The sequence below is a fragment of the Macaca nemestrina genome (genome assembly GCF_043159975.1).
Source record: "Macaca nemestrina isolate mMacNem1 chromosome X unlocalized genomic scaffold, mMacNem.hap1 SUPER_X_unloc_1, whole genome shotgun sequence".
Taxonomy (NCBI): domain Eukaryota; kingdom Metazoa; phylum Chordata; class Mammalia; order Primates; family Cercopithecidae; genus Macaca; species Macaca nemestrina.
This window is the reverse complement of record NW_027257581.1, coordinates 429,202-557,167: the sequence shown is the minus strand read 5'-3', so window position 1 is coordinate 557,167 and position 127,966 is coordinate 429,202. Positions and strand designations below refer to the sequence as shown.

The 127,966-nt window shown below is 41.1% G+C and overlaps 3 pseudogenes; 2 read left to right on the top strand and 1 right to left on the bottom strand.

The window, feature by feature from the left end:
* Nucleotides 1-7,469: 7,469 nt before the first annotated feature.
* LOC105488022 (E3 ubiquitin-protein ligase CCNB1IP1-like) lies at nt 7,470-79,404 on the bottom strand (annotated as a pseudogene).
* A 16,547-nt stretch (nt 79,405-95,951) lies between these two features.
* LOC105487978 (homeobox protein NANOG-like) lies at nt 95,952-101,746 on the top strand (annotated as a pseudogene).
* Nucleotides 101,747-112,278: 10,532 nt separating this feature from the next.
* Nucleotides 112,279-113,165, top strand: LOC139361192 (uncharacterized; annotated as a pseudogene).
* Nucleotides 113,166-127,966: the final 14,801 nt, after the last annotated feature.

Sequence of the window (127,966 nt, the reverse complement as noted above, 5' to 3'; positions counted from 1 at the left end):
TATTTTATTAATTATCAAATTAGCAACTACACTTTAAGATTAGTATGTTTAATTTAAGCAATAAAAAGCAGAATTTCTAAAGGCATGTCTATAGAATACAAAATTAAGTTTAAATTTTTACTTTTCTCAATACTTAACTTTTATAGTTCATCTAAAAGAGTAACATTGCCATCTTATGGTCTGGTATTGAAGTAACTTTAAATATGTAAAGAAAACTGATGAATCCTAACTCGTAATAACTCTGTGATTTTTTTCATATTTCAAATTATTCACAGACATAAAAAGGTAAATTAGAGGACTACATATTCTGGCATTTCTTTAGTATCATATAGCACTTAGTAGCACAGAGTATCAGCACTTTAATAATCAACATATATTCTAAATATTAAAAATATCATTTTAAGAAATACTATTAATATTTTTATGTAATACTAGGTATCACTTATGAGGACACCCAGACACAAGGAAGTTAAATGACAGGTATGGAGCCACAGAGGTCATAAGTGGCAGATCGGGGATTTGAAAAAAGGCCCCTCTGATGACAAAGGGCATGTTCTCAAATAGTACATTTTACTATCTGTAATGTTTAGCTCTACCAATGGATTAGAAATGGCACAGTCTATTAAAGATAATGATAGCTAATATTTGTTGAGTACATTGTATTTTAACTTGCGCTAAATCCTTTTCACACCTTATCTCATTTAATTCTTAGCTTTTGTAAATGAGGATCTCAAAGAGGTCAAGTGCCTTGCTCAAAGTCACACAGCTAGCAATTTAAAAATCATAGTAGCAAGCTCGGATCACTGATTTCAGAATCTAAACCTCACTTAAAATCTACATAGGTGATTGGGTGCAGTGGCTCACGCCTGTAATCCCAGCACTTTTGGAGGCCGAGGTGGGCGGATCATGAAGTCAGGAGTTCAAGACCAGCCTAGCCAACATAGTGAAACCCCATCTCTACTAAAAATACACACAAAAAGTTAGCCACGCATAGTGGCGCATGCCTGCAATCCCAGCTACTTGGGAGACTGAGCCAGGAGAACCGCTTGAACCCGGGAAGTGGAGGTTGCAGTGAGCCGAGATTGTGCCACTGCACTCCAGCTTGGACAACAGACTGAGACTTCGTCTCAAAAAAAAAAAAAAAAAAAAAAAAAAAAAAAAAAAAAATCTAATCTACATAGGTGTAGATACTGAATCTAATACTCTAATTTGACTAAATTGAAATATAGTATCTGATCTTTCAATGACACTAAATATTAATAACTGTTTATTCCTTCATAAAACCTGATATTAGCATTTTTTCTCCTCCTCTAACTTCTTTGGTCTCCTTTGAAATCTTATATGCCTCTGAACAATCATTAAATATTGAATGAATCAATATCCCTAGGATTCATTGTCTTCTATCCTTTTCTCTTTTCTTAAACAATCTCATCCATGACCAAAACTTCAATTACTGCAGTAGGCAGATGACTTCTAAATGCATACAAATCATGCTGACCATTTTTTCTGAATCTATAACTGTGCATTTCATTGCCTATTTTTATTTCCTCTTGAATGCTTTGATACATCACATACATAACACTTGCAAGACCAAATTTGTGATGTTCATCTCCAAGCCTCATCTTTTTCTAAAGTTACTTACCTCAGTGAAAAACACAACTGTACATGCATTTTTTGATGCCAGAAACTGATAAGTAATTTTTAACCCATTGTTTTATTTTTCTTATATCAAATTCATTATTGTGTCCTAATATTAAATATCACTCATATATGTCCAATCCTTTTTCTCTGGCACCAACACCTAAGTCTAAACCTTCCATAATTTTTTATCTGGATCTTGGAAATCACCAGCTCTGTTTCAGTATACTCTTGTTCCCTTCAAATCTCTTATGCACGCTGAAGTGAGGTATTTATTTATTTGTAGGGTTTTACTTAAGTTTACGTACAGAAAAGTGCATCAATAAGTGTTACAGAGTAAATGGTGTCCATCTAAAATTCATATGTTGACATCCTAAATCCCAATATGACTGTATTTGGAGACAGGTTTTTTGGAGGTAAGTAGGGTTAAATTAGGTCATATGGGTGGGGCAATAATTCAATCATATTGATTTCCTCATAAGATAATGAGACACCAATGCTCTTTCTTTATTTCTGTGTTCACTGAGAAAATGTTATATGAGGACACAATGAGAAGGCAGCCATTTTCAAGCCAGAAATAGATGCCTTATAAGAAACCAACACTAGAGGCACCTCAGTTTTGAACACGTATCCCCTAGAACTGTGAGAAAAGTAATTTCTGCTGTTTAAGTGACCCAAACTGTGGTTAAGTTGTTATGGCTGCCCCAGCTGACCAATATAGATTTTGGTACTGTGAATAAGGGTGCTGTTGTAACAAAGACCTGAAAATATGAAAATAAGTTTGGAACTGGTTGATGGGTAAAGGCTAAAATAATATATTTCTCACAATAGATAAAGCCTAGATTATCACAAAGAAATTATTGGTAAAATATGGGTGTTAAAGACAATTCTGCTGAGGGCTCAGGAAGAGTTATAGAAGTATCTACTATCAGCTTAGAAAATTATATATTACCATGAACAGAATGTTGATAGAAACACAAACATTAAAAGTGCTTTTGGTGAAGTAACAGGAGGAAATGGAGGAACATGCTTTTGAAAACTGGAGGAAAGGTGATCCTTGTTATAAAGTGACAAAGAGCTTAGTTGAATTGTGTTTTAGTCTTCTATGGAAGATAGAACTTATGACTAAAGAGTTTGAATATTTAACTGTGAAGAACTTTTAAGCAAAATGTTAATGTTTTGGCCTGGCTTCTCCTTTCTGTTTATAATAATTGTGAGAGGAGATAAATAAATTTAAGTAAAAAGAAACCAGAATTTGAAGATTTGAAAAATTATTGGCCCAGTCTTATTTCAAAAAATGAAAAAGCATGTTACAGATAAAATACCAAGGGTATAATCACTCTATTAAGAGATTATCCATTATTCTAATCAGACATTTCAGCAGAGGCCAGGAGTAGAGATGTGATTATAACAGCAAACATACTCCCAGTTTAAACTAAAGGTGACATAGAAAACAAGATGAAATGAAGGAAGGCTATTAGACTTCTGAAATTTTATAGTATGAGACAATAGGGCTATCCACCTGAGAACACACATTATCCTTCAAGTAAAGAGAAAAATAACACTAAAGGCAATTTATGTGTCATTTTGGTTTTCACTCTCAGCATAAACCTAGAGCATAGAAGACCAGGGGAACGACTATTTTCTCATTAGTCGCGGAGTGTGGGAATACCTTCTCCATTCAGCAGGCCAGGATTCTGCTACCCAGTTCCTCAGTGGAAAGGCCACACTACAGAGCCATGTGAAGAAAGCCTCATCAGTCAAAGAGGTGTGTCCATGGTGCAGATCCAGTGGGGCTAGGTCCCTGCCTAGGGCCATGGAGGTGACACCACCAGAGGGCAAAGCATCCAGCCACAAAAGATAATTCTTGAGGGTTTGGATCATAATCCAAAACAACACAATCCCCAATGTTAAAATTCTAAAAAATCAAAATTGCCAAATTATAATCCCTAAAGTCTAAAATTCCTAACATCTAATATCCCCCAAATTACAATAACAAGATTGTTACCTCATGTCAAGTGAAACTATTACCCTGTTATTGTCTTTATTTGGAAATTATGTATGGCTTAAAGATATGCATATGAATGCATGTGGACTTAATTTTAGGTGACAACTCGACTAGATTAAGTGATATCTAGATACCTGGTAAAGCATTATGTTGGGTGTGTCTGTGAGGGTGTTTGCAGAGAAGATTCTCTTGAGAGTCTGAGTGAATTAGATGCAGAAGATCTACTAACCATATTGTCAGGCACCATCTAACTGGCTGGATGCTTAGTGAGAGCAAATACAGAAGGCAAATTGTACTTCAAAATTTACACTGGCGATTCCTCCGTGTCCTGAGGTTTTTGGCCTGAGCAATGCTACCAGACAGCATCCCAGGTTCTCCAACTTGCAGATGGCCTGTTGTGGGAATTCTCAGTCACTGTAATCACATGAGCCATTTCCCCTAATAATCATCTCTCATATGTCTATGTAGATACCCGATTGTTTCTGTGTTTCTGGAGAAGCTTTACACAGATTTTGTATTGGGGAGCCCAAATATTACTCCTTCTTACTGTATTTCTTACTACACAATGGAAGAGATCTTTAAAATTCTTCCTTGGCAAAAGGCTTTGATAAGTTAAATGTACAAATATACTTAGTGGTGAAAGATAAGAGTTTAAAAGCTAATTATAATTGGTGTTACAAAAGCAGAAAATCACTTAATTGTGACAGCCAAGCAATAATCAGGATTTCAAATAGACAACACATACTTATAAATTTTGTAGAACACAACCACTCTCAAAATACAAGTTCAATGAGTGTTTTGAATATCAAGTGAGTAAAAGTGCAGGTAATAAATAGAAAAAAAAAACTTCCCTTCCAAGTTATTCAATTATGTATGACTTTTGACCTTTCATGAATATTGCCATGCTTGCCTTCAAAAACTAACTTTCAACAGATAATAAAAAGAATTCAACAAACTCAGCAACTTTCTGAACAAAAACCACTTGCTGATATTGAAGTTCCTCCAGTGTTATAAGACACATTAAATGATGAACTATTAGGGATTAAAGATTTGGCTGTCAAAGAAGATAAGCTTATATTTACTACTATATTTAACGTAGAAAAACTAGTACATCTTTTACTTTGGCTAACGGATGGCACTTTCCAAACTGTCCTTACTGTTTTTTAATCAGCGAGGTACAATTTCTCTGTTGGATCAGAAAAAAATTTAGCATTTATTTAGTTGTTTATATATCAATGACTGGAAAAAGTGAAGCAGTTTATAGATGCTTATTTGAACATTCAGTTCAGTTGAATCACCCAACCATAATGATGGATTTGAAATTAGGTGTGATCAAGACTTCTTAAGTGAAATTCGAGGTATTACCAATATTTTGTTTTTTCCATTACCAATATTTTGTTTTACCAAAATTTCCAGTGCATTCGGTGGAAAATTCAGATGAGTAGATTGACCACATGATATGGTAAGGACAAAATTTTCAGTGTAAAAGTGCATCTTTTTTTTTTTTTTTTTTTTTGCATTGGCATTTCTTTCAACTGATGCCATTCCAGAAGTTTTTAATGAATTAAAGCCATATACGCCTGAAGAAGACCGTAAAGTTACTGACTGTTTCAGAAACAATTTTGTGCATGATAGGATAGAACAATACTTAGGGGAAAGTGCTCCTGTTTGATTGCCAGTATTGTTTCCACCAAATTTGTGGTCTGTATGTAAGTATATTTGGAATACATTTTCACATACCCAAAACAACATAGAAGCATGGCAGTGAACATAGGAAAATTGCATAGGGAACGCTCATGGCAGTATATATTAAATCACAGAATTATTTCAGAAACAGCAGCACGACATGGAAAATGAATTTAAATGTATTCTTCAAGGAGAGTCATGTCTGAAAGGAAAAAAAAAGCTATTCATTGTGATGCAAGACTTAAAACAATAGTTAATAATTTTGAAAGTTGGCTAGTTCTTATTAACCACATCTGTGTAATTGTCCAAAATCTATCCTGCATTTTTATATGTCCAATTTCCTCTTCAGGTTTTTTACTTTTTTGCGCAATTTTAAATTGTCAGATTAGTATTTAGAATTTGGTATGCTATGTATTTCATCTTTGCATTATTTCCAATGTTGGAGGTATGAATTATGAAATGACTTTTAGAGTGTTCTAATTTGTTTTATGTATTTCTTTTTACAAATCTAACTCTATGAAAGTGCATTAGTACAAGGTTGACTGTGTATAAGCATTGTGTGCATATGTAAAAATACTGAGACTTCCTCAATAAATGAGACATTATTTTCATACATATGTATTTGTGAGAAATTAAATTTCTTGAAATCTTGGATCTTTGGGCAGGCTGGGGTTTCACTCTGATTCTCCAGGCTGGCCTCAAACTCCTTGGCTTGCGGGATTTTACTGTCTCAACCTCTTGAGTACCAGAGAATAAAGGTGCATACCACTCCACACAGCATCCCACTGCAGTTCTCGATGGATCTCCTCAAAAGACTCCGGTTGTTCCTCATGGTATTTCAGATGGCTTAAATGATAAATCTTGGTGCACACAACTAGCAAACATAGTTTTAGGCATTTATACATTTCCATTTTGACCTGTTTCTTTATAAACAGTTTATATCTGCTCATAACCATTATACTGGTGCAACTGTTGTTCATACACCAGCTTGTTTATGCTTGGAAAAACCTGCTATGTTTATTGCCTATGCTGTTGCAAGTGGACTATAAGGTATTCTTTGTATTTTTATATGTTTCTTAAATAAATTCCCTTTTTAAAATATAAATGAGTACTATTAATGTTATTTTAAACAATTTTTTAAATTATATTTTTGAGATTTTAATTTTTCAACACTTTTAACATTCGAGATTAGGCATATGGAATTGTGATTGTGTCTTTTGGTCTTTTGGGATTATGACTAGCTCTCTATTTATTTATTTATTTATTTATTTTTCTGTAACAGAATCTCACTCTGTCACCTGGAGTGTAGTATTGGGGCTTGATTATATCTCATTGCAGCCTCAAACTGAGCTCTAGCGATCCTCCCACCTCTGCCTCCTGAGTAGCAGGGACTACAGGTGCACACCACCAAACTGGAAAATTTTTAAATATGAATATGTGCATATATATATAAAATATGCTTTTTTTCTGTAGAAAGAAAGTCTCAGCTGTGTTGTCCAGATGGTTGAAGTCCTGGGCTCATAGGACCCTCCCACCTCAGCCTCCCAAAGCACTGGGATTACAGGCAAAATGTCAGTGTAAATTCACACACTTTTACATACACAGATATGCATCAATACAAGAATTCAAAGTGACATGTAGACATATAGCACAGGTACTTATGCATAAACACACAACTCAGACACAAACATATCTATTGAAATACACAATACTGTCGTGACCTTCTCACTAATGATTAAAATCAACTGTTCACAATTGATTAATAAAATGCCCATGCTTTAAATAATAGAAACAAAGAAATCACACTCTAAAGCCACACTTCACTGCCATTTAGTTTCTTATAAGTTGATAATGTGAAGAAAACTGAAAGACTTAAAAGCCCAGGGAAGCTGGGGACTCCTAGAATAAAGATTTACTAAGTAAAATCACTAGAAGTGCACATTAGAAATATTCTGTAAAATTAGCTAAATTATTTTTACTTTTTTTTTTTGAGACGTGGTCTCACTGTGTCACCCAGGCTGGAGTGCAGCAGCATGATACTACCTCATTATATCCTCAAACTCAAGTGGGCTCAAGTGATCCTTTGGCCACAGCCTCCTGAGTAGCTGGATTACAGGTGCATGCCACCATGCCCAGTTCAAATTGTTTTCACTTTCACGACCCTGCTGGAAACTTGCTGCTCTAATTCATGACTTGGAGAGGCAGAACTGTACAAAGCTATTGCTTGGTTCAGGTGCTTTGTGAGAATCCAAAAAAAAAAAAAAAAAAAAAGGTCTGAACTGAAAATCTCTATCTCCATCACCCAGATTTTAAACTGGTGCACTGTCCAAAAAACACTTGGCGTTGTGTCCTAATGAAAAGCCAGAAACACCAGACTGTGCAATTATGGATGATTCAAAGGTATGTTCTTGGTTAGTAACAGTAATGTTTCATAGCCTCAGGCTATCACAGAGGCTTTGGAGCTTTTGACACTTATGACTGCACTCCATACATTTTTTAAAAGATATCAGTGAACATTTTTATTGTGTTCTTTTAGCACTTTCTTCATGGAGGTGATCCCTCCTTTTATAAAGGTCAATTCTACATCTTTGCTCTGTATTTGCTGAGTATATATCTTCTCCATCTGTTTCAGATGGCCCTCAGCTTTGCTGAAATTGTATTCTTGATAGAGAGACTCCTGATATACATAGTATGTCCAGAAGTATTATGCTCAGGAGCTAATGTTCAACACCATCTCTGGTTGCAGTCCTGCCAATACCATAGCTTTATATTCCTCTGATGGACTGAGTTCTGTGAGGACAATATCTAGCCAGAAAGGTCATTGCTGGCAAGACAGATAGCTGGTGAACGACTAAACTCAGAACTGACATATTGAACACAGAAGATGTGAGAGCAGGTAGTGACCCATGCAAAACCAGAGAATTTGATGTGACATTATTGATAATTATGAAGCAGCGTGTTTTCACATCTCAAGGACCTACAGAAACAAGAGCAAACCAAAACCCAAACCCAGCAGAGGAAAAGAAATAACAAAGATCAGAGCAGAAATAAATAGAACTAAAACAAACAAAAAATAAGTACAAAAGATAAGTGAAACAAAGAACTGGTTCTGTAAAAATATAAACAAAATTGATAGACCTTTATCGAGATTAACTAAGAAAAAGAAGCGACAAACAAATTCAATTAGGAAAGAAACAGGAGATATCACAACCAATACCACAGAAATACAAAAGATTACTCAAGGCTACTATGAACATTTTTACATGCACAAACTAGAAAACCTAGAGGAGAAGGATAAGTTCCTGGAAATATACAACTCTCCTAGTTTAAACCAGTAAGAAACAGAAACTCTGTACAAACCAATAACAAGCAGCAAGATTAAGAAGGTAATTAAAAAATTGCCAATAAAAAGAAGTCCAGGACCACATGGATTCACAGCTGAATTCTACCAAACATTCAAAGATGAATTGGTACTAATTCTAATGTCACTATTCTATGGAATGGAGAAAGAAGAAATCCTCCCTAAATTATTCTGTGAAGCCAGTGTCACCCTAACACCAAAACCAGGGAAGACCATAACAAAAATTAAAAAAAAAAGAAAGAAAAGAAAAGAAAAAGAAAAAGAAAACCACAGACCAATATCTTTGATGAACACAGATGCAAAAATCCTCAACAAAATACTAGCTAGCCAAATCCACCAGCATATCCCAGATACAGTCCACCATAATCAACTGGGTTTTATACCAGGGATGCAGTAATGGCTTGACATCCACAAATCAATAAATGTAACACACCACATAAACAGAATTGAAGTAAAAGAATCACATGATCATCTCAAAAGATGAAGGAAAAGCATTTGACAAAATTCAGCATCCCTTTGTGATAAAAACCCTCAGGAAAATAAGCATAGAAGGGACATACCTTAAGGTAATAAGAGGCATCTATGACAAACCCACAACCAACATTACACTGAACAGAAATAAGTTGAAAGCATTCCCCCTGAGAACTGGAACAAGAAAAGATGCCCAGTTTCACACCCTCCATTAAACACAGATTGGAAGTCCTAGCCAGAGCAATTCAGACAAGAGAAAGAAACAGGTGGCATCCATGCAGCTAAGCTATGAGGGTGCAAAGGTGTAAGACTGATACAATGTACTCTGGGTACTCTAGGTAAAGGGTGGCAGGGGGATGAGGAATAAAAGACTACACATTGATTAGGTAGAGTGTACGCTGCTTGGATGACAGATGTGCCAATATTTCAAAAATCACCACTAAATAACTTATCTATGTAACCAATCACCACCTGTTTCTCAAAAACCTATTGAAATAAAAAAAATCAAATTCAAAAAAGGGACAATTAATGTTTGAAATCTAAACTGACAATCAGCAGACATGTAACATGTAAGAAATGAGTATGCACAATCTTGAATTACTATCATCTTCCTCAGAAGGGAGGCAAGAAGTGGATTGGCCTCAAAATTTGAAATTCAAATAATATAAAATGAACTAAAAAGTAAAAAGCTCTGAATTCTTATGTAGGCATTCTAGCTGAGACTGCCTATCCACTCTCACAATGATAATAAATGTAGAAAGGGAAAAAATAGTGACCAGGAAACGTTTTGAATTTTGTAGGCAGCCTGAATCCCTTTGAAAATTGGTCTTTAAAAAACACTAAAACTTTTGAAACACCAGTGTTTAGAAATAAACTTATTAAGACTAAGGAAATATTTATCAGTATGTACTAAACCTGCACGTACATTCATTTTCTTTGGACCAATGCTAAGTTACAATGCCAAATTTTATTTCAGTTGGTAATGACTTGGACCATTAGACATATTCATGAGAAAGCACTTCTCAAGTAACCAGCCTAACTAAATTTAGCTAGGATTAGAACTATCGAATTGCAATAGGAGTGGAAAGTCAATTCAATTATCATGTAACTAGGTTGGACAGGATTTTTATAATGTCATGAAGTATAAACATTCACTCTAAGATCTCATACTTTTAAGAATCTCAAAAGTAAAATTCTATGAAAAGAAAAATAAGCTATTAACAGATAGAATAGTTTTTAAATTACTTCATAAAATGTAATATACAACAATCTCCTATAATGTAAGCGTAGATTAATTACATAGAAAAAACCCTTTAATAAGCCTAGTAAATGATGCTCAGTTGATTTAAACCACGTGCCTTTTAAGGTCATTTTGCCTTTTTGACTTTGTGGACCTGGATCAAAACAAAACAAAACAAAGCAAAACAAAATATAACAAGTAAAGAAATGAACACAGAAAAATTAACAGCATAATAAATTACTTCTGCTTGAATTCAATTTTTACCTAATTTTCCAGTTGGCCTCATGACACCCCTGGAAGATTTAATTTAAATTCAGAGTCATTTTTTTTTTCAAAAAGTTTTCTTTTCCCTGATGGTTTCATCTACTGCACATGGCACAAAAGCCTGTTATTGCCAATTTAGACATAAAACGTTAACAATGAGATTTACGCATTTTCCACAGGCAGTTATTTATAAAAGATGCATTTCTTCTGATAGAATTGACAATGCATAAACTATTTTTCATAATGATTCATGACACTGAACAATATACCTTCTCTTCAGGTGACAGAAATAATTATAGCAAAGTCTGCTCACAGAATTTACATCCATTCAAAAAATATTAATTATTTTGGCTCTCTCAAAATCTAAAGTGGAGCTGTAGTGGGAAAAAAATATAAAAAATAATTAAGAAAAATGAGTTCCTGGATCGCAAAAAGAAAATAATGCCTGTTGTAAAGATTGTCTCATCTTATTTAAAAATTTTATTTATACATGCAGACTAGAATTGAAGTTCTAAATTGGTAATAAGTAGTGTAATACATTTTCTGTTCACATGCAATAGAATTTTTATTACAAATAGAGAAGAAATAAACACAATTGTCAGATTCCTGGAATCCAAATTAAAACCAAGTAAAAAGTAACCTCATAAATAACACAGAGCAACAGAACAGGAAAAGGCAACCTCCTGTAGACAATCAAAAAGTGTAGCTGGAAGATTTGCTTGAAATAGTGTCTCTATTCCTCATCCTACCAAATCACTCTATAGCTCAGGTTATCCAGCATCTACTTATGTAATTATTTTATTTTTAAAAAGACCATAATTTAGATAAATAAAATTAAGCTAATTTTAGTAGTAACAAAGAGAAGCATATACTTTTAAAATGTTGATTTTTCAAAATGATTGGTATTGGTCAAATACCTTGCCATTTTTGTGTTCTTAAGGGTAAGAAATGATGGATATTTTCTCATTTAGTCCTAGATTTCCCTATTATGATCCCATCAAAAGGAAGACAGACATATAATTTGAGGATGATCTTTTATTTACAGAGAAAAACCAAAAAATTATTGCCTCTTACTCTCATAAATGCATATTCTATAGTACTTAGAAGTACACACCACAAGCGGTATTGTTTAAGAAATTTCAGTTTTTTCACAACATATTTATCTGATTTGAAGTAATGTTCTATCTTTGCTTTTTTCTCTTTCCTTCTTTTTTTTTTTTTTTTTTTTTGAGACGGAGCTTTCACTCTTGTTGCGCAGGCTAGAGTGCAATGGCCTGATATCGGTTCACCACAACCTCCGCCTACACGTTCAAGTGATTCTCCTGCCTTGGCCTCCCAAATAGCTGAGATTACAGGCATGAACCACCATGCCTGGCTAATGTTTTTGTATTTTTAGTTGAGATGGGGTTTCTCCATGTTGGTCAGGCTGGTCTTTAACTCCCAACCTCAGATTGTCTGCCCACCTCAGCCTCCCAAAGTGCTGGGATTACAGGCGTAAGCTAACGCGCCTGACCTTTGGCTGTTTATATGTGAGATTCTGCTGTATTCTGAACAAGTCAAACACCATCCCTCTTATTTACAGACATCATAAATAGATTTAGGGTCATCTAAAAATTAAATATAATAACGTAATCTGTATTTCTGTATATCATCTATAAAATCTAATATTTGTGAAGAGGAAGGGAAAAGGGAGAAGGGAAAGAAAAAAGAAGGGAGAGGTTCAGAGAAATATCTTAAGGTGATACTTACTGTGGCAAAACATATTTTTTCTGGGCAGTTTATTTTTATTTTTTATTTTTTATTATTCTTTAAGTTATGGGATACATGCGCAGAATGTGCAGGTTGGTTACATAGGTATATATGTGCCACGGTGGTTTGCTGCACCCATCAACACGTCATCTACATTAGGTATTTCTCCTAATGCTATCCCTCCACTAGTCCCCTACCTTCCAACAGGCCCTGACATGTGATGTTCTCCTCTCTGTGTCCACGTATTCTCATTGTTCAACTCCCACTTATGAGTGAGAACATGTGGTGTTTGGTTTTCTGTTCCTGTGTTAGTTTGCTGAGAATGGTGGTATCCAACTTCATCCAAGTTCCTGCAAAGAACATAAACTCATCCTTTTTATGGCAGCATAGTATTCCGTGGTGTACATGTGCCACATTTCTTTATGCAGTCTATTAATGATGGGCATTTGGGTTGGTTCCAAATCTCTGCTAATGGGAATAGTGCTGCAGTAAACATAAGTGTGCATGTGTCTTTATAGTAGAATGATTTATAATCCTTTGGGTATGTACCCAGTAATGCGATTGCTGGGTCAAATGGTATTTCTGGTTCCAGATCCTTGAGGAATCACCACACTGTCTTCCACAATGGTTGAACTAATTTACACTCCCACCAACAGTGTAAAAGCGTTCCTATTTCTCCACATCCTCTCCAGCCTCTGCTGTTGCCAGACTTTTTAATGATTGGCATCCTAACTGGCGTGAGATGGTATCTCATTGTGGTTTTGATTTGCATTTCTCTAATGACTAGTGTTGATAAGCTTTTTTTCTTGTTTGTTGGCCACATAAATGTCTTCTTTTTTTTTTTTTTTGAGACGGAGTCTCGCTCTGTCGCCGGGCTGGAGTGCAGTGGCCGGACCTCAGCTCACTGCAAGCTCCACCTCCCGGGTTCCCGCCATTCTCCTGCCTCAGCCTCCCGAGTAGCTGGGACCACAGGCGCCCGCCACCTCACCCGGCTAGTTTTTTGTATTTTTAGTAGAGACGGGGTTTCACCGTATTAGCCAGGATGGTCTCGATCTCCTGACCTCGTGATCCGCCCGTCTCGGCCTCCCAAAGTGCTGGGATTACAGGCTTGAGCCACCGCGCCCGGCCATAAATGTCTTCTTTTGAGAATTGTCTGTTCATGTCCTTTGCCCACTTCTTAATGGAATTGTTTGCTATTTTCTCATAAATTTGTTTAAGTTCCTTGTAGATTCTGGATATTAGCCCTTTGTCAGAGGGATAGATTGGAAAAATTTTCTCCCATCCTGTAGGTTGCCTGTTCAGTCTGATGATAGTTTATTTTGCTGTGCAGAAAAGTTTAATTAGTTTAGTTAGATTAGTAGTAACCATCTTTAGTTTAATTAGATCCTATTTGTCAATGTTGGCTTTCGTTGCCATTGCTTTTGGTGTTTTATTCATGAAACCTTTGCCCATGCCTATGTCCCAAATGGTATTGCCTAGGTTTTCTTCTAGGGTTTTTATGGTTTTAGGTCTTATATTTAAGTCTTTAATCTGTCTGGAGTTAATTTTTGTATAAAGTGTAAGGAAGGGGTCCAGTTTCGGTTTTCTGCATATGGCTAGCCAGTTTTCCCAACATCATTTATTAAATAGGGACTCTTTTCCCTGTTTCTTGTTTTAGTCAGGTGTGTCAAAGATGAGATGTTTGTAGATGTGTGGCATTATCCCTGAGGCCTCCGTTCTGTTCAATTGGTCAATCTGTCTATTTTAGTACCAGTACCTTGCTGTTTTGGTTACTGTAGAATTGTAATATAGTTTGAAGTCAGGTAGCATGATGCCTCCAGTTTTGTTCTTTTTTCTTAGGATTTTCTAGGCTATACAGGCTCTTTTTTGGTTCCATATAAAATTTAAAGTAGTTTTTTTCTAATTCTCTGAATAAAGTCAATGGTAACTTGATGGGGATAGAAAATAAATAACTTCTTTGAAACCAATGGGACCAAAGACACAACATACCAGAATCTCTGGTACATAGCTAAAGCCATGTTTAGAGGAAAATTTATAGCACTAAACGTCCACTGGGGAAAACAGGAAAGATCTAAAATTGACACCTAAACCTCACTATTAAAGAACTAGAGAAGCCAGGGCAAAAAAAATAAAAAAATCAAAAGCTAGCAGAATACAATAAATAACTAAGATCACAGCAGAACTGAAGAAAATAGAGACATGAAAAAGTCCTCAAAAAATCAATGAATCCAGAAGCTCGTTTTTTGAAAAGACTAACAAAATAGACCGCTAGCCAGACTAATAAAGAAGAAAAGAGAGAAGAATCAAATAGACACAATAAAAAATGATGAAGGGGATATCACCACTGATCTCACAGAAATACAAACTACCATCAGAGAATACGATAAACACCTCTACACAAATAAACTAGAAAATCTAGAAGAAATGGATAAATGCCTGGACACATACACCCTCCCAAGACTAAACCAGGAAGAAGTCGAATATCTGAATAGATCAATAACAAATTCTGAAATTGAGGCAGTAATTATTAGCCTACCAACCAAAAAAAGCCCAGTACCAGATGGATTCACAGCTGAATTCTACCAGAGGTACAAAGAGGAACTGGTACCATTCCTTCTGAAACTATTCCAAACAATAGAAAAAGAGGGACTTCTCCCTAACTCATTTTACGAAGCTAGCATCATCCTGATACCAAAACTTGGCAAAGACATAACAAATAAAGAAAAATTCAAGCCAATATCCCTGACAAACATTGATGTGAAAATACTCAATAAAATACTGGCAAACTGAATTCAGTAGCACATCAGAAGCTTATCCACAACCATCAAGTCGGCTTCATCCCTGGGATGCAAGGCTGGTTCAACATATGAAAATAAAAAAATGTAATCCATCACATAAACAGAACCAATGACAAAAACCACATGATTCTCTCAATAGATGTGCAGAAAAGGCCTTCGGCAAAATTCAACACCCCTTCATAGTAAAAACTCACAGTAAACTAGGTATTGATGGAACGCATCTCAAAATAAGAGCTATTTATGAGAAACCCACATCCAATATCATACTGAATGGGCAAAAGCTGGAACCATTCCCTTTGAAAACTAGCACAAGTATGCCCTCTCTTACCACTCCTACTCCGCATAGTATTGGAAGTTCTTGCCAGGGTGATCAGGCAAGAGAAAGAAATAAAGCTTATTCAGATAGGAAGAGAGGAAGCCAAATTGTCTCTGTTTGCTGATGCCATGATTTTATATTTAGAAAACCCATTTTCTCAACCCAAAATCTCCTTAAACTGATAAGCAGCTTCAGCAAAGTCTCAGGATACAAAATCAATGTACAAAAATCACAAGCATTCCTATGCACCAATAATGGACAAAGAGAGAGCTAAATCATGAGTGAACTCCCATTCACAATTGCTACAAAGAGAATAAAATGCCAAGGAATACAGCTTATAATGGATGTGAAGGACCTCTTCAAGGAGAACTACAAACCACTGCTCAAGGAAATAAGAGAGGATACAAACAAATGGAAAAACATTCCATGCTCATAGATAGGAAAAATCAATATCATGAAAACGGCCATGCTGTCCAAAGTAATTTATAGAGTCAAGTCAAAACATTTCTTAAGCATATCCTCAGAGAGTCTAAGCATAGTTAGAGACATGATTTGGTGAGGGCTACAGATGTCTAGAGGTATATGAAAAAATATGTACAAAAATAGCAGCTGGATGACAGAAAAAATAAAGGTGCTTCTGAAGATCCAAATGATCGATCTTTTAATAAATAGAAATTTTATTTTGTGAAATATTCAATTTATATGGCTTATCTAAGTCTTAGAATATTGGAAATACAATGTTTTTCATTTGTTTTTGCATTATTCAGTATAGAGTTAGGCTAATTTCTAAATGTCACATATCTGACCATGTGAAAAGGTTTCCTCTCTCATTATCTCCCCTCTCAGAAAAAAATGTTTTAGATATTGTAATTGAGCATTATAGGTTTGATGGTAAAGAGAGACTTTAAGGTTGATGTGAGGACAAAAATCAGAATCTTTATTCCAGATGCTGATTTCAGAGGATCAGTGTATAAATCTGAACTCTTTTTAGGGGAATACATGCAACCAAAGAAGAAGTTAATATTATACCTACTGTACAGGTAAAGATACTGAGACTCAGAGAGTTTAAAAACTTGACCAAGATTAACTTCACAAAGATATTCGCTTAGATGAACAATTTCCTTAGTGGTGATTTGGGAGATTTTTGCACACCTATCACCTGAGCAGTATACACTGCACTCAATTTGTAGTTTTTTATTACTTCCCCCTTTCCACTCTTTCCCTGAGTCCCCAAATTCCATTGTGTCATTATTATGCCTTTGCATTCTAAAAGCTTAATTCCCACTTATAAGTGAGCACATATGATGTTTGGTTTTCCATTCCTGAGTTACTTCACTTAGGAACATACTTAACCAAGGAGGTGAAAGACTCTTCTAGACATTGGCTTAGGCAATTGATCTTGTTAACAGGGAACACTGCTGGTGGGAATGTAAACTGGTACAACCACTATGGAAAACAGTGTGGAGATTCCTTAAAGAATCAAAAGTAGAACTACCATTTGATCTAGCAGTCCCACTACTGGATATCTACCCAGAGGAACAGAAGTCATTATACAACAAAAGATACTTGTACACGCATGTATATAGCAACACAATTTGCAATTGCAAAAACGTGGAACCGACCCAAATGCCCATCAATCAACTAGTGGATAAAGAAACTGTGGTATAGAGATAGAATGAAATAATGGCATTCTTAGCGATCTGGATGAGATTTGTTTTTGTTTTTGTTTTTTTGATACAGGGTCTCAATCGTGTGCGACCATGCCCAGCTAATTTTTGTACTTTTTGTAGAGACAGGGTTTTGGCATATTGTCCAGGTTGGTCACAATCTCCTGAGTTACCCAGATTGACAAAAATTTTACACAATGCACATATGTAGCGACAAATACAATGATCTGGTTCTTTATAAAAGAACTATTTTATGTCTGAAGTTAGCAATTAGAAATACTAATGATAAAACATTTTTAAAAACAAAATAAGTGTTTTAAAAATTATACATATTTTGGTGGGCCACAGTGGCTAATGCCTGTAATCCCAGCACTTTGGGATGCTGAGGTGGGACAATCACTTGAGTCCAGGAATTTGAGACCAGCATGGGTAACACAGGGGGACCTCATCTCTACAAAAATATTAAAACAATTAGCCAGGCATGGTAGTGTGCACAACTATAGTCCCAGCTACTTGAAAGGCTGAGGTGGGAGGATTGCCTGAGCCCAGGAGGTTGAGGCTGCAGTGAACTAAGTTCGTGCCACTGCCCTCCAGACTGGACTACAGAGTAAGATTTGTCTCAAAAAATAAAATAAAACAAAACAAACCAAAAACATATTTCCATCATCCAGAAATACTAATAGTTAATGTATTGTTTTTGTCTAAATTTTGGCCTCTTTATAATTTTTATCTGACATTTTAATTGATAGTGCAGTGTATGTAAAATTGTGTATCTTCCTTAACAAACTGAATATAATAAGCATTTCAAAATCATAAAATATATTTTCCAGACATAACTGAAGACTGTATAATAGTCCATTTGAAAAAATATATATTTTATTTTAACTACTGTGTTAATGTTGGTTACTTAGGCTATTTATAGCTTAATTATTATATTGACATGCCACTGTGGAAGATATTTTTGAATTAATCTTTTACCACGTTTTCAATCATTTAATTAAATAATATAGAAAATGTGAAATTTCTGAGCCAAAAAAACACCATTTTAAGATTGTTTATATTGATAAATTATTCTTCAGAAAGGTCATATTTAATTACGGGCTCATTAAAATATTTTTAAACTCTATTTTAACAAACGTTAGCAAATACATGACATTATCAGTTTTTAATTTTTTAAAATTTGATTAAAATTGCTGTCTTAGCTTAATGTTTCTTTTTCTAAATCAGAGCTTTATTCTTTTTCACTGGTGAATAATATATCGTCGTATGTATATACCCCATTCCTTAATCCATTAATCCTGTGATGGATTTTTCAATTAACACTATTTTAATTGATACATAATAATTATATATATTTATGGGATATAATGTGATATTTCAATACATGTCTACAGTATATAATGACCAAATCAAGGTATCTAGCAGGTCCACCTCCTTGAATTATTAACCATAGTCACCTTATGGCTCTGTAGAATGCTAGAGTTTATTTATCCTATCTAGTTGTAATTTTGTATCTGTTAATCAATCTCTCTCTATCCCTCACTTCCTCCTACCTTTCTCAGCCTCTATTAACCACTATTCCAACCTCTACTTCTATGATAGCAACTATTTTAGTTTCCACATATGAGTGAGAAGATGCAGTATTTCCCTTTCTATGCCTAGCTTATTTCACTTAATATGTTCCTCCAGTCTCATGTTGCTGTGCATAACGGGATTTCATTCATTTTTAATGCATGAATAGTATTTCTTTGCATGAATATAGCACATTTTCTGTATTCATTCATCTGGTGATGGACACAGGTTGATTCCATATCTTAGCTATTGTGGATATCACTGCAATAAACATGGTAGTACAGGTATTTTTTGACATACTGATATTCTTTCATTTGGATATATACCCAATAGCAGGATTGTTGAATTATCTGGTAGTTGTATTTTTAGTTTTTTGAGGAACCTCCATACTGTTTTCCATAATGGCTGTACTAATTTACATTTCCACCAACAGTGTATGAAAGTTCACCTTTCTCTGTATCTTTGCCAGCATTTGATATTTTTTGTCTTTAGGATAACAAGCATTCTAACAGAGGAGAAAAGACATCTCATTGTGGTTTTAATTTGCATTTTCCTCATGATTAGTGACATTTTGCATTTATATGATGATAAGTGATGTTAAGTATTTTGAAAATATATCTGTTGGTTATTTGTATGACTTTATTTGATGTGCATTGACATTATTTGCTCACTATTATTTTGTGGTTGAGTTGTTTGAAATTCTTGTATATTCTGAATATAATTCCTTATCAGATGAATAGTTTGTGAATATTTTATTCCCATTCTACAGGTTGTCTCTCCCCTCTGTTGATTGTTTCCATTGTGGTGCCGAGATTCATTAGTTTCATTTAGTCCATTTGTCTATTTTTGTTTTTGTTGTGTGTGTTTTTGAGGTCTTATTTATAAAACATTTTCCTAAACCAAACTCCTGAAGCATTTCTTCTACATTTTCTTTTGGTAGTTTTATCATAGTTTCTGGTCTTACATTTAAGTTTTTCATCTATTTTGAGTTAATTATTGAATATGGTAAGACAGAGGATTCTAGTTTAATTCTTCTGACTATGAATATCCAGTTTTATCAGGACCAATTATTAAAGTGACTGTCCTTTCCTCAGAGAATATTTTTGAGATGTGTCGAGAACCAGTTGGGTGTAAATACATGCATTGATTTCTGGGTTGTCTATTCTATTCAATGGGTCTTTGTGTCTGTTATTTTTTTTCATGTCAGTACCATGTTGTTTGGGTTACGATAGCTTTCCACTGTTTTAAAGTCAGGTAGTGTGATGCTTCTGTGGAGAAATTGGTATTTTAATGGAATGAAATTGAATCTATAGGTTATTTTGGGTAGTATGGTCATTTTAACAATATAAATTTATTCTATTCATAAACATGAAATGTCCTTTCACTTTTCCATGTCCTCTTCAATTTATCAATCTTTTATAGTTTTCATTGTAGAGATATTTCACCTCCTTGGATAAAGAAGTTAAAGAAATAAAATAAATTTATTCCTAGGTAATTTTTAGGTATTATTTTATTGTTTTTAGCTATTGTAAATGTGATCACTTTCTTGATTTCTGGTTTTTTTTGTTTTGTTTTGTTTTTTTGGATATTGTTGCACAGGAATTCTATTAATTTTTATTTTTATTTTGTATTCTGCAACATTTCTGAATTTATCATTCTAAGAGCTTTTTGGTGGAATCTTTATGTTTTTCCATATATCATACCATATACTCTGCAAACAGGAACAATTTGATTTATTCTTTTTTAGTTTAGATGCCCTTTATTTATTTCTCTTGCCTGATTGCTCTGGCTAGGATTTCCAATACTATGTTGATCAAGAGTGGTGAAAATAGGCCTCCTTATGTTGTTTCAGTTCTTAGACAAAAAGATTTCCACTTTTTCTTTTTCAGCTATAAATATGTCACATATGGCTTTCATTATGTTCAGGTATGTTTCTTCTATACCTAATTTGTTGAGAATTTTTTTTTTTTAATCATGAAGCAGTGTTGAATTTTACCAAAAGTTTTTTTCATATCTATTGAGATGTCATATAGTTTCATTATCTTGATGTGATGTACCAAGATTATTGATTTGTGTATGTTGAACCATACTTGCATCCCTGGGATAATTCTACTTTATCATGGGGCATAATCTTTTTGATGTTCTGTTGGATTCAATATGCTAGTATTTGGTTGAGGATTTTTGCATATATGTTTGTCACAGGTTGTGGCTTTAGTATTATTTCTTAGTGTATTTTGTCGTTTTGGTATCACTGTACTGCTGGCCTTGCAGAATGAGTTTGGAAAAACTCCCTCATCTTGCATTTTTAGAAAGAGTTTAAGAAAAAATAGTATTAGTGTTTCTTTAAAAGTTTCATGGAATTCAGCAGTGAAGCTATCTGGTCCTGAACTTTTTCTTGCTGATAAATTTTTCTTATTCGCTTAACTTCATTACTCATTATTTGTCTGTTCAGGCTGATAAATTTTTATTATTGACTTAACTCCATTACTCATTATTTGTCTGTCCAGGCTTTTTTTTTTTTTTTTTTTGGTTCAGTCTTGGTAGCTTTTGTGTATCCAGGAATTTCAGGAATTTATCCATTTTATCTAGGTTTTACAAATTGTTAGCATACAGTTGTTTAAAATAGTCTCTAGTTATTATTTGTATTTCTAGCATATCAGTTTTAATGTTTCCTTCTTCACTTTTGATTTTATTTATTTGTGTCTTATTTTTTATTTTAGTCAAGCTAATGGTTTATCAGTTTTGTTTGTCTATTAAAATAAATGATATTTTGTTTCATAGATCTTTCTTATTATTTTTGTTGGTCTCAGTTTTTGTTTATTTATTCTCTTATCTTTATTATTTCTGTTTTTCTACTAACTTGAGGTTGAGTTTGTTCTTACCTTAATAGTTTTTTGAAGTCTATTGTTAGGTTGCTTGTTTGAAATCTCTGTGCTTTTTTGACATAGGCATTTATTGCTATACATTTTCCTGTTAATGGTGCTTTTGCTGTATCCTATAGGTTTTGGTATGTTGTCATTCTATTTTAATTTATTTTAATAAACTTTTAATTTTTTTTCTAAATTTTTTGATTGACCCATTGTTCATTGAAAATCATGTTTTTAAAATTATCATGTGTTTGTTGAAGTTTCCAAAGTTTCTCTTGTTATTTATTTTCACTTTTATTCCATTCTGATAACAAAAGATACTTGATACAACTTTGACTTTTAAAAATTGTGGAGATTTGTTTTGTGGCGTAACATAAGGTCAATCCTACAAAATGTTTCATTTTCTGATAAAAAGAATGTGTAATCTGCAGCCTTTGAATTACGTTTTCTGTAAATGTCTGCCAGATTTCTTTTGTTTATAGTGCAGTTTAAATCCAATATTTCTTTGTTGACATTCTGTCAAGATGATCTATCTAATGCTAAGAGTGGGGTATTGAAATCCACTACTACTATTGTATTGTGATATAGCTCTTGTTTTAGAACTAGTACTATTTACCTTACTTATCTGGGTGCTCTAATGTTGAGTGCATATATATTTATAATTGTTGTAGCCACTTGCTGAATTGACTCCTTCATCAATATATAAAATAAATTGTGTCTCTTCTTACAGTTTTTGACATAAAGTCAGTTTTATCATGTATAAGTATAGCTGCTCCTGCTCACTTTGGTTTCTGTTTTCATGGAATATGTTTTTCCATTTATTCACTCTCAGTCTATTTGTGCCTTTATAGGTGAAGCAAGTTTCTTGTAGGCAGCATAAGTTGGGTTTTATAATTTTTATCCACTTATCCAGTATATATATTTTAATTGAATAATGTAACTTATTTACCTTCAAGGTTATTATAGATAGATGAAGACATGCAGACATAGACCTGTTATTTTGTTGTTTTTCTGTTTATTTTATGTAACATTTGTTTCTTTTTTCTCTCCTATTGTTTATATTTGTGGTTTGGTGGTTTTCAGTGTAATAGTATTTGATACATTTCTCTTTCTCCTTTGTGTATCTGCTTTACTAGTGAGTTTCATGTGTTTCCATGATGGTAGTTATCATCCTTTCTCTTCTAGTGTAAGAGTCCCTTAAGTTTTTCTAGCAAGGCCAGAAATGCTAACGAATTCTAGTGGTAATGAATTTCCTCCATTTTTTGCTTGTGAAGCAGTGGCTTCAGTTTCAAGATGGCTCCATTCAACAGCAGCTTAGGTCATGGGTTGGCAGGGAATGCACAATGTGTGCTCCTACCCTAGTGTAATGCAGCTGTATGAATCCAGGCAACTCTGCAAACTTGGCTTGAGCCTTTTGAGGACTGTGGACTTCAGATTTCCTGTTCTACAGACTGAAAGTATCTGCAGTGGCAATGAGAGTTGTCATTGAACATTTACTTACCCTTTTTTTTATTAGGAAAAATCCCTACTGGCTTTGAGCCAATCCCAATAGGGGAGACAGGGCAGCAGAAGCGGGGTGCTTCATTCCCCATTCTATGCTACCATGCTGGGCTTCCATGTTCCACAGGGATTTTGTCAGTCCTTTGCTGCACTCCAGCACTCTCCCTCAGATACTACGGTCAAATTGTCATTGTTTACCTATTGTTTTGCTACTTTTTTTTGTGGAGGAAGGGAATGAGTGCCAGACACATTTAATAGGCCATCTTGCTGATGACATTCTATTTCTTTGTTAATGAGATTGAATATTTTTTCTACACATATTTTCTTTTGTATTTTTTTGTAGCAATTTGTTTTTGCATGTGTTTTACACCTTTTTAAACTGGTTGTTCATTCTTTTAATTTAATTTGCTTCATTCCTAGTATTCCCCATTCTATATGGTCCTAACATTATGTAAGATGAAGTCACACAGTTTTCTAGGAGATAGGCTACAAATATTTTCTTAGTCAATGGGTGCATTCATGTAACACAGCAATAAGCACAACAGAAAAGGCAGCACAAATATGCTAGTACATACTGTATCATCTATGCAGATTTGACAGAACTCATCTGGGAATAATAAATATGCAGTGCCCAGAAGCCTTTTTGAACATTTAATGTCAAATTAACCATTTAGTAAATGTATCAGAGAAAACTAGATGTTCTCCAAACGTCCTGTTCCTCTTTGTATAATAGACAATTGTTGCAGATAAACAGTTTTTTGGTCAGGGATTACATTTTGCAGTTTTATTTGAAGCTAGATTTTGACATCTAATTACATTCTAATCAGTGGAATCTTAGAGGATGTGATGTGTTTAACTTCTATGCCTGACCCACTAAAGCCTCCCATGTGAGAATGATTTTCCCCTTTAATGGCTGGATGTCTATTCTTAGGGCAAGTTTGAAAGCCATTTGTTAAAGTTGGAAGAGCCTCCATCTACCAGAGTCTTGAATGACTACATGAAGCACAGCACCCCCTCCTTAATCAGTAATAGCAGCACTGGACTTTTACATGAGTGAGAAATAAGTTTCTATCTTGTTAACCCACTAAAATTTGGGGGACTATATTTTTTATAAGAACTAGCAACATTATAGCTATTACCTATCTCAAATTCTAAAGTATCTTTTTATCGTGTCGCAAACATCTCTCAAATTTTTCCTCCGATGCTTATTCCAGGTGAAAGCAACTCGAACCAGGGCAGCTGTGATTTTACTTAGGTGGTTCTTATTTTGCTCTTTTGCAATATAAATATATTTCAGTTAACAGCTTTGGTTAAATAGCACCAGTCCCCCAACAATACGGTTCAAGCTTTGGTTACCATGAAATCGTTTATTATCCATTAGCAGATGCATACAGTACAAACTTTGCTTTTATCCTTTTATGCCAAAAGTCACTAGATAAATAACATATGTACATCATGCTTAGTGGCTAATCACATCACTTCTTTCAAATTTTGACAGTAATTTGTAACTGCATAGCTATTATTTGGTTCATGAATAAGAACAGAAAGCCACTTATCCTTGGCTAAAGGAAGTGTTAAATTCTACTTTAGATTGAAGAATGCCATAAAAAGTAAATCTCAATGAGTTAGGCTAGGATTAAAGACAAAAAGTATAATTTAGTTGCCACCTTGAAAGGAAACAGTAATTCCAAGAAGGCTGAAGGATAATGTCATACTGCCATTAAAAGGTGGTTTCATCCTTTCAGAAATCAGCATGGATTGATTAATGTTGAGCTATTTGGTGAGGCTGCTGGTACAAATAAGAACATCGCTATACAATCTGCGCCTGGATTATGAGGGACATATATATTTAATGTTCATTAGACAAGTGTTTTTCAAATGCAATCCAAAGAATAACTTATAAGATGAAAAACATAGGTTTGTGAAAAGGCTATAAAAGAGTTAAAAATTAATTATTTTTTAAAAGGTGATAACAGAATGAATTATGTCACCCCTAATTCATACGATAAAGTCCTGACATCCAGTGCCACAAAACATAATAATATTTAAAGATAGAACCATTCAGCAGATAATATTAATAGGAAAAGTGTTTGTGATGAAAAGAATGAAGATATCTCACAGGTAGTGACATGGAAAAAGGAAAAAAAAAAGCTTAGAATTAAAGGAATTCACAGTAATATTACATGACATTAAAACTGTAATGGTAAAAAGGACAAAAGATTAAAATTACTGTTGAAAACTGATCCAAATTTAGAAAGGAGAATGACAATTTTGCCTAAGCCTACTAAAGTTTTACACTTTGTTGTAAATTAGAAGGCAAGCAATGTTCAAATTACGTTTGATAAATTTCATTACAAAAAATGTTTCTAATGTTTAAAAATGCATAATAATTTAATTGCTAGTTTTTCTTTTTCAATTCCCTATACATTTACAACTAAAACTAAGATAGTTTTTAATGTTTCAACAAAATTTTTAAAGATCATAGAACATAATGTTTTAACAAAATTTTTAAAGACCATAGAACAATGTGATTAATTTTTCTCATTAATTCTTAAGGGTTGCTTTGCAGTTTCAACTTGCATGATCAGTATTATAGTCCCACATTAGAGTGTAAGGTGAAAACTCCCTGAATTGGCCGCGCGTGGTGGCTCAAGCCTGTAATCCCAGCACTTTGGGAGGCCGAGACGGGCGGATCACGAGGTCAGGAGATCGAGACCATCCTGGCTAACACGGTGAAACCCCGTCTCTACTAAAAAATACAAAAAACTAGCGGGGCGAGGTGGCAGGCGCCTGTAGTCCCAGCTACTTGGGAGGCTGAAGCAGGAGAATGGCGTAAACCTGGGAGGCGGAGCTTGCAGTGAGCTGAGATCTGGCCACTGTACTCCAGCCTGGGTGACAGAGCGAGACTCCGTCTCAAAAAAAAAGAAAACTCCCTGAATTTTATCTCATTTGTATACGGTATTTTTCATTGTAATAGCATTTAACTGAAGAGAACGGCTTGAAGTTGAAACTATAACTGGGAGTTGGCCCATGTACAATTTTGCATGATGTACTTCATTTACTCTTTCATCACCTCATATTTATAATCAAATATTAATTTACAAATTTGTCATTTTATTTTATGTATATCTCTTTAAGTTTTTGGTGACATGTAGACAGCTCTCTGAATTCACTGATTGAAAACACTTTAAATTTTGGTAACTAGCCATGATACTTTAATCTCCTCTAGAATGACGCATTTTTTCTCTGGTAAATACTACTTTCTCAGTCAGTATTTCCTCATCTTTAAAATTCATCTTTTACTTCTCCGTTTATTTTTTCCTTCCCATATACAAAAGAAAAAGAGGAATATATGCTATTATTAGTAGTAGTTCCTTATACCAAATCATTTTAAATATAATATTGCCAATACCTTCTTCCAAATGAAACATTTTCCTTACCAGGTTCAACCGTAACAGTCAGTTGCAAAAATTTTTACTGCCTAAGAATACCTTTCACTTATTTTAAAGTAAGAACTTGTATTTATTTCCCAGTGTATTAATTATCTCTTCTTAATTTAAATGTCTTGTTAGTTGAATACCTAAAAAAAGAATGGCAATTTCTCTTGATTTCATTGCATTTCAGTGCACTCTGATGTACCAAAAGTAAGGTACCTACAAGGAGCGTTTAAAAAGACCTGTAAGACCATATTGCAGTTATCTCATATGCTTCATGTTTTTCTGACTCATTTTTTGGAGATATAATCCCTTCAATTATCCAATGTTTGTGTAATATTGCATTATATTCCTCCTGCCAAAGTTCTTACAGATTTCCAAAATTAAGAAATACTATGTTTAATAATCTGAACTCATGTTTTATTTCTGCAGTCCTCTCCTCCAATCTACTCCAACTTATTTGGTCATTCGCTACCTATACTTTCTAATTAAGAAAAACTGTCATCCTTTCGTTATCTCAACTTCTTGTATCCCATTCTTAATCTACCTCTTCCTATGGTTTTGCCTTCATTACATTTTAAACCTCATTTCAACAATCCTTAGAAATTACACTATATGGTACCACCTCACTTTTAGTATACTCTCCCTTTCCTCATTATTAAAATGAAATTCACTTGTCAAACATAATAATTATTCCCTTAAATATAACTGACCACTCTCTCCCTCTTTCTTTCTACGTATCTCATCTTTGAATTTCCTTTTTTTTTTTTTTTTGAGACGGAGTCTCGCTCTGTCGCCCAGGCTGGAGTGCAGTGGCGCGATCTCGGCTCACTGCAAGCTCTACCTCCCGGGTTCACGCCATTCTCCCGCCTCAGCCTCCGAGTAGCTGGGACTACAGGCGCCCGCCACCATGCCCGGCTAGTTTTTTGTATTTGTATATAGAGACGGGGTTTCACCATGTTAGCCAGGATGGTCTCGATCTCCTGACCTCGTGATCCACCCGCCTCGGCCTCCCAAAGTGCTGGGATTACAGGCTTGAGCCACCGCGCCCGGCCTGAATTTCCTTTGTAAGACTTCAATCCTAGTTGAATCAACCCATCCACCTTATTCAAGTTCCTACTCATAAAGATAAACACTCCTTCCTCATCTTCAGTCTCAGCTGATACTTTTGCTTTATTTGTACGCACTATTTCTTCACCCAGCTATTACACGTAGTACCCATCAGTTATTTTTTCCAACTCTCTCTCTTCTCCCACCTTCTAATGTCAGATAGGCCCCAGTATTTGTTGCTCCCTTCTATTTGTTAATGTGTTTTAATCATTTATTTCCCACTTATAAGTGAGAACAAGCAATATTTGGTTTCCTGTTTCTGCATTACTTCGTTAAAGATAACGGCCTCCAGATCCATTCATGTTTCTGCAAAGGACATGATCGCATTCTTTTATATGACTGCATAGCGTTCTATGGTGTATATGTACAACATTTTCTTAATCCATTCTACCAGTGATGGACATTTTGGTTGATTCCATGTATTTGCTTTTGTAAATAGTGCTGTAGTGAACAGACACATGCAAGTGTCTTCAGGATAGAACACTTTATATTCCTTTGGGTATATACCCAGTAATGGGATTTCTCAACAAAACGGTAATTCTCTTTTTAGTTCTTTGAGGAATTGTCACATTGCTTTCCACAATGATTGGAATAATTTACACTATCACCAAAAGTGTATGTGTTCCTTCTTCGCTGCACCTTTCCAGCATCTGTTATTTTTTGACTTTTAAATAACAGTCGTTTGGACTGTTGTGGGATGGTATCTCATTGTGGTTTTGATTTTCATTTCTCTAGTGATCAATGATGATGATCATATGCCTGTTGACCACATGTATGTCTTCTTTTGAAAAATGTCTGTTCATGGTCTTTGCCCACTTTTTATTGGGGTTTGTTTTTTCTTGAAAGTTCATTCAAGATACTTATAGATGCTGGATGTCAGATTTTTGTCAGATGCATAGTTGGCAAAAATTTTCTCCCTCTCTATAGACTGTCTGTTTACTTTGTTGATAGTTTATTTTGCTGTGTAGAAACTCCTTAGTTTAATTATATCTCATTTATCAATTTTGATTTTGTTGTAATTGCTTTTGACATCATCATTAAATATTTGCCTGTTCCTGTGTCTAGAATGAGATTGCCTAGGTTGTCTTCCAAAGTTTTTACAGTCAAGAGTTTTACCTTTAAGCCTTTAATTTATCGTGAGTTGATATTGTGTATGGTGTAAGACAGGATTCCAGTTTCGATCTTCTGCATGTGATTAGCCTGTTTTCCCAGCGCCATTTACTGAATCTGGAGCCCTTTCCTCTTAGCTTGTTTGTGTCAGATTTGTTGAAGATCAGATAGTGGCAATTATTTTCTGGGTTCTCTATTCCATTCCGTTGTTCTATGTGTCTGTTTTTGTACCAGTTCTATGCTGTTTTGGCTATTGTATCCCTGCAGTATAGTTCAAAACTGGGTAGTGTAAGCTTCGTTCTTTTTGCTTAGAATTGCCTTGGCTATTCAGGCTCTTTTATTGGTTTCATGAGTTTTAAAATAATTTACTCTAGCTCTGTAAAGAATGTCATCGGTAGTTTGATAGAAATAGCATTGAATATGTAAATTGCTTTGGGCAATATGGCCATATTAAAAATATTGATTCTTTCTAACCACGAACATGGAATGTTTTTCCATTTGTTCGCGTCATCTCTGATTTCTTTGAGCATTGTTTTGTAGTTCTTATTGCGGAGATCTTTCACTTTCCTGGTTTGCTGTATTCCTAGGTGTTTTATTCTTTTGGGGGCAATTGTGAGTGTAATTTTGTTCTTAATTCGACTCTCGGCTTGACTATTGTTGACATGCAGGAATCCTAGTAATTTTAGTACATTAATTTTGTTTCCTGAGACCACTGAACTTATTAGCTCAAGGAGCTTTTGGGCTGAGACTATGGAGCTTTCTAGATATAGGATCATGTCGTCTGCAAACAGGGATAGTTTTACTTCCTCTCTTCCTATTTGGATGCCCTGTATTTCTTTATGCAGACTGATTACTCTGGCCTGGATTTCCAATACTATATTAAATAAGACTTGTGACAGAGGGCATCTTTGTCTTGTGCTGGTTTTTAGGAGGAATGTTTCCAGCTTTTGCCCATTTGGTATGATGTTCACTGTGGGTTTGTCATAAATGGCTCTTATTATTTTGAGGTATGTTCCTTTAATAACTAGTTTATTGAGAGTTCTTAATGTGGTGGGGTGTTGAATTTTATTGAAAGCCTATTATGCATCTATCGAGATAATCATTTGGATTTTACCTTTAGTAGTTCTGTCTATGTAATGAATCACATTTATTGATTTGCATATTTTGAACCAACTTTGCATCCCAGGAATAAAGCCTACTTAATCATGTTGAATAAGCTTTTTGATATGCTGCTGGATTCAGTTTGTTAGTATTTTGTTGAGGATTTTTTTCATCAATGTTCATCAAGGATATTGGCTTGAAGTTTCCCTTTTTATTGTTGTCTTGCTGCCGGGTTTTGGTATCAGGATAATGCTGGCCTCATTGAATGAGTTAGGGAGGAGTCCCTCTTCCTCAATTTTTGAAACAGTTTCAGCAGAAATGGTACCAACTTTTCTTTGTACATCTAGTAGAATTCAGCTGTGAATTCCTCTGGTCCTGGGCTTCTTTTGGTTGGTAGGCTATTTATTACTGACTCAATTTCAGAACTCATTATTTGTCTGTTCGGTGATTCAATTTCTTCCTGGTACAGTTTCAAGGGAGTGCATGTGTCCAGGAATGTATCTATTTCTTCTAGGTTTTCTAGTTTATGTGCACAGAGGTTTTAATATTCTCTGATGGTCATCAGTATTTCTGTGGGATCAGTGGTAATATCTCTTTTGTCATTTCTAATTGTGTTTATTTAGTTATTATCTTTTTTCTTTTTATTTATTTCTTTTTTATTAGTCTAGTTAGTGGTCTATTTTATTAACTTTTCCCCAAAAAGACTCCTGGTTTTGTTCATCCTTTGAATGTTTTCTTCATGTCTCAATCTCCTTCAGTTAAACACTGCTTTTATTATTTCTTGTCTTCCTCAAGCATTGGGGTTGAATTTCTCTAGGATCTCTTCTATTAGGATATCAAATTGAGGTTTTTTATTAGCTTTTTGATTAGGGCATTTAATGTTTTGATTTTCCCCTTAACACTGCCTTAGCTGTGTCCCAGAGATTCTGGTATGTTGTATCTTTCTTCTCAATAACTCCTTTTTTTTTTTTTGAGATGGAGTTTCACCCTTGTTGCCCAGGCTGGAGTGCAGTGGTGCAATCTTGGCTCACTGCAACCTTCGCCCTCTGGGTTCAAGTGATTCTCCTGCCTCAACCTCCTGAGTAGCTAGGATTGCAGGCGCATGCCACCATACCTGGTTGTTTTTTTGTATTTTTAATAAAGACAGGGTTTCATCATGTTGGCCAAACTGATCTGAAACTCCTGACCTCAAGTGATCCACCCTCCTTGGCCTCCCAAAGTGCAGGGATTACAGAACTTCTTTATTTCTGCCTTAATTTTATTATTTACCCACAAGTCATTCAGGAGAGCAAATTTTTCAATTTCCATGTAATTTTATGGTTTTCAGCAATTTTCTTAGTCTTGACTACTAACTTGATTGTGCTGAAGTCCAAAAAGTGGTTGTTATAATTTCAATTTTCTGCATTTGCTGAGGAGTGCTTTATGTCTGACTATGTGATTGATTTTAGAGTATGTGCCATATGGCAATGAGAAGAATGTATATACTCTGGTTTTGGCATGAAGAATTCTGTAGATATCTATCATGTCTGTTTAATTTAGTGCTGAGTACAGGTCCTGAATATCTGTGAATGTTTTCCCTCAATCATCTGCCTGGGAATGCCAGTGGGATGTTGAAGTCTCTCACTATTATCATGTGGGAGTTTAAGTCACCAAGGTCTCTAAGAACTTGCTTTATGAATCTGGTTGCTACTGTGTTGTATACATATATATTTAGGGTATTTGGGACTTCTTGTTGAATATAACCCTTTACCAATATGTAATGCCCTTCTTTGTATTTTTCTTTTATCTTTGTTGATTTGAAGTCTGTTTTGTCTGAAATTAGGATTGCAAACTTGGATTTTTTTTCCATTTGCTTGGTAGACTTTTCTCCATCTCTTTATATGTGTGTCTTTGCATGTGAGAGGTCTCTTGAAGACAGCATGCCGATGGGTCTTGGTTCCTTATCCAGCTTACCACTGTATGTTTTATAATTGGGACGTTTAGCTCATTTATATTCAAGGCTTGTATTGATATGTGTGGATTTGATCCTGTCATCATGATGTTAGCTAGTTATTTTGCAGACTTGTTTGTGTGGTTGCTTTTTAGTGTCACTGCTTTGTGTACATAATTTTGTTTTTGTCATGGCTAGTAATGGTTTTTTATTTCCATATTTAGTGCTTTCTTTAGGAAGTAAAGCATGTCTGGTGTTAACAAACTTCTTCAGCATTTGCTTCTTTGAAAATGATGTTATTTCTCTTTCTCTAATGAAGCTTAATTAGGCCTGCCATAAAAATCCTAGTTGGAATGTCTTTTCTTTTATAATGTTGAATATTGGCTTTTGCTGAGAGGTTTGCTGTTAATCTGATAGGCTTCCCTTTTAGTTGAGCTGTTGTTTCTCTCTAGTTGCCTTAAATTTTGTTATTTTCATTTTGACATTGAATAATCTGATAATTATGTGTTTTGGGGATGATCATCTTGTGAAGTAATTTACTTCACAAGATCTCTGCATTTTCTGAATTTGAATGTTGGCTTCTCTAGCTAGGTTGGAGAAGTTCTCCTGTATGATATTCTAAAATCTGTTTACCAAGTTGCTTCCATTCTCTCCATCTCTCTAGTGGACACCAATGAGTCATGGATTAGATCTCTTTACATAGTCTCTTATTTCTCAGAAGTTTTATTTATTCCTGTTAAATCTTTTTATTTCTGTTTTTAGTCTAACTGTCTTATTTCAGGAAGCCAGTCTTCAAGCTCTGAGAGTCTGTCCTCAGCTTGGTCTATTCTGCTATTAATACTTGTGATTGCATTATGAAATCCCTGCAGGGGGGGATTTCAACCCTGCCAGATTGGCTATGCTTTTTCTATACTGGCTATTTTGCCTTTTTCTCCTGTGTCATTTTATTGTGATTCCTTAGCTTCCTTGGTTTGGGTTTCAATGTCTTTCTGCATCTCAGTACTCTTCGTTCCTATCCATATTCTGAATTTTACTTTTGCCACTTCAGCCATCCCAGCCTCATCCAGAACTCTTGCTGGAGTGCTAGTGTAGTAATTTGGAGGAAGAAGGCATTCTGCCTATTTGAGTTGCCAGAGCTCCTGTGCTGATTCTTTCTCATCTTTGTGAGCTGATTCCTTTAATCTTTGAAGTTGCTGCCCTTTGGAATGTTTTTTTCTTTCATCCTATTGGATGACCTTGAGGATTTTATTGTGGTATAAATTGGGTTCAGCCAACTGGCTTTGTTTCTGGAAGATTTTAAGAGGCTCAGCTCACATCTCTTGGTCTGTGTGCTCTAACTCTGGTGGGCTAATATTGGGCCCTGAATTTGTTCTCTGGCTCCATGAGGTTAGAAACCCAATGTGCTGGTGGGGCTAAGATGTTCCCACACCTCTAGTTCCAGCACTTTCATGGGTAGTACCAACAAAAGCATTTCTTTGGGTGTTGGTAGCAGTTCTGTCCTCATTTGCACTTGCCAGTGGCAGCAGCAGAACAGCAGGGTGCACACTCATGGCTGTGGCAGGTTGCTAGTGGGTGTTTGGAAACATTCAGTCTCTGCGTGGGCATCTGGAGCAGTGGCAAAGACAGCACAGCTTGCAGGGGTTGTGGGAACCCACTGGCACCTGTGCCTGCAGCCATGCTGGTGCAAGTATTAGCATATGTGTAGGGCACTGGCAGCCACAGGACTGTATGTGGTCTCTGTGCATGTTCACAGAGGCAGACATGGCCACTCAGGGCAGGAGAAAATCCATTGTTCCCTGTGCCTAGTTTACCTCTGGTGGCTGTGATGGCACAGTAATGGGGCACAGCAGAAGTGCAGAGCTGGCAGGCTCTGTTCCTGATGAAATTCCCACTGCAATGGCAGTATGGTGGGGGAGGAATGGCAGAGTGCATTCCTGCAGGCAGCAGTGACAGAGCAGGATGCACACACAAAAAAGTAATAGAGGGGTAGGGAAAGCAAAATCTACCTGTGTACACATGCCCAAGCAAAGCAATGTGGGTGATGGCCATGGGCCCAGGGGCACCTAGAGTGGGAGGAGGGAGTGAGCAGGTTGGTGCGTGACCAAAGGGGTCACCCCACTGGAGTTTTCCACTGGTCAGGTGCAGTTGGCCAGCCCAGGAGATGTGATGTGGTCCCCTAGGGCAACTGAGGTTGCACTGCAGGCAGGCACCAACAGGCTGTCTTTCTTCCAACCATGCTCAGTGCCTTTCCTGTGAAGATCTGTTAGGAGTGCAAAAGTCATCCTGATCTTTGGTGACAGCTGTTCCACCTAGCTATGTCTAGTTGGCCATCTTGCCCTGATACTTTTGCTATAATTTGCACTGAGAAAATAAAATAAAAACAGTCAAGAGATATTTCCAGCAGCCCTCATCACTTCTACCCACCTACCAGAATTATTCCTCACTTACTCTTTATTTCCTGTGACTAATATGAAAAAAATGTTCATGATTCTTGCTAAGACCAATCCCTCCACATGAGCATTAGGTACCACAACTGTTTCCTGTTTCTGCAAGGCTATCTTCACAACTATTTCTTTCTCTCTTGAAATCATTTATGGTTATCCACTGGATCATTCTCTCCAATGGTTTATGTGTCTGTTTGCTATGAGTATCATGCTGTTTTGATTACTGTAGCTTCATAGTATAGTTTGAAATCAGGTATTGTGATGCCTCCAGCTTTTTTCTTTATAATTTTTGCTGAATAACCTTGACCATTCAAGCCATTGCTTGGTTCCTTATGAATATAAAAACAGTTTCTTCTAATTAAATGAAGAATGTTATTGGGAGTTTTATGGGAATAGCATTGAATCTATAAATTGCTTTGGGTTGTATGGCCATTTCAAAAACATTGATTCTTCCCATCCATGAGAATGGAACTTTTTTTATTTGTTTGTGTTATCTCTGATTTCTTTGAGCAGTGTTTTGTAATTTTCACTACACACGTCTTTCATCTCCTTGGTTAGCTGTATTTCTAGGTCTGTTATTCTTTTTGTGGCTATTGTAAATGGGATTGCATTATTGATTTGAGTCTTGGCTAAGATGTTGTTGGTGTATAGGAATGCTATTAATTTTCATACAGTGATTTTGTATCTTGAAAATTTGCTGAAATTTTTTGTCAGATCAATGAGTTGTTGAACAAGACTATGGGGTTTTCTTGATGTAGAACCATATCATTTGCAAACAGGATTGTTTGACTTCTTTTATTCCTATTTGGATGTCTTATTTCTTTCTCTTGCCTGATTGCTCTGCCAGGACTTCCAGTACTATGGTAAATATAAACGGTGAGAGAAGACATCCTTGTCTTCTGCCAGGTTTCTAGGAGAATGCTTCCAGCTTTTGTTCATTCACTATAATGTTGATTTTGAGTTTGTCATACGTGGTTCTTATTATATTAAGGAATGTTTCTTCATTGCCTGGTTTCTTGAGGGCTTTTCACATGAAGGGATGTTGAATTATTTTAAAATCCCTTTCCACATCTGTTGAAATGATCATGTGTTTGTTGTTTTAAGTTTCCTTTATGTGGTGAATCACATTTATTGATTTCCATAAGTAGAACCAGGAATAAAGCCTAATTGATCACAGTGGATTTGCTTTTTGATATGCTACTGAATTCAATTTGCCAGTATTTTGTTAAATATTTTTATATCACTGTTGATCAAGGATATTGGCTTGCAGTTTTCCTTTTTTGTTGTTTTTCTGCCAGGTGCACTGATAAGACAGCATTGGCATGGTGGGGTGCATGTGCACACAGGTACCAGCTGGGAAGAGAAGTTAAACTCTGCCCTTGTAAAGTAATGTGGGGCGTGGCTGGAAATGAGTGCTTGCTGGCAAAAAATAAATAAATAAATAAAACATGAGGGAGTCTGTGATGGATGGAGGGCACAGGTGGGCTGGTCTGTACCAGCAGGGACTGCTCTTCTGGAGCTCTCTGATGGTCAAGTCTTGCCTATCAGTGCAGGAGCTATGATGTCTGACTTTAAGAGGTGCCCTGGTTGGGCACAAGGCTGCACTGCAAGCAGGCATGGCCAGGCTGGGGCCCTGGTTGAGGGCAGCAGATAGCAGGGTGCTGAGATTGACCGTTTCTTATGAGCAAGATTGCCCCGCACTGTTCAAGTCTGACAGTTCCCCTAAGGTTAAAGTCTCCTATGGAAAAAAGCAAACCTTGGGTGATGAGCATCCCTGGCTTTGCTCCCCTACAGACGCTCTCACACCAAACCCTCTGGGCTCCAAACTAGCTGAAGCTTTGCCCCTAACACCTCTCTAAGCAACCCTCCCGGCCAGGTCCAGTGTCTGTAGGGGGTTTTGGGATCTCCTGCTGTCAGGATTCCAGATGTCCATAGCAAGAGTGTGCTGCTCCACACCTGCTCAAATCACCCCTTTCCTAGGAGCTGTTGGAAGCCAGGAATGAGTCCCAATGCATAGCAGCATTGTGCCAATCTTTTCTTACAGTTTCATTCTCTCTGCTAAAGGGAGAATACATGCTGTCAACCTTTTCCACTAGAACCTATAGCATATTAATCAGTTGTTTTACATTTCGTGCTTGATAGTTTCAACATCTGTTTCATATCTATATCACATTCTATTCATCACTTTTACTTTTGGCAGTGCTTTGTTTTGTTTAGGTTGCCTTCTTTATATGCCTCAGTTTTTTTATAGTGTTGTAAACTGGACATCATCCATGGAAAAGTTATGGCTGAGGTAAACACTGTATGCCTAGAAATGAGCACGCTTTAAATAAGAAATTAAAAAGCTTTGCTAGGCATTTAGTGTGGAGATTTGAATCAATTTAATCAGTAGTTGAGCTTAGTTTGGGTTTTGCTGTTGCTACATTTTCTCTCATTGTGCCACAATCTTTAAATTCTTCAGCGTTACCTTGTGTTTTGTGCAGTAGCTGGTTTTCCAGAAGATTCTTAAAAATATCTGCTCCACCCTCAGCTTCAAGTCTTTTTTTTTTTTCTTTTTTTTTTGTACTGTGCCTCAGAGACTATCTCTGAGCAGCAGTATAGTGCTGCTATTTCTTAGGCTGGTAATATCAACATGGGGGACAATTATTGTTATGATTAAGCCTCACTTTAGACAGGCACGGTGTCCCTGATCTTGGCATTGGAACTTTTCAGGGATCGTGATCCTTTCCTGTCCCAAGCTGTTGGTTTGGGCCCAACACACTTTCTGCCCCTTGCCCAGGGGTAGATATTTTTGTTTGTTTGTTTGTTAATTTTCTTTTCTTTTTTTAATGTTAATTTTCTTCAATTGCAAAGTGTTTTTTCATTTATTTAAAGGGAGCATAGACTTCACTGTCATTCTTCCTGAATCTTAAGAATTCCGTTTCATAGGATAAATGGAGGAGAAGAATGCAAATGAGACTTTGTGCCTTTTCCACGGCAGCTGCTGTAACCCTTTCTTAAGCCTGCACCAAGAGAGAGAATTTCTGAAGACTCCCTGTCCCCATTCTTGTTTGTGAACACCTAGTGAAGTCAGTAGAGAAGAATATGTGATTTGGTGCAAATTATCCTTGTATCTGCAACCCCTCAGACGTAATGTATTCTCTCTCTGGTCTACACTCAGCCTTTAGCAATACATTAAAAAATAAATGTTTTAAGAGTGTCTGGAAGCCTTTGTTTCAGGTAGGTAAGGGCTTTGGCCTTTTCACAGATTTCAAGTTATTTTCCTGTGACCTCAGCTTATCATGAGTTTAAGACATGCTATAAATTTGTAAATTGCCTGGCTTTTTTTTTTTTTCTCCTTCTACTTTCCCTTCCTTCTGCTTTTCCTTCTCTTCCTGTTCCCCAACTTCTTCCTTCTACTGCTCTTTTTTTTTTTTTCCTTGAGACGGAGTCTCCCTCTGTCACCAGGCTGGAGTGCAGTGGTGCAATCTCGGCTCACTGCAACCTCCACCTCCTGGGTTCCAGCGATTCTCCTGCCTCAGCCTCCCAAGTAGCTGGGACTATAGGCGTGCACCACCAAGACCAGCTAATTTTTGTATTTTTAGTAGAGATGGGGTTTTACTATGTTGGCCAAGATGGTCTCGATCTCTTGACCTCATGGTCTGCCCACCTCAGCCTCCCAAAGTGCTGGGATTACAGGCATGCGCCACTGTACCCAGCCTCTCCTTTAATTCCTTCTCCTCCTCTTTACCCCCACCCCCGACCCTTTCAACTTGTAAGGGTGGAAGAGATCCTCTCTATCCAGCTGTCTATATTCTGTGAAAAAAGTAGATCTCAGGAACCTAAACTCGCTCTCAAAGGAAGAGTTAAGCTTGGGAACTGAGTCACTCAATACTGCCTCCTTTTTGTTCCCAAACAGCTACCATTTCACAACCCTTTGTCATAACCTTATGCATAAACCATGTTTCCACAATGAAAGGCCATATATGTTCCCAGATGGTCTCTCTCTTAATGTGCTCACAAGAAAAGACTTTGTGAGCCCCTAAATATTTCAGGATACATATCCTTTCTATAAATTAGCGCTAAAATTGAGTCCTGCTAAATCTCAATCTGAGGATTTCAATTACGATCTAATCTTCACAGATACAGAGCAAGGACAAGACCGGAAATTATTTTTCCCACTACGCTGAGATGAATGCATAATTGACTTTTTCCTCTGCTCACTCTTTTCACATGCTTACCTTATCTTATGTAAAATTGAGATGTACAGAACCCTTATTAGAGCTTCACAAGAATGTAACCATTTGCCTCACTGCCTGCCCTCTTCGTTTTTCCCTCCTGGTTGCTCTTTCCTCTTTAAATATTGAGTTCCCCAAACCCTCTTTGAAAAGCACAGGATATAGATGCTCTTCTGACTTATGTTTTTCCTGGGTGCATCCTCACATTTGGGAAAATAAATAATGATCTTCTTTTAACACCTTATTTAAAACCGAACTTCCTAATCTTTGACAAGTCCTAACTTCTTTTCCTGTTTTTCTTTTACCCTCCTTAATACCCCTAATCACCATCTAGCATAGTGTGTATATTACTTATTTATTTGTTTCTATCCTCATTTTTAATTCACTAGAATGCAACCTCCACGAGGATAAGGATTTTTGTTTGATTGTTGTTCACAGTTGCATTCTTAATAAATAGAAGCGTGCCTGGCCTATAATAAGTGTTCAATAAACAGTTTTTGAATAAATAATGAATAATGGTGAATACAAATAGAAACACCCTGAAGTTTTAAGACTTGTGATTCATTGATTTTTTTAAATTATAATTTTACATTCTTTCTGAAAGGGTATCATCACACTGTGATTTTCCTGAGTGTCAAATTGTGATAATTCTTCCATTCAGGGCTGCTTCATTTTATCCTTGAGTGAAAGCTCAGATATGGGACATGACCAAAATGAGAGAAATATGTGTCTCAAAGATTGGAACACCTTTTCTGTAAGGGGATGGATAGTAAATAATTCAGTCTTTAGTCTTTGCCAGCCACATATATTTGTGGTAACACTTTTTTTGTCTTTTTAAAAAATACTCTCTTAAAATGTTAAAAATGAACAAACAAATGAAAAAAAACTTAACTAAAAAGTTGTGCAAAAACAGACCTAGATTTGGCACAAAGGCCATAATTTGGTGACCTTTAATCTAGACCAAGATGCTTCCATCTTGCAATTCGCTTATGTGCCCATCTGCTCTGTCGGAGCAACTGCAGATGTACTCTTCAGCATCACTCATCAAACACACAATAAAATTAGATCTTTTCCTTCCTTCTAAATGTACCCGAATCAACATCACACATTCATAATCATTACCCATAGAACAAAGCTGCATCAAGCCCCATCTGTACCTTGGATCAAGTTCTCAGTATGACAGTGTTCATTCCCAGGAATCAATATTTGAACTCATATACCATTTTCCACAGCAGTAATAAATTTTGTTCCAAATTTGTTCTCATAATTTTAAAATCTGGTCAATTAAAATATATAACCACTTCTGTTTGAGCCTGAAGATGTAGATCTGAAAGTAAAGTTGGTCTCACAATTATAACATAAAAAGAGGTGAATATTCTTCAAATTAATATTTTTTCTTTAATCCACTAGAGAACTGAGGTTGCAGGGCAATTAAATAACCCCAAATCTGGAGAGAGACAGGTGCCTACAAGAAGAACCAAGTCATTAATATTTGCACACCTGAGGCAGAAGTGCTAGCAGCCAGAAAAGTTGGAACAAATTGCTAAATGCTGAGTGGTCTAGCATGCATGAGTATGAAGCCCGTAGTGGCTGCACATACAGTCAGGTTCATACTCTCTTGCAAGTTTTTCTTTCAGCAATTCACAAGGTGCTCACAGGAAAGATCAGAGAAAACTTTGAGAAAGATCTCCAAAAGTCTCCTGAGGGGAAAATAGCAGCCACTTCCACTACTCTGCCCAGACACATACCTTCAATTTGCCCAATACAATAAAAATCTTAATCAGTTATTCTTCTTTTGATACTAAATTTGTGATTTAAAAAATATATTTTATGCATTTGTGCTGTTTTTATAAAATAATATTTTTCTTGCTTTGTGCCTTTATATAATTTACTTACCTATTGAGTCTACAATGTGATTATCCATTTACTTCAGTGGATAAAATGTTTTCTTTTATCTCAACCTATGTACACTTAGACATTGTATTAGAGTTTTCTAGAGGGACAGAAATAATAGGATATATATATCCTATTAGTTATATATATATATCCTATATAAAATCCCATAGATATCCTATATATATGTATATATCCTATATCTTATATATATCCCATATATATATTGTAGCAGGACGAGCCACAGACAAAACTCCTCAGACACCGGGTTAAAGAAGGAAGAGGTTTTTTATTCGGCCGGGAGCGTTGTCAGACTCGCGTCTTAAGAACCAAGCTCCGTGAAGAAGAAATACGTGGCCTTTTTAAAGGCTTACAACTTTAAGGGATCCATGTAAAAGGGTCGTGATAAATCAAGCATGCGTGGAAAATGTGACAAGGGTCTACATGCATCAGCTAACAGAACAAAAAGTTTTACAGTGCTTTCTCATACAATGTCTGGAATTTACAGATAACACTAGTAGTTTTGGTCAGGGGTTAATATTATCATTATTATTTTAACCACCAGGGCCAGGTGGTGGTGCCAAGGTCGTCTAGCTATTTATCTTACTTCTGTTTCTTTCCAACTTTTTGCTTTCTCCCCCTTCTCCTGTCTTATAAACTAGGGAAAAGGGGAGATGGGGAAAAGTTGGGAAAGACAGCAGGAGAAGTGGTGGTCTCATTCTATAATATATCTCCATATATCCATGGAGATATATATTAACTCTTATATATAATAACTCATATATATTATTTTATATATATAACTCTTATATATATATAATCCATATAGAGATATATATAATTAACTCATATATATATCTCCATATATTCATGGAGATATATATATATAAAAGAGTTAATTAATTATTAACTTAATTAACTCATATATATATGAGTATATATATATATATATATACACTCTTATATATATATAAGAGTTAATTAAGTATTAACTCACATGATCACAAGGTCCCACAATAGGCCATCTGCAAGCTGAGGAGCAAGGAGAGCCAGTCCGAGTCCCAAAACTGAAGAACCTGGAGTCCGATGTTTGAGGCTAGGAAGCATCTAGCATGGGAGAAAGATGTAGGCTTTGAGGCTAGGCCAGTCCTGTCCTTTCAGGTTTTTCTGCTTGCTGTATATTCTAGCCACACTGGTAGCGATTAGATGGTGCCCACCCAGATTAGGGGTGTGTCTGCCTTTCCCAGTCCACTGACTCAAATGTTAATCTCCTTTGGCAACACCCTCACAGACACACCCAGGATCAATACTTTGCATCCTTCAATCCAATCAAGTTGACACTCAGTTTTTCTGTTTGTTTGTTTGTTTGTTTTTTGAGACAGAGTCCACTGTGTCACCCAGGCTGGAGTGCAAATGGTGTAATCTCAGCTCACTACAACCTCCACCTCCCGGGTTCAAGTGATTCTCCTGCCTCAGCCTCCCAAATAGCTGGGATTACAGGCACCTACCACCACGCCCTGCTAATTTTTGTATTTTTAGTAGACACAGGGTTTCACTATGTTGACCAGGCTGGTCTTGAACTCCTGACCTTGTGATTAGCCGAGCTGGGTCTCCCAAAGTGCTGGGGTTATAGGTGTGAGCCACCGTGCCTGGCCCAGACACTCAGACACCCCTTGTCAACTTGAACCCATACACATTTCGTGAGATTACACACAATTTTCAAATAAAGACAATAATAAGGTCATAATTATGATTAACGTAATACAACTATCCTTCGTACAACTGAAAATGTACCAATCCCCAACCCAAATGCTATTATATAAAGTTGACAATACTTAAACGCTGACATGAAGTCAATAAATCTTGTGTCACATGATAAAGAGAAAATGAAATAAAATGAAGATATTTTCTTAGTACAAGTGTATACATGCATAAATATGTTTTTAACAAAAGAAGGAGGTAATAATCATGACAATTACAGACCTCATTTCTGCAACTGGTCACATGGCAATAGCTGGTATTGATGACTACCTTCTTCTACTACTCATTTTTTATTCCCTTTGCATTCATCAAGCACTCATCAGCAGGTTGTGTTTTTTGTGTTTTTTTTTTTTGTTTTTTTTGGTTTTTGTTTTTTTTTTTTTTGCCTAGTGGAGTGACTCAAACCTTCATTCCTGAGGGATCTGGGCCTTTTGTAGTTCAGCCTGGATTGAGCAGTTGTAGTTTCCCATTGATCTTAATCACAGGGCGTGGTAATACTAAGAGACACCCTGATGGATCTCCCGTATTTCCTACAAACTCTTCTTTACCTCAGTTGTGCACTAGTAGACTGATTTTATCTTGATAGTCTGGTTCAATCACCACAGCCAACACCATAACTCCCTTCTTAGCCTGTTGACTTAAAGGTAAGAGGAGCCCAAAGTGTCCAGGTGGCAAAGTTAACTTTCACTTTAATGCAATTGTTGTTATGTCTCCTGTTGGCTGCATTCCTGCCTCTGGAACTAAGACTTTGAGGAACATAATGTTGCAGGAACAGGAAGCAAAAATTTTGCTAGTGGATCACTAGAGGTGATGGTGAGTGGTGACACTTCCATTTCCACCCCTTGATTCCTGGATCCATGAATCCTGGCTATGAGATAAACAGTGCCATATATTGGACACTGATTCAGAGCCAACATGGCCTTCTGGAGAATTTTGCCCCAGCCCCGCAAAGTATTGTCACCTAGTTGGTGTAACTGTGACTTCAAACAGCCGTTCCACCATTCTATTAATCCAGCTGCTTCAGTATGATGGGGAGCATGGTTAGACCAGCCAATTCCATGATCATAAGCCCACTCTCACACTTCTTTAGCTGTAAAGTGAATGCCTTGGTCAGAGGCAATGTTGCATGGAATACCATGACAGTGGATAAGGCAGGCACTCTGTGAGTCCACGGATGGTAGTCTTGGCAGAAGCATTGCATGCAGGATAGACAGACTCACATCCAGAGTAAGTGTCTATTCCAATGAGAACAAACCTCTGCTCTTTCCATGATGGAAGAGGTCCAATATAATCAATCTGCCACCAGGCAGTTGGCTGATCACCCAAAGGAATTGTTCCATATTGAAGGTTCAGTGCTGGTCTCTGCTGCTGGCAAATTGAGCACTCAGCAGGTCACCCTTGGTGAGTGGAGGTCCAGGTTGCTGTGCCCATGAATAACTTCCATCCCTGACACCATGGGCATGGACCCTCTGGGTGATGACAGAGGTAGCTGGGGAAAGAGGGTAAGCAGTGGTCAGCCTCTCCATTTGACTATTAAAATCATCCTCTGCTGAGGTCTCCTGTTGATAAGTACTCACAAGGGATACAAATTTCTTCACAGTTTTTGACCACTCATAGAGGTCTATCCACATACCACTTCTCCAAATTTCTTTGTCACCAATATTCCAGTCATACTTCTTTCAAGTCCCTGACCATCCAAACCAAACCATTAGTCACAGCCCATGAATTGGTATATAATCGCACATATAGCTATTTCTCCTTCCATGCAAAGTGCACAACCAAGTGCACTGCTTGAAGTTCTGCTTACTGGTAAGATTTCTTTTCACTGCTGTCCTTCAGGGATGTCCCAAAAAGGGGCTGTAGTGCTGCAACTGTCCACGTTTGGATTGTGCCTGCATATCGTGCAAAACCATCTGTGAACCAGGCCTTAGTCTTGTCTTCCTCTGTCAACAGATCCTAGGGAACTCTCCGTGAGGCCATCGGTGCAGGCTGGGGGAGAGAAGGCAGCATGCCAGGAGTGGAAATCATAGGCATTTGAGCCATTTCTGCATGTAACTTACTTCTGCCTTCAAGGCCTGCTTGAGCCTGATCATGTATATAGCACTTCCAGTTGATGATGGAATGCTTCTTTGCATGCCCCACTTTATGGCTAGATGGGTCAGAAAGCTCCCAGTTTAAGATAGGAAGTTCAGGTTGCATGGTGACTTGATGACCCATAGTCAAGCGTTCAGTTTCCACCAAAGCCCAGTAACAAACCAGGAGCTGTCTCTCAAATGGAGAGTAGTTATCTGCAGAAGATGGCAGGGCCTTGCTCCAAAATTCTGGAGGCCTCCACTGTGATTCACCTATGGGAGCATGCCGAAAGCTCCAAACAGCATCCCTATCTGACACTGACACCTCAAGCACAATTGGATATGCTGAGTCATATAGCCCAAGTCGCAGAGTAGCCTGGACCTGTGGCAGAGCCTTCTGTTTTGGACCCCACTCAAAACTGGCAGCCTTTTGGGTCACTTGATAAATGGGCTGGAGTAACACATCCAAATGTGGAATGTTTTGCCTTCAAAATCCAAATAGGCCCACTAGGCGTTGTGCCCTTTTCTTGGTTGTAGGAGGGACCAAATGCAGCAAATTATCCTTCACCTTAGAAGGAATATCTCGACATGTCCCACACCACTGGGCCCCTAGAAATTTTACTGAGGTAGAAGATCACTAAATTTTACTCAGATTTATTTCCCATCTTCTGGCATGCACAAGTCTCACCAATAAGTCCCGTGTGTTTGCTACTCCTTTCTCACCAGATCCAATCAGCATAACGTCAACAATGTAATGGACCAATGTGATATCTTGTAGAAGCAAAATATGACCAAGGTCTCTCTGAATAAGATTGTGACACAAAACTGGAGAGTTGATATACCTTGAGGTAGGACAGTAAAGGTATATTGCTGGCTCTGCCAGCTGAAGGCAAATTGCTTCTGGTTGGCCTTATGGACAGGAATGGAGTAAAGGTGTTTGCCAAGTCAATGGCTGCATACAAGGTACAAGACGTGTTAATTTGCTCAAGCAATAAAACCACATCTGATACAGCAGCTGCAATTGGAGTCATCACTTGGTTAAGCTTACAATAATCCACTGTCATTTTCCAAGATCCATTTGTCTTCTATATCGGCCAAATGGGAGAGTTGAATGGGGACGTCGTGGGAACCACCACCCCTGCATCTTTCAAACCCTTGATGGTGGCACTCATCTCTGCCATCACTCCAGGAATGTAGTATTGTTTTTGATTTACTATTTTTTCTAGGTATAGGCAGCTCTAATGGCTTCCATTTGGCCTTTCCCACCATAACAGCTTTCACCCTAAAAGTCAGGGAGCCAATGTAGGGGTTCTACCAGCTGCTAAGTATGTCTATGCCAATTATGCATTCTGGCACTAAGAAAATGACCACAGGATGAGCCTGGGGACCCACTGGACCCACTCTAAGTCAGGCCTGAACTAAAATCCCATTAATTATCTGACCTCCATAAGCCTGACCTTTAACTGGAGGACCACAATGACATTTTGGGTCCCCTGGGATCAATGTCAGCTCAGAGCCAGTGTCCAATAGTCTCTGAAATGTCTGATCATTTCCCTTCCTGCAATGCACAGTTACCCTGGGAAAAGACCAGAGGTCTCCTTGGGAAAAAAGGGGAGAAAGATTAACAGCATAAATTGTCAGTAGCATAGAAGGGTTCTTCCTCAAAGGGACCTAGCCTTCCCTTCATTCAAGGGGTTCTGGGTCTGTAAACTGGCTCAAGTCTGGAAATTGATTGAGAGGCCATGATCGCCTGTTTCTATAATCCAAATTAGTCTTTTGTCCATTTGACCCAGAAGTTTTCTGCTTATATAAATTCAGTAGGAATGCAGTAAGCTTCCTATCAATTTCACTTTTAGGGTCACTGTGATTAATTAGCCAATGCCAGAGCTCTACACAAGTCAGACTATTCTGATTACTGTTTTGCCTCTGCTGTCTATTACAGTAGCTACACCTACCTTGCCATTGACAGTTGAGTGCCACCACTTGTCCCCTCCCACCTTGGGATCCAATTATTCCCATTGTATTTAAATTTTTTGGTGGAGTAACTGTGGTTCCCACTGTTAGATCTGACATACAGAAAAGAACAAATACAGGGCTCTTCAAAAATGCAAGTGCTGTCCTCACAATCTATTTTGCAAAGCAATGGTCAAAGATATATTTTCTGGACCCTCCCAGCTTGTATGAGTAGGTCTAAAGGGACTACTCCACTCCACAATCCCAATCTCCCTAAGCCTTTGGATCCCTTCCTCTACATTAACCCAAGAGAGATCAGGCATTTTCAGCTTGCTGACAGTGGGCCATCTTTTAATCCATATTTCAACTAAGCAAGCAAATAAACTATTAGACCCTTTTTTAACTTACTGAGCTGCAACAGTAAATGCAGAGTCCCTACTTAGTGGGCGAAATCAATAAATTCAGCCTGATCCAACTCTATGTTTTCTCCACCATTATCCCACACTCTTAATATCCATTCCCATGCCTGTTCTCCAGATTTCTATTTATATAAGTTAGAAAACTCAAGCAGTTCTTTTTGAGTGTTGCACATCTCCTCGGGTCACACTCTGAACTTTACCTCTAGGGGCCTGCTGGGACTTTAGTCAAGTTATAGGTTTAGAAGTAAACAAGGGTATTGTGGGTGGCTCCTGCGGAGAATCAATATTATCTTGCCTGGCAATTGCCTCAGGGGAGGGCATCACTGTTGCCTCCGGGAGGAGAGGGTTAGTCTCCTCAGACAAAGGTGGAAAGGCTGATGGCAGCATGGCTCAGGGAGAGAATGTTGCTACTACTTGGGATGGGGAAGCTGCTTCTTCTGTCCAAAATGTTCATCAGAGTTTACAAGATCAGTGTCTCCAGCTTCATCAAGATCCCCCCCACATATCCCCATACCAAGTTGCAGGGTCCTATAATTTTCCCATCAATGCTGTCACTTTAACAGTAGACACCTGACGAGGCTGTACATGCATGTTTCATTTCGGGTCAGCCAATTGCATGATCAGAGCTTGTGTCTGTTTTTCCACAATTTCAGTTCTTTCTCTACAAAAGATAAGACTCTCACTCAGGGCAGTCTGAGCGGATTTGATGCTCAGTATCTGCTTCTGATGCCGGGAGTTAGAATCCCTGAGTTCATCATTTTCTTTCATCACTTTGTCCACTGAACTTAGGAGCAACCAACCAACTTCATTATGTTCCTTGGTTCTTCGCATGTAGTCAAAGGTATTATGTATAGAGTCACTAAACTCCTTGCAACTCACGAGCGGTGAATCAGGAGTTCCAAATGCATTAATTTTGCCTAGCTTTCTAAACAGTTCACACCAAGGTCTCAGTGTTCTCCGTACTATTAGAAGTAGAGACCTTAGCATTTTTTAGTCTAATAATATTAAACAGCCAACTCCAGAAACCCCAAAATGAAACAACTCTATCCTTAATATTCTCTTCCTCTAGTCCCACTCCTGGTACTAAAATCCATATTAGTCAGAGTTCGCTAGAGGGACAGAACTAATAGGATACACACACACACACACATATACATATATGTTTATTATATATATATAATATATATCATATATAGAATGAGTTTATTTATTATATGTATATCTAGATATATATTTTATATATATATATATGAGTTTATTAACTATTAACTCACACAATCGTAAGGTCCCACAATAGGCTGCCTGCAGGCTGAGAAGTAAAGAGAGCCAGTCCAAGTCCCCAAACTGAAGAACTTGGAGTTGGATGTTCGAGGCCAGGAAGCATCTAGCATGGGAGAAAGATGTAGGCTTTGAGGCTAGGCCAGTCTTGTCTTTTCAGATTTTTCTGCTTGCTTTGTATTCTAGCCACACTGGCAGCTGATTAGATGGTGCCCACCCAGATTAAGGGTGGGTCTGCCTTTCCCAGCCCACTGATTCAAATGTGAATCTCCTTCGGCAACACCCTCACAGACACACCTAGGATCAATACTTTGCATCCTTCAATCCAAGCAAGTTCACACTCAATATTAACCATCACAAACTTGATAAAACAAAGATAATTGAATTTCAGTGAAACAAGTAGTTTTAAAAATTTGTCAATTGTTTGAATCATTTTTTTCATCATTTTTTATCATTTTTTTCTATTTTAATCTTACTTTTAATTTTGTGCATTCAGAACTAATATGAGTAAAATTACCCTAAATTTATCAGACATTTGGGGGAGAAAAATATGTATTCATTTAAGTAATTCAATTGTAGCTGTTTTTATGTGTAGGTCAGTAACTACAAATGAAGAACTCTGATCGAATGGAGGAGAAAAAGATTAGTTTTGAGTAGTATTGATTAAAAAATATTTCATGGAACAAATACACTTTGAACTGAAAATTTGGGTAACATTTATGACTAGGTCTTTTGTCTTAAAGTTGAAGATATTGGGTAAAATCCTAAATGGATATACCAGATCTCACAGTGCCAGCTCTTTTACAGTAAATAATTTGTCTGTTTTATGTTCCTGGTTCCTAAAACAGAACCTCTAATACTTTTGGATTTCCTAAGTGATAGAAATATCTTTGTTATTCCCGGTAGGTCACTCAGACCACATCTGAATTTATGTTAATGAGATGACTCATGATGGACCCGTAGGTCGTTGCAAGATGGGTGCTGGCCATGCTGAAAAGACCAAACATATGATTTGAAGACTGGATTTCTGAGCCATGCGATATTGATCTGACCTCCCAACCTCCAGAAAAAAGAGGGGAGTGGAGATTGAGTTCAATCACATGGCCAACAATTCAACCAATCATGCTGAAGTAATAAGACCCTTTAAAAACTCTGGACTCCTGCCATTTGGTGAGCTTCCTGATGGGTGACACAAATCGATGTGCCAAGAAGGTAGTAAATTCTGAGATTACAGAAACCTTTCATTTTGGATCCTTCCGGACCTTGTATATGTTTCTTAATTTGATTAATCCTAATGTGTATCCTTTTCTTTCTTTCTTTTCTTTTTTTTTTTTTTTTTTTTTTTTTTTTTTTTTTTTTTTTTTGACAAGGTTTCACTTTGTCACACAGGCTGGAGTGCAATGGGTGATAGTAGAACACTGCAACCTTGAATCCCCTGGACTCAAGTAATCCTGTTGCCTCAACCTCCTTAGCAGCTAGGACTGCAGACACACACCACTACACCTGCCAATTTCTTTTACTTTTTACTTTTTTTTTTTTTTTTTTTTTTGTCGAGGCAAGGTTTCAATATGTAGCACAGTCTAGTCTGTAACTTCTGGCCTCAAACTATCCTACAACTTCAGCCTCCTAAACCACAGGAAGTATAAGAATGAGCCACTGTGTTCAACATTTAATTTGATTTCTTTATAATAAAACTGTAATAGTAAGTGTATCACTTGCCAGATTTCTATTTGTTCCAGAAAATTATAGAACCTGGGAGAAGAGCAGAAACCTCTAAATTTGTTGCCAGTTTATCAAAAGTTCAGGTGACCTGGGAAACCCAGAACTAGTGAGTGGTGCCTGAAGTGAGAGGAGTTTGTCAAAGACTGGGTCTTTAAACTGTGAAATTTGACCTAATTCCAAATAGTGTTAGAATTACACTGCAAAATCCATAATTAATTAATTATTATATATTGTACATACTATTCTAGTGCAAAATACTATATGAACAGTAGGTAAGACACCAGCCAATAGAAGCAGAGAGAGAAAATTAGAGAGAGTAAATTTGAATTATCCCTGTAGTTAGATATGAGTAGATACAGGAACTGGTCCCAAAGTGAACTCATCCACAGTCCAGTGATTGCTCCCCTACAAAAACAAACAGACAAACAAACAAAAAACCCACCTAGTGTTAATAGAATATTGCCTTTGTATTAATTAGTTGAGTGACCAATGGTGATACAATCAGCTTCTTAGACCTAATAACAAAATTGTTATCTCTTGGCCCAATAAAATACATGGAGTAAGCAATGATTGACTCCGAAATTATTTTTAAAAAGAATTCAATAAGAATAAAAGACTGAGAGCTATTTCTGCAATGGAAAAGCTACATTATATTTTTCAGTTTCATATAGGCTGGTTGTAAAATTATATATTAGTAGAAGAAAATAATAAAACAAGTTTTGGGTGTCTAGATATACCTTTATCCAGAGCTTATCATTTAATTAATTCAACTGTTGCATCAATGATATATTTTTAAAAGCTTTAAGGCTTCAAACCACAGACCTAGAACTGCTGAATACTGAATGTAAAAATATGCAGCAGTATATTGTAAAAGCTGAATAAAATAAAATTTCCTTCCAGGATAACTAATAAGAGTCATTTTCAAGCCATATAACAAACATAGAGATCTGTTTCTCTGAAATACATCATCTACAACAACAATTTTTCATTTTTAATTTCTATATACTTTAGCTTTTCTCTGAAATCCTATGAAAAGGAATATGGAAATAGCATGATAAACAGATTTACCAATGCATACTCAATCTCTTCAGAAGCATTTCTTTAACAGATTGTGTTAGTCTGATGAGTTGTTCCAGTACTGGCAAACTATTGATATTCTGAAGTATTTGTTACCAACAATTTCAACATATGAAATTGGAGATTTTTTTATTATGAATTTTGGCTTCACTATTACGTAAAGTAGTTTCTTTTGAGTTGAATTTAGGACTATATAAAACAGATATTTTAAAATGCAAAATGTGACTAATTCAGACATTGAAAATAAATATCCTTTATATTTTTATCTAATACTTCAAGATACATTGCTTATTTTGGATTGGATTTTACTATTTTATAACAGGGAGTGCAATGAGAATATTGTGTAATGTTTGGTAGTTTTCAGTTACTGAAACGTTTTAATACAATTTCTCCCTCAATGGAACAATTTGTGTCTGAATGATATTATCCATAAGCTAGAGACCTGGGAAGCCTATTAAATATTAATCAATAAGTAAGTTAAACAACTCTAATTTAAAATAATATGCTTAAACATTATTATCATAGTAGTGTAAAAATTAGTAGGCAGGTGAGAAAATTCGTACAAGACAACAGTTGTAATTTTAACATGAAACCAATAGATGACACTAGAGGGTAAGAATTGCAAACTTTCTTTTTAAGTCAGGAAGCTGGATAGTTGCCTTATTATGTTAGTTACTAAACTGATACATGCTAATACCTGCTGGTAGGTGAGTATGAGTGGAGAAAAAAGAAACTCCATAAAAAGCATTGTTCTAACATATATATGTATATATTTACACATACGCATACATACATATCTATTAGGATTACTTTTGGAGTACAGCCTAAACTAATAGACACAGCGGAACAAGAATTCAGAATAAAATGAAATATATGTTTATTTTTAAAAATTGCCTTTTCCTTCATTTTAGCATATCTATCATCACACAAAATCACAACACAAAAATAAACGTGAATAGTGCATAAGATTAGAAAAGAAAGGAAGTCCATCAAATGCACTAAGTAGAATTCTATTCATATTTTTATTATGAAGAACATTCATTTGTTGACTTAAGATAATTTTAGGTGTTAGAATAAGAAGATAGTAATTAGTCTAAGACGTGAGTGTGAAATGTTAACAAAAATAATTTCCTGGAATTCCCTATATATCATTATTTATTGATAGATCCTAATTCCTTGTATGTAGACAAAACACATGTTTAGGTTTAATATGTATAGATATGTTAGTAAGTCACAGATCTATAAATTCATGTAAACAAAAATGGAAAGGAGACAGGAAAGGAGTAGTAAAAAGTGAACTTAAACTTACTGACAATTCCGTACCAAACACTGTGCTAGGCGATTTTATATATTTAATTTATTTCTCAAAACAGCTTGATTTTGAAGATGAAATAATTGTCCCCATTTTCCAGATGAGTAAAACGAACCTGAGACAGGTTAAGCATTGTGCCTAAATGATAAAGCTAGTAAATGGTAGAATTGGGACTCAAACACATTAGGATTTATTGGAGACAGGAGTTTATATTCCTTTTGCTTTACTAACATGCATCTCAAAACTCACAGCCATACATAAGAGTCTATAGATTTCATTGGTTGAAAACACGAGGAGTCATGATTGCTTCATTTTGCATATTCACATGCCTCTTAACTCATTTTATTAACTATAGAACCACAATTAGATCAACTTAAGAAGTAAGTACTACTTTATTTCTGGGTAAAGTAGCGATCCTGAAATTGCTAGGGGTCAGATTATTTATATTCTAGTCCTGGCTCTGACACTAATTAGATGTGTGCCCTTATTCATGTAATTTAGCCTCACTGAAACTCAGTTTTCTTGTCATTAAAATAATGACAGTTAAAATAGAGCAGCATTTCAAAAATCTTTAATTACTAAATTTTTTTTTTATTAAAAAAATTAAGGGAAATTCCAACTTATAAAATAGATAAAAGTAGAATTTGGATGGGGAACGACTTCCAAGGTTGGGATCCCAAAATTCTGCTTTATCGGCCTTTTCCTCTCAATTCCGCTCAGTAATCCCTGAGGCAAATCTATCAAGTTAGAAAATCATTGTACTAAACCGAATCTAGAGTTAATTTCAGCTTGAAAATTTTATGATTCTTCGATACTTGATTTTACTAATCCAAAAACATTTCCATCTGATATTGGTAGAATTAGTAGACTTTATAAATGTTATTTTTATAAAATATAATTGCAAAAGAGTCACACTCCAAAAAGTTTACATGTCTATAAATATGTTTATTTTTTAAAAAAATCCTTTTGAACTGCTACTATGACAACAACTATGTTGTATGCACTTAAGTTATGATGGTGAATAAAAGCAAATTATTCTGTGATCTTCAATTTTATAATCTGGTTAATGAAGTAGACATTATTAAAATAATCAAAATCACCAACAGATGATAATTATAAATTTTAACACAATGTATAAAAATAAGAGTAATATAGAGTTAGGATATCAAACTTATTTGATCAAAGTGACCTCCCTAGAAAGATATGGAAATATTTCCTGGAGAAATTTATACTTGAGTTCAGGAGTGTAATATAAACAAAAGTTAAAGTAGGAAGGGAGACAGAGAGGTTCTTTATGAGAGGGAGATTAGCCAGTTAAAGTCACTGAAGGAAGGCCAGAATGGCTGGAATGCAGATAATGAATGGGATCATGAGATCAGATGTGACTAAAGAAGTTGAGAAGGACCAAACCATATAGAGTAAGGTGTACTCTTTTAAAGAGTTTTAAATTTATCCAGTAAGATTTGGAACCTGCTAAAGGGATCTGGAGTAAAAAAAAAAAAAAAAAAACTTGAGATAACCCAATAAAATAAAGAAAAATAAGCCACCCGAGAAATTAAACTTTTCTGTCTAATCATTATGTCAAAATAAGTTCTGTGGTCTTCTGGAAAACAAACGGAAGATGAATAAAGCCAGGCCATATAAACAATACAGGAAGAGTTTCTCAATGTAGTAAACTTGACCTTTCACCACTTTCAAAATTCTGTGAGAAAAGAGTTTTAAGGGTTCAATCTATAAGCAATACTCAAATAAATAAGGTATCATTAGCTAAGACCAAGTGTGTCAGTTCCTCTAGGTATCATTCTGCGTTCCACTTAGGGATATGAACCTCACAGAACCTTTATCATTGTAATCTGTGAGTTAGAATACTATGGCTCTCACTACTAGTCTTGACTCATCTCCTGTGCCCTTGTTAACCTTTCAACAATGTGCTCTCCTGCAATCCTAACATCATTGAAGATTTACCACATTAGCAGTTGCCCATGAAGAGAATAATTTCAAACTATGTGGTCTATAAAGCACATATGGTTTTAATTACATGCCATGTACAGTATATTTATTTGTCAGGGCTTATGTAACAAAATACTACAAACCACATAGCTTAAACAACAGAAATTTATTGGCTCACAGTTCTGGAAGCCGTAAGTCTGTAATCAAGGTGTAGGCCTAATTAGTGCCTTCTGAAGGCTATAAAGAAAAGATCTGTTCCAGGCCTCTTTGTTCATAGATGACCATCTTTTTCCTTTGGTCCTTCACATAATCTTACATTTATGTGTGTTTATGTCTGTCTCTGTGTCCAAATTTTCTTTTTTTCTAAGAGTAACAGTCATATCGGACTACGGTCCTTCCTACTGACCTAATCTTAACTAATTACATCTGCAATGACCCCATTTCCAAATATGGTCACATTTTGTGGTACTGGAAGTTCGGAGTTCAATAAACAAATTTTGTGGAGACACGATTCAATCAACAGCATATAGTAAGTATATTTTATGTGTATTGTTTAACTCCAATGTATATTTCTAGTAAAATATTTTATGTTTCAAATGAGTTCAAAGTTTTAGTGTTATTATCCAGCATGTTTCCAAGTTTCATATAACTGTCATTGTGTGAAAGAATTTAGTTACCTAAGGACTCTCATGGAAAATGCAAGATGGATAAGATGCTCAGAACAGCATGTATTCATGCATACTGTAACTTTCTGCGTAGCATGTATGCCCATAGTAAAGACAAGGTAACTTACTTCACACAGAAAATGATCACAGTTGCAAAATAAGATATACATTATTCTAAAATTGGTATACCTACTAATTATAGACATTAGCAAAATTGCACTATTTTATAAAAAGTTGTATTATGGCTTATAATTCAAAAAAAATATTAGCTGGGAATAAGAAGTCACCACTCTTTTGTATTAAATTCTATACATTTTTTATTAAGACATTCTTAGACAGAATTTTTGTTTATATTTTATGAGTTTATTATGGTTTTAAGACAGGCACAGTTTTTTTGTATACTAATCTTGTACATAGTTAACTTGCTAAGAGTCCTAATACTTGTTTATTTTTTGTTTTTAATTTTTAATTTTTGTGGGTACATAGTAGGTGTATGTGTTTATGAGATACATGAGATGCTTTGATACAGAGATGTAATGTGAAATAAGCACATCATGAAGCATGGGGTGTCCATCCTCTTCAGGATTTATCTATTGACTTGCAAACAATTGAATTACATTACTTAAAGTATTTAAAAATGTATAGATATGTTCTTATTGACGATAGTCACCCTGGTGTGCTATCAAATAGTAGGTTTTATTCATTCTTTTTATTTTTTTTTACCCATTAGCCACTCCCAAGCCCCACCACCAGCCCCCACTACCCTTCCCAGCCTCTGGTAACCATCCTTCTACTCTCTAGGCCCATGATTTCATTGTTTTGATTTTTAGATCCCACAAATAAGTGAGTACATGTGATGTTTGTCTTTCTATGTCTGGCTTATTTCACCTATCATAATAATCTCAAGTTCCATTCATGTCATTGCAAATGACTGGACCTCATTTATTTTTATGGCTGAATAGCAATCTATTGTGTGTATGTACCACATTTTCTTTATACATTAATCTGTTGATGAACACTTAGGTTGTGTCCATATCCTAGCTATTATAAACAGTGCTGCAACAAACATGGGAGTGCAGATATCTCTTCGATACACGGATTTTCTTTATTTTGGGTATATACTCAGCAGTGGTATTGCTGGATCATATGGTAGTGCTATTTTTAGTTTTTTTGTAGAACTTCAAAACTCTTCTCCACAGTGATTGTACTAATTTACATTCCCACCAACAGGGTACAATGGTTCCCTTTTCTCCACATCTTCATCAGCATTTGTTATTGCCTGTCTTTTAAATGTAAGCCATTTTAACTCATGTGAGATGATAGCTCGTTGTACTTTTGATATGCACTATTCTGATAATCAGTGATGTTGAGCACCTTTTTGTATGCCTATTTACCATTTGTGTGTCTTCTTTTGAGAAATGTCTATTCGGATCTGTTGCCCGTTTTTTATCAGATTGTTAGATTTTTTTTCCCTATAGAGTTGTTTGAGGTTCTTATATATTCTTGTTATTAATGCCTTGTCAGATGGGTAGCTTCCCAATATTTTCTTCAATTCTGTGGGTTGTTCTCTTCACTTTGTTGATTGTATTCTTTGCTGTCCAAAAGCTTTCTAACTTGATGTGATCACAGTTGTCTGCTTTTGCTTTGGTTGCCTGTGCTTTTGGAGTATTGCTCAAAAAATTTTTGCCCAAATCAATGTCTTAGAGATTTTCCCCAATGTTTCTTGTGGTAGTTTCATGCTGTGAGGTCTTAGATTTAAGTCTTTAATCAATTTTTATTTGATTTGATTTTTGTATATGATGAGAGATAGGGGTCTAGTTTTATTCTTTTGCATATGGATATCCAGTTTCCCAGCATCATTTATTAAAGATAATGTGTTTTCCCCAGTGTATGTTCTTGGCATATTTGTTGGAAATGAGTTCACTGTAGGTGTGTGGATTTCCATTCAATTGGTCCATATGTCTGTTTCTATGCCAGTACCATGCTGTTTTGGTTGCTATATCTCCGTAGTATAATTTGAAGTCAGGTAATGGGATTCCTCTTGTTTTCTCTTTTTATTTTTTAAAAATTTTATGGGTATACAGTAGGTGTAAAAATTTATAAGGTAGATGAGATGTTTTGATACAGGCATGCAATGTGAAATAAGCACATCATGGTGAATAGGATATCAATCACCTCAAGCATTTATTCTTTGAGTTACAAACAATCCAATTACACTCTTATTTTAAGTTATTTTAAAATGTACATTATTATTGACTGTAGTCAACCTATAGTGCTATCACATAGTAGATCTTATTTATTCTTTCTTATTTTTTTTTTTAATCCATTAACCATCCCTACCTCCCACCCCAATGCCCTCACTACCCTTCCCAACCTCTGGTAACCATTCCCTCAGTTTTGTTCTTTTTGCTCAGAATAGCTTTGTCTATTCTGGGTCTTTCATGGTTCTATATAAATTTTAGAATTTTTTTTCTATTACTGTAAGAATGTCATGGGTATTTTGATAGGGATTTCATTAAACCTCTAAACTGCTTTTGGTAGTATGAATATTTTAACAATATTAATTTTTCTAATTCATAAACATGGAGTATTTTATTTATTTTTTTGGTGTTCTCTTTAATTTCTTTCATGAGTGTTTTATAGATTTCATTATAGAAATGTTTCCCTTTGGTAAGTTAATTCCAAGGTATTTGATTTTATGTGTGGCTATTGTAAATGATGGGATTATTGTTTTATTTTTTCCACACTGTCACCTTTGGTATATAAAAATGCTACTGATTTTTGTACATTATTTTGTATCCTACAGTTTTACTAAATTTGTTCATCAGTTCTAATAGTTTTCTTGTGGACTCTTGAGGTTTTTCCAAATACAAAATTGTATCCTCTACAAGGAAGGATAATTTGAGGGCTTCCTTCCCAATTTGGAAGCCCTTTATATCTTTCTCCTTTCTGATTGCTCTAGCTAGCACTTCCAGTATGTTGAATAACAATGGTGACAGTGGATATCCTTGTAGTGTTCTAGATCATGGAGGAAAGGCTTTCAGTTTTCTTCATTCAGCGTAATACTAGCTGTGGGTCTGCCATATATGGCTTTTATTATGTTGAGTTATGTTCCTTCTATACCTAGTTTTTAAAGGTTTTTTTTTTTTTTATCATGAAGGGATGTTAAATTTTATCAAATGCTTTTTCAGCATTAGGTTAAATGATCATATGGCATTTCATACTGTTGATATGATTCATCACATCAACTTGAGTGTGTTGAACCAAACTTGTATCCCATGGGTAAATTCTATTTTATCATGAAGAATGATCTTTCTAATGTATTGCTAAATTCAGTTTGTATTTTTGAGTATTTTTGCATTAATATTCATCAGAGATATTGCCCTGCAGGTATTTCATTTGTTTCTTTGTTTTGATGCCTCTTTGTTTGGTTTTAGTATCAGGGTAATACCGGCCTCTAAGAGTGAGCATTGAAGTATTCCCTCCTCTTCTATTTATTTGAATATTTTGAGTAGGATTGCTATTAATTCTTCTTCAAATGTTTATTAGAATTTAGCAGTGAAGTCATCAGATCCCGAACTTTTATTTACTAGGAGACGTTTTATTATGGCTTCAATATCATTACTTGTTATTGATCTGTTCAGGTTTTGGATTTTTTCCTTGTTCAGTTCTTGGCAGATCATATGTGTCATGGAATTTGTTCATGTATTCTAGATTTTCCAATTTATCGGCATATAGTTGCTCATAGTAGCGACTAATGATCTTTTGAATTGTTTCAGTGTCAGTTGTAATGTCTCTTTTTTATTTCTGATTTCATTTCCTTGGATCTTCTCTCTTATTTTCTTAGTCTGCTAAAGGTTTGTGAATTTTGTTTAACTTCCAGAAAGCAAACGTTTTGGTTCATTGGTCTTTTTATTTTTTTTTCCATTTACATTTTATTTATTTTGCTATTATCTTTATGATTTGTTTTCTTCTAATTTTTGGTTCTGTTTGGTTTTGATTTTCTTTAATATGCATCATTAGATTGTTTATTTTTAGTTGTTCCCTGTAGAGGACTACGTGCTTGCAAACAGGGTGTTCCCGATAAGTCCTGCTCTTGCAAACGAAGCAGGGCGTTCCCAATAAGTCCTGCTCTTGCAAACGAAGCAGGGCGTTCCCCATAAGTCCTGCTCTTGCAAACGAAGCAGGGCGTTCCCCATAAGTCCTGCTCTCGCAAACGAAGTCAGGGAAAGGTCAGAAAAACAACAATGTGTCTTGTGACTTGGTAACATTCCACAAACGACTGTATAAAATAAAGCAGAGCCCACGATTCGAGGCGGCCGCCATGTTTGTCTTGTCTTGTGTTGTCTTGTGTGTTCATTCCTTTGTTTAGGAAACACGCGGACCCCAACATCTGGCACAGTGAGCAGGGTCCGTGGCTCCACAAGAGCAAGGAACCGGAGGGGGAACACTCCGGGCAGGTAAATAAAGAAAGGGGGACCCATGAGAAAATTATGGGGAATTCCACCTCTCTGGCCTCTGAATATTTGTGGTTACTGCAGGGACTGTTGATGTCTATAGGAGTAAAAGTTAGTTAAGGAGCATAAGACTTTGAAGTGATTGTTTGCCCATGTTGAACAACATTGTTATTGGTTTCAATATCAAACCAAAGTGCAGTTAAATCGAAAGGAATGGTTACAAGTGGTTAAAGTACTGCGTCGAGCTCATCAGCGAGGGCAAATGATGCCTATGACTTTGTGGACTTTGTGTGTAGTTCCATTACTCAGGCATTAGAGTTACTTGAAACTGACTCAGAGCATGGCGATACTGCCACAGGAGGTGAGGCATCTGAAGCTTTAGAGAAAAATAATCTTAGAGAGGAACATGTTTATGCCCCAGTTGTTGAGGACAAGGAATTGGAAAAAGAGCTAATGCCTCCTTCATCTGAAGGAAATTCTGATTTGCAGCACATTTTAGAGATGTTACAACAGTTGTTAAAATTGCAAGATACCGCTGCTCCTGTTTCTCCTATCTCTCCGCCATGAGCCTTCCCTGTTACCTTCCCTTCTGCTAAAAGGATTTCCCTTTGCCTCCACCTCCAACCTCTTTGCCTATGTCAGGTCAGGTTTTCTCTGTGCCTCTTCCTCCTGTAGGAGAAAAGAAGGAATCGAAGGAAAAGGGTGATTTCGAGGAATTAGATTTATTCCCAATTACACGGGCTGCTTTTGGCCCCAATGCTCAGTTCCCAAACAGTGGCCAGAATGTGACTTTTACAGCCCTACAATTTAAATTTTTGAAAGAAATGAAAGCTACAATTTCTAATTATGGACCTCAATCACCGTTTGTCCTTGGCCTTCTCGATTCCTTCTCTTCAGAACATATGACGATCCCTATTGACTGAGAAATGTTGGGACAGGCTGTCCTTGATCGTTCACAATGGCTTCAATTAAAAAGTTGGTGGTGGGAGGAAGCAAAAGTACAAACTAAAAAAAATGCTACGCGAAATCCCCCAGGGCTACTGAAGAGCAGCTTACGGGTTCCGGACAATACGCCACTCTTAATGCTCAGGCAGGCCTAGATGATATTGCTCTCACTCAGATTAAAGCCTTGTTTATAAAAGCGTGGACTAAGGTTGGAATAGTGGGTAAAACTTCTTTATCTTTTGTAAAGATCCTACAAGGAGCCACTGAGCCGTATCCAAATTTTGTAGCCCATCTTCAAGATGCTGTATTAAAGACTGTAGGTTCAGGCCTTGCTGCTAAAATTCTTTTGGATACTCTGGCTTTTGAGAGTGCTAATCCTGAGTGCCAAAAATTGCTGCGTTCTCTAAAAGCTAGTGGAGCTGATTTAGCTGAATACATTCAGGCTTGTGCAGGTGTTGGAGGAGCTATTTACAATGCTCAATTGTTTGCTGGGGCACTTTCTAAGGCTTTAAAAGGCAATTCTAAACAAGGTATATGCTATCAATGTGGGAAACCGGTCATTTTAAAAAGGAATGCCGGAAAAAATTAGGCTCTTCTTCTCTAAAAGAAAAAAGGTTACCATCTGATATGTGTAAACGATGTGGCAAGGGTCGACATTGGACCAATGAATGCCGTTCAAAAACTGATAAAAGTGGGAATGTACTGTCACCCCTCTCGGGAAACAGGAGCCGGGGCCCGCAGGCTTGGGGCCCCAACAACTACAATGCAGGCCTACCCCAGTACCCAGTAAGCAGTGGCTTACAACATCAAGGAATGACCTCGAGTCCTCCTTAAAGACATCTTACCCCACGCTAGTTTCTCAGCTTTATGCTGCCACTAAGCAGAGCGCCGCTGCTGACCTAGCTATTGTCCAACCTTATACTTTATCTCCTAATAGAGGAATATATAAGCTGGCTACCGGAGTGTGTGGTCCTTTGCCAAAGGGACATGTAGGACTTTTACTAGGTTAAAGCAGCAACGCTATGCGGGGGTTAATGGTGGTCCCAGGAATTATTGATCCTGATTTTACTGATAAAATCCTTATTATGGTACAAGTCTCACAACTTATGCACCTAGAGGCAGGGAAATGTATTGCATAATTGCTTTTATTGCCTTTTTTTCCTTTCTTATCTAGAGATGTGTCTCGTCAAGGAGGTTTCGGTAGTACTGGGAAAACTGTTTTCTGAGAAACTTTAGTTTCTGATCAAAAATCTTTATGTTCATTGCAAATTAATGGAATACTTTTTGAGGGGTTAGTTGACACAGGAGCGGATGTATATAATAATGTTTGGCTCAATGGCCTGATCATTGGAAAAAGAAACAAGTATCGGTTACTCTATCCGGCCTAGGTACTGCTTCTATAGTCTACCAAAATGTCGAGCCCCTGAGCTGTGTAGGACCTGAAGGACAACAAGGAAAAGTGTTCTTTTATATTGTTCCCATTAATATTAACCTTTAGGGCCATGATCTTTTACAACAATTTGGTGCCTTTTTAAGCATTCCTCATATTTCTTCAGCTGCCAAAAATATGATGTTCAAAATGGGCTACAATCCTTTAAACTCTTAGCCACTGTCCACAAGCCTCAAGTTTTACAATTGAAGTGGAAAACTACAACTCCTGTTCGGGTGGAACAGTGGCCATTATCTAAAGAAAGACTTAAGGCTTTAAAGAATTTAGTTAAGGAACAATTGGCCGAGGGGCATATTGAACCAAGTACTTCTGCATGAAATTCCCCTGTGTTTGTCTTGTCAAAAAAAAAAAAAAAGGAAAATGGCACTTATTAACTGATCTTAAAGCTGTAAATACTTGTATTCAACCTATGGGGACTTTATCCCCTGTAGCAGAAGAAGAATTGTCATTTGTAGAAAATAGAATTAGTGAAGCTCACCTTGATTATATTGCACCCAATCTTCCACTTTCGTTGTGTCTTTTTCATACTCCCCATTCGCCAAGGGCCGTTTTACACCAAAATAATAATATTCTGGAGTGGCTGTTTTTGGCTAATAAAGCCATTAAGAAAATTCACCCATATATTGATAAATTGGCTGAATTAATTTTAAAGGACGACATCGAGCTGGTCAGTTGCTTGGTGCTGACCCTGTAAAAATTATTACCCGATTATCTAATCAATACATTGAATCTCTGCTGGAAACTCATGAGGGTTGGCAAGTGGCTTGCACTGAGTATACTGGTTCTTTTTCTCAGCATTATCCTAGTAATAAATTGTTTGCTTTTCTGCAACAATATTCTTTACTGCCATATAATCCTATCTCTTACACTCCAGCTAAAGGTCCCACCTTTTTTACTGATGCTTCAAGCGATGGAAAGGCTGGATACTGGACTTCAGACAATTCAAAAATTTCTCACTATCCATTTAAATCAGTACAACAAGGAGAACTTTTTGCCATTCTTATAGTTCTACAGGCCTCAAACCCCTTGTAATCCAATATGCTGTATATGTAACGAAATATATTTCTCAGACTTCTTTACCATTATTTCCTCAAACTCCTTTACAAAAATTATTTTCTTTATTATTTGTAACTCTTACTTCCCGCACTGCCCCCCTTTTTATCACTCATATTCGTTCTCATTCAGCTTTGCCAGGACCTTTATCTTTTGGCAATAGTCAGATTGATTCTTTACTTATTGGCAGTGTCCAACGGGCTCAGGATGAGCACCAACTACATCATACTAATAGTTTTCTATAACACGCCGTCAAGCCCAAGCTATTGTCAGAGCCTGCCCATCTTGTGCTCCTATTATTGCACCTTTTTTAAGTCCAGGTATTAATCCTCGAGGCATTCAACAAAATCACATTTGGCAAATGGATGTAACTTATGTTCCTTCCTTTGGTCATTTAAAATATGTTCATCATACTATTGATACGTGGTCACATTTCCAGTGGGCTACGCCATACCCTCTAAAAAGGCTGACTCTGTTATTACTCATTTACTTACTTGCTTTGCAGTTATGGGAGTCCCTACTGAATTAAAAACTGATAATGCCCCTGCTTATTGCTCTCGAAAATTGGCTGCCTTCCTCTCTTTATACCATACTCATCATTCCACTGGTATTCCATTTAACAGTCAAGGTCAAGCAATTATTGAAAGATCCAATGCTACCTTAAAATTACAACTTTTAAAGCAAAAAGGGGGAAATGGGCGAGATTCCCCAAAACATCAAATTCTGAAAGCCCTTTTTACTTTAAATTTTCTCAACCATTGGCGCCAATTACAGCAGTCTGCAGCGGTAAAACATTTTCAACAGCCTTTAGAAAAGCCACAAAACAGAAATCTGTGGGTGTATTATCCTTCTTTACAAGGGAAATATTTAAAAGGAAACGTTTTACAATGGGGCCGAGGCTATGCTCTTGTCCGTACAGGTGCCGGAGACGATTGGTTTCCATCTCGACGGTTGAAACAGTGCCATGGCGAAGAGAAGCTGATCCAAAGAGTTCCTAAAGGAATTCCAGGAGCCAAATCTGAGCGCTCAGAGAACATTCACCTTCGGAACTCGACGTGCGGAGCCCCCAACATGGGGACAACTGAAACAGTTAAGAAGCTGAAGGGGTTGTTCAACAAGCTGGGCAGCCCAAAACCCCACTGACTTTATTCCTGGCTATGCTGGCCGTAGTAAATTGTCAGGTAACAGCTGGAAAATTTACATACTGGGCTTATATTCCTTTTCCACCCTTATATCAAGGTGTGGCCTGGGGAGACAGAGAAGTCCCAGTATTTACTAATGATACTGCTTGGATGCCATCGCCTTTTTTAAACCAAGATCCTGAATTAGACACTGGCACAGTAAATAGTTCATATCAATTTGGGGTTGAAGGGTTACCTATATGTCTTGGGGGTAGTCCGCATTGTCTGCATCTTTCTCATGAGGCTTGGGCTGTTCGCTATAACCATAGTCATATCTCTGCCTTTACTATGATTGTTGTGGCTCAAAGTTTCAAGTATAATCATACTGCAGTACTTGATGAAACTCTGCCAAGTACATTATCTTTATGCCCTATCCCTGATGTGTCCGGAGGTGTTTCCCAACTAGACTGGACTAGATGTAGAAGTAGTGGGCCACGATTGTTGTTAAAAGTAAAAGGGAAGAGTCGTAAATACCTTGTTACAGATTGGAGTGTACATGATTTTCAGACTAAATTCAACCATGTCAACCTGCGTTGGCGTATAGGTAATCACAACATCGCTGCAGATGGCAATGAAACTATTATTTGGCATGATGGTGGTCTATCACCCCCTATGCCACATTTGGCTAATACCTCACAAATACAAGGTCATATTTGGAAGTTGCTAGCTGCTGGTAAACCAATGTTCACTTTTGTGGGAAACATGTCCTTAAATCTTACTAATATTGCTAACCCTTTCCATATATCTTTGCATCGAAATAGTTCTAGATATGTTATTGCATGTGTAAGAAAGCCTTACTTGTTGTTGACAGGAATTTTTAAATGGGATAATAATACAGGGGTAGTTAACTGTACAAACAATTGTACATTCTTAAGTTGTATAAATACTACTTGGTGGAATAATAATTGGAATGAGTCTCATTCCGATTTATATATACTAAGAGCCAGAAAAGAAACCTGGCTACCTGTAAACTTAACACGTACTTGGAGTGAATCTGCTGGGGTTACTCAAATTTACAAGGTTATGCAAGATCTTGTCCACCGCAGTCGGAGGATGGTTGGAATCGTCATGACCGCGGTGATAGGACTTGTAGCAATTGCTTCCACCGCCGCTGTTGCTGGATTAGCTCTACACCAAAGTATACAAAATGCAGAATTTGTGCAACAATGGCATGAACAATCACATTTGTTGCGGCAGCAGCAACGAGACATAGATGCTCATTTGACTGAACGAGTAGATAATCTGGAACAAGTGGTTTCTTGGTTGGGATATCAGCTAACAGTGTTGAATACCCGAGTTTTGTTGAAATGTGATTGGAACACTACCCAATTTTGTATTACTCCTGTTCCTTTTAACAGCACTGTACATAATTAGACTGAGATAAAGAGACTTTTAATTGGTCACAATAATCTTTCCCTAGAAATACAAGAATTAACACAGAACATTTCTGAAACATTTTGTAATCAGTTACCGTTGCTGACTTGTGCAGATTTGATGACTGGTATTGCACACAGTTTGACGTCTTTGAACCCTATGAGTCCTGTAAAAACTTTGCTGACCTCTGTTTCTAATAATGTATTGATTGTTGTTCTTGCCTTTGTCATTTTCACAGTCTGCTGGAGACGGTGCCAAAGGGCAAACACCGAATCCCAGAGCCCAACATGTAATGATGGTTTTAAAAGAAATTCAAACTTGTAAATAAGGAAAGGGGAAATGTAGAGGACTACGTGCTTGCAAACAGGGTGTTCCCGATAAGTCCTGCTCTTGCAAACGAAGCAGGGCGTTCCCAATAAGTCCTGCTCTTGCAAACGAAGCAGGGCGTTCCCCATAAGTCCTGCTCTTGCAAACGAAGCAGGGCGTTCCCCATAAGTCCTGCTCTTGCAAACGAAGTCAGGGAAAGGTCAGAAAAACAACAATGTGTCTTGTGACTTGGTAACATTCCACAAACGACTGTATAAAATAAAGCAGAGCCCACGATTTGAGGCGGCCGCCATGTTTGTCTTGTCTTGTGTTGTCTTGTGTGTTCATTCCTTTGTTTAGGAAACACACGGACCCCAACAGTTCCTCTTTTTTAATGTTCTTATTTTGGATGAAGTTCACAGCTATAAACATCCTCCTTAGAACTGTTTTTGCTGTATCCCATAGATTTTGGTATGTTGTGCTTCCGTTATGATTTGTTTCCAAAAATTTTAAATTTCTTTTTTTTTTTTTTTTTTTTGAGACGGAGTCTCGCTCTGCCGCCCAGGCTGGAGTGCAGTGGCCGGATCTCAGCTCACTGCAAGCTCCACCTCCCGGGTTCCCACCATTCTCCTGCCTCAGCCTCCCCAGTAGCTGGGACTACAGGCGCCCGCCACCTCGCCCGGCTAGTTTTTTGTATTTTTTTAGTAGAGACGGGGTTTCACCATGTTAGCCAGGATGGTCTCGATCTCCCGACCTCGTGATCCGCCCGTCTCGGCCTCCCAAAGTGCTGGGATTACAGGCTTGAGCCACCGCGCCCGGCCAAAATTTTAAATTTCAATCTTAATTTCTTCATTAATATACTGGTCAATTGGGAGCATAGGGTTTATTTTCCATGTGTTTGCAGAGTTTTAAAAGTTCCTCTTGTTATTAATTTCTAGTTTTATTTCATTGTGTTCCAAGAAGTTGCTTCATATTATTTTACCTTTTTTGCATGTTTTTTTATATATACTTTAAGTTCTGGGATATATGTGCAGAACGTCCAGGTTTGTTACATAGGTATACATGTGCCATGGTGGTTGGCTGCACCCATCAACCCGTCATCTATATTAGGTATTTCTCTTAATGCTATCCCTTCCCTAGCTCCCCACGCCCTGACAGGCCCCAGTGTGTGATATTTCCCTCCCTGTGTCCATGTGTTCTTGTTGTTCAACTCCCACTTATGAGTGAGAACATGCAGTGTTTGGTTTTCTGTTCCTGTGTTACTTTGCTGAGAATGATGGTTTCCAGCTTCATCCATCTCCTTGCAAAGGACATAAACTCATCTTTTATTTTTATGACTGCATAGTATTCCATGGTGTATATGTGCCACATTTTCTTTATCCAGTGTATCATTGATGGGCACTTGGGTTGGTTCCAAGTCGTTGCTATTGTGAATAGTGCTACAGTAAACATGCATGTGCATTTGTCTTAAGAGTAGAATGATTTATCATCTTTGGGGTATACACCCAGTAATGAGATTATTGGGCCAAATGGTATTTCTGTTTCCAGATCCTTGAGGAATCGCCTTACTGTCTTCCCAATGCTTAAACGAAATTATACTCCTACCAACAGTGTAAAAGTGTTCCTATTACTCCACCCTCTCCATCATCTGTTGTTTCCTGACTTTTTAAGGATCACCATTCTAACTGGTGTGAGATGGTATCTCATTGTGGTTTTGATTTGCATTTCTCGAATGACCAGTGATGATGAGCTTTTTTTTCATATGTTTGTTGGCCGCATAAATGTCTTCCTTTGAGAAGTGTCTGTTCATATCCTTTGTCCACTTTTTGATGGGGTTGTTTTTTTCTTGTAAATTTGTTTAAGTTCCTTGTAGATTCTGGATATTAGCCCTTTGTCAGATGGATAGATTGCAAAAATTTGCTCCCATTCTGTAGGTGGCCTGCTCACTCTGATAGTAGTTTCTTTTGCTTTGCAGAAGCTCTTTAGTGTAATTAGACCCAATTTGTCAATTTTGGCTTTTGTTGCCATTGCTTTTGGTGTTTTAATCATAAAGTCTTTGTCCATGCCTATGTCCTGAATGATATTGCTTCGGTTTTCTTTTAGGGTTTTTATGGTTTTAGGTCTTATATTTAAATCTTTAATCCATCTTGAGTTGATTTTTATATAAGGTGAAAGGAAGGGGTCTAGTTTCAGTCTTCTGCATATGGCTAGCCGGTTTTCCCAACACCATTTATTAAATAGGGAATCCTATCCCCATTGCTTGTTTTTGTCAGGTTTGCCAAAGAGCAGATGGTTGTAGAAGTGTGGCATTATTTCTGAGGTCTCTGTTCTGTTCCATTGGTCTATATATTTGTTTTGGTACCAGTACCATGCTGCTTTGGTTATTGTAGCCTTGTAGTATAGTTTGAAGTCAGATAGTGTGATGTTTCCAGTTTTGTTCCTTTGTTCTTTTTACTTAGGATTGTCTTGGTTATACAGGCTATTTTTTGGTTCAGTATGAAATTTAAAGTAGGTTTTCCTAATTCTATGGGGAAAGTCAATGGTAGCTTGATGGGAATAGCATTGAATCTATGAATTACTTTGGGCAGTATTTTCATGATACTGATTCTTCCTATCCATGAGCATGGAATGTTTTTCCATTTGTTTGTGTCCTGTCTTATTTCCTTGAGCATTGGTATATAGTTCTCATTGAAGAGGTCCTTCACATCCCTTATAAGTTAGATTCCTAGGTATTTTATTCTTTTTGTAGCAATCGTGAATGGGAGTTCACTCATGATTTGGCTCTCTGTTTGTCTATTATTGTTGTATAGGAATGCTTATGATTTTTGCACATTGATTTTGTATCCTGAGACTTTGCTGAAGTTGCTTATCAGTTTAAGGGGATTTGGGGCTGAGAAAATAGGTTTTCTAAATATACAATCATGGCATCTGCAAACAGAAACAATTTGACTTTCTCTCTTCCTATATGAATACCATTTATTTCTTTCTCTTACCTGATTGCCCTGGCCAGAACTTCCAATATTTATTGAATAAGAGTGGTGAGAGAGAGCATTCTTGTCCTGTGTTGGTTTTCAAAGGGAATGCTTCCAGCTTTTGCCCATTCAGTATGATGTTGGCTGTGGGTTTCTCATAAATAGCTCTTAGTATTTTGAGATATGTTTCATCAATACCACGTTTAATAAGTTTTTAGCATGAAGGGGTTGTGAATTTTATCGAAGGCCTTTTCTGCATCTATTGAACCATGTGGTTTTTTGTCAATAGTTTTGTTTATGTGATGAATTACGTTTATTGATTTCTGTATGTTGAATCAGCCTTGCATCCCAGGGATTAAGCTGACTTGATCATGGTGGATAAGCTTCTTGATGTGCTGCTGGATTCAGTTTTCCAGTATTTTATTGAAGATTTTTGCATCGATGTTCATCAGGGATATTGTCCTGAGATTTTCTTTTTTGTTGTTGATGTGTCTCTGCCAGGTTTTGGAATCAGGATTATGCTGGCCTCATAAAATGAGTTAAGGAGGAGTCCCTCTTTTTCTATTGTTTGGAATATTTTCATAAAGAATGGTACCAGCTCCTCTTTATACCTCTGGTAGAATTCAGCTGTGAATCTGTCTGTTCCTGGACCTTTATTGGTTGCTAGGCTATTAACTACTGCCTCATTTTCAGAGCTTGTCATTGGTCTATTCAGGGATTTGACTTCTTTCTGGTTTAGTTTTGGGTGGATGTATGTGTCCAGGAATTTATCAATTTCTTGTGGAGTTTCTAGTTTGTTTGTGTAGAGGTATTTATAGTATTCTCTGATGGTAGTTTGTATTTCTGTGAGATCAGTGGTGATATCTTCTTTATCATTTTTTATTGTGTCTATTTGATTCTTTTCAATGTTCTTTTTTATTACTCTGGCTAGCAGTCTATCCATTTGGTTAATCTTTTCACAAAACCAGCTCCTGGATTCATTGATTTTTTGAAGGGCTTTTCATGTCTTGATCTCCTTCAGTCCTGCTCTGATCTTAGTTATTTCTTGTCTTCTACTAGCTTTTGAATTTGTTTGCTCTTGCTTCTCTAGTTCTATTAATTCTGATGTTAGGGTGTCAATTTTGGATCTGTCCTGCTTTCTCCTGTGGGCATTTAGTGCTATAAATTTCCCTATGAAAACTGCTTTAGCTGTGTTCCAGGGATACTGGTATGTTGTGTCTTTGTTCTAATAGGTTTCAAATAACTTATTTATTTCTGCCTTAATTTTATTATTTACCCAGTAGTCATTCAGGATCAGGTTGTTCAGTTTCCATGTAGTTGTGTGATTTTGAGTGAGTTTCTTAGTTCTGAGTTCTAATTTGTTTGAACTGTCATCTGAGAGGTAGTTTTTTTTATGATTTCTGTTCTTTTGTATTTGCTGAGGAGTGTTTTACTTCCAATTATGTAGTCAATTTTAGAATAAGTGCAATGTGGTGCTGAGGAGAATGTATATTCTGTTGATTTGGGGTGGAGAGTTCTGTAGATGTCTATTAGGTCCGCTTGGTCCAGAGCTGAGTTCAAGTCCTGAGTATCCTTGTTAATTTTCTGTCTCATTGATCTGTCCAATATTGACAGTGTGGTGTTAAAACCTACCACTATTATTGTGTGGAAATCTAAGTCTCTCTGTAGGTCTGTAAGAACTTGCTTTATGAATCTGAGTGCTCCTGTATTGGGTGCATAGATATTTGGGATAACTAACTCTTCCACTTGCATTCATCTCTTTACCATTGTGTAATGCTCTTCTTTGTCTTTTTTTTATCTTTGTTGGTTCAAAGTCTGTTTTATCAGAGTCTATATTGCAACTCCTGCATTTTTTATTTTTTCTTTCCATTTGCTTGGTAAATCTTTTTCCATCCCTTTATTTTGAGCTTATGTGTGTCTTTGCACATGAAATGGGTCTCCTGAATACAGCACACCAGTGGGTCTTGACTCTTAATCCAATTTGCCAGTCTGTATCTTTTAATTGGGGCACTTAGTCATTTACATTTAAGGTTAATATTCCTATGTGTCAATTTGATCCTGTCATTATGATGCTAGCTGGTTATTTTGCCCATTAGTTGATACAGTTTCTTCATAGTGTCAATGGTGTTTACAGTTTGGTATGTTTCTGCAGTGGCTGGTACTGGTTTTTCTCTTTCCAAATTTAGTGCTTACTTCAGGAGCTCTTGTAAGGCAGGCCTGGTCATGACAAAATCTCTCAGCATTTGCTTGTCTGCAAAATATATTATTTCTCCTTCACTTATGAAGCTTAGTTTTGCTGGATATTAAATTCTAGGTTGAAAAATCTTTTCTTTAAGAATGTTGATTCTTGTCCCCTCTCTCTTCTGTCTTGTAGGGTTTCTGCAGAGAGCTCTGCTGCTAGTCTAATGGGCTTGCCTTTGTGGGTAACCTGATGTTTGTCTTCAGCTGTCCTTAACATTTTTTCTTTCATTTCAACCTTGAAGAATCTGATGATTATGTGTCTTGGGGTTGCTCTTCTGTGTTCTCTGCATTTCCTGAATTTGAATGTTGGCCTGTCTTTCTAGGTTGGGGAAGTTCTCCTGGATAATATCTTGAAGAGTGTTTTCCAAATAGGTTCCATTCTCCCTGTCACTTTCAGGTACACCAATCAAATGTAAGTGTGTTGTTTTCACATAGTCCTGTATTTCTTGAAGACTTTGTTCATTGCTTTTCATTCTTTTTTCTAATCTTGTCTTCATGCTTTATTTCACGAAGTTGGTCTTCAATCTCTGTTATCCTCTCTTCTGCTTGATCAATTTGGCTATTGATACTTGTGTATGCTTCATGAAGTTCTCGTGCTGTGTTTTTCAGCTCCATTAGGTCATTTGTGTTCTTCTCTAAACTGGTTATTCTAGTTAGCAATTCCTCTAACCTTTCATCAAGGTCCTTAACTTCCTTGCATTGGGTTAGAATATGCTCTGTTCACTCAGAGGAGTTTGTTATTACCCATCTTCTGAAGTCTACTTCTGTCAATTTGTCAAACTCATTCTCTGTCCAGTTTTGTTTCCTTGCTGACGAAGAGTTGTGATCCTTTGGAGGAGAAGAGGCATCCTTGTTTTTGGAATTTTCAGCCTTTTTATGCTGGTTTTTCCTCATCTTCATGGATTTATCTACCTTTGATCTTTGATGTTGGTGACCTTCAGATGGAGTTTCTGTGTGGATGTCCTTTGTGCTGATGTTGATGCTATTCCGTTCTGTTTGTTAGTTTTCCTTCTAACAGTCAGGCCCCTCTGCTGCAGGTCTTCTGGAGTTTGCTGGAGGTCCACTTCAGACTCTGTTTGCCTAGGTATCACCAGTGGAGGCTACAGAATAGTAAAGATTTCTGCCTGTTTCTTCCTCTGGAACCTTCATCCCAGAGGGGCACCTGCCAGATGCCAGCTAGCGTTTTCATATATGAGGTGTCTGTCGAACCCTGCTGGGAGGTGTCTCCCAGTCAGGAGGCATGGGGGTCAGGGAATCACTTGAGGAGGCAGTCTGTCCCTTGGCAGAGAATGAACACTGTGCTGGGAGATACACTGCTCTCTTCAGAGCCAACAGGCAGGGAAGTTTAAGTCTGCTGAAGCTGCGCCCACAGTTGCTCATTCCCCCAGATGCTCTGTCCCAGGGAGATGGGGGTTTTATCTATAAGCCCCTGATTGGGGCTGCTGCCCTTCTTTCAGAGATGCCCTGCCCAGAGAGGAGGAATCTAGAGTGGCAGTCTGGCTACAGTGGCTTTGCAGAGCTCTGGTGGGCTCTGCCTAGTTCAAACTTCCCTGCAGCTCTGTTAAACTGTGAGGGGAAAATTGCCTACTCAAGCCTCAGTAATAGTGGATGCCTCTCCCCTCACCAAGCTCAAGCATCCCAGGTCAACTTCAGACTGCTGTGGTGGCAGCGAGAATTTCAAGCCAGTGGATCTTAGCTTGCTGAGCTTTGTAGGGATGGAAACCACTGAACTAGACCACTTGGCTACCTGGCTTCAGCCCCCTTTCCAGGGGAGTGAATGGCTCTGTCTCACTGGCATTCCGGGTGCCACTGGGGTATGGAAAAAACTCCTGCAGTTAGTCCAGTGTCTGCCCAAATGGCTGCCAGGTTTGTGCTTGAAACCCAGGACCCTGGTGGCATAGGCACCCAAGGGAATCTGCTGGTCTGCAGGTTGCGAAGACTGTGGGAAAAGCATAGTATCTGGGCCGAAGTGCACCATTTCTCAGGGCACTGTCCCTCGTGGCTTCCCTTGGCTAGAGGAGGGAGTTCCCTGACCCCTTGTTCTTCCCAGGTGAGGTGATGCCCCACCCTGCTTTGGGTCAACCTCCATGGGCTGCACCCACTGTCTAACCAGTCCCAATGAGATAAGCCAGGTGCCTTAGTTGGAAATGCAGAAATCACCCGCCTTCTGCACTGATCTTGCTGGGAGCTGCAGACCGGAGCTGTTCCTATTTGGCCATCTTGCCAGCCACTGCCTTTATTTGAATGTTTTAAGATTTGTTATCTGACCTAATATGTGGTCTATCCTTGAGAGTGATCCATGTGCTGAGAAAAAGAATATGTATTTTGCAGCTTTTTGATAAAATGTTCTGTAAATATCTATTAAATCTATTTGGTCTGTAGTGAAGATTAAATCTGATGTTTCTCTGTTGATTTTTTGTCTGGAATATCTGCCCAATGTTGAAAGTGGGGTTACTGAAGTCTCCAGCTATTATTGTATTGGGTCTTACATTTCTATTTCTACTATTCCTATTAACATTTTAACATTTGCTTTATATATCTGGGTGCTGTAGTGTTGGGTGCATACATATATATATGTTTTTAAAATTATTTTTTACTCTTGCTGAGTTAACCCCTTTATTATTATATAGTGACCTTCTTTATCTTTTCTTATAGGTTTTGTCTTGAATTTTTTTTTGTCTAAATATAGCAGCTCCTGTTTTGTTGTTGTTGTTTTCATTGTCATAAAATATCTTTTTCAGCCCTTTATTTTATTTATATTTGTGTCTTTATGGGAGAAATGTGTTTCTTATAAAAAACAAATCAGTGGGTCTTGTTTTATTAACCACTCAGCTAGTCTTTTGTTTGAAGAGTTTAGTCCATTTACATTCAATGTTATTGGTAAGTAAGGACTTACTCCTGCCAGGTTATTATTTGTTTTCTGGTTGTTTTGTGTTCTTCACTTTCTTATTTCATTTCATCTTGTCTTTCTTTAGTAAATGTGATTTTTTTATTGGGATATGTTTTTGTTTCTGGCTTTTGACTTTTTGTGTATCCATGGTATGTTCATTTTTTGTTAGTGGTTACCATGAGACTTGCAAATACTATCTTGTAACTCATTATTTTAACCTGAAAACAATTTAACATTGTTTTCTTAAACAAATAAACAAGCAAAAAGAAAACTAATAAAAGCTACCTTAACTTTGTTGATGTATTTTTAAATTTTTTTTTCTATTTATACTTTATTTTGCTATGTCTTGAAAAGTTGTAGCTATTATTTTTGCTCGCTTCTTTATTTAGTCTTTCATTTAGGATAAGAGTAGTTTACACACTACAGTTACAGTGTTATAATGTTCTGGGGTTTTTTTCTGTGTACTTAGTATTACTAGTGCATTTTGTACCTTCAGATGATTATTGCTCACTGTGTTGGAACCGAACTGTCGATTCCCTCCTGGGCAGGGGTCGCCGCGAAGGATCACCGACACGAGATTCACAGCAGAGAGTTATTTATTACTAGCGCGCTAGGGTCCTAAGCTCTAAGTTGGCCCTGGGACCCCGAGTGCCTGTTACAGGTTGTTTATATAGGCAAACACAAGTTCAAACACAGCTTAGGGCGCGAAATTCAAACAAAGCTTTAGGCACGTGGTAATTGGGTCTGTCTATGGCCTGAGCAAGGTATCTTGTTCTGATTGGTTGGGGCGGGACCTTAGGAGGTTCTTTCCTGGAATTGCTGATTCCGGGAACATCGGGGACATTGAGTCAGGGTGGGACCCCATGAGGTTATCAGGGTGGGACCTCATGAGGCTATCAGGGTGGGACCTCATGAGGCTATTTCCCGGAATTGTCTTTCTGTTTGGGTTCTGGGAACATCGGGGGGCTATCCGTGGCCATCTAGGGTTTAAGTTTCATGATGGCCAAGCTTTCTAAATTTTATGAGGCTTAGGAATTATGAGGCCTAGTTTCATTCCCTCCTCTTTTTGTGTTAGAGGCTCAATCTTGAGCCTCTTCTTCAGTCTTGAGGGTCTGGTATTGTTGGGTCAGAACCATAGCATGTACTATGTTTAATTTATTTTTAATAAGGGCGAGTAAACGGTTAAGTATGTACGGCCCGAAAGTCAAGATGAGTGTGAGCAGGATGAGGGGTCCTAAGATGGTGGAGATTAGGGTGCTAAACCAAGGGGATCGGTTGTACTAATTTTCAAACCAACTTTGCTGAGATTCTCTCTCTTTTTTTGTCTTGTCTAATCTTTCTCTTAGTTTTGCCATAGAATCTTTAACTACTCCTGAATGATCTGCATAAAAACAACATTGCTCTTTCAGGGCTGCACAGAGCCCGCCCTTTTTCAGAAAGACAATTTCTAGTCCTTGTCGGTTTTGTAATACAACTTCAGACAGAGAAGTCAAGGACTCTTCAAGTTTTGTGATAGATTGTTCTATGGCTCTAAGGTCTTCATCTATGGCTACTCTAAGTTGTTGCAGATGATGGTTACTATGCACTAGGGCTGCTGTCCCGGTCCTAACTCCAGCCGCTACCTTAATTTCTAACATGACGGCGAGGGTGAGGGAGATAGGTTCTCTCTTTGGTCTAGTATGAGTTTTTTGCTCATACCGGAGATCAAAGGAGTCTCCAGAGTGATAGTATACTCGGGGAACAACTGGTACTAATACGCAATAGTGGGTGCCGCTGCTAAAAACGGCTGTGGATACACAGGGGGTGAGCCCAGTGTTGCAAGCCCACCAGTCCGTCTCGGAGGGGACCAAATAGTGATTGGAGCTGGGTACTGTCAAGGTTACATTACAAAGATGCTGATGACTAGGGGGCACTTGGCCTATGCAGGTTCCTGACCTAGAAACCTCAGCCAGGGTTAGTTTTCTTTGTTGTTCCTACGCGCATCCAGTAGGATTGGCGGAGTTAGTGAAATTATTAGTGGAGGCGATGCCTTCATAGTAAGGGGGGCCTGTTGCCAGACATAGCCAGCAAGAGGAGGTAAATTCTGGCTTTGTCTGGTTTAAAGCGAAACAGGAGACTTTTATGAGATTTAGGAGCCTGTCACCTATTTCTAGGTCAAGGGGCCTGCGGGTGACGTTTTGGGCTGAGGGTGTGTATTTAGAGGAGGTGGAGATTAAGGGCGGGGAAGTGCTTTTAGGAGCTCTTGGTTGGGGCTCTCTCGGTGCAGGAACCAGGGGCTTCCTTGTTTCTGATAAAACTTGGTTTGGTCCTACTGTGACAGGGGCTGTGATAGGGTTGACTATTAATTTGATTTGGATAGGGATTCCATACAGTGGCTTTTGGTATAAATATAGGCCTTATGTTAACCTGGATATCTAACGGTTATCAGATTTTGCTGCATCTTCAAACTTGATGCGGACCAGATTGCAAGTTTTTGAATATCGGGTTCTGGTGCAGCGCTGGACAAAGGACATGGTTATGTACCAGGGTTTCGTGGCCTATTTTTATTTTTCATCATTAGTAGTTATACAGGACCAACTAGAGCAAAACAGGGCATTTATTTTTCTACAAGTTTTTCTCATTTCTCCTGTCCTGAATCCGGGACAGGCATAGAACCCGTTCTGGCTTACGGACACCTTTCTAGCCTGTTTTTTCCATTCTCCCCTTTCCATGTCATCTATTCTTGCTATTTTGTCTAGGTTGAAATAGAGGTCAGGGAACTAAGTCCTCATAGGAGCAATTTTTGAGGTTTTACCTAAGACCTCATGAGTACTAAAATCAGTTACCTGCCAGGTCAGGTTATATGGCCGGTGGGGGTTATTACTGCCAGCGACGCAGGGAAGGAGGGCTAGTAATAAGCAAGGGGCTAGATACGAGAGAGTCTTATCTTGAGCGGGTCCTTGGAGCGTCGGAGTCTCCATGTCTCAGGTGGTGTTGGTCCGGGCGTCCCTGGAGCGACCTTGGCGTGGGATGCGTGGATCTAAGTGGAGATTCCATCAATCTTTATGGCTGTGGGCGTGGTCAGGAGAACAATGTAAGGGTCCTTTCCATCGAGTCTCTAGTCCTTGAGTGCGGTGCCATCTAACGTAGACAGAGTCTCCTACCTGGAAGGGGTGACTGGTCTGTGGATGTCCTGGTTGGTACAGTTCTGCCAAGGGGGCCCAGATTTGGGCCTGTACTGCTTGGAGTCTTTTTAGCCGGGCCTGTAGGTCAGTCTTTGGATCGGAGGGGGAGAAGGAGTTAAGTAAGGTTGACAAAGGGGGAGGTCCTCCGTAGAGGATTTCATATGGAGTGAGCCTAAAACGGTTAGGCGTATTTCGGGCCTTTAACAGAGCTAAGGACAGGAGGCGTCTCCAATCTTTTAAACCAGTCTCTAAGGTCAATTTAGTAAGGGTCTCTTTTATTGTTCTATTTATTCTTTTTACCTGTCCTGAGCTCTGGGGTCTATAGGCACAATGTAATTTCCAATTAATCCTTAATATCCTGGCGAGCCCTTGACTTACCTGAGAAACGAAGGCCGGCCCGTTATCTGACCTAATTACCTTGGGATGTCCGAATCTAGGAAAGATTTTTTCCAGAATTTTCTTGGCTACTATGTGTGCCATTTCTTGCCGGGTGGGGTAGGCTTCTACCTATCCTGAAAAGGTATCTACAAACACCAGTAAGTACTTATATCCAGCATAGTGAGGTTTTACTTCAGTGAAGTCTATTTCCTAATAGACTCCTGGGCGGTTACCACGAGTTCGTTTCCCTCCTGGCACTCGGGTAGCCCTAGCGTTTACCTGTTGACAGACCTTACAGGCAGATGTCACTTGTTCTACGAGAGTACTTGCCTTTGGGATTAGAAAGTCAGTTTTTTCAATCAGTAATTTTAGCTTTCAATTACTCAAGTGTGTCCAGGCATGCATCTGCTGGATCATTGCCAGGGCCTCCTTTTGGGGAAGGACTATTTTTCCTCCTTTTTCCCAGTTTTTAGTGTCTTTGTTTTCTATAGCCCTTATGGCTTTTGCTTCTTCCTGGTCTTCTGGGGTTTAATAGTTATGTGGCTGGTTTCGTCAGGTTCTGTGGCTAGGGTCAGTACTTCCGCTATGGCGGCTTGCCTGGCCACTTGGTCAGCCTGTCTGTTTCTTACTGCGACTGGATCCTGTCCTTTCTGATGCCCGGGGCAGTGAATTATAGCCACTTCTTGAGGAAGAAAAAGGGCTTTTAATAAGGCAATTATTTTAGTTTTGTTCTTGATTTCTTTTCCTTCTGAGGTTAGGAGACCTCTTTTTTTATAAATACCTCTATGAGTATGAGCCGTTGCAAAGGCATACCGGCTATCAGTATAAATGTTAGCTTTCTTTTCCATGGACAGCTCTAGGGCCTTGGTTAGTGCTATTAACTCAGCCTTCTGCGCAGACGTGCCAGGAGGTAGTGATTGTGCCTAAATGGTGTTGTGGCCATCTACTACCGCTGCTCTCGCCCTCCGGGTACCTGAGTCAAAGTAACTGCTGCCGTCTGTGTACCAAGTGTGATCCGCGTCTGGAAGTTCTTGGTCTTTAAGGTCTTCTCGCGTTCCATGGGTCTTAGCCAGTATTTGCCGACAATCGTGTGGGCTTAGTTGGTCTTCTGGTACCGGCAGCAGCGTGGCAGGGTTTAAGGTGACCGGAGGGCCAAACTGGACGTGGTCCGCATCCAGTAGGAGGGCCTGGTAGTGAGTTAGGCGTGCGTTGGTTATCTACCGGTCCGGGGGCTGCCGCACTATGGCCTCTAGGGCATGTGGGGTAATAACAGTTAGTGGCTGCCCAAGGGTTAACTTAGCAGAGTCCTTGACCAGCATAGCGGTGGCTGCCATGATGCGAAGACACGGGGGCTAGCCGGCCGCCACAGGGTCTAGCTTTTTAGACAGGTACGCTACCGGTCTTTTCCAAGGCCTTAATTTTTGGATCAGGACTCTTTTGGCAATCCCTTGCCTCTCATCTAGGAAGAGGGTAAAGGGCTTTGAGGTGTCTGGTAACCTAAGGGCTGGAGCAGACAAGAGGGCCTTTTTTAGTGCCTCAAAAGCCAATTGATGCTCTGCCCGCCAGGTGAAAGGGGTGCTCTCCTTGGTGAGTGCATAAAGGGGGGCGGCCAGTTCAGCAAAACCGGGTATCTACAAGCGACAGAACTTAGCAGTTCCTAAGAATTCACGTACCTCCCTGGGATTTCGTGGTGGTGGAAGGTGAGCCACTGTCTCTATGCACCCAGGGGTGAGCCACCTTTTTCCTTTACTCAGGATATACCTCAGATATGTTACCTTGGTCTGACAGAGCTGTGCCTTCTTGGCGGATGCCTGGTATTCTTTTTCACCCAGTGCCTGGAGTAGATGCCTGGTACCTTGTATACAGGTTTCTTTTGTAGGAGCAGCCAAGAGGAGGTTATCTACATACTGGAGTAGGGTCACTTCTGGATTTTGGGTCCGGAAGTCGGTCAGGTCTCAATGAAGAGCCTCATCGAAGAGAGTGGGAGAGTTCTTGAATCCTTGGGGAAGCCGGGTCCAGGTCAATTGGCCTGAAATTCCTTTCTCAGGATTCTTCCACTTAAAGGCAAAGAGTTCTTGGCTTTGGGGGGCCAGAGGTAAACAGAAGAAAGTATCTTTTAAATCTAATACTGTATACCAGTTATAGCCTGGGTTTAAGATGCTGAGTAAGTTGTAAGGATTGGGGACCGTGGGATGGATGTCCATGGTTCTTTTGTTAATTTCTCTCAAGTCTTGGACATGCCTGTAATCCTGAGTACCAGGCTTTTTTACTGGCAGAAGAGGAGTGTTCCAGGGCGAGCGACAAGGTCGCAACACTCCGAGTTCTAGAAATTTGTTAATGTGCTGCCGAATTTCTATATGAGCCTCTCGGCTTACGGGATATTGCTTGATAGACACGGGCACCGCCATGGGCTTTAAATCAATTATGATTGGGGCTTGATACTTGGCCTGCCTGAGTCCTCCCGTTTCCGCCTAAGCTTGGGGAAAATCTTGCAACCAAACATCGGGGAGGCTAGTGATGACCGGAGCGTCGAAAAGCCGATATTCATCTTGCAGAGACACAGTTAAGATTTGGATGGGCTGACCATCCCGATCTAATACTTGGGCCCCTGTCTCGGAGAAATGGATTTGGGCTCTGAGCTTGGTCAGAAGATCTCGCCCTAGGAGGGGGTACGGGCATTCAGATACTACCAAGAAGGAATGTGTCACCATTCCTCGTCCAAGATTAACTGTCCGGTGGTTAGTCCACTTGTGCAATTTTCCCCCTGTTGCCCCCTGGACCTAGGATGTGCGGGAAGACAGGGTCCTGTCTGCCTTTGTCAAAACTGAATGTTGGGCCCCTGTGTCCACTAAGAAGGTGGTGGGGTGCCCCCCTACAGAGAGAGTTAGCCGGGGCTCGGGGGGGGCTCCAGAGCCTTGACACCTCTATTCGCTATCTTCACCTAGGGTGAGGACAGCGGCAGGTTTCTTTTGGTCTTTAGGACGCTTGGGGCAATCTTTGATCCAATGTCCCCGTTCTTTGCAGTAGGCACACTGGTCTTTTTCTGCTTTTGGCCGCCTCCGCTTCTCTCCTTCTCTCCTTGGTCCTTTTTTTTTCACAACTGCCGCCAGGATTTTTGTTAAATGCTTATTCCTCACTCGGTCCTTACGATCCTCTCGCTCCATCTGTTCCTTCGCTAACCTGGCTTCCTTTTTCTCAGGGGTTTCCCTCTTATTATACACTTTTTCTGCCTCCTTAACCAATTCCTGTAATCTATAGGTTTGGATCCTATCTAGCCTTTGGAGTTTTCCTTTGATATCTAATGCAGCTTGGTCTATGAATGTCATAGCTACGGTAGCCTTAAGTTCTAGGGCCTCTGGATCGAATGGGGTATACATTCGGAACCTTTCCAGAAGCCTTTCTATGAAGGCTGCCGGGCTTTCGTCCTTTTCCTGAGTTATGGTCCTTACCTTGGCCAAATTTGTGGGGCGTTTTCCTGCCCTTTTGAGACCTGCCAACAGAGCCTGGCGATAGATTCGGAGACTCTTCTTACCTGGTGCCATTTCATAGTCCCAGTCCGGGCATGTGAGGGGAAATCCCTCGTCTATTTTATTGGGAAGTTGGGTTGGGAGGCCTCCTGGTCCTGGCACATTTTTCCGGGCCTCCAGGAGGACTCGCTGCCTTTCTTCAGTGGTTAGGAGGACCTGCAAAAGGTGCTGGCAATCATCCTAAGTGGGCTGGTGAGTGAGGAGAATGGATTCTATCAACGAGGTTAGGGCCTGGGGGTCTTGGGAAAAGGAAGGGTTATGGGTTTTCCAGTTGTAGAGGTCAGAGGCAGAGAAGGGCCAGTACTGGACCGTGCGATTGACGGTACAGAGGGGAAAAAGGGAGGATTGCCAAGTGGAAGGGCCATCTGGGTCCTCAGTCCGCCACAAGCGGAGACGAGGAGGTGTCAGTGGCGGTGTCCGAGGGGTGAGTTTGGGCGGGGCTGGAGAAGGAGACGGGGTGGAGGGAGGGGCCGAGGGAGAAGTTGGAGAAAGGGTAGGGGCCGAGGCGGTAGAGGAAAGAGCTGGGGACAAGAGGGGGCAAGGGTGAAGTGTAAGGTGGAGGTCTCAGAAGGGGGTTTTGAGGTGGAGGAGGCAGGGGGTCAAGAAGGAGGAGATCCCTCTGGGGTTCATCTGGGAGGACTGGCTTATGCGGGTCTGGATTCCGATTCTTCAGGGCTTCTAAGGCAAGGAGGGTAGATTGGGATGGGGAAGGGGAATGGAGGAAGGGTTTCACCTAAGAGGGAGGACTTCGGACCAGATCCTCCCAAGTAATTATGTAGCCCACCTGGTCTGGGTGTCCGAGTGGCCCAGGATCCATCACTTTTGCTTTAATCTGCAAGATAATTGAGAGGTTAAATGTTCCGTCCCGGGGCCACTCTCCATGGAGGGTTGGCCATTCGGACGAGCAGAATGTTTTCCATTGTCCTTTACGGACTTCTACAGAGAGGTGGTGGGCTCGAGCCCGGACGTCAGGGAAGTGAGTCATGGTCAGAGACAAAGGAGTCGTCAACGTTTGTCCTATTTCGTCCACGTATAACAAGGACAAAACGAAAGTAACAAAAACAAAGACCAGACAAGTAAGGAGAAGCCACGCGGCCAGAGAGTGGCGCCACAAGATTACAAAATATTGAGACGGCAGGGGCGACCTGCCTACAGATTTAAGGAGGCTGACTGAGTCGTCAGCCTTCTCCGAGACTACCGCCAGGGCGTCCCCCAGGGCGTAAGTGGGAAGGTGCCGGACACGTCTGTCCCCCTTCCCCACTTAATTCAGAAGGAGTACTCCCTAGAGTTCAGAGTTTGCCGGCAAGACAGACAGAACAAAATGAAAGTACCTGGTGGGTCCGTTCAGTCAGCAGTCCGTGGCCCGGGCCAGATGGGTCTCCGCCGGATGGGTCGGGGGTCCTCGGACGACCCCACTTCCCGGCCAATGCACCAAATGTTGGAACCGAACTGTCGATTCCCTCCTGGGCAGGGGTCGCCGCGAAGGATCACCGACACGAGATTCACAGCAGAGAGTTATTTATTACTAGCGCGCGGAGTGCTTGTTACAGGTTGTTTATATAGGCAAACACAAGTTCAAACACAGCTTAGGGCGCGAAATTCAAACAAAGCTTTAGGCACGTGGTAATTGGGTCTGTCTATGGCCTGAGCAAGGTATCTTGTTCTGATTGGTTGGGGCGGGACCTTAGGAGGTTCTTTCCTGGAATTGCTGATTCCGGGAACATCGGGGACATTGAGTCAGGGTGGGACCCCATGAGGTTATCAGGGTAGGACCTCATGAGGCTATCAAGGTAGGACCTCATGAGGCTATTTCCCGGAATTGTCTTTCTGTTTAGGTTCTGGGAACATCGGGGGGCTATCCGTGGCCATCTAGGGTTTAAGTTTCATGATGGCCAAGCTTTCTAAATTTTATAAGGCTTAGGAATTATGAGGCCTAGTTTCAACTCATGTCCTTATATTTCTGTTATTGTGGGAGAGGAATGTTCAGTGGAGCTTTCTATTCCACCATCTTGCTATGCCTCTCTTTTTTTCTGCTTTTAATTTTAGGTTTTCTCAGCAAAAATATCTATATATTCTGGATATTCAGTGAAGGAATGGAAAGTCTTTCCAAAATATTGTAATGAAATATATTACTAATCATTTGGGAAAAATGAACTTAATGCAGTTTTTTACTATATAAAAATAATTCAAAATTCAGGATGAATCCTATTCACCGTTAATCTTCTAGAGGAACATATAAAAGCACATTTTTGATTCTACAAGTGGGTGAAAGTTCCATAGATGATGCAAAAACTAACAACTATACAGGAAAATGTATAAAGTATAATAATCAATAGTTATTGGTAAAAAATAAAAGGCATGTCATAAATATTTGCTTAAATATTGTGTATTTGTGCATGAGAGAGATTCTTAACACTCAATAACAAAAGACAATTCCATAAAACTTGACAAAATAATTTAAAAGGCATGATTTATACATGAACCCTAGTAAGCATGGATAAAGTATTCAATATCTCTAGTTATCAGGGAAATGAAAATTAAATTCACAATAAAATTCTACTACTCACCTATCAGAATACCTAAAGAACAAAAACAAAACCAAAGCAGAATGACATACCAAATGCTTTTGGCAGAGAATCTGGACTCTCATATATCATTAGTCAGAATGTAAAATGGTTGAACCATTTCAAGGTAACATTTTGCAATTTCTCATAAAGTTACTATATACACCTACACAGCAATTCCACTTCTACGAATGTATCTAAGAGAAATAAGAATACATGATCACCCAAAGACTTGTAAAGCGTTTTTAAAAAGCTTCATTCACAACAGGGAAACATCTGAAATATCCCAAGTGCTCATCTGCGAGGGAATGGAGAGACAAATTGTGATATTTTCATATAAGGAAATACTACTCAAGAAAACAACACAATCTACTAAAAATGCAACAACATAAATGACTCTCACAGACATTTTGAATGAAAGAAAAAGCTAGACATAAACTAACCTACATTGTATGTGTCCATTTATATCAAATTCTAGAACAGGTAAACTAATTTAGAGTGATAGAAATCAGAAGAATGCTTTCCTATGGTTGAGGGGAAATTGACTAAAAAGGACAAGTAGAAACTCTGAGGTGATTGAAACGTCCTGTATTTTGAGGGGGTGTTGCTGGTTACATGAAAGTACACATTAGCAAAAGCTCATAAATGTATATGGTTTGAATCGGTTCATTTGACATTTATTGTAAATGAGCAATACTTGGTCGATAATTCAATCTGGAAAATTCTGTTCTTATTTTTTATCTTTCTCTCTCTTTATCATAAATACATTTATCTTATTTATGTTGAGTTAAAATAATCATTTAATAGTGAAGGTGAACTAAGTGCATTTTCACAGTTCAATGAAAAATCATTAGATAATGGATTTTCATAAGAAGAAATATAAACATGAAGGAAAGGATGGCTTAAAAAGGCTATAGTAACCAAAGCAAATTCTAAAACAAGTTGGTAAACTTTAATAATAGTAATTACAAATATAGTTACAAATATACATACAAAAGCACACACACAGTCATGCATACATATGTGTGTGTGTGTGTATATATATGTATACATTATTTTGTTAACAAAGTGGGGCTAAAAGAATATAAAAGAGTGTGAAAGACAAGAGTAATGGAAACTTAAAACTTTCTCAAATTTCTTATAAAGGTCTAGCAGATATTAAAATACTGATGTAATGGAGACTTTTTAAGAAAAAAAGCAAAAAGATTGTTATGTATACCTGCTGTATATTAAGAATTGCAAAATAATAGAATCATGATATCTGAATTAAAAAAATTGTAGGGAGAGGGTGGTAAGAAACAAGTTGAGAAACAAAGCAAAATCATTTAAGAAAAAGAGAAAACACTGTTATATAAACATAATAGATATAAACACAGTAGACTCACATTAAAATACAGAGACTCAGATTAGATTTTAAAACTCAAATATAGGATATTTACAATAAACACACCTGAAATGCAATATATAGGAGAAAGGTAGAAAAAGGTATATAAATACAAACAAAGGAAAGTTGTTACAGCAGTATTAATATGAGACAAAATGTAAGGAAGATGAAAATCAATGGCAGAAAGAAAATTATAGGCATGGGCCATCGTGCCTGGCTTCTAATATTCTTTAAATACTTTGAGAACCAGAAAATTGAGGCATTGCTTTATGATAAAAGAAAAATCTACTAAGAAAATGATAAGTCTCCAATCTCATCTGACCACATTCCCTGACTTGTTCGTTACATGTCAACCACACCCTCTTTTGTTTTCTTTTGTTTCTCAGAGACACTTCGTTTCTTACCATCTCCAGACTTATGCTCTTGCTGTTCCCACAGCTTAGAATGGTCTGCTTCCAGATTTGAGAGTGGCTGCCTCCTTTGCAACATTCAGATCTCACCTATAATGTCACCTATTCAAGGCCGGGCGCGGTGGCTCACGCCTGTAATCCCAGCACTTTGGGAGGCCGAGGCGGGCGGATCACAAGGTCAGGAGATCGAGACCACGGTGAAACCACGTCTCTACTAAAAATACAAAAAATTAGCCGGGCGCGGTGGCGGGCGCCTGTAGTCCCAGCTACTCAGGAGGCTGAGGCAGGAGAATGGCGTAAACCCAGGAGGCGGAGCTTGCAGTGAGCCGAGATTGCGCCACTGCACTCCAGCCTGGGTGACAGAGCGAGACTCCGTCTCAAACAAACAAACAAACAAAAAAACAGAAAAACCTATTCAAAAATGTTTTCTGTGACTAGCTATCTGAAGTAGCCCTACACATACTCAGTCACTCCTGGTCACATTATTTACTTTTATTTACTTTACAGTACTCAATTATCTAAAATTACCATATTTATATATTCCTTCATCTCTCTACCCCCACCATAATGAGAACTCTCTTAGTGCTGGAAACTTGTTGATCTCATTCATTGTCATAATCACCCGTATTTCAACTAGTCTCTGATATACAGTAGGTGCTCAATAAATATTATTGAATAACTCTGAGGGCCAGGCGCGGTGGCTCAAGCCTGTAATCCCAGCACTTTGGGAGGCCGAGACGGGCGGATCACGAGGTCAGGAGATCGAGACCATCCTGGCTAACACGGTGAAACCCCGTCTCTACTAAAAAATACAAAAAACTAGCCGGGCGGGGTGGCGGGCACCTGTAGTCCCAGCTACTCGGGAGGCTGAGGCAGGAGAATGGCGGGAACCTGGGAGGCGGAGCTTGCAGTGAGCCGAGATCTGGCCACTGCACTCCAGCCTGGGCGACAGAGCGAGATTCCGTCTCAAAAAAAAAAAAAAAGAATGAATAACTATGAAATAAAAATTTATCGGCCTGGCGTGGTGGCTCATGCCTGTAATCCTAGCACTTTGGAAGGCCGAGGCTGGCGGATCACTCGAGGTCAGGAGTTCAAAACCAGCCTGGCCAACTTGGTGAAACCCAATCTCTAATAAAAATCCAAGAAAATTAGCTGAACGTGTCGGCAGGCGCCTATAGTCCCAGCTACTTGGGAGGCTGAGGCAGGAGAATTGCTCGAACCTGGGAGGCAGAGGTTGTAGTGAGCTGAGATGGCATCACTGCAATCCAGCCTGGGTGACACAGTGAAACTCCATCTTAAAATAAATAAATAAATAAATAAAAATAAAGTGTATAATTTAGTAGGGCTTTATACCTTACATTATTCATGGGACATTTAATATATATATATTTTTTGAGATGGAGTTTCCCTCTTGTTGCTCAGGCTGGAGTGCAATGGTGCGATTTCAGCTCACTATAACCTCCACCTCCCAGCTTCATGCGATTCTCCTGCCTTAGCCTCCCGAGTAGCTGGGATTACAGGCATAATCCATCCTTCCTTCCTTCCTTCCTTCCTTCCTTCCTTCCTTCCTTCCTTCCTTCCTTCCTTCCTTCCTTCCATCCGTCTTTCCTTCCTTCCTTCCTTCTCTCTCTCTCTCTCTCTCTTTCTTTCTCTCTCTCTCTTTCTTTCTTTCTTGATGGATTCTCGCTCTGTCACACAGGCTGGAGTGCAGTGGTGCGATCTCAGCTCACCACAACCTTCACCTCCCAGTCTCAAGCCATTCTCCTGCTTCAGCCTCCCAAGTACAGGCGCCCACCACCATGCCTGGCTAATTTTTGTATTTTTAGTAGAGATGGGGTTTCACCACACTGTCCAGGCTGGTTTCAAACTCCTGACCTCTCGGTCCTCCCACTTCCACCTCCCAAAGTACTGGGATTACATGTGTGAGTCACTGTGCCTGGCCCTCAAGTACCATATTTTTTTATTTTTTTTTGAGACAGAGTTTTGCTCGTGTTGTCCAGGCTGGAGTACAATGGCACGATCTGATCTTGGCTCACTGCAAACTCCGCCTCCCGGGTTCAACTGATTCTGCTGCCTCAGCCTCCCAAGTAGCTGGGACTACAGGCGCCCACCAACACGCCCAGCTAATTTTTTGTATTTTTAGTAGAGATGGAGTTTCACCGTGTTAGCCAGGATGGTCTTGATCTCCTGACCTCATGATCTGCCCGTCGTGGCCTCCCAAAGTGCTGGGATTACAGTCGTGAGCCATTGTGCCCGGCCACCTGTTATGATTCTAAGAAGCAACCACTGGCATTATGTGCACTTTACACTTACGGAAACCGAAACATACTAATGTCAAACTGTAAATTATGAGTGATTATTATTATTACTTTTTAAAATGGAGGGATGGGTGTGAGGATGTGGTGGCTAACGTCCATAATCCCAGTGTTTGGGAGGCCAAGGCAGGAGGATCACTTGAAACCAGGAGTTCCAGATGACCCAACATAGCCAAATCCTGTCTCTACAACACAAAACAAAACAAAACAAAACTAAGCAGGGCATGGTGGTGTGTGCCTGTACTCCAAGCTCCTTAGGAGGCTAAGGCAGGAGGATCTTTTGAGCCCAGAGATTAGAGGCTGCAGTGAGCTATGATTGCTCTACTGCACTCCAACCTGGGCAATGGAGTGAGACTCTGTCTCAGAAATAAATAAATAAATAAATAAATAAATAAATAAATAAATAGGAAAGAAAAAGGAAAGAGAAAAGAAAAAAAGGAAATATGAAACCATTGGTTGGATGCACTGGCTCACGCCTATAATCCCAGCACTTTGCGAGGCCGAGGCAGGCAGATCACCTGAGATCAGGAGTTAAAGACTAGCCTGACCAATGTGGTGAAACCCTGTCTCTACAAAAAAACAAAAATTAGCCAGGCATGATGGCGGGTGCCTGTAATCCCAGCTACTCAGGAGGCTGAGGCAGGAGAATCGCTTGAACCCGGGAGGCGGAGGTTTCAGTGAGCCAAATCATGCCATTGCACTCCAGCCTGGGTAACTGAGTGAGACTCTGACTCCAAAAAAAGAGGAAACTATTGGTTACATAACTAGTGGGTGGAAATAGGAGGAAATAGAATCCAAATTCAGGTTGTTTGATTCCATGACTGAAACATAAAAGAATTTGAAAAAAGTCTAAGGAACAATTGAATTTTGAGATTCCTGGGCCTTTAACGTCAATGCAAGCTAACCTATTAAGTGCTGGAAATGCCTTCTGTCTTTATCCGGGAGGTTGTACATAAGTAAACATTCATTAAGACATTTATAGGCCAGGCACGGTGGCTTACACCTGTAATCCCAGCACTTTGGGAGGCTGAGGCAGGCAGATCACAAGGTCAGGAGTTCAAGACCAGCCTGGCCAACATGGGGAAATCCCATCTCTACTTAAAAAATACAAAAATTAGCCGGGCATGGTGGTGTGCACCAGTAATCCCAGCTACTAGGAGGCTGAGGCAAGAGAATTGCTTGAACCCAGGAGGTGGAGGTTGCAGTGAGCATAGATCAGGCCACTGCACTCCAGCCTGGGTGACAAGTGAGGCTCTGTTTCAAAACAAAGATATTTACTTGAGGTTTGTTCACCATATAGAAGTTGTTTCTCAATTCAAATTTAAGAAAACAACTAGTACCATTAGCAAATGATGCTTTCTTTTCGTTTCCTTTTTTTTTTTTTTTTTTTTTAGACATAGTTTTATTCTGTTGCCCAGGCTGGAAGTGCAATGGTACACTCTCTATTCACTGCAGCCTTTGCATCCTAAATTCAAGTGATTTTCCTGCCTCAGCCTCCTGAGTAGCTGGGATTACAGGTGACCGCCATCATGCTCCGCTAATTTTTGTATTTTTAGTAGAGATGGGGTTTCACCATGTTGGCCAGGCTGGTCTCGAGCCCCTGACTTCAGGTGATCTGCCTGTCTTAGGACTGCCACAGTGCTGGAATTACAGGCCTGAGCCACCGTGCTCGGCCTAGCAAATGCTTTCTTGAAACTGAATTTCCTGAACATTACACTATGTGCCCTAGCTTTGAACTCTGGTTTTTTGTTGTTGTTGTTGTTGTTTTGTGCTTTTTTTTTGAGATGGAGTCTTGCTCTGTTGCTCAGGCTGGAGTGCAGTGGTGTCCTCTGGGCTCACTGCAACCTCTGCCTCCCAGATTCAAGCAATTCTCTCCCTCAGCCTCCCGAGTAGCTGGGATTACAGGCGGCTGCCACCATGCCCGACTAATTTTTGTATTTTCAGTAGAAATGGGGTTTCACCACCTTGGCCAGGCTAGTCTTGAATTCCTGACCTCCTGATCCACCCACCTTGGCCTCCCAAAGTGCTGGGATTACAGGCAGGAGCCACCGCACCTGGCTGAACTCTTTCTTTTACACAATTAAACTTATTTGCTCCTGGTGGCTGGGACCTCTTGCTCCCTCTTCCTCCAACTCCCTCTTCCTCCAACTGAAATACTCTGATGTCCTGCAATAGTCTAGGTATACTATTTATTTATTTTTGTAAAAAGCTTTTAATACTAGTCAATTGCAGTAGTGAGAAGGTGGAAAATTGTAGAACAAGGAGTTTGATCTGTAACTGACCCTGAACAATCAATTGGGATAACTCACTACCTAGATAATTCACTCTTTGGACGCTGTATTAGGGTCAACAGCTTTATTTTATCCCACATCAGCTAACTGGAGCAACAGCTAAGGTCAAGATAAGAGAATTGTCATAGGTGCTGGACTTTTCTCTCCCCAACATCATCATCACTTCACCTTCCTCAACTCCACCCACATGTTCTTCTTCCTCCTTCTCTAACACTTACTGAGAAATTGAGGAGGTGATTCTCTTCTGGCCAACAATATTATACTGTTCCAGAGCAACGTTCTATGTTTGCTAAACTTTGAAAGGCATTCTTAGATATTCCTCCTCTCCCTGCAGGCTCTAGGGGTGAAAAAGAAATCCCTTTTTACAGTAGGTCAAAGATCCCCTGAGGGTAGGGTGGGAAAGAGGAAGTCATAAATACGCTGGCAACAATAGTGTTGGTCAAGGTCAGGACTATTTTTTTTTTCCTCCTATTTTTCAGGAGCCAAAACCAGTCAGGACTATTTTTGACAATTCGGTTTGATGGTTTAGTCTTCTGAACCCTCCAGTAGACCTTAGAACTTGGTATACACAGTAATTCCATCCTTGAATATTAAAAGCCTTTAGTTAGAGTAAGATCTGACAAATTCAAAGCTGAGCCATGAGTCAGAAATTGTTTTTCCCAGCACCATAGGAAAAAAAAATTTTAATAAAAAAAATTTTTAAAAGAAATCCTTTTTTTTTTTTTGAGACGTAATTTCGCTCTTGTTGCCCAGGCTGGAGTGCAATGATGCGATCTTGGCTCATCGCAACCTCTGCCTCCTGGGTTCAAGCGATTCTCCTGCCTCAGCCTCCTGAGTAGTTGGAATTACAGGTGCATGCCACCATCCCCGGCTAAATTTTGTATTTTTAGAGAGATGGGGTTTTACCATGTTGGTCAGTCTGGTCTCGAACTCCTGACCTCGTGATCTGCCCGCCTCGGCCTCCGAAAGTGCTGGGGTTACAGGTGTGAGCCACTGCACCTAGCTGCTTGTGTTTTTGTAGGTGTAACAGGCAAAATAAGTGAAGAATATGCTATATAATTCCATTTGTAATCTCTAAGTAGTTTCAGTAGCTGTGGGGTTCATCTTTCCATCACTGGTAATTGCAGAGTAACTCTACCTCCCAGAGGAAGGATGACTGCTTGTTGTAAATTACTCATTGTTCAAGGCTCATTGAATTGTCAGCGTAGGGGACCTGAGGCAAAGAGCATTGTTGTTTTCAAGAGTTATTTTGTATATCACATTGATGTGCAGTTTGTAAGGAAATGACTCCCCCTCTATTTGTTTACAAACCTTAGTTCTCATTTATGCTCCTTCCTTCATCAACAAACAATGATTTTCTACTTTTTGCCTGGTTCTTTCTAGAAGAGTAGTCCTTAAACAATAACATTCAGAAAAATCACCTGGTTTCAATGGTAGGCTGTCATAAAAAAAATAAAAAACACAGATTCCTGGTCCCTACAACCAAAGATTCCTATTCAGTGGTGAAGCCCATTAATCAGCATCTCTAACAAGCTCCCAGATATACTGAGGATGCTGGTGAATGAACCATACATACACTTCTAGGGCTGCAGACAAGACAATAAATAAAATAGGCAAAAATAAAAATAGGCCGGCATGGTGGCTTACACTTGTAATCCCAGCACTTTGGGAGGCCGAGGTGGGTGGATCACCTGAGGTCAGGAGTTCTAGACCAGCCTAGCCAACATGTTGAATCTCTATTAAAAATACAAAAAAATTAGCCGAGCATGGTGGTGTGTGTCTGTAATCCCAGCTACTCGGGAGGCTGAGGCAGGAGAATCGCATGAACCTGGAAGATGGAGGTTGCAGTGAGCCAAGATTGCGCCGTTGCACTCCAGCATGGGCAACAAGAGGGAAACTCCATCTCAAAAACAAACAAAAAAATTGCCCTCACAGAGCTTACTTTCTAGTGATAGTAAGGAGATAAATCAGATAGGTAGGTAGGTAGGTAGGTAGGTAGATAGATAGATAGGCAGATAGATAGATAGATAGATAGATAGATAGATAGATAGATAGATAGATAGATAGATAGATAGATAGAATGTATATTACCTGTGTCACCTGGCCAAAGGGTAGGTTCACGTTTGGTACATGTGTCAACCCAAGCTGCACTTGACCTTTTCTAATAATCTCCAACACTACCTATTGCCCTATCCAAATCCTATCACTTGAATTATTCAAAAAGTCTCCCATTTTGGTTTTGGTGGGATTTGGTCAGCTCCCTTGCTGCAACCTGTTTTATCAGCAAGGTCTTTATGACCTGTATTTTGTGCTGACCTCCTGTCTCATCCTGTGATTTAGAATGCCTTCACCATCTGGGAAGGCAGCCCAGTAGGTTTCAGCCTCATTTTCCCCAACTCCTATTTAAGATGGAGTCGTTCTGGTTCACAAGACTCTGATAGTAATCTGCTCACTAAGTGTTAGTTGCGGTGTTCTCTCACACAGCTCCCTCCTGTTGCACCCCTGCCTTTGAGTCCTGCTAAACAACAGTATTGGAATCCATCATTTTCTCTGGTGCCTTTGACCAAAAGGTTAATTTTCTGGAAATCCCTTCTCTCCACATTTTTCCTTCTCAGATCACTGAAGATTGTCCAGTCTTCCCTGTCCATCCCTCCCCGACCCCAACCTCCATTATTTGTACTTTCTTAGCATTCAGTGCAGTTTTTCCTGTACTTATTACATAACATTATAATTATAATTATCATTGTAATTGTCATTTTGGTCTATTCGATCTACTCTACTAAATCTTTTTTTTTTTTTTTTTTTGGAGATAGGGTCTCACTCTGCCTCCCAGGCTGGAATGCAATGGCATAATCTCAGCTCACTGCAACCTCCACCTCTCAGATTCAAGTGATTCTCCTGTCTCAGCCTCCCTAGTAGCTGGGATTACAGGCTTGCACCACCATGCCCAGCTAATTTTTGTGTTTTTAGTACAGACAACGTTTCACCATGTTGGCCAGGCTGGTCTTGAACTCCTGATCTCAGATAATCGGCCTTGCAAAGTGCTGGGATTACAGGCGTGAGCCACCGCGACCAGCCGTTAGCTCATTTTAACACATCCTTACTCCAGCCTGTTCCAAAACATCTAAAGTCAGACAGCTTCCTAAACCTCAACTTTATTCAAATTGCTTTCGTAAGCGAAGAATGTGGTAAGTTGGCCTTCCAGCCACCAGCCCCCTTCCCTTTGTTCTTTCACTCTGGAGGCTCTTACCCTAGACACGATGGGACAGGGAGCGGGGGATGGGGGAATTCAGCTCAGGCTTTTATGCAAAGGCCCCCTTCTGCAAAGAACAAAGCTTCTGGTACCTGCCCTTTGGAGAGCTGCGGGCAAACTCAACGTCGGTGAGTCTTGCTGGCCTTGACAACCCCCACTTACCAAACTGTGCTGATTAAGACGTTTTTCCCTTTTTAAAAGAAATCATCCTATTTCCTATGAGACACAGACTATCTGTTGGAACCGAACTGTCGATTCCCTCCTGGGCAGGGGTCGCCGCGAAGGATCACCGACACGAGATTCACAGCAGAGAGTTATTTATTACTAGCGCGCTAGGGTCCCAAGCTCTAAGTTGGCCCTGGGACCCCGACTGCTTGTTACAGGCTGTTTATATAGGCAAACACAAGTTCAAACACAGCTTATGGCGTGAAATTCAAACAAAGCTTAAGGCGCAAAATGATTGGGTCTAGCTATGGCCTGAGCAAGGTGTCTTATGCTAATTGGTTAGAGCAGGACCTTATGAGGTTTTTTTTCTGGAGTTGTTGATTCCGGGAACTTCGAGGCAGGGTGGGACCCCCGGAATTGGCAGGGTGGGACCCCATGAGGTTGTTTCCCGGAATTGGCAGGGTGGGACCCTATCAGGGTGGGTCCCTATCGAGGCAGGGTGGGACCCTATCCAGAGCCACCTGGTGTTAATTTTTTCTATATGAGGCCTAGTTTCTAAGTTTTATGAGGCCTAGTTTCACTATCTGCCTGAAGCATGACGTATCTAGTTCCACTCACCGGCTCCTTGATACCCCTATGGTTAATCTTCTCCCCAGTGGTGGTCTGAGAAGAAAAAAGATTACGCCCAATTTGACTTCCTTGCTTCGCACCCAGCAATACTTTGACTCTCAACAGTTGGAGTCTTTCCATTGTGAACAAAAGTCAGCTTGTGTGGGAGCAAAGCCAGCTGCTTTGGGTGCAGACCTAGGAGCAGAGTGCAGAGGAGAATGAGTCAAAGAGTTGTGTCTTCAAAAATTACATAATCGGGATTTGCTAAGAGTTTACTTTATGGTGTGGGAGATTGAAAAAGAGGAAGAAATCTTAGGTTTTTTGAATGTTGGGTTTGGGAATAGGAAGGAAAATCGAAAACTGTAGACTTTGTCCATGAATGTTAGTGCTGGAACCCCACTCTAAAAACTTTGTTCATTTGGAAAACACCTCCCTGTTTTAATTTAATTTAATTTAATTTAATGTAACTTAATTTAGGAGAGCTAAGTAATTAAACATGAGGCCAAAGTACATAAGAAAGTGGCAGTCTTTTATTGCAAATATGCACACACTCTCTGACGAGGTTCTCTGGTCCTCAGGTGTGGGGGGCCAGGGAAGTCGCGCCTGCGCTCTCGGGTGATGTTCTCCGGTCCACAAATGCAGGGCCGAAGAAGTCACACCGGCTACTGCCGGCTGCGGACCTTTAAGCATTGGTACTGGAAGGGGGAGGGCAGTGGGCGGGATAAGGGCATGATAGGGGCATCTCCATAGGCGTTGCCGGGTAAGTTTCGATCTCTTCGGATTGACATCACCTGGTGCATGCTCGGTTGATCTGCATCTTCCCGCGTGGGAAAGTTGGTGAGGAAGAACCCGGAAGCAACATGGATTGTGCCTTCTTGTTCACCTTCCTCCATTTTGTCCCTTCTCCCTCACCCAAACACTCCCTTCGCCCAGAAACACACACACACACACGATGGGCACTGAGTAGTCTTGAAAGACATGACAATATCACCAGACCTGAGAAGAAGCTAAAGAGCCAGAGGGAAAAAGTCAGAAGTCGACCACCTGGGAGGAGGGATAGACAAGAGACCAAACTAAAGGAAACTAAGGCAGGGGCTGAAAACAAGTACCATTTTCTTTTTTTTTTTTTTTTTGAGACGGAGTCTCGCTCTGTCGCCCATGCTGGAGTGCAGTGACGCGATCTTGGCTCACTGCAAGCTCTGCCTCCTGGGTTCAGGCCATTCTCCTGCCTCAGCCTCCTGAGTTGCTGGGACTACAGGCACCCGCCACCACACCCGGCTAATTTTTTGTATTTTTAGTAGAGATGGGGTTTCACCGTGTTAGCCAGGATGGTCTCGATCTCCTGACCTCGTGATCCGGCCGCCTCGGCCTCCCAAAGTGCTGGGATTACAGCCGTGAGCCACCGCGCCCGGCACAAGTACCATTTTCAACATTAACTGATACCTTGGCTTCATACTATGATGCTATGTTGTGTTTTACTATGACCTCAAAGTGAATGAAAGAGGAAAATGGAGCTAGTTGAAATTTCTGGCCAAACTAGACAGATTTTGAGACACTAAGTTATCTCAAATCAAGAAATCGCCCTAATGAGAATTTCAGTAACCTCAGATATTGAAGGTACATGCATCCCCACCCCCACCCCCCCCCTTTTTGAGACTAGTCTCGCTCTGTAGCCCAGGCTGGAGTGCAGTGGTGCGATATGGGCTCATCACAACCTCTGCCTCCCAGGTTCAAGGGATTCTCCCGCCTCAGCTTCCGGAGTAGCTGGGACTGCAGGCGCCCACCACCACGCTGGGCTAATTTTTGTATTTTTAGTAGAGACGGGGTTTCGCCATGTTGGACAGGCTGGTTTCGAACTCCTGACCTCAGGTGATCCACCCGCCATGGCCTCCCAAAGTGCTGGGATTACAGGGGTGAGCCACCGCACCCGGCCTTTTTCTTTATTTTTAAAGTTTTATCGCATTCCTGTTGAACCATTCCTGATTTAAAAGTTGGAAACGTGATGAACCTGGAAGTATTTATTGCTGGGTTTGTCTTCAGGTTCTGTTACCCGGTTTTCTAGTTCCCGACCTCGTCTGGGTTACTCCGCAGTTACTTTTGCATTACAATGGCCTTGGTGAGACTGGCAGACGGGATTAACTGAGAATTCACAAGGGTGGGCCAGTGGGGGTGTGCCCGCCAGGAGGGGTGGGTCTAAGGGTGATAGAGCCTTCATTATAAATCTAGAGACTCCAGGATTTTAACGTTCTGCTGGACTGAGCTGGTTGTCTCCTGTTACTGTGTAGGCGACTCTCTTTATCCCAACTTCTTGATACTTCTGCTTCTGGAGGTCATATTTCTCTAACATCTTCCAGAAAAGTCTTGAAGCTGCCTTAACCTTTTTTCCAGTCTACCTCTTAAATTTTTTTCTCCTCTTCCTCAATACTAACAGGAGTGTGGATCCAGCTTGTCCCCAAAGCTTGCCTTGCTTGGAAGCATCCGACGGTAAAGAATCTTCACCTATGCCTGTGATTTGTGGGCCTGAAGAAAACCATCCATCCTTGCAAATGTCTTCTGCTGAGATGCCTCACACGGAGACTGGTAAGAAAAAAATTTATCCTTGAAAGGCCGTTACTTAAGGGAAAAGAGAAGGAGAGAGGGTTGAGGGATCATTTCCCTCTTGAGCAATGATAGACCATTATTATAAGCAAGTGTTATTATCAACTAATCCTCTGGAAACCCCTCTTTCAATTGTAACTTGGTGGCACCTGCCCTTTGACCATGTCCCAAGTCTCAGGAGTGTGCACTGAGTTGAAGGACACAGAATTTGGCAGTTGAACAGTATGTAGTAAATTTGAGAACCTATGGGCTTAGGCATGGTGGAAACAAAAAAATATCATTATAGTTAAATGAAGGTGATGCGTACACCTTCACATAGCACTGGACACGCAGCTATAGAAGATGTTACTGCTAATTAACCAGAAGACCTAACATCATAGCTCAGGGACGAGCATGATGTTTTTGTTTTGCCAAAAATGGCATGGCAGATCACGATGAGATTTCTGTAATTAATATATAATTTGTGTAATTCTTTCTATGTCACTAACGGCTGGCTCTTCTCCATTCTCTGGGTTTGTGGATGTTACTGGGCAGCTCTAAGTTTGGGAGCACCTCCCATGTTGACTTCTAAGTCCTGGGAAGTGTTGACCCAACTTTACGGTAAAGATAATTCTAGAAAGTTTAATCTACTGACAGTCAAACAGAACGTAGCTAGAAGTCCAGTTTGCCTCCAAAACCTGTGCTAGTACTCAGGCTTCTGACTGGCAGCTGCAAGGAGTGAGGGATACTTGGGATACTCATTAAGCCGCTACCACTTTTTTGAAAAATCAATTTTTCAGTAGTTTTCAAAAACTTAAGAATGAACCAACTTTACCAAGAATGCCATTGGTAACACTGACACTGTAAAATAGCTTAAAAAGTGCATTTATATTTTGACTACTGTTGTAAAGAGTAGGTTGTGGAAAAGGAATAAGTAAACACGATTGCTATATTTGAACCTTAGATTTGAATATCACCCTGCTTTTCTCTTTTTGAGAATCACGGACTCGCTCTGTCACCCAGGCTGGAGTGCAATGGTATGACCATGGATCACTGCAGCCTCTACCCTGGGCTCAAGTGATCCTCTTGCCTCAGCCTCCCAAGTACTAGGATGAGAGGCGTGTGTCACTATACCCAGCTAATTTAAAAATTCTTTTTGTAGAGACAGCGTCTCACTTTGTAGATGGTCTTGAACTCCTGACCTCAAGCGATCCTCCACCCTCAGCTTCCCAAGTCACTGGGATTACAGGCATTAACCCACCCCGTGTTGCTATTCACCCAGTTTTTCAAAACTTTGCATTAATGTTCTTGTCTTTATAATTTTTTTCTTTTTTTTTGAGACAAGGTCTTACTGTTGCCCAGGCTGGAGTGCAGTGGCGTGATCTCGGCTCACTGCAACCTCCGCCTCCCAGATTCAAGTGATTCTCCTGTCTCAGTCTCTCGAGTAGCATGGATTACAGGCACATGCCACCACGCCCGGCTAATTTTTGTATTTTTTAATAGGGACGTGGTTTCGCTATGTTGGCCAGGCTGGTCTCAAACTCCTTACCCCAACTGATCCACCTGCCTCGGCCTCCCAAAGTGCTGGAATTACAGGCATGAGCCACCGTGCCTGGCCACCTTTATAATTTCAGATGTTAAAAATAACAGTGCTGGGTTTGGGAATGAGCAAGTGGGCGTGTTTTCTTTAGCACACATCAAGTGACAGTTTATATAGCTAGCTAATATTTAGGATTTTCCCCAATTCTAATCATTAGTTGAAAGGCTTCCTCTGATTTTCAGAGCTCCTTGCAAGAGATTGTGAATTTTGCTGTTTTAGAGCCTGTCCATTTGTTCTGTGACTACAGGTTAGAATTGAGAGATAAACACTGGGAAAACTAGGTATTCATTTCTAGTTACAAAATCAGTATATGCCAGGCCCTATGTTAGAGAATTTCAGTTGGTTACCTCATTTAAATAAATAAATAAAAAGTTTTGGAGATGAGGTCAGAGCTGGTAAACGGAAGGCCTGGATGGAAACAGAAACTTATCTAAATTCACATATCATGCTGGTCGTAGCATTAAGAACTGGGCAGTCAGTCGCTGGGTTTTTATTTTTTTGAGACACAGTCTCACTCTGTCGCCCAGGCTAGAGTGCAGTGGCAAGATCTCGGCTCACTGCAATCACCGCCTCCCGGGTTCAAGTGATTCTTCTGCCTCAGCCTCCCCAGTAGTTGGGATTACAGGCATGTGCCACCACTCCTGGCTAATTTTTGTAATTTTTAGTCGACATGGGGTTTCACCATGTTGGCACACTGGTCTTGAACTCTTGATCTCAAGTGATCCGCCCACCTTGGCCTCCCAACGTGTTGAGATTACAGGTGTGAGCCATCACACCTGGCTGAGGTGCTGGTTTTATAGAATCCCCAGAATCATGTCATTTAAGCAATCATGTAGGTGTTGATGAAGACCATAAACAGAGAGTGATTTAGGGTGAGATACAATAGGTGAAAATTGGTGGATCTCTATTCTGACCTATTAACACCCAGTGTAGGGGCTTTTGAGCATCAGTTTAAAGTAAAAAGTGGTAGCGCCGGCCCGGTGCGGTGGCTCACGCCTGTAATCTCAGCACTTTGGGAGGCCGTGGCAGGTGGATCACGAGGTCAGGAGATCGAGACCAGCCTGACCAACATTGAGAAACCCTGTCTCTACTAAAAATACAAAATTAGCCGGGCGTGATGGTGCATGCCTGTAATCCCAGCCCCTCCGGAGGCTGAAGCAGGAGAATCGCTTGAACCTGGGAGGTGGAGGTTGTGGTGAGCGGAGATTGTGCCATTGCACTTCAGCCTGGGCAACAAGAGCGAAACTCCATCTTAAAAAAAAAAAAAAAAGTGGTATTGCCGCTTAGCAATGCATTGGCCACCGTTGTAGATCTCTCCCAACGCAGTCTATTATATACAAAATGGAGATACTGATAAGACTTCTTGGATTAATACTGTATAAAGCTTGCAAAAGTGCCAGGGCTGGTTAAGAAGTTGCTTCTTATTACTTAGATCTGGGTTTCTGGGAATTATCAAAGTACTTTGAAAACACTTTTTTTAACAGGATATTTTAATATTTGAAAAAAGTTTTAGACAAAAGTGTCCTTTTATTTGTTCCCAACAGTCTCTCCTCTTCCTTCCTCCATGGATCTTCTTATTCAGGACAGCCCCGATTCTTCCACCAGTCCCAAAGGCAAACAACCTACTGCTGCAGAGAATAGTGCCACAAAAAAGGAAGACAAGGTCCCGGTCAAGAAACAGAAGGCCAGAACTGTGTTCTCTTCCGCCCAGCTGTGTGTACTCAGTGATAGATTTCAGAGACAGAAATACCTCAGCCTCCAGCAGATGCAAGAACTTTCCAACATCCTGAACCTCAGCTACAAACAGGTAGGCTTGTTTTGTTGTTGCAATGAGGTGAACAAAAATTAGACTGATTTGTGTGGCTCTCTGTGGATGCACATAGATAGATGTGTGTTCTATGTGTCAGCACATCGCCTTCTGCAAATAATTTAAGTATGACGATGAAATGCTTTTGTAACTGTCTTCACCTCTTTCTTTCCTTAAATATTCTATTATGTGAATGTGTCATTTAACCACTTTCCTGCACAGACCAATATTGTGAAAATCTTTCCAACGTTCCCTTAAGAAAAAAAGAAGTATATAACTCCACTTTCCAGGTTAGGAGGAGAATCCCTAACTCACACTTGTTCTCATTAAAATACAAACTTTTTTTTTCCTTTTTTTTCTTTCTGCCAGCAACCTCCAGCTTGTTTTGTTTTTATCTGTGTGCATTTGCTTACTAATAAGTCTAATCATTGTTCATTATTTATTGGCCATTTTCTTTCATTAATTGGCTTATCCTCTTCCAGCCTTTATTTCCTTTTTTTCTCTTGTTTATTTTTGAGATGGAGTCTCATTCTGTCGCCCAGACTGGAGTGCAGTGGCCTCATAATGAGACATCATAATGACATTAGCATTACTTTGGCTGGTTTAAGTACAAATGAATGAAACCTCCACCTCCTGGGTTCAAGGGATTCTCCTGCCTCAGCCTCCCAAGTAGCTGGGATTACAGGTGTCCGCCACGACCTGGCTAATTTTACTGTATTTTTTAGTAGAAATGGGGCTTCACCATGTTGGCCAGGCTGGTTTTCAACTCCTGACCTCAAGTGATCCACCTGCCTCGGCCTCCTAAAGTGCTAGGATTACAGGCGTGAGCCACTACACTTGGCCCTTGCCTTTATTTTCTATCCAAAATGTTCATTTCTCTCTTTTTTTCTGAAACACTCTGGTTCTGTTGTTGCCCAGCTGGAGTGCAGTGATGCAATCTCAGCTCACTGCAACCTTAACTTCTCAGGTGCAAGCGATCCTCCCACCTCAGCCTCCTGAGAAGCTGGGACCACAGACGTGCAGCATTACACCTAGCTAATTTTTTGTATTTTTGTAGAGATGGTGTTTCCTCATGTTGGCCATCCTGTACCGAACTCCTGGGCTCAAGCAATCTGCCCGCCTTGGCCTTCCAAAGTGTTGGGATTACAGGTGTGAGACATGGCGCCTAGCCAGGAATAAAAGTTAGCAATATACTTTGATTCAAAATACATCTGTATTACTAATATTTTACAATTTCTGTCATTTTTCCCTGCAGGTGAAGACCTGGTTCCAGAACCAGAGAATGAAATCTAAGAGGTGGCAGAAAAACAACTGGCCAAAGAATAGCAATGGTGTGACTTAGGTAACAGGAAACTTTATTCTGTTCTTTCCTTTCAGTGATCCTTCAATCTTGTCCATCTCTGAAACACAACTCCAGTCACAGACAGTTCTGGTTGCCCTTGTACCCTTTCTGTTAATCCCTCCTTCTCTTTCAGAAGGCCTCAGCACCTACCTACCCCAGCCTCTACTCTTCCTGCCACCAGGGATGCCTGGTGAACCCGACTGGGAACCTTCCGACGTGGAGCAACCAGACCTGGAACAATTCATCCTGGAGCAACCAGACCCAGAACATCCAGTCCTGGAGCAACCACTCCTGGAACGCTCAGACCTGGTGCACCCAGTCCTGGAACAATCAGGCCTGGAACAGTCCCTTCCTATGTATAACTGTGGAGAGGAATCTCTGCAGTTCTGCTTGCAGTTCCAGCCAAATTCTCCTGCCTGTGACTTGGAGGCTGCCTTGGAAGCTGCTGGGGAAGGCCTTAATGTAATACAGTAGACGACTAGGTATTGTAGTACTCCACAAACTGTGGATTTATTCCTAAACTACTCCACGAACATGCCACCTGAAGTTGTGTGAAGATGAGTGAAATTGATATTACTCAATTTCAGTCTGGGCACTTGCTGAACCTTCTCCCCCCCTCCCCTCCCTGATATAATTTTTCTTGTTTGGAAACCACATGGGCTGGGTTCCACTATGCCTATCCAGCCTAATCAGAGAGGTTTCTTTCTTTCTTTTTTTTTTTTTTCCTATTGGATCTTCCTGGAGAAAAGGCATTTTAATAGCCTTGGCTGCTAAAGACAACTTGATACTAGCTGTCTCTGGCTATAGATAACTAGATCTAATACTAGTTTGGGTACTTTTAGGGTTTAGAATCTAACCTCAAGAATAAGGAAAAAAAAATAATAAGAAATGAAAGTACAAATTGGTGTGATGAAAATATATTCCTATTGTTTGGAATTGGGAGGCTTTGCTTATTTTTTAAAAAACTCTACTGAGGCCGGGCGCGGTGGCTCATTCCTGTAATCCCAGCTCTTTGGGAGGCCAAGGGAGGTAGATCACCTCCGGTTAGGAGTTCGAGACCAGTCTGGCCAACATGGTGAAACCCTGTCTCTACTAAAATACAAAGATTAGCTGGGCGTGGTGGCAGGCGCCTGTAATCCCAGCTACTTAGGAGGCTGAGCCCAGATGGTGCCACAGGAATCCAGCCCGGATGACAGAGCCAGATCCATGTCAAAATAAAATAAAATAAAATAAAATAAAACCTTATTGAGGCGAAGGGTAAAGGGTTAAGCTGTAACATACTTCATTGATTTCCTCAGCCCTTTTTGGCTCTGTTTTACTATAGCCCCTATTTTGTTGATTATGCTAATATTTGTGGAAAGAGGTCTTGTGTTTGCTGCATTATGACATCAGTACTACTTTGGCTGGTTTAAGTACTAAGGAATAAAACAACCATTTTTCCTTTAGTTGACTTTGGCCTGAATTCTCCTAGTGTTTCAATCAGTAAAAATACAGCTTAAACAAAAATCTTTGTTAAATTTTTGGTTGGGGTGAGGGAGTAAATTAGCTGAGAAGACGGTATCTTAGAAGTAAATAGAAAAAGCTGAACGTGGAGGCCCATGGTAGTCCCAGCTACTTGGGAGGCAGGAATATCGCTTGAGTCCTGGAGGGCTCACTCCAGCCTGGGCAGCAGTGAGTCCCCTGCCTCAAAAAATGGATAGAATTGAGTAAGTGGCTGGGCAAGGTGGCTCATGCCTATAATCCCAGCACTTTGGGAGGCTGAGCTGGGTGGATCACACAAGGTCAGGAGTTCGAGACCAGCCTGGCCAACATAGCAAAACACCGTCTCTACTAAAAATACAACAATTTGTTGCAGGAGGTTGCAGTGAGCTGAGATCGCAACAGATTGAAATTCCTGACTTCGAGTGATCTGCCTGCCATAGCCTCCCAAAGTGCTGGGATTACAGGTGTGAGCCACTGCGCTCCAGCTTTTTTGTTTTTTAAGATGGTGTGTCACTAACATTTTAATAAAATTATTGATTCTTACAAAGGACAGATAATGAAGCTCTAATAAATTTGAGGAAATATTAAATGGTAATTCAGAGCCTAGAAATTTTGGAAAAAAATATCTGGCTTCTCTTTGCTTCAGATTAAGTTCAGCTACAAAACATGGGAGTAGTTTATATTTCTATTATCCTGATGAGAAATCTGATGTGGCAGATACCACCCTCCACCTGCTGAAAGGATAATCTTCTTTTATTTTTTTTGAGACGGAGTTTCACTCTGTTGCCAGGCTGGAGTGCAGTGGCACAATCTCGGCTCACTGCAAGCTCCGCCTCCTGGGTTCACGCCATTCTCCTGCCTCAGCCTCCTGAGTAGCTAGGACTACAAGTGCCCGCCACCTCGCCCAGCTAATTTTTTGTATTTTTGGTACAGACGAGGTTTCACCATGGTCTCGATCTCCTGACCTCGTAATCCACCTGCCTCTGCCTCCCAAAATGCTGGGATTACAGGCATGAGCCACCGTGCCCGGCCGAAAGGATAATCTTGAGTAGATAATGGAGCCAGTTTTACTGACCTAATGAGCACAGAAGTTGTTCAGGGACCCGGTGAGAGTTAACAAGTGTGTGATGGCTGTGTGGGCAGCACTGATGGAATCTACAGGGCCTTCCCCGGTTTGGGGGATATTAAGTATGACTGTAGGGTTACTGAGAGGCTGAGGAAAGATACCTGACTTGAGGTCTGGGATCTGAGAGAGGGAAGATTTTGAGTTGCACATAGGCTTGAAGCATCTCTTATGATGAAAGCATCAAGCTGGGGGCTGAAGAAAGGAAGTGAGAGATGAGAGAAAAAAGGAGATTGGTGTCTGGTTTTCACTGTTTAATTTGCTTTTGGAAATTAACTATTAATGGAAATAACGACTTGTTTCCTATATCCAATAGGTCAATATTCAAGTTGAGGTGAAGACCTAGGGCAGAAGGTAGTAAAACCCACAGTCACCAAGAAACCAAAGAAAGGCCGTGTGCAGCAGTTGACACCTGCAATCCCAGCACTTCGGGAGACTGAGGTAGGCGGATCACTTGAGGTCGGGAGTTCAAGACCAGCCTGGCCAAACATGGCGAAACCCCATTTCTGCTAAAAATACAAAAATTAGCCGGATGTGGTAGCTCACACCTGTAATCTCAGCTACTTAGGAGGCAGAGGCAGGAGAATCACTTAAACTCTGGAGGTGGAAATGGCAGTTAGCTGAAATGGCACCACCACACTCCAGTCTGGTGGAGAGTGAGACTCCTTAGAGAAAGAAAAAAGAAAACAAAGAAAATCTTGATTTTCTTTCTTTCTTTCTTTCTTTTTTTTTTTCTGAGACAGACTATCGCTCTGTCACCCAGGCTGGAGTGCAGTGGCACAATCTTGGCTCACTGCAACCTCCACCTCCCAGGTTCCAGGGATTCTCCTGCCTCAGCCTCCCGAGTAGCTGAGATTATAGGCGCGTGCCACCAGGCCCAGCTAATTTTTGTATTTTTAGTGGAGACGGGGTTTCACCATGTTGGCCAGGATGGACTCCATCTCTTGACCTAGTGATCTGCCCACCTCAGCCTCCCAAGGTGCTGCGATCACAGGCGTGAGCCGCCGCGCTCTGCCCTGATTTTCTTTTTTTTGAAGAATCAGGGGTTTTGGTTGCAAGTCTAAAATAAATTTGCTCTTAAAAACGAATTTAAGCAATAGAAAAATATATAATGAAGTTGATCTAGTAATTACACCTATTCAGATATAAACGCTAAATAATTCAGCATATGTTCTTACAGATTTTCAGTCAAAGATATTTTAGTACATATAGTGTAGGTGTTAATGGGTGGTTTTGTAAATTACAACACTATTATATTTTCTGGGGGTTTTTTTGAGACGGAGTTTCACACTTGTTGCCCAGTGTAATGGCGCAGTCTTGGCTCACTCCAACCTCCGTCTCCCAGGTTCAAGCGATTTTCCTGACTCAGACTCTGGAAAGCTGGGATTATAGACATGCGCCACCATGCCCAGATAATGCCGTATTTTTAGTAGACACGGAGTTTCTCTGGATAATACTGTGTTTTTAGTAGACACGGAGTTTCTCCATGTTGGTCAGGCTGGTCTCAAATTCCCGACCTCAGATGATCTGCCTGCTTTGGCCTCCCAAAGTGCTAGGATTACAGGCATGAGCCACTGCACCCGGCCTTCTTTTTTTTTTTTTTTTTTTTTTGAGACGACGTTTTCCTCTGTCACCCAGATGGCTGGAGTATACTGTGCGATCTCATCTCACTGTAACCTTCGCATCCCCGGTTCAAGCCAATTCTCCTGCCTGAGCCTCCCGAGTAGCTGGGATTATAGGTGCCCACCACCACGCCCGGCTAATTTTTGTAATTTTAGTAGACACAAGGTTTCACCATGTTGGCCTGACTGGTCTTGAACTCCTGACCTCAGGTGATCCACCCACCTCAGCCTCCCAAAGCGCTGGGATTACAGGTGTGAACCACTGTACCCAGCCTGACTAATCTATTAAAAACTTACAGAGCTTTAGAGTCTTAACACACAAATGGTAATCTCAGAGTATAGCTTACAGTTCAAGTGAAGTACAGTTTATTTTTTATTTATTTATTTTGTGAAGTGCAGTTTATAAGTATTTTCTATGTAATTGTGTGCTGTGTAAATCTAAAGTACTCTTAAAGGTATTTACCTCCAAATTGGAACTCACTTTATTTTTCACTATTCTTTTTGTCTTTTTTTTAGAGACAGAGTCTTGCTCTGTCGCCCAAGCTGGAGTGCAGTGGTAGGATCTTGGCTCACTGCAACCTCTGCCTCCCAGGTTCAAGTGATTCTCCTGCCTCAGCCTCCAGAGTAGTTGGGATTACAGGCACATGCCACCACATCCAGCTAATGTTTGTATTTATTTATTTATTTATTTATTATTATTTTTTGAAACAGAGTCTCACTCTGTTGCCCAGGCTGGAGTGCAGTGGCGCCATCTCGGCTTACTGCAACCTCTGATTCTCAGGTTCAAGTGATTCTCCTCCTGCCTCAGCCTCTCAAATAGCTGGGATTACAGTCATGTGCTACCACGCCCGGCTAATGATTGTATTTTTATTAGAGATGGGGTTTCTCCATGTTGGCCAGACCGATCTCAAACACTTGACCTCAGGTGATCCACCCACCTTGGCCTCCCAAAGGGCTGGGATTACAAGTGTCAGTCAACACACCCGGCCTGTTTTTTACTATTCTTTTGGAAGATGTGAGTGACATAAGAGGCAGAGTAGGTCTGCTGTGGTGGCTCATGCCTGGAATTCCAGCACTTTAGGAGGCTGAGGCAGGCGGATCACCTGAGGTCAGGAGTTGGGGAGCAGCCTGGCCAACATGGCGAAACCCCATCTCTATTAAAAATACAAAAATTAGCTGGGAGTGGTGGCAGGCATGTATAATTCCAGCTGCTCAGAAAGCTGAGGAAGAACAATCGCTTGAACCCGGGAGGCAGAGGTTGCAGCGAGCCGAGATTGTGCCACTGCACTCCATCCTGGGCGACAAAGCAAGACTCTGTCTCAAAAAAAAAATAAAAAGAGGCAGATGATTCTGACCTATAGAGCTGTAAGAAAAAAAAAAGGAAAAACATGTTTTTTTAAAAAGGCATATTAAAAAGACATTGCTAAGTTAAGAATAATGATCATCTCTCTTATCCTGGCAAAGACTGATGTGGCCAGGAGTGGTGGCACATGCCTGTAATTCCAGCACTTTGGGAGGCCGAGACAGGTGGATCACGAGGTCAGGAGTCTGAGACCAGCCTGACCAACATGGTGAAACCCCATCTCTACTAAAAATACAAAAATTAGCAGGGTATGGTGGGCACACGCCTGTAATCCCAGCCACTCAGGAGCCTGAGGCAAGAGAACTGCTTGAACCCGGGAGGCAGAGGTTACAGTTAGCTGGGTGACAGAGGGAGACTCCAACTCAAAAACAAACAAACAAACAAAACTGACATGGCAGATACTTAAAACATGGTCTTTTTCCCCCGATAGAGGGGCAGCAACTCTGAGTAAAAAGGAGTCATTTTTATTGTCCTAATGAGATAGGAATTGATCAGGAAGCAATTGAGCAGGATCCGTGTGTGACAGTTGTGTGGATGGCACTGAAGGAACCTACAGAGGCTTACATAGCTTGAGGGCTGAGTATGATTGCTGGCCTGGCACAGGGGCTCACACCTGCAATCCCAGCACTTTTGCAGGCCAAGGTGGGAGGATTCCTCGAGCCCAGGAGTTCGAGACCAACCTAGGCAACATAGTGAGAGCCTGTCTCTACAAAAAATAGAAAAAAAAAAAAAATTAGCCTGTGATCCCAGCAACTAGGGAGGCTGAAGCAGGAGGATCTGTTGGACCCAGAAGATCAAAGTAGCAGTGAGCAATGATCGTGCCACTACACTCCAGCTTGAGCAACACAGCAAAATGTTGTCTCAAAACAAAAGTATGACTGTAGGATTACTGAAAGGCTGAGAAAGGACGAGACTGAAGAAATGAGATTTGGGGATGGGCTCCGTGGCTCACACCTGTAATCGCAGCACTTTGGGAGGCCAAGGCGGGCAGATCACGAGGTTGGGAGTTCAAGACCAGCATGGCCAATGTGGTGAAACCCCGTCTGTACTAAAAAAACAAAAATTAGCCTGGTGTGGTGGTGTGCGCCTGTAGTCGTAGCCTCTCAGGAGGCTGAGGCAGGAGAATCGCTTGAACCCGGGAGGCGGAGGTTGCAGCGAGCTGAGATTGCACCACTGCACTCCAGCCTGAGTGACAGAGTGAGACTCTGTCTTAAAAAAACAAACAAAACAAAACAAAACAAAACAAAATGAGATTTGGGATGTAGGAGAGGCTAAGAATTAGGAGATTCGATTTACAGAAAGGACATAGATTGTATGGCTAATCTGGTGTGATGCACGTTGGCTGTATTGCCTGAAAATGTTCACCTTGACTATGGAAGAAAAAACAAATGACATTTGTATGACTCATAAGACATACTAATTATACATAAATTGATAAATGGTAAGACAGACTAGATTTAGCTAAGCAGAGCACATGTACACAGAACACAAAAAGGGTAGAAGAAGCAAGAGGAACCTAATACTCTTATTTAGCCTAATGCAAAATATCCTATGGTTACCAGAGGGCATACAACAGGGTAACTCTTGAACTGGCCACCATTGAAGACACCCACTCCAGCCTTACAAGTACGCTGCCCAAAAAATGCAATAAAATTTCAAAGCTGCTCAGTGAGGCCAGGCCTGGTGGCTCAAGCCTGTAATGCTAGCAGTTTGGGAGGCTGAGGCAGACAGATCACAAGGTCAAGAGTTCAAGACCAGCCTGGCCAATATGGTGAAACCCCGTCTCTACTAAAAACACAAAAATTAGCCAGGTATGGTGGCGTGTGCCTGTAGTCCCAGCTACTCGGGAGGCTGAAGCAGAAGAATGGCTTGAACCCAGAAGGAGGAGGTTGCAGTGGACCAAGATCGTGCCACTGCATTCCAGTCTGGGCAACAGAGTGTGACTCCATCTTAAAAACAACAACAACAAAACCAAAAAACTGCTTAATGAGCCAAGGAGAACTATTTCGGGGCCAGGAATACCTACCCCTTTGTCTCTCTGATAAGAGCACATTCACACCCATGTTCCAGGTACATCTGTTCTGCAGATCCCTGGCCCTAAATGAATCTCAAATTCTCACCCTTGGTTCTTGTCCTTAGCTCTCGTGACTACACCAGTGTATCAGAGGACATATTGAAACTAGGCCTCATAAAACTTAGAAACTAGGCCTCATATAGAAAAAAATTAACACCAGGTGGCTCTGGATAGGGTCACACCCTGCCTCGATAAGGACCCACCCTGATAGGGTCCCACCCTGCCAATTCTGGAAAACAACCTCATGGGGTCACACCCTGCCAATTCCGGGGGTCCCACCCTGCCTCGAAGTTCCCGGAATCAACAACTCCAGGAAAAAAACCTCATAAGGTCCTGCTCTAACCAATTAGCATAAGACACCTTGCTCAGGCCATAGCTAGACCCAATCATTTTGCGCCTTAAGCTTTGTTTGAATTTCGCGCCATAAGCTGTGTTTGAACTTGTGTTTGCCTATATAAACAGCCTGTAACAAGCAGTCGGGGTCCCAGGGCCAACTTAGAGCTTGGGACCCTAGCGCGCTAGTAATAAATAACTCTCTGCTGTGAATCTCATGTCGGTGATCCTTCGCGGCGACCCCTGCCCAGGAGGGAATCGACAGTTCGGTTCCAACAATATAAACACTGCTACCCTTTCTACTCTGCATGCACCTTATCCTAAATAGATTAACGTATCCCATCTTTTTTGACTGTGTTTTGTGCCATGTATTTAATTGATTTAATACGCTTCTAGCATCTCAATTTGATCGGTGAGCTTTTCTGTTTCTTAATAGCTTGCTTGTTAGCATCATTGGAGGTAGTGCTACCATTCATTACATTGAAGTAATTTTCCAGGTGCTTAACCTTATAAAATTCTCAGGGACATTTTATTCGAGGACCACAGAGTTTATACCAACTATCCAGAAGCCAGGAACCCTTAAGGAGAGACTCACCACCAGCAGCTTCTTTTCATTCAAGTTTCACTTCAACCTCACACCCAGGAACCCATTCAAATTCCCTACATTTCAGTATCCTTAGTCAAACTAACTTCCTGTGCCAGAAGCTTTTGTCTGTCCCAGTGACTTCTTTCTTTAACAAATACCCTTCATCTCCCCCTTGAGTCAAAGCCCATGGGGGCCCCAGGAGGCATGCGATATTTACCAAGGGTCCTCCCCCACTTTCCTGTCTCTGTCTGGCAGTTGTTTGCCTTTACTTTCAGGTTTGTAGTCACAGCCGGTTTTTGTTTTTTTTTTTTTTTTTTTTTCCCTGTAGACACACCAGGTTTTCTGAATGGTAGGATTATTTAGAGTAGAATTAACCTTGTCCTTCACCCTGAGAAATGGGTGCTTGAAATTCACTAATCAAAGCCTGCATTCCTACCACTTCTGAGCTTTGAATTTATATTACGATATTCAGAAAACCCAGGCAAATTCAATCCATGCTTCTCTCCTTCAGGTACAAACTGAAATGGAAATGGAATCTGAAAAATCAAGAAAATGAATTTTAAAAACTAAAATATGGTAAAGTTACTACAGTATAATGTTGGAAATAACACACACCTCCTTTTGGGAAAAGAACAAAGAAAGCAAAATTTTCTAGGGTAAAGGAAGAGATGTAAAAAGGAGAGCCTGACATGTGAACTTATAATTTCCTTTTTACTTAATCTTCTATTATTACATTTGTTTATATGTTTGGTGATCCTGTGACCCAAAAAGGATAAGTTGAAAAGCCTTAAATTAGGTTGGCACATCTCCAAGTTCTTATTGGCAACTTTTCAAGCCTCTTCTTGAGGTGTCTTAGGTATCGTGAATTTTGCTTTAATGTTTATTTGCTGATCTTTCACCTTCTTAGGCATTAAGTTTTTGGACCATAAAGACAACATAGAGCTTACATTTTTTATCTTTTAATCACTTGGCTAACAGTAGTTAGTGATTAGTTCTCATTTAGCCATGAAGTGCGCAGGAACATAAAGAATGACATCTTTTAATTTTTAAAAACATATCGGCTGGGCGTGGTGGCTCACGCCTGTAATCCCAGCACTTTGGGAGACCAAGGTGGGTGGATCATAAGGTCAGGAGTTCAAGACCAGTCTGGCCAAGATGGTGAAACCCTGTCTCTACTAAAAATACAAAAGATTAGCAGGACATGGCGGTGGGTGCCTGTAATCCCAGCTACTTGGGAGGCTGAGGCAGAAGAATTGCTCGAACCCAGGAGGCGCAGGTTGCAGTGAGCCCAGATCGCACCACTGTACTCCAGCCTGGGTGACAGAGGGAGACTCTATCTAAATATATATATCTCCAAGCATGGTGGCTCATGCCAGTAATCCCAGCACTTTGGGAGGCCGATGAGGGCAGATCACCTGAGGTCAGCAGTTCACGACCAGCCTGACCAACATGGAGAAACCTGGGGACAGGGGACGGAGGGTAACACCAGGGACAGGGGGACGGAGGGTAACGCCAGGAATGGGGATGGAGGGTAACACCGGGGACAGGGGATGGAGGGATAGAGGGTAACACCACTCCTCCAGGTGCCTTTGGGGGATGCTGCCGCCTCTGGAACCCCAGAGTGAAGTCAACAGGATTCTGTCCCCAGGAGCCTCAGAGCCTGGCAGCTGGGATTGGCGCAGTATGAACTACCGTTCACTGGCTCTGCACCCTGGGACAGGCTCCCTGGTGTTTCCACCCTGGTTTCCCATCTGGACAGTGGGACCCTGAGTGTCCCCGTCACAGCTGCGCCCGGAGCCCTGGACTCCAGCGTGTCATAGGCACTCGTTAGCGTTTCTTTTGTCGTGGTCCACGGACGAAGTGGCTCTTTCTTTCTGTGTTCACAGCCCTCCTGCTCACTTTACCTTTTTAACATAACTTCGTATGTGGGGAGGACTCGAGTGATTAATCGAATGTTTCATCAGTGCGGTTCTTCTGTTTCCCAGTTTTGACACAACATTTGGTCCAATTTCCAGGGACTCCTGTGGTCAGCCTCAGGGTTTCACTCTGTCATTTTCTAATGAGGTATTCTTTGGGAGTCTTTTAAATTAAGCGCCGTCATTTAAAAATAAGTTTTATAATATGCAGTTTCAGGTTAATTCTTTACCTTTGTGTCTCAGGCAGTGGTTCCCCACCTGTGAGTAGTCAGAAAGGTTCAGGCAGTTTTCCAGGGCGGCCTTTGCATTTACTGGAACTATTAAGAGCTCGTTCCCGCTTCCGTGGTGATTGACATGCAGTGCGCGTGAGGCCCTGCGTGGCTTAGCGTCTTCTGCAGGCTTAGAGGTCACTTTCTATTCTTCCCCAAGCCTGCTCCGCTGTGCCCAGTGTTCACTGCGGGCGACGGTCACACTGGCACAGGCCACCGAGGTCACAGGGCAGACTCCACCTGGCGGAGCCTGCAGAATGGCAGAGCCCGGCCTCCTCGCCGCCCTTCACAGGGAGCAGAAAGCTAAGCCTGTGATCAGAGCTGTGCTAGCCCAGAAAGCCTCCGAGCAGGTTTAATTTAGGAATCGGCTCCTACCAACTGCCCATGTTTAGGATGTGTTTGAGTTTTTGTGATTTTTCCTGCACTGAAGCTACTGGGCTGGCTCTGAGTCACTGTCATGGGACTTCACGTTGCCCCGAGGGGAAGCGGCAGGAGAGGAGGGCCGCACAGAGTCTTGAGGCGGTGATAATGAAGGGCTTGTTGCCTCTTGGGACAGCGAGTTCAAACTCTTTGTAATTGTCAGTGTAAATAGTTACCTGCTGAGGACACGGCTGTAATTCAGGGTGGCATGGTTGATTGTCATCGTTGGTATCAGGTACCTGCCTGTAAAATGACGGTACCCCTAGTGCGGCTCCAGGAGGGCAGCTCCTGCCAAACACACGTGCTCCTGGTCCCCTGCAGCCAAGGTCCTGCTGCCAGCCAGGCCTGCAGCTGTGGGTGCAGCGGGTCTTCATGGCACTGAGTGCCTCCCTCGTTTGCTTGTGGGGCCCAGCCCTCCATCCCTCCCGGTCCCCAGTGCGGCTCCTCCCTGGGTTCTCCCAGCCCTGTGCACACCTCCGTCTTCACAGCTTCCCTAGTTTTCTCGTATGCGCCCTAGGTGGGTGCCTAGGCAGGGTTCATGTGTTAGTCGAGTTCTCTCCAGCCTTCCCTGGCTCCTGGTTCAGCAGGTCCCTTCAGATGAGTCAGCCAGCTGTGTGCCTGCGTGTTCAGGATACTTGTCAGGGGCCTTCCTCAGGTCAGAGCAAGACCGACGCTCACCTCCTCCGGGGGACTTTGGAGCCCGTCCTGGAGAGACTCCAGCCACCTCCAGAGGGGCCGCCCGGGTCCCCGCAGGCTGGTGGAAGTGACTTCTGAGCCACACGAGGCCCCACTTTGTGTTCTTACACCCCACAAAGCCACTTGAAGCACCAGGTTCTGTTGCTGTGTGCCTCTGGAGTGTGGCACACAAGCCTGGACGGGGATCTGAGCGGGCGCTGCCTTCCTCAGGCTGCGCTTGTGTTTTGGGGCCCCTGGAGCACTCGTGGCTGTGATTCTCGCCGCTGTCTGGGCTCCCCTAGACGGTCTCACCCGCAGCCTGAGGGCCACATCGGCAGCCACCGAGGAGCCGGCAGGTCCGGCGTTGGTCCCACTCAGTCCTTCTCGACTTTGGTGACAGAGGAGACAGCAAAACTTCAGCTGGGAGCCCCAGGCCTTCTCTGCTTGGGGCCCTGGGACTGAGATAGCACAGATCCTGCCATCCACTGCTGGGGGCCGTGCCCTGCGGCTCCCTCCTCTGGTCAGGGGCCGCGCCCTTGAGCTGGGCAGCTCCGGGTCCTCGCAGTCAGGGGCTCAGGGCGGGTCCTGGATGCAGAGAGAAGGAGAAGGGCGGCGGTTTGAGCCCAACTGTGTTGGCTTCATCTTCTGCCTCTTGTCCCTATATACCTTTGCAAAGTTTTCCAGATGAAAACTCAGAAGGGATTTTTAATGACTGGCATCTGTGCATTCCATGGAAGCTAATCTGTCCACCTGTTTCACCCACCTCACTTCTGCCTGTTGGGGCTGATTTTGGCAGCGTTCATAGGGGCATGGACGAAAGGGGTGGTGGCCAGCCCTCAGCCCTGCGTCCCTCCCCTCCTCCCCTCAGCGCCACAGCATTTCGGTGTCATCCCCTACCCTGCACGCGTCCTCATGAAAACCAAGTGCGGCTGGAGGGAGACGCCTGCGCCCGCTCCCGTGACCTTCCTGGCCAGCCCGACTGCAGCGGCCCCTGGGCAGGCATCTGTCTGGTGCTGCCTCTGTGTCCCTCCCACCACCTGATGCTCCTGCTCCTGAATCTTCACGCATGTGCTCTGTGCAGCCACCTCAGGGGCTCCCCAGGAACAGAGACAGTGTCTGACGCCGGTCAGAATGCTCTTCTCTGTCCACGGAATAGTCCAACACAGAATCATTCCTCTGTGATTATTTATGCTTTGTTATGTAGAACTGGAATAAAGAAAAAGTGAATCTAGACATTACAGCCATCAGGTTGAAGCTAGGTAATTGCATTAGGGAATTAAATGAAAGCATTTGAGCTTCTCGAGCTCTAATTCCACATCTTCATATCCGCATCACCCCATACCCAGTGTCTAACACAGCTCTTGGTCTAGGAGTTTCTTGATAAATGCTTATTGAATTGAACTGGACTGAGCTTAACATTCCCATCCAGAGTTAGAAGCCAGCCGCTGAGCAATTGCATTTAGAACGTGAGTTTGACGTTACTGTGGTAACGGGTATCCTACACGTCATAATTCCTAGTCAATATGGGGTATTTAGTCAAATAGACTCAAGTATAGAGAGGCGTTGGCCCATCTGGCGAAAGGGCAAGGCACGGCGCTTTAGGTTCAGGTCCCCAATATCAACTATGAAAATAAAACATTGTCAACTCCAATTACAGCCCTGTCCTCAGCTGGTCCCTGTTTACGCTACCAATTATAAACAGCTTGAACTTGCTGTCCTTAGAGGCAACACACCCTCCATTCTCTCTGCAGTGCGGCTGCCTTGGTGGAAGGAACATGCCCCTGCTCCCTCCCTACCCCGTCCTCTCCCCTCTCCCCTCCTCTCTCCCTCCCTCTCTCCATACCTCCCCCATCCTCTCTCCCTCCCTCCCTCCTCCTCTCTCCCTCCCTCCCTCCTCCTCTCTCCCTCCCTCCCTCCTCCTCTCTCCCTCCCTCCCTCCTCCTCTCTCCCTCCCTCCCTCCTCCTCTCTCCCTCCCTCCCTCCTCCTCTCTCCCTCCCTTCCTCCTCCCTCCCCCCTCCTCTCTCCCTCCCTCCCCCTCCTCTCTCCCTCCTTCCCCCCTCCTTCTTCCTGTCTTCTCTCACCTTTCTTCCCCAACCTTCTCTCCTGGGTGAGGGGCAGAAGAGAAGAGACCTCCGGAATCTTCTGCTTCATCCAAGCAGCTTGGGGGCAGCATAAACAGCTGCAATTTGGCTACCCCAGCAGGTGCCTCAGGGCAGCCTTTCTGTTTTTTATTTTATTTTATTTTTTTTTTTGAGACGGAGTCTCGCTCTGTCGCCCAGGCTGAAGTGCAGGGGCCCGATCTCAGCTCACTGCAAGCTCTGCCTCCCAGGTTCCCGCCATTCTCTTGCCTCAGCCTCCCGGGTAGCTGGGACTACAGGCGCCTGCCACCTCGCCCGGCTAGTTTTTTGTATTTTTAGTAGAGACGGGGTTTCACCGTGTTAGCCAGGATGGTCTCGATCTCCTGACCTTGTGATCCGCCTCTCTCGGCCTCCCAAATTTCTGGGATTACAGGCTTGAGCCACCGCGCCCGGCCAGGGCAGCCTTTCTAATGGGAATCCTGGAATCATGACTTTCCTTAATGTGTCCTAAAGGCTGAAGGACATGAAGTGAAACAATGCTCCATGCTCAGTCCTGTGATTTTGTGTATTTATTGGACTTACCTTGAAATTAAACTAAATGATACCCAAGGTAGAGCACTAAAGAAAAGGAAAAACAGGCTATGGTGTTTGAAAAACAAACAAAGCCATTCGGTTTGTTGGTTTGTTCTTAGACCTTCACAGGCTCCTAGGTCACACGTTTCAGTTTCTCAGTGAGGGGTGTTCTCTCCGGAAGCCGTGTCAGCCTCTTGTTTGATGATGTCAGCCACAGCAGAAAGAAACACTCCGTAGGCCCCGTGCTCAGCACCCTGGCGTGAGCTCCTGCCATCTTCTGTTCATGCTTATCACAGCTCTGTGCAGTGGGCGTCCTCCTGATCCATGTTGGAGGATGGAGGATGGAGGCGGAAGGGTGAGTGACGGCAGGATCACATGAGGGGTCTCTCTCGAGGTAGGGAGGGGAACCAGCCCAGGACCTCAGTGCCCATCACGTCCTTCCTCCTCCTCCTCTGCCTCTCTGTGACTGTTTGACTCAGGCTGCAGGGACAGACATGAGTATGTGCAGAGCGTGTGTGCACCCCTGGGGGTGTGCGCTCATATTGGCAGGGAGGGATGTGAGTGTGTACAGAGCGTGTGTGCACACCTTGGGGGTGTATGCTGGCATTGGCAGGGACAGATGTGAGCATGTACAGAATGTGTGCTGGCATTGGCAGGGACAGATGTGTACAGAGCGTGTGTGTACTCCTGGGGGTGTGTGCTGGTGTTGGCGGGGACAGATGTGTACAGAGCGTGTGTGCACACCTCAGGGTTGTGTGTTGGTGTTGGCATGGACAGACGTGAGTGTGTACAGAGCATGTGTGCACACCTGGGAGTGTTTGCTGGTGCTGGCACGGACAGACGTGAGCATGTACAGAGCGTGTGTGCACACCTGGAGGTGTGTGCTTATGTTATTTTGTAAGCGGCAAATACGTGGCCCGTTGCCTAGGGCGGCCCTGCGCCTGTGCTGAGTCTGTCAGTGGCCCTCGGGTTGGGGTCTCCATCTCCCCAGACAACATTTGAGTGTCTTGAGGTTTCAGATTCTTCCTCTCCGGGTACTTGGGCCTCCTCAGGACCAAACGTCAGAACCAGCCAACTGCAAACTACAAGAACGTTCAAATGCATCTTCAGTAGGAAAAACAAAAGCAATTGGAATAATTTTCCAACATGACCCCGTGATTAAGCCTTTAGATACTCCAGCCAACAGATTGAGTCACTTTAAAATTCACACCAACTAAAATGGTTGTGAGAGTTGCAGAGCTTTACCGCTAAACCTTGAAATAATTGAAGCGTTCTGCTCCACTTGCTGACAAACTAGGGTTGGGGATAACTTTCAGTCCAAAGTAGCAACCTTCTAAATCCAGCTTAGATGTGAGGCTCCCACTGACACAGGAAGAGACAGTGGCCCTTGTTTATTCTCCTGTGTTCAGATACTTTGTCATTTTTTCTTTGTATCCTGATCATCACTTCTGCTTTTCCAATTCAAACTAAAGGGAGTTTAGTTCTGTTTTGGAGAAGCTGTGGTTAGTGGTTTCTTTTCATGGTTTGCTTAATCTCTTCAGTCTGGTGCTTACATTTATCCAAATAGACTTTTCTTTAGTAGGACGGTGCCGTAGCCCAGGGCTTCTCCCTCCATATCTGCTCCCCAGGAGGCCCCCCTAGGAATGGGCGCTGGAGATCCACCCCCTCTCCATGTGCTGTTTTATTTGAGTCCAATGTAGGTTTTACTCAGAGAAGAAAACAGTCCTCCGGGTTGGGTGCCTCTGACTGCTTGCTTGTGAAATGTTTAATGATAAGGCGCCTTCCAAACTAATTTTACACATTTATAATTGTAGCATGAAGTATCGCTGCAGTCAGAAGAACAAGAAACACTCCCATAAAGTAGATAGGCAGAAAAAAGCCATAAAAGTTTAATAAAGGGCAAATAAAGTGGTGTTGTAAGAAGGTACAGTGGGAAATGCTCTCAGTCCAGCCAGATCGGCTGTGGCATCCTCCTGTAAATACATTCAGCCACGTGTGGCCCTGATCGCAATCACTACTGTGAATTGTGATCCAGAATGTTCTTGGAGGTGGATGCCTGGACTGTGCCAGCAGCTGAGTCTGATTGGGCATCACGGCGGTGATGTGCTTAGCGCGGCAGCTGGGCTGAGGGGTGGCCGCCCGTGCACTTGCCACGTGCAGCCGTTATTCTGGTGATGGAGTTGCATGCGGCGCGGCTTGTCCACCTGGGCTCCTTAAAGTACCAGGAACCCAACCGCGGCTGGGTGCCCCCCGACATGGGAGCTGTCTTTTTTATGCAGGGCCCTCTGGCGCTGCACAGCCCGGCCGCCAGTCCCTGAGCCCACGGGGAGGCACCGCAGGGCTCTGCTGGGCCATGGAGGTCCCCGAGCAGGTGGTCACTCGTTGCTTGTGGAGTGGTCCATGGCCTGTGAGTTTATTCCCGGGGTCTGTGTGGGCGAGGTTAACCAGTTCACAGCTGGGCACTTACCCCTTACACAGGTGACACTAGTTAAAGTGGAATCTATATTAGCTCGCACGGGAGTGCGTGAGGAGCTGGGAGGGTGGGGAAATTTAGGCCCTAGCACTAGAGCCCGGGCTCCTGACGTTCTGCGTCTTTCTGTTGAAGCGCCCTCAGGGCCGCTGTGGGTCCTGAAGACAGTGGGTGCCATATGGACCAGGGGATGCGGAAGCCTCTATAGGCTGCAGGAGGCAAGGAGACGGTCACTTCCCCAGAACCAGCCCTGCTGATACTTCGACGTTAGCTGGTGGGACTTGTACTCCAGCTTCCAAAAATGTGAGAAGTCAGTGTTTAGGGCGCTAAATTTGGGGTGATTTAGTGGAGAAATAGTAAAACTAGCCCACAAAGGTGCACACATTGAAATGTGCTCTGTCCAGGTGTTCACAGTGGCGTGAGGGGGATGGCATCAGGGTTCTGGGAACCGTGCAGTTTTACTGAAGGAAGGGAGCTCGCCACGCCTTTCCTCATGTAACTGAAGGTATGTGTGTTTCTGCCACACAGCCCAGGAGACGGGGACTAGAATTCGGACTTTATTTCTTATGGGAACCAAGCCACAGTCAGAACACGGTGAGGGCTGAAATGAGCTTCCTACAGCCTGAATTGGGAAGAGGAATGGCAAGTAGTTTGTGTTTTTCTACACAGACCTGTCCTTTCAGGTTTTAAGTTCTGGAAAAAGGGAGAAGCCAGACACACCTCGGTGAGGGACAGTGTTTCTGGGGGTGGTGCGGCTTCAGCCTGAACGTGGCCATGTGGCTGGGAGGCTCAGAAACTGCCCTCCAAGGGCACTCATCTGTTCCTTATTGCACTAATAACTCGTTTGTAGAAATCCACAAATTACAGAGCAGTGCGGGAGGCCTCTGGTCTGGATGGGTTTGTGTGGACCGAGGGCATGGAGTGTTGTCCCAAGTGCTTATCCTGATCTGGCAGAGGCTCTGTTCCCAAATAATTCCAGAGTTTCAGAGCCTATATCTGAGGGATAGTCTTTTAACTTTGTTGCATATAAAGGAAACAAAGTATGTCTTGAGGGTCCAAAAATCCATTTAGTAGTCATGGCTGTAAACTCTCACATGGGGCTTTGGGATGGAGTGAAAACCACCGTCACCTGGCGTGGACGCTGTGTGGTATTTTAGCGTGGTGGCCTGCTCGTGCCTTGAGCTCCATCTGCGGTGTGAGCAACAGCTGTGCAGTTGAGAAATGTGGGCAGGTCAGCTTGCTCCTCCAGGTGCGTGCGGGCGTCTGGGTGAGGGGCCTGGGATGAGGCCATGTCAGTGGCAAGGAGCTTGGTTGTGTCAGCAGATATGTCGGCCTCTACAGGCCCGCAAGCCAGCCACAACCCAGTTTTCCTTTGGTCATCTAATGCCAGGAAAAAACCTGTTTCTTAGAGATTCTCATAATTCATATTAATGAACCGTTTGACCATACATAAAATGTTATAAATGCATGAGGCTTTACAACTTGGCAGATGGGTAACTCACATGTTATGATTGAATCAAACTGTGGAAGATAGGTTTCACTTGAAGGTTTTTAGCATTTTATGTGCAAACCAAATGCCAATAGCATTTTGAAGGAGTATTTTGGAATTTTAAATAGAGTGGGACAGTGTTGGGTCTCTGGGATGCTGGTGAGGTGGACGTGACCTCAAGTTCTTGGAGCTTGCAAGCAAGCAGTATTCCTAAATTGTCACACCTGCAGTGCTGGAAGTCAAAGTGGATTTCTGTAACCGAGGTATTAGTGCAATAAGGAACAGATGAGTGTCCTTGGAGGGCAGTTTCTGAGCCTCCCAGACACCCCAGGAGGAAGCGGGGGAGGGGTGCAGTTACCCCCCAGACCTGGACAGTGGAGCCGGGTTTGCAGGTGGCCCTGATGGCAGGTCATTACGTGCAATAAGGAACAGGTGAGCACCCTTGAGGGCAGTTTCTCAGCCCTCTTCGGAACTGCAAGTGGAAGAAGCCCCGGGTTGGGGGGGGGGGGTCAGTTATTCCCTGGAGCCTGGATGGTGGAGCCGGGTTTGCTGGTGGTCCTGCGTGGCAGGTCATTACGTGCAATAAGGAACAGGTGAGTGCCCTTGAGGGCGGTTTCTCAGTCTGCTTCGGAACTGCCAGTGGAAGACGCCCCAAAGTTGGGGAGGGGTGGTCAGTTATCCAGTGGGGCTGGGTTTGCTGGTGGCCGCTGCGTGGCAGGTCACTGCGTGGAGCAATGGGAGGTGAGTGGAGTGGCAAGAGAGGACGCACCCTCCACAGCTACTGCTGGGAGTTGGCTCTGGTAGCAAAGGGGGCATAGAGGGATTCCCATCAGGGGCAACACGGCTGGTATCTCACGTGTGCTGGACGCCGAGGTGTGGCTATATGTGATCTCAGTCTCCACAGCTGCCCTGGGATGTGGGTTCAGTTACCTTCCCGTCTCACATTTGAGAAATCTCACAGGCTTACATCACAGCTGGTTGGGTTAGAACTAATGTCTCAGGCACGACGTTGGCCCCAGAGCACAACTCTTACCCCACCTGCTCCTTTCAGTCCACCAATCTTGGGGGTGTGGTGGTGGGCGACGGAGGTCGTGCATTTCAGGGGGCAGCTGAGAAACCAACACAGTAGAAGGGGGGCCAGGAAATCAGGCAGGAGACACAGGCAGTGCTTGGGAGGTCTGCGCGGGGTCTGGGTGTGGGGGACACCTCTGGGCCTGTGAAACACCATTCTGAGCTCCCGGCTTGCCCAACCTTGGGCCTCAGCCACATGCTGCGGGCTTTAGGTTAAATCTGTCCCTCGCGTGGTGCGGGCATCTTTTCTCCCTGGCTTTGCCTCTCCTTAAATCACGGGGTCTCTGGGGATGGCGGGCTGTTTGGTGGTCCATGGAATTTGCCCTCCACCTCCCCATCCTTGTCCTGTCCTGTCTGGCCTGTTACCTGAATCTGTCTCTTCAGAGCCTACAAATGAGTGGAGGCCATGGCAGCCTCTCACTGACCGTCCTCTCAAACTTTTTTATTCGTCAGAATCGTGTTAAATGCTGATCCCTAGGCACACCATTAGACTCTCTACACCTGCCTGGCATGGGTACTTTGAGGAAAGTACAGAGGGCTGCTGGGCTGTTCCAGGAGGGAATTTGCATTTGTAGAATGTCCACTGTGGTTCTTCCAGCACTCTACTTTCCACGCACACGTGGCATTAAACCTGGAAGACCTCTGGGTGCTGTGCTGGTGAGGAAGCCCCAGCAGGACGAGGGGCTGCTGGGGCTCGGACTTGATTCCTGGGCTGGGGGCTGCGGGCTTGTTCTCTTCAGTGGGCCTGCGGATGGGATGCCCTGGGAAGTCCTGCTGTGCACCCGGGGGAAGGTGCAGAGACAGGCTCAGGGAATACAGACCATGGATTTAATTCCTACTGGAAAATCTTTTATGAGCAAATTTGCATCTGACTGAAGACAATCATTGCTTGAATAGTTTATTTAGAAAATTGATCCTATGAACAAACAGATTATTCATGCCTTGTCTATAATGTAAATAGGAGCTATTACCACAACCTAAATTAGCTGTAAATTTTGTATCAGATTGCAGTCCAGATTACAAACAGCTGCTTGATCTAATTGATAAAGCAGAGGAATTTAGTACTTGGAACCCAGAGTGAAGAGAACAGAATTGCTTTGGTTTCTCAAAAGCATGTGACTGAGGGGGTGACCTGGGGTGAAGAGAAGTGGGTGGAGTCATTACACTGGAGGAGATGATCTGCCCCAGCCTTTCTCAGTTGTCTTCTGTATAAAACAAAGGGGCGATAAATGGAAAAATTCAGCACTGCGTTCGTCTATGTCCTGAGCTGCTTATATGGTCATTAATGTGACCGGGCTGTATCTGTGAAGCCTCCATACAGGCACAAAGGAATTAGGCTAGAGTAAGGTGGCCGGTGGCCTCTGGCGTCTGGGCCGCGTGTCATTTCCTAAAGCCCTTTGGGGTGAAATGACAGTCGCAATGTCTGTTGTTTGGAGGAGTGTAATCTCATGTATGAGATGCAGATTTTAAACACCAAAGCCGGGAAGCTTGGTGGGAGTGGCTGTCTTCCAAGTGCTTTTCTGTGCTGCCGTGGACGAGGCCTAGATGTGTCATCTGTTGGTGAGATCCACTGGTGAAGGGGCTAAGCAAACCCTGGGGGGTGGGGGGGCGTGTGTGAAGCTACATCTCTTCTGGCATCCCAAGTAAATACATTTTGTAAAACTTGTGAATTTGACCCTGCCCCTAACCCTGAGTGTTGAAGTCTGGTGCAGTGTCTTGAGCCCTCTTCTGCATTGAGGGTGAGTGACTGTAAATGACCGATTCCTCAGTGGTGAAAGTTCAAATTTAGCTTCCCTGAGGAAGCCAGACTTCAGTCACCCATGTCTCCATTGTAAACACTGCGGCCCCTATGCGGGTGGCTGCAAGTTTCCAGGCCCTCTTTGGTGAAGCAGCCGTGTGGTGCTTGGTGATTTGATAACATCAGCCACCTTCTGTCTAATCACGTTACAAATGATTCTCCAAGGAAACGGATCTGGTTTCTTCCCCGATCATTGGAAGAAGCAGCCCACCTAGGGACTGCACCGTCCTCTGCACTTTCACAGTGAAGCCTGTGTCTGTCTCCGAGGAGTCACGTGTGTCGTGGGAATCGCGGGAATTGCCTCAATTCTTCCCGCTTTTGAGGGCTCGGTCAGCTCTGCCTGTTTCACCAAGGACGAGCAGCAGGTGGTCTCTGGCTGCTGTGGGACTAGGGCTTGGGGTCCATCATCACATCCGGTGGCCTGTCCAGGTGGGCATCATTGTCTTTTGCCTGTTGGCTGAGGCAGCTCTGATGCCATGGGGGGGGGATCATTCTTGTGTCAGGGCCAACCCAGTTCTTCCCGTGCACACCTCTCCTGCTGGAGTGCCTGTCCTTATGATGACGTGTTGAATTAGCGTGGAGAATGCAGAGAGGCTCTGGGCCTCTCCTTCCCATTCTTACTCCCTGGAGCTGTGATGCCCGACAAGGGAGCCCATAGCCTGAGACTCCTTTAAATTTAATCAGAATAAAGATTTGATTACATAGCTAAACACACTGGAAAAGAACTTCACAGATTAAATTCCAGATTCAGCCCTTCAGGTCCAGTGGCCACGTTTTGGGGCTCAGCAGCTGTAGGTGGCTGTTGCCTTTGAGTTGGCTGAGCAGATTGGGACGTTTCCAGTTCAGCAGGCAGTTCTCTTGCATGGCTCTGCCTGTGGTGAGGGCACCTCAGCTGGAGACCCTTGTGGGAATCCCTTAGGCCTCTGGCTACAGCCAGGCTGCACAGTTCCTGTGCGCCGGGTCCTCTGCAGGCCCAGATGGATCCCACCACATAGCCAGCACTGTTAGACTTGTGGTACTGTGTGCAGACAGCAGAGGGGCAGTGGCTGGGGTGACTGGCCTCCTTGGCCAGGCTCCTGTCTCCGAGTCTTCAGGGGAAATGCATCCACCATCCACACCGTGCACCAGAGGAAAACTGCAGGCTTCTCTGTGGATGGTGAAGTGAGATCATGCAGAGTGACTAGGCTTGGGCTCCTGACCAGCGTGGAACCCGATGATACCTTTAGGTGGAACCTGACATGCCTCCATGTGTACATGGCAAAGAGAATGCAGCGTTGTCAGCTTGAATCTAGACGTGCTCCTGTTTTGAGGCGGAAAGTTTTGGGAGTATTGGCTGTTGGTGATTGTCCTACTGTGGAGGACTTTGAATGCAGGCACTGGTTTAGGATAGCCCTGGTTTCCTGCTCCTGTATGTGGGCATCCCTGAATATCCCGGGCTGGAGGAAGGCAGGGCAGATGGGAGGGTGACAAGAGGTCAGGTGTTTCCAGCTGTGGAGAGTGATGCCATCAGATGGCCGAGGTCAGGAGGTTTGTGGCTGGGGGACCAAAGCAGGGGTGCATGGAAATGCCATGTTTCCTGGGGCATGGGGAGGACCTGTTGAACTCTATTCCTGGGCAACAGTTCTTCCATTCTCAGGAATCTGTGCCATTGTAATTGAGTAGCAAGTTCTGTAATTGCTCTAATTACTTACTGTTAATTCCCCATCCCAATTACCATGAATTAGCAACAGTGATAAGTTTGCCTGGTCAAGCCTTGCCAAGAAAAACCAGTGGAACTAGTTTTAGTTGCCTTGAGTTCCCTCCAAATCAGATTCCTTAGCGGCTTGTGTCCCCACAGCTGCTGCAGTTCCTCCTGGGCCTGGTAGGCACATTCCGGCCATTCACATCTCAGTTCAGATGCAGGCGTGCACGTTATTTATAGAAAATCACACTGCGCTGTGATCGGCTTGAGCTGATGTTTTCTAGGTGGGAGGTGGAGGCCGAGGACCTGTGAGGGACTTTCTGAGTGTCCTCTCATTGACTTGGAGCAGGTGCACATCTGTTCTTCAAAAGTTCTAATGGGATGAAATTAGAAATATGAATTTTTAAAATTCACGTGTTATGAACTCTGTTCAGTGGTTTCCTCTGAAATGAGAGACTATTTGCAGACAAGGCACTTAGCCTGCAGCTCTCCTTAGAACTGTCCTAGACCTCGATGCTGTCCTATGGCCTCTTCCTGGGTGCGGGGTGCTCTGCTTGAAGCAAACCCAAAGGAAAGAACGTGGTCAGTGTGCATCACTACTGCAGCCAGCTCAACACACACACCCACTGGGAGGGGGGCTGGACCACTTAACATTTTAAATGTATTTAACATTAAACCAGCAAGTCAGCCAGTGCTTTCTATAACCAAGCTGCCTGGCTCATGGGAACCTGACACTTTTTGGAAGAGAATACTTGCGTCTGTGGAGTGTCAATATTTGTCTCATTTCTTGAGACTTTGTTCAAAGTGATGAACGTGTGTAAATTAGGACATTTTTGTGTAAATTGGGCCACAGATCTCTAGGCACAGGGGAGTAAACGGCTGTGAAAGATGCCGCCTGATGTGAACCATGGCCAGGCACTTTGGAACCTGGGATCCCATCTCCAGCCTTTCAAAGGACATAGAGGAATATAAAATGCAGATGGGAGGGTTCATATTTTGGGCATCTCTGTTCTTTTGAAATCAAAGTGCAAAGAAAAAGTTTGCCTTGAGGTCTTACCCCATACTTGTTTTTCTCCTGAGGTTTTAAAACTTTTTTAACTGTACTTTTTTCTCCCCTGATCCTTGGGGAACTTCTATCTTCATATCTTCTTAAAAGATACGGTTAAATTCAATACTGAAATGTAAAAACATGCTTTCATATTTTTATTTTAACCGATGTATCTGACATTGGTGAAGAACTAAGTGGGCGTGTTGCTTTATTTTTATTTTTTTGTGAGAGTCTTGCTTTGTTGCCCAGGCTGGAATGCAGTAGCTGATCTTGGCCCACTGCAGCCTCACTTCCTTGTTCACGCCATTCTCCTGCCTCAGCCTCCTGAGTAGCTGGGATTATAAGTGCCTGCCACCATGGCTGGTTCATTTTTGTATTAGTAAAGATGGGGTTTCAACATGTTGGCCAGGCTGGTCTTGAATTCCTGACCTCATGTGATTTGCTAACCTTGGCCTCCCAAAGTGCTGGGATTACAGGCATGAGCCACCACACTCGGCTTGATTATAACTGTAATAGATCCCTTTAATAAAAACAAAACAGAAAAAAATTTAAAAAACTAGCTGTCTGAAAAGTCCCAAAATTAAAGAGCTCACTTGGACAGAGATTTGGACACCAGTGGAGTGGCCCAGCACAAACCATAGTTACATGGGCCATTCGGCCTGTTAGATCCTTAGGGTATTTGAAGTGGTGGGGATATTTGCGTTTCTGCCTCTGGATATCTTGTTAGTATGAATTCGGCCAGTGTTTGAGGGCCAGGCTCAGATCTGGGAAAACAAGAGCCCCTACCCTCATGCCTCTTCTCTTGTGTGTGTGTGTCTTAGGAAAATAGAAAGCATAAGAGATTTTTTTCAATGAGCTGGGAAGATGGAAAAACAAGCTTAGGATGTTTGTTGTTCAGAAGAAGGGAAGTGCAAGGAGTACTCAGCTTTGCTGCTGCTAAAAGAGGCCCCTGGTGGAGGCTGTTTCAGAGGTGGGGTCTCTCTGAGAAAGGTGGTAAGAGGCAAATAGGATGCCCCATCTGGTTTATCAGATGGGGAAAGTTAGTATCCCCAAAACAGCCTCAGCATTCTGGAAAAGGCTTCGGAAAACCAGCTAGGGTGTGGGACCTCGTTGGCCACTGGGTAGAAGGAAAACATTGCTAGTCCTGAGGACTGTACTGTTCTTTCACTGCTATAAAGAGCTACTTGAGGCTGGGTAATACGGAAAAAAAGGTTTAATCGGCTTGCAGTTCTGTGGGCTGTACAGGCTTCTACATCTGGGGAAACTTACAATCAGGCTGGAAGGTGAAGGGGGAGGCAAGCATGGTCTTCACATGGCTGGAAGGGGAGAGAGTGAAGGGGAAGGTGCCATGCACCTCCAAACAACCAGATCTCAGGAGAACTATCATGAGGACAGCACGTGGAGGATTGTGCTAAACCATTAGAAACCACCCCCATGAGTCAATCACCTCCCACCAGGGCCCACTTCCAACACAGGGTTACAGTTCAGCATGAGATTTGGGTGGGGACACAGAGCCACACCATGTCAGGCTTCCCATTCTTCTGCACGTGCTTGGCAAATGGTTCTGTCACTGGTTTTGGTTTTTGTTGATACATAATATATGTACATATTTTCAGAATGCATGTGATATCTTGATTCATCCCTATATTGATCAAATCTGGGTATTGGGATGTCTTTCACTTGAAATAGTTTCTTTTCCTTGTGCTGGTAATGTTCAAGTTATTCTCTCCTAGCTGTTTTGAAATACACAGTAGATGACCCACTGCCATCCCCCTGCTGATTTATCAATAGTAGGTCTTGTGTTCCCATGAGGCTGTGTGTTTGTGCCCGTTACCAGCCTCTGCCCATCCTGCTTATGAGTGGGTTCTGCTGGGCCCTGTTGGCCACCTACTCTTGGCCTCCATGAGATCTGCTCTCAGCTCCTGCTTATGAGTGAGAACATGCGCCGTTTCTTTGCTTGGCTTGTTTGCTTAACATAATGTCCTCCAGCTCCATCCATGCTGTCACGGATGACAGGACTCTCCACTGTGTGGTGGAGTATTGCTCCTGTGTATGTTCGGGCCATGTTCCCTTCATCCCCTGTTGACGGGCACTCAGGTGATTCCGGACCTTGGCTGCCGTGGATGGTGCTGCATTGAAGCTGGGAGCAGTCACTGGCTTTATACTCGGGGGACGTGAGCCACTTTGATGTTCTCAAGTAGCCTATCCTTCATGCTTTCCGTGGAATGCCACATTCCTTTGTGCCCATGGCTTCCACTAGGATGAACCACTGGGAAGGGGCTTTGAGTGAACGCTTGGGTTTCTGTCTTTAACTGGTACCCGGCTGCACTGACCAAGTAGGGGTCTCGGTGACCCTGGACACTGCCTCACATAAGGTCCAAAGATGCAGTTAGGTTCTTTTTTTAAAAAAAAAAAAGCTTTTGACCTGGTTAAGCTATAGCATTATCAGTTAGTGTTTTTCATATTGGAAAGGTGTATATTTGATGTTCTAAGAAGGAAAAAAATCCTGTTAAATACTGTAACCACAGATTAAATCATGTCAAGGAAAGAGGTACTATTTTGGGGGAAAATCACCCCTTCATGTCAAAGATCAAGGAGATTATTTACATAGTTTAATTGAGTTAATTATGAAATCTTAAGTGGTTTTGAGAAGACGAACTGTGGATGCTGCAAGACATGAGACTGAGGCTGACGTAATGTTAGTCAGCCCTGACAGAATGTGGTGGTTATTTAAAGCTTGTTCCAGTATTACTTGATAGATTGTAAGTTAATGTAAAGATCTGTTTGATGCTTTTATTTTACAAAATATTACTGAGAAAAAGTTTGACAGCCAAGGAACAGCCTTCAACCAATTTCTTCCTAATTTCTATCACCAGAAAAATTTGTCCTGTTAATTCCAGAATTTACTTTTGGAAAGTTCCTGTAAGGAGAGCAGAGGTATTGGTGGTTGAATGGTGACTTGAATTTAGGTGAAGATCGTTAAATATTTCATGGTCACGTTTGTCTTGGTGGTTTTAGCAATTTTATATTAAATTAAAACTGCGAGTCAAACCA